Genomic DNA, 144,179 nt, shown 5'->3' with positions numbered 1-144,179 from the left:
TCCAAGTGAACCTTGACTTGTCATCAACTATAGTGAGAAAATATTTATAACCTTCTATAGTAGTTATATGAAAGGGACCCCAAATGTCCATGTGAACTAAGTCGAATATGTCTTTGGAAAAATGATTATTAGAAATAAATGGCAATCGTTTTTGCTTTGCTAAATGGAAAATGTGACAATGTAAAGAGGAATTAGGATGTAAAATGTTATGTTCTTTATTGAAATAACTTGAAATACACATCGATGGATGTCCAAGGCGATTATGCCATTGGTTTACATTGTTTTTATTGAAAGAAAATGAAACAGTAGTAGCAGTAGTGGCAGTAGTGGCAGTAGTAGCAGTAGTAGCTGCTGTAGTAGGAATTTCTTGGTGAAGCAAGAACAATTTGCCATATTTTTCAGCTGTCCCAATCACCACATTCAAAGTAGGATCCTGAATAACACAACAATTTTGATGAAATAATACTGAGTTAAGAGTATTGAGCATGTAATCTGTTATAGAAAAAAGATTGAGCTGAAATTGTGGTACAAAAAGTACATTCTGCAGTTTTATTTTTGAGTTAATCTTGACAGTGCCAATGTTGTGGACAGGGAGAGATTGTCCATTTGGTAAAGACACAAATTTAGGGAATGGTATATTAGAAAATGATGAAAAACACCTGAAATTGCAACACATGTGGTGAGTGGCACCACTATCCACAATCCAAGAAGTTGAGTTTAATGTTGTACCTGCCAGATTTGATGCAGCAGGGGCTATAGCAGGTGGTTCTGCATTGGTTGTGTTGCTTAGTTGCTGGCTCAGCAGAGAAATTAATTGTTGGCATTGAGAGGATAGATCAATGTGACCCGAACTGCTATCAATGTCATTTTCTAGTTGTTGGCAGTTACAACATTGGCCTTGGCTTTGCCTTTTTCTTGCTTTCTTTTGTCCCCATAACCAGGAGGAAATCCATGGAGGAAATAGCACTTGTCAACAAGATGACCGAGTTTCCCACAATTTGAGCAAGAAGGTCTAGGTTTCTTGTTTCTTGGGGGATTGGTAGAGCTAGATGCAACAGCCAAGGTAAGAGAATCAGAATTTCCCAGTGATCTTTGACGTTCTTCTTGAACAATCATTGCAAACACTCGGGACAGATTTGGTATAGGTTCGTTAAGCAAGATTTGAGCACGAACTGAAGCATAGGATTCGTTTAAACCAGTCAAGAATTGAAGCACTTGATTTTGGTTGTAAGAATCCAAGAAAACTTTCATTGCACCACAAGTGCAAGTGGTTATGGGTTGAAATTCTTTCAACTCATCCCAAAGGGGTTTCAATTTCGTAAAATAAGTAGAAACAGAACAGTCACCCTACTGAAGCCGAGTGAGCTGTGTTTGTAATTAAAAAATTCGAGGGCCATTGCCTTCATTGAAACGCTCAACAAGATCACTCCACATTTCAGTAGCTAAATCAAAGTACATTATACTTTGTGCAATCTCAGGTGAAACAGAATTAATCAACCAAGACATTACCATATTATTGCACCTTAACCAAGAGTTTAGATTTGTGTTACCAGGTTCGGGACGAGGAAGAGATCCGTTGATGAACGCGATCTTGTTCTTGGCCGTCAATGCCATTGTGATACCTCGTTTCCATGGCTGGTAGTTGGTTCCGTTGAGGACTGTGGTCACAAGAACCAGACTTGGGTGGTCGGCGGTGTTGAGGAAGAACGGGCTGGAATGATCATCAACAACCGATCGTGATTGGAGAGTCTGAGTTAAGTTGCCTTCAGCAATGGTGGAATTGTCATGAAGACCTTGATCTGCATTCTGAGATTGAACTCGAACAGGAGGGTTTCGACGAGGAATTGCTGAGGAAGGGGGAGCAGGCATGGAGTCGGAATTGACTTTTGCTGTGTTGTTGTCGATCGTTGATGGTGCAGTACCATCTTGGGATCGAGTGGTTGGCCGAGCCATGGAAGCTGAGGGCCTGAGTTCTTCTGATACCATATGAGAAAAAGTAGAGAGAAAACAGAGGAAAATCAGAGCTTTTGGTATTAATATTAATTTTAAAAATATTAAATCATTAGATTTTGGTTCGATAGCGAATAATAAAAGAGAAATTTGAATTTCTATGCTTAATTTAGCTACTTAATTAAAGAAAATATAAAAAAAATACTTCTTTTTACACTATATCAAAAATATGTTTATATGAAAAAAATATTTAAGTCAAATTTAAGTTTTTTTTATCATTTTTTTGCCAATTTTTTTTTTTATTTTTTTTTCAGTTGATGAACCAATCTCAGTCCATATAATGTAAACATGAGAAAATTTTTCTAATTAAATAGAAAAATTAATCATAAAAACTCAAAATTTTCTAATATTACATTGAATGGTAGTACTCATTAAAAGTGCACCTATATATATAAAAGGAATAATTACATAAGGCACAATTTTTTGTAAAATATTTACATTTTTACGTTCAAAGAATATTTTTTTACATTTTTACGGTTTTCTAAAAAATAACACGAAAACAACATAATATCAACAAGAAAACAACATAAAAGTAACATGAAAATAACATCAAAATAACAACAAAAAATAACATACATATAACAAAAAATTAACAACAAATGAACCAAATTTCAACATAAAAAGACCGTATTTTATGTAAATAAAATAAAAAAAATCGTAAAAATATTTAAAATTCCGTAAAACCGTATTTTTGTTGTTTTTATGCATTTGTGAAATTAACCCTATATAAAAAATAATATTTTCTTTTTACCAGACTTGACTCTGATAAAATTTCAAACCACGCACATGACATGATGTGGTATGAAAAAATATATAATTGGCAATCGCACTGCCAAAACACATAATAATTTGGGTATGGTGTAAGCTGTTGATAAACACCCATAACAATCTTATATTTCCAAATTGTCTCTCTTCTCCATCCCACCAAAATTTAATATTTTTATATTCCCTAAAATCTACCAAAATTAAGCTCTCACACCATTATACATGCATCCAAACCATAAACAAGAAAGATTAAAAATGACCAATAAATCATCTAGGGAGGCTGAATCTTTACAAGATCAAACACTATTAAAGCATATTTACAAATGATTGTCATTTATGAATTATGATTCTTCCTTAACGAAGAAACTTTGAGGCAAGCTAAAATCTTCTTCGCGATTCAAGACTTCAATATCCTCATCATCTGGTTTCTGACATATATAATACCAAAAAAAGAAAGGGTCAGACAAACACACCTCTCATTAGTCATTGCTACCACAAAAGGAAAAAATTGAATTATTACAACTCCATTTTGATTCCATTATATTTTGGTTACAAACTAAATATGCTTAGGATAAAAGATAGACTAAAAAACTTGCAAATTGATATTTTGTTTACTTTATCGAAGTTGCTTTAACAGCACCCAAAATAAAAACCTTCTTATATTACTAGATGAGAGGTGAGCATATTGAATGGACAAACATATTATTCAATAATGAATTTAAGGATTTCAGTGTTGGCATTCACTAACACATCTTCTTTAAGAAACAAGTTGGAGATAAGGAAAATGAGTTATATATTTTCATACCAACACTTCCAAGTTATAGAAACGATCCAGCAACTGTAGAACCTCATCAGAAGAAAACTGTCTGTTAAAGCTATTACAAGAACACATCAAAAATAAGAAAAAAGAAAAGTAAAAGTTAGAGTTTAGGTTCTTATTGTACATAGGGTCAAAGTTATGGAACAGAAGCATGAAGCAGAATTAACCTTCTCCGCAGAAACTCCATTAAACCAAAAAGAACAAAGTGGCGGTGTATGCCTGTATAGATAGAGATAATTTGTTCAGTTACAGTAATATGTTTTAATAATAAAAGGACTTGACTATGCAATATATGACATGAACATAATTAAACTTAAACTAACCAATAGGTCAACTGCACTAACTAACAACTGTTCACTATATCACAATCATTTATCTTATTGAACCGCAAAACTATCACTATTCTTACTTAGAAATTAGATGTTTCCATAAGAATAAATAGGATTTTTGCCTCTTAAATCATGACATTTGTAGAGTTTTTCCCCCTAAACTTTTCTCAGTTGCAAAAATCTCCCGAACTATGCAGATTGTTGCAAATATTCCCCTCTAGTAACATTAATCTCATTTTTTATAACAATTTGCTTATTTAGCTATAAGTTACAGGTATAATTAGTACAAGGGCTTATTCAATATAACTTTAAGCTACCCAAAATCCAGTTTATTTACATTAAACATACAAATAGTAGCTCTAAAAATGCATATACATACTCTCATTATTTATCATTAGACCCTTAATTATATATTTACTTTTTGTCTAAACTCTTGAAATGGGCTAAATTAACATTATGTTAATATTATATTAACAAATTATTTAAATAAATCACCAGAATGCAACTACAAGTAGGACATTTGCAACAATTTTATACTTTGGGGAGAATTTTTGTAATAGAAAAAAATTCAGGGGCAAAACTCTACAAAATCATAGTTTGGGAGAATAAATCCTATTTATTCTTTTAATAAAAAGTTAGATACTGACCTAGTTGGGAAGTTTCTCTAATCTTATTTCTAACATAATCCTCCAAAATACCAAGTTGAGCTAAGCAGTTTAGGATACTAAATAGTCTAATTTACAATTTGGTAAAGCTGAAACCAGATACTGATTATAACTATATACCGAAACTCATCAACATATTAGCTCAATGCAGTTTTCCTATTAATAAATTAGTTAATCAAAGCCAAAGATCTCATTCCCCAGGTTCATGACTCTTGAAATTCTCCAAAAGATATACAAGGACTTTGTGAGCTTAGTGTTCAAGAATTTAATGCCATAATAAGCTCATTTAACCCACCGAATCATTTGTGTTTACTAAATTTCTGTCCCAAACCTCATCAATTTAATCCTAACCAAACTGCACCATGAATTTTATTTACATTATAACACCCGCATAACTAGTTTGGCCAAAGAACAATAAAAATTGAAGCAGCAATTTCGTAACAAAAATAAGAAGGGGCATGCCTTGCAGCTTAATAGGAGGATAAATTTCGAGAGCTTCTAACAGTCTAAGCTCCAATTCAACCTGCGATTGCTCCTAGAAGAAAACACATAATTAATAAGAAATATATGCATACATAAACATAAATATATATGATATGATGATCACGAGAGAGAGAGAAAGACCTTTGGGAGAGAAGAAGCAGAGGAAGGGGGAGCCTTGCAAGGAGAGTGTACGGACATTCCGTCTTGTTCCTCTTCCCTTGCTTTGCCACCACTCTCCATTTCTTTATTTCATAGATACATATATATTGTGTCTATATATATAAATATGAATTCCCCCGCTAAGAAAATCACGCTCTCTTCTTTCTGCTGCTGTCAAATATTAATTTCAGACAACTCTGCAGAAATTATAACGGAAATTATTACTTTTTTACTTTTTTTTTTCTTTTCTCTTTGATTTTTCTTTGCTAGGGTTTTGAGTATCTTTTTTTTTTTTCTCTCTCTTCATCAAATGGGCTGTCGAGTTTGCATTTGGGCTGGCCATTTTGTCTGAAGCCCATGAAGATTAGGCTAGTGAGAGTGAGGCCCAGTATCATAGGTCAGTCAGTAGTTGGGTTTCAGTTTCTACAACTTCAGGATGGTCTGAGTTCTTTCTTCCCTGCTTTTCTTCTTCTTCTTCTCTCTCAAGTCAGTCATTTTGGGGGCAGAGTGGCTAAGCTGGTAAAATCACTGTGCCCCTAGAAAATGCCGAGTCTCACCAAGCTCTTTTCCATGGAAGAAATCTCCCAGCATAACACCAAGGATGACTGCTGGGTCGTTATCGATGACAAGGTACCTACTATTTCATTCATGGCTTCTCAAACCAAGTGGGCTTTGTAATGGTGTTTTGTCTTTATAGTTATTATCATGAATGGGTATGTGGGTTTTATTTTTGTTTCTTTAGATCTATTTGCTTATTTGATGTTTAATGGTTATCTTTTAACATACGTATTTTTTTTTGATATTCACATTTTCTGACTAGATTTTTGGACTCTGAGTGAATACATAAAATAAAAAAAGAACTTGCAATTACTCTAGTTATAGGCAGTTTGATCTGGGTTTGGTGTTATTAGTTTTCACCCAGTAATGTTAGCTCAAATGATCACAGCGTGATACAATTACTCTAGTTATATACTTTCATATGGCAATTGTTTTAGTTTTTTTGGGTTATGCAGGGAAACTGTTTTATAAGAAATAGTTTTCGTTATGTTTTCTTGAGAATTTCAATTTGTTGCAAGCAAGTTTGACGCCATAATATGTGAACCAAAACTCAGTTATATTACTTGTTGGAATAGTTGATTTTTAATCAAGTTTAAGCTTAACTTTTTTTTATCAGTGTTTGTTATGTTTTCTTGAGAGTTTTAGTTTGTTGCAAGCAAGTTTAAGGCCATAATATGTGGAATGGTTGATTTTTAATCATGTTTAAGCTTTAACTTATAAAAATTACATTTAAATTAAGTAGACAAAAAAACATTTTTAATATGGTTCAACATTGCCATTGCAATGTCTACGGCCTTAATAATGTATTGTAAGTTTTTCCCTGAGCTTGAAATTAAGTCTAGTCCACCACCCCCAACTGTTTATAATGAACTTTCTGAAATCATTTAAAATGTCTTAGTTTTATGCCTTACTGTCTTTAACTTTAACAGATATGATCAAAGATATTTCTTGATCCAGTGTGTACTTTGGATTCCCCTCGTATGTTGGTGTTTCACCTACTAGTGGATTCTGAGATCCATTTTAACTTGCGAAGAACTTGAATTTCTTCAAACTTTGTTGGTTATTTTGTGAAGAACTTTAATTTCTTCAACCTTTGTTGGTTATTTCCAACTAAATGTTTTCAAAGAGTTAGTTCAAGAACTTTGTGAACGTACTGCAGTTGTAGCATGTCAGAAACAGAGGAATTTTTGTTAGAAAGTTCACTTGTATTCATGAAAACCCATGAAGCGATAACCATTACAATTTAAAGGGTTTAAGGAGAAATAACCATCAGATTCTTTTTATATGATCTTGTACCACAATAACAGATCTTTTAGCAATTTTTGAAATACAGATAGTAGTAAAAAAATCAAATTGTCTATACTCTAGTTTGAGGATATGAAGTCATGAATGGAAGAGTACTCTCACAGCCTGTCAAGGAAAACATATAAAGTCAATACAACCATACAGAAAATCAAACGACATTGCCTTAGTGCAGCCACTTTGAACTCTAAACGTCAATTTTGACATAATATCTCGGTCGGGCCTACGCTAACACATGTCAATAAACTTCAAAGTGATACACTATAATGGTCGTAGATCCTTAGAATGTGATGATATTGAATGGCATCTTAGCTCTCAAACATGGCTGGGATGAATAAAAAATACAGTTAATGTGACTTCGTATGTTGGCAGTAAGCTAGGTTGGAAACTTTGATATAATTAGTGGTTTGATATAAACTTTGATCTTTGATTTAAAGACTATTTTACTTTTCTGGGAAAGCCATCTTTTTGTTTTGGTTCCATGCTATTCCATTCTAATTGTTTTATTTTCCCCTTCCTATGACTACAATTAGGTGTATGATTTGTCATCTTATTTGGATGAACACCCTGGTGGAGATGACGTAGTTCTTGCTGCAACTGGTATATTTCTCATTACTTAAATGATTGTGCTAACATCTTTACTTTTGTATAGACGTGTTCATAATTTGTCAAACTATCAACAAAAACGTTATGAATACAAATCATTCGACTGAAAGATATTGGTTTCCACTGAAGGAAAGGATGCAACTGAAGATTTTGAAGATGCTGGGCACAGCAAAACTGCAAAGGAGCTCATGCAGAGCTTTTTCATTGGTGAGCTCGACACCTCTGATATCCCAGAACCTGATATTGTCTCCACGAAGCCAACAAGAAGAGATTATGCTCAGAAGCTCATAGACTTGGCAAAGCAATATTGGGTTGTCCCCACAGCGGTTGTTGGCCTCTCTGTAGTAGTAGGATTCTTATTCTTCCGCAAGAAATGATGCTATTGAAAAGTTTATTAGTTGAGCTGATTTTGTCACAATTTTGAATAAATTTTTACGGGGGTAGGAATTTTTACTAGCAATTGATTTAATATAATGATGAAAAATATTTTGCATATTTGAGGTTGTGCCCCTAAACCTGGGATTTGTTTTACCTTTTAAGTTAAATTCTGCTATTTTCGCTGTTTGTTGCTAATATTTTACAGTGATTAACACGACCAATATCTGACTAGATTATGTCCAACTCCATTACGTCTTTCGTGCCCAATAATTCTGTTCGGTACATAACTTGATGGAATTGAACTACGTGAAGAAGGGGAAGAAAAAAAACCTTGCATTTTTAACCAATGAACAAAAGTGTGCACTAATATATGTATGTATATATTATAAATGAATGTTACGAGCAAGTAGGTTGTTTTATTTTAAGTTATTGTTTTTTTATGTATATATATAATTTATATATATTTAAGTGGTATATTGTATGTAATTTGAAGGAATAATAATTAAACTAAAAATGTTAGCTAATATATTAGAAGCAATGATAGTATAGTATAAAATTGTATATAAAGTTACTATTAAAATATATTGTTATGTAATTGTAAATAAAGAACTGTGTAAAATAATATGATTGTAAGAATAATTGATCACATAAAGGCAAATGGTGAATAAGTTTGAATTGTTTAATAAGCAAATGATACATATATTGTTATTAATAATAGATTATACATTAATTTTAATATATACACACTGACATTGGTCTAACATTCATTATTAATGTAGTATTTGTAAAGAAAACACATAGCATAGTATTATGGCAAAGGGTGGAACAATTGTTTAGAAAAATTTATTGTTTAAGTCCTGATAATTCAAAAAATAATATATGTATTTTACAAAATTTAAAAGAAACAATGTATAAAAGAATTATTAAATAAAATACTTCATTGTTTGGTGAAATACATGCTGAAACACATTTTGCATATGAATAAGAGAAGAAAAGAATACATTTAGGATGATAAAGAATTGGTGTTACTCAAACGACAGTGAAACCGTTGTGTAGAGCATATATTGTTAAAGCCTACCTCTAGAAGTGACCTTCCCATACAGAGATCAGTTAAAGGTGTTTGCTCAACAGTCTTTAGGAAAATAGTGTTCCCACAAGCTAGAGCAGGTCCAACCGAACATGAGAAGAGTAAAGTTCCTCGGAATAATCTACCCTACTACACCAATTGGCTCGTGCAACATTTGAACATGATAATTTACATACAGTTGGTCCATAGATTTATTCTACCCAACCTAGAAAAAAATGCCAAGAAAAGCATAACCAGAAAATGGCAAGTTAGAGACCTTTATTATATACTGTTTAATACAGAGTACAAGCATAGTATAACAGAAATAACAACCAAGACACTACACTTAACTAACACCAACAAACTAAAGAAACAACTAACAGATTTATTGACTAACATCCTTCCTCAAACGAAATGGAGATTTAGCCATTTAAAGTTTGCCTTTTGAGTAATTAAATCTATCTATACTTAATGATTTAGTTAAGATGTTCGCAACTTGATCAAAGGAAGAAACATAGCAAATTGAGAGATGTCTCGCTATTCTTTGGTCTCATACGAAATGAAGATCTATTTCGATGTGTTTACATCTTGCATGAAACACTGGATTAGCTGCAAGTGCAGTAGCACTTTGATTATCAACCCACAGTGGTTGAGATAGAGGAACTTGAAGTTCAAATAAAAGAGATGTGATCCATTGAACTTCTACAGCAGCATTGGCAACAAGGGCCATGAACTCACTCTCAGTGCTTGATCTAACAACAACATGTTGCTTCTTTGCTGACCAAGACACTAAGTTATCTCCTACAAACATGAGGTAGCCACCTGTGGATCTTCTATCGTCGGTGCAATTGGCCCAGTCTGCATCAGTGTATCCTTAAAGATGTAGGGTGTCACTTGGTTTGAGCCACAAGCCTTTTGTGAGAGTGCCTAATTAGTTGTTAAAAATATACTTTTATTTATTTTAAATGATAAAATAAGTTGAGTTTTAATTTATATTTTCATAATATATTTTATAAATAAAAATATTTAGTTTTGATTCAATTTATGTTTTTCTTGTAGGAATTAAAGTGTATTTTGGTTGAAAGAAAGAGAAAGGAGCAAAGTTGAAAAGAAATGAAGAAAAAAATGGCATTTTTGTTGGAGTCCAAAGCAACCCAATCCAAAAAGGTCAAGCCTAGCCCATGAAGCCCATCATCAATTTTGTCTCTTCTAAAGCATGTGATGCAATGATGATAAGTCTAGGTCATCATCAACCCTATTTTCCTCTTCCACACTCAACCTTCATCCAAAGAGTAGAAGACAAATCACAATGATAACAAAATTAATATTAATTTTATTTTTGAGTTCAAATGTCAAATTTGATATTAATATTTATTTTATAATCTCAAACTTTCATTTATTTATTTTTGGTCCTTTAATGGCTCTATAAATAGGAGCTCATTTTAGTAGTGAAGGGTGTAATTTTTAGAGTAAAGAAACTATAGCAAAATTTCTCTCCACTTTTCTTCTCATCTTTTCTCTTTAGAAATTTTATGAGAATGATTAGCATAATGGTCTAATCTTCCTTGGAAGGTTAGGGAAGATTTCATATGCAAAGTGAGATTATTTTGTATTTTTGATTCACATGTAATATTTATTTAAGTAATTACAAGTTTTTATTCCACTTTTATTTTTATGTTATTCTTCCATCTATATTACTATATATACTATTATATACTAAATATATATAAACTTAGTCATGTTCTTTCTATATATTTTTATTTAGTGATTATCATAATGGTAGCATTGCTCATTTCTATCTCTTATATTCATTTTTATTTACTTTTTGTTAAAGGATATATAGGTTTAGTCATGCTCTCTCTATGTGTCTAAAAATTAATAGAAGTAATATTAATATTCATTTCCTTCACCATCACCACCATCTCCATCTCTATCTCTTTGTCATTATTTTTACTAAAAATATATAGGATTAGTCATGTTCTTTCTATGTGCTACTATTTAGTAAAAATAATATTGATGTTTAATCTTTTATTGCATTATTGCTTGATGTATAATGTCATTTTTAGGTTCTACATAAGATTAAATTATTTCTTTTATTTTCAAGAACTTGTATACTCAAAATATAATGAACTTTAATGTTATATTATTTGTGTCAACTTTGTGAATCAAAGGTACAAAATAACTAAACAAGCATATGGATGATTCTTGAAGCCTTTCTCTCTTTGACTATTGATTGCACGTACTTTTATTTGCTTTCTAATATTTATTACCAAAACAAAAATCTTCAAACTCTTTTGGTTACTTATTTGTTACTTTTTATTAACTTTTTGTGTTTATTTTTCTACTAACGTTTTTGTACATAATTACCTCCCTGTGGAATTACCGCCCGATCTATACTACAACTACCGCTAGTGGAAGTCACATTTGGGCGTTAAATAAATTTTGGTGCCGTTGCCGGGATGTAATTTTTGAAAGCTTAGTGAAATCTACAACCAAGAGGTTAGTAATTTTTTGTTATATTTTTTTGTGTGAATATTGTCTTATGTTGTGTAAATATTTGTAAAAAAAATTACCAAGAATTCAAAGTATGCTCTAAGGTTGCGGTTTTATCCGATCTTCCTTATCAGAAATGATTTCTTGAAAAAAAAAGTATACAAAAAATATATATAATAATTGACATCTTCTTGTATCTAGTTTCACAAGTATAATTTTTTTTTTTTTTTTTTTGAAAAAAAAAGTCTATTACCTTTAATTTTTTTTTTTACTTTAATTTTTATTTAGTGTGATTTTTTATATTATCTTTTAGTTATTATTTTTTTTCATTACAGTTTTATTGGTCTTTTTCTTAGTACTCTTAGAATTTAAGTCCTCTAAAATTATAAAATACAAAAAAAAAAAAAAATTAAGTTCTAAAAATTCTTTCATAAAATACTTAGTATTTGGTACAACGGTGTAATATTGTATATGACACAAACCAACATTGTTCTGTCTAGAAAGATTGGTTCTTAAATAAGGTTCGTGTAAGTGTACCCTCCACCTTACCTAGGAACCTCGGTTTTGTCTAGGCAAGGTTGGGACGAAGCGGTACCTTGACAACCTTTTCAATTGGCCTGGAAACATTTTTGTGTTAATCATTGCAATATTGCCTTTTGTGCTATTTACTATAACAAAAACAATCTTGTTTTATCAAAAATAAGCAACTCATTTTTGCTTAGAAAGGTCTTTGGTCGGAAAAGTTAATGAACCCTTCACACTTACTTGGAAATCCCGGGGAGTTCTAGTAAGTTGTGAAGGACCATTCTAAAAACCTCCAAAGTAACCTGGGAACAAGTTGAACAAAAAAATAAAAAAAAAATATTTTTTTTTAAAAAAAAGCAAACAGGAGTGGATGAGTAACTCTTCTTCTGACAAAACCATTTCTAGTGAAACTTCATCCAATCCATCCACTACTCCTTCTCCCATTCACACGATAATCGATAATTCTTTCGCAATGAATAATAATAATGAAATACAACAGAGAACACTTAATGGTTACCTCCACCCCACCCAAACTTTCATACCACCATGTTTTATATTTCTACCTAAATGCCAAGTCTCGGTGTCATACCCGGCATTATTCAGCTTTTGTCAACTTTTCATGGAATGGAGAATGAAAATCCATATGTGCATATTAGGGAATTTGAGGAAGTTGTTTACACTTTCTATGATCGAGCAACCATCAATGATGCTGCGCGCTTAAAGATTTTCCCCTTCTCCTTGAAGGATAAAGCTAAAAGTTGGTTGTATTCTTTGAGATCTAGGTCTATTGGAACATGGGATGAAATGACCAAAATATTTTTTTATTAAATATTTCCCTGTTCATAAGACCAATAGTTTGAAAAGACAAATCTCAACATTTTCCCAAAAAGACAATGAAACGTTCTATAAAGTTTGGGAGAGATTTAAAGATCTCTTAAGTTAGTGTCCACACCACGGGTATGAGAGTTGGCGCATCGTCAGCTACTTCTATGAAGGCCTCAAAAGTCGTGAGTGCCAGTTCGTAGAAATGATGTGCAACGGTGAGTTTCTTCAAAAGGAACCCGAAGAAGCTCTTGACTTTTTCATTGAGCTTGCTGAAAAATCTCACACATGGACTGGTCCAAGTGCTGTTGAAAGCACCAACAGAAATAGATCAGTTGGGATTTACCAACTTCGGGAAGAGGACAACTTAAAGGCCCAAGTCGAAGCTTTAAAAAATCCAATTGAAAATCTTACGACTAAAGATGGCCAAAAAGGGCGCATGGTTGCCCAAGCACAAACAAGACCACTCGAACCTTGTTTCGTTTATGGAGAAAATGAGCATTTGGCTAAAGATAGCTTAGTTTACAAAGAAATAAGGGGGGTTCATGAGGAGCAATGCAATGCCTTAGGGTAATATAACAAGCCATTCTCCCATACGTATAACCCCGGTTGGAGAAACCACCCAAATTTTAGTTGGAGAGATAACTCCAACCAAGCTCAGACATCTGGAGGACAATGGAGAAATGAGAATCAAGCTCAACCACCACAGGCATATCCTACGCCTCAATACAATGCTCAACAACAAGGCAACTCCCTTGAAAGCACAATTCATGCATTCATTGAGGAACAAGCTAAAATCAATCGCCAACTAAAGGAAGATGTCCAAGAAATAAAAAGCCAATTTTCAAAATTGACTGCATCCTTGGCTATTTCTGAGAAAGGCAGACTTCCTTCCCAGCCTCAATTTAATGCACAAGGGAAAGACATGGCTAAAACCTCCACCTCTAATGATCCCATTATTAAGGGGGTTAACGCCATCACAATAAGAAGTAGTAAATCTTACGAAGATCCATCTATAAAAACCACTACTTCAAATCTAAAAGTTGTCTAACAGGGAACCGCTCAATGCTCAAGCCAAAGTATCGTTTCCCCAGGCTCTTAGACCTGTTGGGAAAATTCCTGAAAAATTGAGCTGAACTCCTTGAGCACTTGACACAAGTGAAGATTAATCATCCTTTGCTCCACTTCGTAAAACAAGTTCCAACTTATGCCAAAATCATTAAGGACTTGTGCACTGCTAAGAGAAAGCACCATGTCAAGGAGACTGCTTTCCTGACTGAACAAGTGAGTGTGGTGATCGAACAAAAGACACTGCCAAAATAAAAAGATCCTGGTTGTCCCACCATTTCATGCCAAATTGGGACTCATGAAGTCAGCCAAGCTTTGCTTAACGTTGGCGCGAGTGCGAATCTCATGCCTTACTCTGTGTATCCGCAACTTGGTCTTGGAGAAATGAAGTCAACATCTATTGCGCTACAGCTTGCTGACCGCTCCATCAAAAAGCCTCGGGGTATTGTTGAGGATGTTCTTGTTCAAATTAAGAAATTCTATTACCCCGTGGACTTTCTTGTTCTTGATACCCAATCTGTGGTAAACATGGGATAAAAAATTCCTATCATCCTTGGAAGACCATTCCTTGCCAATGCAAATGCTTTGATCAATTATCAGAATGGTCTAATAAAAATATCATTTAGAAATATGACACTTGAGGTCAACATCTCCACATTGGGAAACAACTCCAAGAGGATGATGAATGTCATCAAACATTCATGATTGACAATCTTGTTTTGGAGGAGATTCAATTGCAAAGAAGTTTTTTTAATCTTGATGAACTCTTCTCTCACTTTGAAAATAAAAATCCATGTTTTGTTGAGTTCGCTCTAGCTATTTTTGATCACTTGGACACATAAATAAGAGGGAAGAAATTTTGGAAATCCCACTTTGAAGCGCTACCTCGTGAGAGGGAAACACTAAAATATTCTGTTGAAGAAACTCCTAATGTTCAATTGAACCAACTTTCGGAGGGTTTGAAACACATTTTTCTAGGAAATGGCAAAACCTTTCCAGTTATCATCTCGTCCAACCTTCAACCTTCTCAAGAATTGTAGTTACTCGAGTTACTGCAAAAATAAAAACTTGAAATAGGTTGGACGCTTGCCATTAAAAACATCATATAAAAACCAGCATTGCCAAAAAATGACCGAATGTCTTTGACAGTCTTAGGGGTAGGAAGTTTAGAGATGAGGTCAATTTTAGATTGATCAACCTAAATTCCTCTTTCAGAAACAATGTGGCCTAAGACAATGCCGGAGGATACCATGAAATGGCACTTTTCCCAATTAAGCACAAGATCTTTCTCGATGCATCATTTTAAAACGGCTTCAAGATGGAGAAGGCATGCGTCAAAAGATTTTCTAAAAACAGTTATGTCATCCATGAAAACTTCCATGGTTTGTTCAATCATGTCACTAAAAATGCTCATCATGCATCTTTGGAAAGTGGCTGGTGCATTACACATTCTAAATTGCATATGCCGGAAAGCATATGTGCCAAAAGGACAAGTGAAAGTAGTCTTTTCTTGGTCCTCTAATGCCATCTCAATTTGATAGTAACTTGAATAACCATCAAAAAAGCAATAGAATGGATGACCAGTGATGTGCTCAAGAATTTGATCAATGAATGGGAGCAGAAAATGATCTTTACGGGAGGCGGCATTCAATTTTTGATAATCAATGCACATGCGCCAACCCGTCACAGTTCTTGTGGGAACAAGGGCCCTTTTTTTAATTTTGGACAATGGTAACACCCGATTTCTTTGGCACTACTTGAACTAGTTTGACCTATTTACTGTCGGCCCCTGGATAAATGATAGCCGCATCAAGAAGTTTTAGTACTTCATTTTTCACCACTTCTTTCATCGATGGGTTCAGTCTTCTTTAAGGGTCTCTTCGTGGGATAGCCTCATCTTCCAGATTAATTTGATGGGTGCAAACTCGAGGGCTAATTCCTTTGATATCGATAAGCCTCCAACCTATTGTAAGTTTGTATTTTCGCAGTAACTCGAGTAACTACAATTCTTGAGAAGGTTGAAGGTTGAACGAGATGATAACTGGAAAGGTTTCGTCATCTCCCAGAAAAACATGTTTCAAACCCTCTAGAAGTTGGTTTAATTGAACATTAGGAGTTTCTTCAGCAGAAGATTTTAGCGTTTCCCTCTCACGAGGTAGCGCTTCAAAGTGGGGTTTCCAAAATTTCTTCCCTCTATTTTGTGTGTCTAAGTGATCAAAAATAGCTAGAGCAGCTTAACAAAACTAGGATTTCATTTTCAAAGTGAGAGAGGAGTTCATCAAGATTATCATAACTTCTTTGCAATTGAATTTCCTCCGAAACAAGATTGTCAATCATGAATGTTTGATGACATTCATCATCCTCTTGGAGTTGCTTCCCAATGTGGAAGATGTTGACCTCAAGTGTCATATTTCCAAATAATAATTTCATTAGAGCATTCCGACAATTGATCAAAGTATTTGCAGTGGCAAGGAATGGTCTTCCAAGGATGATAGGAATTTTTGATTCCATGTTTACCACAGATTGGGTATCAAGAATAAGAAAGTCCACAGGGTAATAGAATTTCTCAATTTGAACAAGAACATCCTCAACAATACCCTGAGGCTTTTTGATGGAGTGGTCAGCAAGCTATAGCACAACAGATGTTGGCTTCATTTCTCCAAGACCAAGTTGCGAATACACAGAGTAAGACATGAGATTCACACTCGCGCCAAGGTTAAGCAAAGCTTGGCTGACTTCATGAGTCCCACTTTGGCATGAAATGGTGGGACAACCAGGATCTTTGTATTTTGGCGGTGTCTTTTGTTCGATTACCGCACTGACTTGTTCAGTCAACAAAGCAGTCTTCTTGACATGATGCTTTCTCTTACCAGTGCACAAGGCCTTGATGATTTTGGCATAAGCTCAAACTTGTTTTATGACGTGGAGCAAAGGAAGATTAATCTTCACTTGTGTCTAGTGCTCAAGGAGTTCAGCTCGATTTTTAAGAATTTTCCCAACAAGTCTAAGAGCCTGGGGAAACGGTATTTTGGCTTGAGCATTGAGTGGTGCACTGTCAGGAACAACTTTTAGATTTGAAGTAGTGGTTTTGATAGATGGATCTTCCAAAGATTTACCACTTCTTGTTGTGATGGCGTTAACCCCCTTAACAATGGGATCATTAGAGTTGGAGGTTTCAGCCATTTGTTGCCCTTGTGCATTAAATTGAGGCTGGGAAGGAAGTCTACTTTTCTCGAAAATAGCCAAGGATGCGGTCAATTTTGAAAATTGGCTTTTTATTTCTTGGACATCTTCCCTTAATTGGCGATTGATTTTTGCTTGTTCCTCAATGAATGCATGAATGGTGCTTTCAAGGGAGTTCCCTTTTGTTGAGAATTGTATTTAGGCGTAGGATATGCCTGTGGAGGTTGAGCTTGATTCTCATTTCTCCATTGTCCTCCAGATGTCTGAGCTTGGTTGGAGTTATCTCTCCAACTGAAATTTGGGTCGTTTCTCCAACCGGGGTTATACATATGGGAGAATGGCTTGTTATATTGCCCTAAGGCATTGCGTTGCTCCTCATGAACCCCCCTCATTTCTTTGTAAACTAAGAAATCTTTAGCCAAATGCGCATTTTCTTCACAAATGAAACAAGGTTCGAGTGGTCTTGTTTGTGCTTGGGCAACCATGCGCCCTTTTTGGCCATCTTTATTCGTAAGGTTTTCAATTGGCTTTTTTAAAGCTTCGACATGGGCCTTTAAGTTGTCCTCTTCCCAAAGTTGGTAAATCCCAGTTGGTCGATTTCTGTTGGTGCTTTCAGCAGCACTTGGACCAGTCCATGTGTGAAATTTTTCAGCAAGCTCAATGAGAAACTCAAGAGCTTTTTCAGGTTCCTTTTGAAGGAACTCACCATTGCACATCATTTCTACGAACTGGCGCTCACGACTTGTGAGGCCTTCATTGAAGTAGCTGACAATGCGCCAACTCTCGTACCCGTGGTGTGGACACTAACTTAAGAGATCTTTAAATCTCTCCCAAATTTGATAGAACGTTTCATTGTCTTTTTGGGAAAATATTGAGATTTGTCTTTTCAAACTGTTGGTCTTATGGACAGGGAAATATTTAATAAAAAATATTTTGGTCATTTCATCCCATGTTCCAATAGACCTATATCTCAAAGAATACAACTAACCTTTAGCTTCATCATTGAAGGAGAAGGGGAAAAACTTTAAGCGTCCAGCATCATTGATGGTTGCTTGATCACAAAAAGTGTCAACAACTTCCTCAAATTCCCTAATATGCACATATGGATTTTCATTCTCCATTCTATGAAAAGTTGGCAAAAGCTGGATAATGCCAGGTTTGACATCGAGACTTGGCATATTAGGTGGAAATATAAAGCATGATGGTATGAAAGTTTGGGTGGGGTGGAGGTAATCATTAAGTGTTCTCTGCTGTATTTCATTATTATTATTCATTGCGTAAGGATTACCGATTATCGTGTGAACAAGAGAAGGAGTAGTGGATGGATTGGATGAAGTTTCACTAGAAATGGTTTCATCAGAAGAAGAGTTACTCATCCACTCTTCTTTGCTTTTTTTTTTTATTATTTTTTTTTCAACTTGTGCCCAGGTTACTTTGGAGGTTTTTAGAATGGTCATTCACAACTTACTAGAACTCCCCGGGGTTGCCAGGTAAGTGTGAAGGTTTCACTAACCTTTTCGACCAAAGACCTTTCTAAGCAAAAATGAGTTGCTTATTTTTGATAGAACAAGGTTGTTTTTGTTATAGTAAATAGCACAAAAATGCAATATTGCAATGATTAACACAAAATATTCCCAGGCCAATTGGAAAGGTTGCCAAGGTACCGTTTCGTCCCAACCTTGCCTATACAGAACCGAGATTCCCAGGTAAGGTAGAGGGTACACTAACACAAACCTTATTTAAAAACTATTTTTTCTAGATAGAACAATATTGGTTTGTGTCATATACAATATTACACCGCTGTACCAAATACTAAGCGTTTTATGAAAGAATTTTTAGAACTTACTTTTTTTTTTTTTTGTATTTTATGATTTTTTTTAGAGGACTTAAATTCTAAGAGTACTAACAAAAAGACAAATAAAACTCTAATGAAAAAAAAATAATAACTAAAAGATAATGTAAACAATCACACTAAATAAAAATTAAAGTAAGAAAAATTAAAGGGAATAGACTTTTTTTTTTTTCAAAAAAAAAAATATATACTTTTGAAACTAAATACAAGAAGATGTCAATTATTATATATTTTTTGTATATTTTTTTTTTCAAGAAATCATTTCTGATAAGGAAGATCGGATAAAATCGCAACCTTAGAGCATACTTTGAATTCTTGCTAATTTTTTTACAAATATTTACACAACATAAGACAACATTCACAACAAATAAAACATTTAACAAAAAAATTACTAATCTCTAGATCGTAGATTTCACTAAGCTTTCAAAAATTACCTCCCCGGTAATGGCGCCAAAATTTTTTTAACGCCTAAATGTGACTTCCACTAGCGATGGTTGTAGTATAGATCGGGCGGCCGATTCCTCAGGGAGGTGATTATGGACAAAAGCGTTAGTAGAAAAATAAACACAAAAGGTTAATAAAAAGTAAAAAAATAAGTAACCAAAAGAGTTTGAGGATTTTTGTTTTGGTAATAAATATTAAAAGAAAGCGAATAAAAGTGTAATCAATAGTCAAAGAGAGAAAGACTTCAAGAATCATCCATATGTTTGTTTAGCTATTTTGTACCTTTGATTCACAAAGTTGACACAAATAATATAACATTAACGTTCATTATATTTTGAGTATACAAGTTCTTGAAAATAAAAGAAATAATTTAATCTTATGTAGAACCTAAAAATAACATTATACATTAAGCAATAATGCAATAAAAGATTAAATATAAAACTAAACATCAATATTATTTTTACCAAATAGTAACATATAGAAAGAGCATGACTAATCCTATATATTTTTAGTAAAAATAATGACAAAGAGATAGAGATGGAGATGGTGGTGATATTGAAGGAAATGAACATTAATATTACTTTTATTAATTTTTAGACTCATAGAGAGAACATAACTAAACCTATATATCATTTAACAAAAAGTAAATAAAAATGAACATAAAAGATAACAATGAGCAATACTACCATTACTATAATTACTAAATAAAAATATATAGAAAGAGCATGACTAAGTCCATAAATATTTAGTATATAATAGTATATATATAGATGGAAGAAGAACATAAAAATAAAAGTAGAATAAAACTTGCATCACTCAAATAAATATTACATGTGAAGCAAAGATACAAAATAACCTCACTTTGCATATGGAATCATCTCTAGCCTTCCAAGGAAGATTAGACCATTATGCTAATCATTCTCATAAAATTTCTAAAGAGAAAAGATGAGAAGAAAAGTGGAGAGAAATTTTGTTATAGTTTATTTACTACTAAAATGAGAAAGTTTAGGATTATAAAATAAATATTAATATTAAATTTGACATTAGAAATCAAAAATAAAATTAATATTATTTTTGTTATCATTGTTTTTTTGTCTTCTACTCTTTGGATGAAGGTTGAGTGTGGAAGAGGGAAATAGGGCTGATGATGACCTAGACTTATCATCATTGCATCACATGCTTTGGAAGAGATAAAATTGATGATGGGCTTCATGGGCTAGTATTGACCTTTTTAGATTGGGTTGCTTTGGACATTAATTTTTAGTATTGATCTTGAAGGAAATGAACATTAATATTACTTTTATAAACTTTTAGACACATAGAGAGAGCATAACTAAACCTATATATCATTTAATAAAAAGTAAATAAAAATGAACATAAAAGATAGCAATGAGCAATACTACCATTACTATAATTGCTAAATAAAAATATATAGAAAGAGCATGACTATGTCTATAAATATTTAGTATATAATAGTATATATTTATAGATGGAAGAAGAACATAAAAATAAAAATAGAATAAAAACTTGCATATCACTCAAATAAATATTACATGTGAATCAAAGATACAAAATAACCTCACTTTGCATGTGGAATCATCCCTAGCCTTCCAAGGAAGATTAGGCCATTATACTAATCATTCTCATAAATTTTCTAAAGAGAAAAGATGAGAAGAAAAGTGGAGAGAAATTTCGCTATAGTTTATTTACTCTAAAAATTACACCCTTCACTAGTAAAATGAGCTTCTATTTATAGACCTATAAAAGGACAAAAAATAAATAAATGAAAGTTTAGGATTATAAAATAACTATTAATATTAAATTTGACATTTGAAATCAAAAATAAAATTAATATTATTTTTGTTATCATTGTCTTTTTTGTCTTCTACTCTTTGGATGAAGGTTGAGTGTGGAAGAGGGAAATAGGGTTGATGATGACCTAGACTTATCATCATTGCATCACATGCTTTGGAAGAGATAAAATTGATGATGGGCTTCATGGTCTAGTATTGACCTTTTTGGGTTGGGTTGCTTTGGACATTAATTTTTAGTATTTACCTTGAAGGAAATGAACATTAATATTACTTATATTAATTTTAGATACATAGAGAGAGCATAAATAAACCTATATATCATTTAACAAAAAGTAAATAAAAATAGCAATGAGCAATACTACCATTACTATAATTACTAAATAAAAGTATATAGAAAGAGTATGACTAAGTCTTTAAATATTTAATATGTAATAGTATATATATAGATGGAAGAAGAACATAAAAATAAAAGTAGAATAAAAACTTGCATCATTCAAATAAATTACATGTGAATCAAAAATACAAAATAACCTTGGATATGGAATCATCCCTAGCCTTCCAAGGAAAATTAGGCCATTATGCTAATCATTCTCATAAAATTTCTAAAGAAAAAAGATGAGAAGAAAAGTGGAGAGAAATTTTGCTATAGTTTCTTTACTGTAAAAATTACACCATTCATTACTAAAATGAGCTCCTATTTATAGAGCCATTAAAGGACCAAAAATAAATAAATGAAAGTTTGAGATTATAAAATAAATATTAATATTGAATTTGACATTTGAAATCAAAAATAAAATTAATATTAATTTTTGTTTTCATTGTGATTTGTTTTCTACTCTTTGGATGAAGGTTGAGTGTGGAAGAGGAAAATAGGGTTGATGATGACTTAGACTTACTCTCATTGCATCACATGCTTTAGAAGAGATAAAATTGATGAGGGGCTTCATGGGCTAATATTGACCTTTTTGGGTTCGGTTGCTTTGGACTTCAACAAAAAATGCTAATTTTTTTCTTCATTTCTTTTCAACTTTGCTCATAATTCCTAAAAAAAAAAACCATAAATTGTATCAAAATAAAATATTTTTATTTATAAAATATATGGATATATATTTGTGACAATAATACTCAAATTTTTTTATTTGCGGTAATAATACATTTTGTTTTGAAAATGGAGCAATAATAGTACTTGCTGTTAATGACTAAACGGAGGCTTCTACTCAGATGGGCACGTCACTTAATATTGCCACATAATAATAGGCCATGTCATTTTTTTAATATAATTTTCATTTGATTAATATAAACTAAAAATAAATAATTAAAAAATGACTAATAATATAATAATTTACTAACATTATGCTGTTTGTACTATAACTCAGCAATTTTCTAATTGAGCATATATGCCCCAAAATAAAAACAAAATAAAACAAAAAGCATTGTCAGAGTATCATCTAGATAACTTGTGAGCTACTGCCTTCTTCTCTTGCAGCTTGCCTAATTACAGGTGTGGAATTTGCTTAAGATTGTTTAGCTTTTTGCTTTCTCAACCGCTCCTTCCTCTTGAAGTTTCATGAGTTGGATTGGCAGTTGGTGGACGACCTCTCGTCTTAACACGACGAGGCTGCATTTACACAATTGATCATTAACCAATTCTACTCAAGTGTTTGTTGTATTATTAAAATAAAATATGACATACCTCATTTACGGTGGAGTTTGTGCAAGTAAGTCGAATATGGCCAGATTGCTTACTGAAGGATTATAGAAATCAGTTAGTTTAGAAAACAGTACTGAGAATTGGAAATGCTTGATCAATTCATTATGATCAAGGCTCTGCTATTTATATTAGATGAGTTTGTTACAGTCTTGAATTACATCGAAGCAAGGAAAGAAAAGCTAAAGAAAAGGGTCTAACAACCTTATATACAACCGACTATATAGGAACAGAATTAACTAACTCTGTAACTAACTAAACCTAACTTAACGGACAACTATATCAGCTATTATCCCCCCTCAAACGAAAGGGAGTGGTGACTACATTGAGTTTGGTTTTGAGATAGTGAAAACGATCGGTTGTGAGAGCCTTGGTGAGGAGGTCTGCTACTTGATTAACGGAGGGAACATATCGAACATGAAGCTTGTTGGCGAGAATGAGATCACGGACAAAGTGCATATCAATTTCGATATGTTTGCTGCGTGCGTGGAAAACAGGATTGGCGGCGAGGGCCGCAGCACTTTGGTTGTCAACCCAAAGGATTGGTGGTTCGTGCAGCTTGAGCTGAAGCTCGGACAAAAGAGAAACAAGCCATTTTATTTCAGATGTTGCATTAGCTAAGGCGCGGAACTCACTTTCCGTGCTTGATCGAGCAACCACAGCCTGTTTTTTGGCGGACCAGGAGATCAAATTGCCTCCTAAGAATATGGTGTAGCCTCCAGTGGAGCGACGATCATCGGGGCAGCTGGCCCAATCAGCATCCGAGTAGCCATACAATGTAAGAAAGGGTGTTGGTTTGATGAGAAGACCCTCTGTGAGTGTGCCTTTTAAGTATCGTAGCAGTCGTTTAGTGGCTTCCCAGTGAGTTGTTGTTAGGGCATGAAGGAACTGACTTAACTTATTGATGATATACGCAACATCGGGCCTGGTCAGAGTGAGATATTGTAATGCACCAATGGTGCTTCGGTAGAGATGAATGTCTCGGAAAGGATCTCCAACAGTGAGAGATAGCTTGTGAGCAGAACTAGTTGGATTGGCACACGGTTTGATACCATCAAGATGAAGTTTAACTAATAGATCAGTGATATACTTTGATTGAGAGAGGTACATGCCAACTGAATTGCGTACAATTTCAACACCCAAGAAATAATGTAAAGAGCCAAGGTTTTTGAGAGAAAAATGAGTGCTTAGATCTCGGATGAGTTGATGTTTGAGTTCAGTATTTGGTGATGTAATTAGCAGATCATCAACATAGACCAAAAGCAAGACAAGTGTGGAACCCGAACCATAGATAAAGAGAGAGTTGTCTGACTTTGATTGAGTGAATCCCCATTGTTGTAAGGTCATTTTGAGTTTGTCATTCCAAGCACGAGGGGCCTGCTTGAGGCCATAGAGAGCCTTGTTTAATTTGCACACATGATTGGGATAAGAAGCATCAACAAAACCAGCTGGTTGTTGCATGTAGACAAGTTCATTTAATGTGCCATGAAGGAATGCATTGCTTACATCTAGTTGAGTGACATCCCATCCTTTGGACACAACTATGGTGAGGACTGTCCGAACTGTTGCAGGCTTTACCACAGGGCTGAAAGTGTCTTCGAAATCTATGTCATGAGTTTGGAGAAAATCCTTTGCAACTAACCGAGATTTGTATCTGTTCACAGTACCATCTGCATTTAGTTTTATCCTATGCACCCATTTATTAGTAAGAACTTGCATATTTGGTGTATAAGGGACAAGGGTCCATGTATTTTGTCGTTTGAGAGCAACATATTCATCATTCATTGATGCATTCCATCGAGGGTTAGCAAGAGCTTCTTTTAATGTTCTCGGTTCATATGGAAGCAAGCTAGAGGGAAGTTGATGTTTTGTGGCCATGTATGATTTCGGTTTGAAGATGCCCCTTTGAGATCGAGTAGTCATGGCATGAGTGCGAACAGGAGGTGGAGTTTCTGAAGTAGCAGCAGTGATGGGGTCTGTATTATGTTGTGAACTGCTGGGAGTTGCAGATGCAACTGCAGAGGAAGAAGCAGAACTTGTAGTGTGTTGTTGATGGTCGATTGATGCTCTTTGATCAGGGGGAAGTGGAGAGATGGATGGGTCATTATTTTCTGGATGAGCAGATGGCATGACAGTGGTGAACTTGTGACTGGGCAGTTGAGATGAAAGGGCAGGAGATGCAGGATCTGGTGTTGTGGTTGTTGCTGTTGGATTGGTAGGGAACAAAAATTGTTGTTCATTGAATGTGACATCCCTGGCAATATACCTTCTGCTTGTAGAGCTTTCACAAATGAAACCTTTGTGATTTGGTGAATATCCCAGAAATCTGCAGGCTTCAGATCGAAAACTTAGTTTGTGGGAGTTGTATGGTCTGAGGTGGGGATAACAGATGCATCCAAAGGTCTTGAGAGACTGATACTCGGGTGGTTTTTGGAATAAACATTGATAGGGGCTTTCATTTCCAAGAACTCTTGTGGGCATTCAGTTGATAGTATACACTCCACATTAAAATGCATGCCACCAGTATGACATATCAAGATTAGCTTGAGCTAGGAGTGTAAGACCAATTTCTGTAATGTGTCGATGTTTTCTTTTTGCACGACCATTTTGCTCATGTGAATGTGGACATGGATGCTGAAAATGAATACCCTGTTCCTGCAAAAATTTAGCAAACACTCTATACTCTCCTCCCCAGTCAGATTGAACAGATTTAATAGATAAGGAAAATTGGTTTTCAACTAGTTTTTTGAATTGGGTAAACACATCATAAGCCTGAGATCTAAGTGTAAGAGGGAATATCCATGTGAACCTGCTAAAATCATCTATAAAATGAATGTAGTACTTAAAACCATCTAATGATGGAGTGTGAGAGGGCCCCCACACATCAGTATGAATTAGTTCTAATGGTTTAGTGGCTCTAGTATATGACAGAGGGAAAGGTTGTTTGTGGCTTTTGCCCTTTTGACATGCATCACAAAATTGTAGATCTTTCAAGGAGGTAGGGATAGATAGGCTAGATAAAATTTGTTTTAATGTGTTTGGTGCAGGGTGGCCTAATTTTCTATGCCATAGATTAACATCACAACCAGCAGTAGTTAACAATGCTTGAGATTCAAATTCAAAAGAAATGGAATCTTTATTGATGATTTGATTGTTACAATTTGTTGGTGAGCTAATGCTCATAGTATTGATTATACAATCAGATTTACAATCATTATTAATACTGCTAGAAGGAGCTTCCACTGACAGATTTGCTTTTGAAATGGTGGCTAATTGGCATTGAATGGCAGCTTGTGAAAATTTTGAGCTGTTTTCCTCAAGAACGTACAGGCCGCTCTTAAGTTTCCCTCAAACCAGTACCTTCCCCGTGTACTTGTCCTTCACAAAACAACAATTTTTGTGAAACTCAAGAAATACATTGTTATCATGGGTGAGTTTAGAGACACTAACCAAGTTTTTGGTAATAGCAGGGACATTTAAAATAGATTTTAATTTTAGAGATGGAGAGGAGTTAGAGTGAATGCATTTTTTTGCCAATATGAGATATATAAAGTTGCTTACCATCTCCAACTGCTAATGTCTCAGATCCTTGATAAGGTGTAGCACTGTCTAGATATTCCATGCCAAGAGAAACATGGTTTGTGGCCCCAGTATCCACATACCATCTTATATCATCACCAAATTCTGGAACAGATGCAGTTGAGTAGGCTTGAGGGTCATTAACTTCAGGTGATTCTTGTTCTGCAATGTAGGCTTTTGGAGAGTGAAAGTTGTTCTTTGGTGTAACAAAATGTTTGTCAAACCTATAGTGACAGATCAATGCAGTATGTCCAATCTTCAAACAAACTTGACAAATCGGTCTTGAGTTGGAGTTTGGATATCTGGGAGGAAAATTCGTTGAGTTTCTTGCTGTTTCATTCGAATTCAGTCGCCCTTGCTGATACGAAGTTCTGAAATTATTATTCCTGTTGTTGTTGTACCCGGTTCTTGAATTGCCAACAACAAGATTAGCAGCCATTTTATTGTTGATATCAGAAACGGAGTGGTGCCTTTCGAGTCGACATTCATGGGCCATTAACAGGGCTTGGATTTCTTCAAGACTCTTGGATTCATTGCTGGAAGTGATTTTAGAGACCACTGAATCATAGGTCCAAGATCATTGAGTAATTGCAATTCAATGTCTTGATCATTAACAACACATCCAGCAATGGCAAGATTATCACAAATAGACTTTATTTTATCAACATAGTCAGATATTGACATGTTACCTTTCTGAATATTTGTTAATTGTCCCTTTTATTGCAGTAGCCTGGCCTTTGATTGGCCTGAAAATTTTTGTTCAAGAGATCTCCAAACATCAAAGGAGGTGGAGTAGGTGGCAACAGATCCAAGAATGCCTTCACTCATTGATGATCTTAGCCATGACAACAAGAGTTGGTCACGTCTCTTCCATTGATCGAAGGCCGGATTTGCTTATCCAGTAACCAGAGTAGTTGGTGGGCGAACATTGCTGAACAAAATCTCATCAAGATCATGTCCTGTAACCGTTGGTACGACTTGCGATTTCCAAGCTAAGTAATTCGTTCGATCGAGTTTAATGGTGAGTGATGATGTGAGAGAATTTGAGAATGGATTCCATGAAGAATTTGTTGCCGGTGTAGCAGAGCTTGCCGGAGTATAGTTGTTGTTTCCAAACATGGCAGAACCATGACCTTGAGAATCATCGGATGAAGCTATTTCCATGGACGTGAGTCAATGTGCTCTGATACCATGAAGGATTATAGAAATCAGTTAGTTTAGAAAACAGTACTAAGAATTGGAAATGCTTGATCAATTCATTATGATTAAGGCTCTGCTATTTATATTAGATGAGTTTGTTACAATTTTGAATTACAACAAAGCAAAGAAAGAAAAGCTAAAGAAAAGGTCTAACAACCTTATATACAACTGACTATATAGGAACAGAATTAACTAACTTTGTAACTAACTAAACCTAACTTAACGGACAACTATATCAGCTAATAATTACAATTTGAGCAACTCTTTATCTGTTTAAATCTTCTAACTTTTGTTGCACTTGCATCCTTCTCTCTCCTTCTATGTTTTTTTGGTCTACCAGGTAAATTAGTTGGAGTTGGTGAATAAATTGGATTCTTACCTTTTTCTGGCCACAAATCAAGGCTTGGCATAGGATATATAATTCCTTCATATGCTGTCAAAAATGCATCTTTTTTGTAATAATCATGGACAAAGTCCATAACTTCTAAACCCCTCACCAGTATATATATATAATACAACGCATGACCATATGAGATTCCAGGAAGTTGGTATCTCCTACAATTGCATATTTTTTTTTCTAAGTCAACAACATATGTTTAAAGGTTTAAAAAGTGCACCTCAAAAAGCATATACCCAACTCTAGTTGTGAAACAGTTTTTTACAACCTCTGTAGTTTTGTCAATGATCTTCAATATTCTTGTTTCAACTGGGCGAGCCTATTTTTCTGTACTCTCTCGCTTCTTATTTTTAAGAGAGAGTACAAATTAGAATTTAGCTAAAATAAAAGGGAATTTTTTGGTACTATTTCTTTAATATTTATTAATTTATTCTAAATAATTATTTTATTTTTAACATTTAATAGAGATAATAAAAAATATTTTTATTTTATTTTTAAAATTAATATATAAGATTCTTTAACTTTAGACAATATAATTCAATTGAAGAGAATGTAAATACATATAACCCTACACAAACAATAAGAGTATTTGAGTATAGTTATACTTTTTGTGCAACATACAATGTTTTAGACAAACCTACATGAAGTGATAATAAACACAATCATTAAACGCTACCACTACTAAAATAAATGATCAGTCAGGTTGGTGCAACTGAAATATTTAATAGAAGAATAACTATCACCTTTAATCAATTTGTTAGTCAACTAAAATATTTAATAGAAGAATAAATATCACATTTAATCAACTTTGTCAGATAATTATTATAGTTGAAAAAAAATGGAGATGCAGGGGATCGAACCCTGTACCTCTCGCATGCAAAGCGAGCGCTCTACCATTTGAGCTACATCCCCAATTGAAATCTATCGTCCAATTGTAATATTATATAAAAACGAAAACTGGAGAAATGTCATATAGAAATTACAATAAGTTATTAAACATATTTTTTTTGTAAAAAATTCTTCTGACAAATAATTTTAGAAAATAGTTATTTGATTTGTATTAAAATTTCACCATTAAAAAAATATAGCCTCTAATCTAATGGAGGCTTAAGTAAGAAAAAGAAAAAGAGGAGGGAGGGGATCGAATGAATCCAATTCCCATTTCCCACCCCACGACCACACAAATTTCGCACTTCCATCTTTCAAAAGTACCATTGCCTTGCTTTTCTCTCGCTCTCTAAATCAACGGTTGAGATCAGATCTGTTCGTTTTGATCCCCGAAACTTGCTCGAGGTTTAACACGCCTTTCCTCCTCCTTCCCTATTATATAAACCTTTTCGTCCCCATTTTCTTCGCAGAAATTGATTAAAAACTAAATAATTTCTAGTTTCTTTAATTCATATTAAAAAGATATTAAGAATTTAGACAGAACACTCAAAATTCAAAAAAAAAAAAAAAAAAAAAAAACAGAAAAAAAAAAAAAGTTACATATATACATAAGCAAGAAAGGAGAGGAACCCTAAAACTCTGTAAGTTTTGACCAAGTTTGTGGCTTTTTTGAAAAGAAAAGAGAGAAATAAAATCCCTGAAACCAAAAACAATGTCGTCGGCCGAGAAGGAGAGAGAAACTCAGGTGTACTTGGCCAAGCTCGCCGAGCAGGCCGAGCGTTACGAAGGTATCTCGCTTTGCATTCTTGTCCCTTATTTTCTCTTAAAATTTGCACCTAGTGTAGTGTGTTGGGATCTTGTGTTTGTGAAAATGTGAAATTTGGGTGTATGTATTTTGACTCGTCTGGGCTGTATTGCTTTGGATCGATCTCTCGTCCTAGATATGTTGATGCTTGGATCATCTGTATTGCGATTCATCTAATGGAATATGATCTTAATTTCTTCTTATTTATTTATTTTTTTTTGGAGATTTGGGTCATTAGGAAATTCACGGATTATGTAATTTTGTTTGTGTAATATAAATGAACAATAGATTTGGAAAAATGCTCTTTTTTTAGAGAGGTGGATCAAGTGGCTTGCTTTCTACTTTCTAGTTGGTGCTTTGATTGGCAGCATGTTATTATGTTTTTGCATTGGGATAATAATCCAGGTTTATTGCAGTAGCAAATATTTGGGTAATGCAATTTGAGCAAACTTATTATTTTTTTATTACCTTGTGTTTAACTAGTATGCAGCATTTATCTTCTGATGAAGTTATGTGATTCATATTTTTAATCTGGAGAAGAGCAATGTTATATGTTTTCACAATCCATTAATATTATAAAGTGGGCATCTTTTAAAATTAGTAGTTTTGAAATGGTGTCTCAGAAATGGTTGAGTGTATGAAGAAACTTGCAAAACTTGATGTTGAATTGACTGTGGAGGAGAGGAACCTTCTCTCTGTGGGATACAAAAATGTCATAGGCGCTAGACGGGCGTCTTGGCGCATTATGTCTTCAATTGAACAAAAGGAAGAATCGAAGGGGAATGAGAACAATGTCAAACTGATTAAGGAATACCGCCAGAAGGTAGAGGATGAGCTTTCTAAGATTTGCAGTGACATTCTGACTATCATAGATGAGCATCTGATCCCCTCTTCTGCCTCTGGAGAAGCCACTGTTTTCTACTACAAGATGTGAGTCATGTTGCCTTGAAACTGCATTCCTTTTTTTTTTAAAAAAAATTACCTTTCCTAGAGATTATTCTCCATCTATTATACTTTTTTTGGTATGTATTTAGTATTCCAAAATATATGTTACTGTGGAATAGTTGTCTGTATATGAGTTACCTTTTTCCTTTTAATTGGTGTCCATGTGATGGGTGAAATTTTCTTTTTGTTCCTTCTGATTAATAATTAATATCCTCTAGAGATTTGGATAAAAACACATGTACTTAGATCTGACGTGACAACTTAGCTCTCTTTTTTTCTTTTTTAGTGGTTATAATAAACTATTATGTTTTTTGGTTTGCCCAATTCAGGAAAGGTGACTATTATCGTTATCTTGCTGAGTTCAAGACTGACCAGGACCGGAAAGAGGCAGCTGAGCAATCATTGAAGGGATACGAGGCATGTTTTAACAGCCCTTCTAAGATTTAGAGAATTTTTTAATTTAATGGCAAATGAGCTTATTCGTTGTTTTGATTCTTCAATCTCTAACAGTCCTTTTCTTGTCATAACATAATTTTGTTAGGCTGCATCAAACACTGCAAATACAGATCTCCCATCAACCCACCCTATCCGTCTTGGTCTGGCTCTCAATTTCTCTGTTTTCTACTATGAGATTATGAATTCACCCGAGAGGTATAGCTTAATCCTATTCTTATCTTCTCAAGTCTTGTTAGACCAATTTCATGCTAGTACTTGTAGATCTGATGTTGATTCTTAAACTTCCAGGGCCTGCCATTTGGCTAAACAAGCATTTGATGAGGCAATTGCAGAGTTGGATACTTTGAGTGAAGAGTCATACAAAGACAGCACTCTCATCATGCAGTTGTTGAGAGACAACCTTACTCTTTGGACTTCTGATTTACCTGAAGATGGAGGTATAGTGTATTTTAGAAGTTAGAACAGAATTTTGATTGCAAAGCTTTTGTTTAAATATACACTCATGCAGGTGAAGAGAACTTCAAAGGTGAAGAATCCAAACCCGCTGATCCCGAGGTAAGTTCTGGCTTCTTTATTTTAAAAGTTAAAATCTTTTTGGGTTATTTGACTAGTTCATTTATACCTATCAACACTTAAAAATCTATGTACTTTTGTAGCATTGATGGGATTCCTGAAACAACCCTGCACATGGCGAGTGGAAATAAATCTACTCTGCAAGATGTGACCTTTTTTTGGGTTTTCTTGTTCGGATCAAAGAGAGTGGAGGGAAGAACCGAGAACGTAGATATTAATATTTTGTTAAAACTGTCTCTTTAGGGGCTCAACCAAAGCCAGAGTACAAGAGATATATCATATGTGCATTTCTTTTTTACTATTTCTTATTTATCAGTTTTCTTTTGTATTTGATCTTTTGCTTGGTGTTCTTTTTACATGTTTTCGTCTTAAGCTGTGGATACTTTTAAATCTTTTATATTACTATGTCGGCTCTTATCACCATCACTTGTTGGTGTTGCAATAATTATAGCTAAGTAACCATAATTATTCGCTTATATGGTTTATTTTGGAAAAGACCGATTACCATTCTCAAGTATCAATAGTCTATTTTATTTTTATTTGATAATCAAAATTGAAATTTTAAAAAATTAAAATAACAAATTGCAAAATAAATAAAAACAACAAATCAAGCAATGAACTCAATCTTAAATTACATATACAAATTTGATACTTTTGTTTAACATCAAAATCTTATTTTTCAGTTCATATTGCACAGTAAGAAATAGAAAAAGAAAAGTATAAATTCATAATAAAATTTAAGATTCAGTCAAAAACTCTAAATAAAATATTGTTTATAATCAAAAAAATCCATAAACATGAAATTAACATAAAGTAAAAGTAGAAAGAGAAAGAAAAGAATTTAAATGATAGATCAAATTTTCATCCAAAGCAGTTTAAAGTTTAAATTAGGGCTGAACATCAGGCGGGTTTACCGGGTTTTGAGTTCGCAGATTTCGGGTTCAAAGAAATGAAACAGAACCTGGACCCAAATATGGCATGGGTTGGCGGGTTTTGGTTGGCGGGGTTGACTGGTTTAGCGAGTTGACCCAGTCAACTCGATCAACTCTTTAAAAAACATTAATTTTTCATTCAAAACTAATAAAAATAACAATAAATTAAAATAAAATTTATATATTATTAAAAAATTATTATATTTTTTTTAATATAAATTATTTTATATAATATATATAAATTTTTAATAAAAAATTATGCATAAAAATAAATTTAATTTATATTATTTAACAGAAAATAATTTTATAAAAAAAAAAAATAATAAGCTGAGAGAGATAGATTATCGTGGTGCCATGGTGGTGTGTGGTGGGGCTGTGGGCGACGACGGACTGACGGAGTGGTGCGACGACGTGGGCTGTGGGCGACTCGAGCGGACAGAGTCGTGGAGGAGGAGGAGCTACCGATCCTGGAGTAAGGACGAGGAGGAGCCGAGGTCGTCGTCGATCCCATCCCTGGGTCGTCGTCCGCCGTGGCGTGGGTGAGGTCTGTTGCTAGACGCTGGTGGCTGGTGTGGTGGGTTGGGTATGGGGTGGGAGGCTCGTTCGTGTTCGTGAGGTCTGGTGTGGACTAGAGGCTGCTGAAATGAGTTTTTAGGGGCTAATGAAATGTAAATGATTTAGGGTTTTTTATTTTTTTAATTAATAATTTAATATATATATATATATAAACTGTAATAAAAAATAAAAATATATAATATATTTATGTACCGGGTTGGCGGGCGGGTTCTCGGGTTCAACCCGAAACCCGATACCCTTAAAATCTCAACCCGCGAACCCGCCCGAAGGGTACCGGCTTGAACTCGACCCGCCCAAAACTTTTTTTTTAAAAAAAAATTTACGGGTTCACTGGTTCGGCTTCGGGCGGGTTGCTCGGGTTCGGGTCGAACCCGCTCAAAATGTTCAGTCCTAGCGTAAATAGCTTTCATTAAAGATTTTTTCTGATATGATTTTCTAAAATAGTTGTGTGGCTGGACTAAACACTTTTTTTTGCTGGAGAAAAACTCAATTAAAACAACAAAACCAGAACACAAACCAGTTCAATTGGTCACAAGAGGGACAAACTCCTCTATTGCAATAAAACCAGAAAAAAAAATGTCTAAACACCCACTTTGAGAGCTTATGTGCAACCTAATTTCGGGAACGAGGCAGCCAAACTACCTCCACTTCAGGGAGTTCATCCAACAGCTCCAACATGCTCCAAAACACACCCGTCAGCCGCCAATCTGGGGCCCTACCCGCCTGCAAACCTTGCACCAGCAGCTGGCAATCCGAGACAATCACCACCTGCCTCCAGCTCCGGGTTTGGCACCACCTAATCGCATGAAACAAGGCCCAAGATTCAGCTTCCAGCGGTTGATTTGCATCAAAGTTCACAGCCATCGCCTCCAAAACGCTACCCTCCGATTCAAACACTATAATCCCAGCAGTGGCACGCAAATCTTTGAAGGTTGCATCCACAAATAAAACCAGTTTGCCAAAGTAAATCTCCCTATGAACATGCTGCAACACAACCGAATTAGCCTGAGTATCCCAAGCAGTCAAGAGACAAGAGGCGGCCTTCTGAACTCTTGCCAAAACACCCCTTCAAGACGGGTTGACGTGATCATGAAAAGCTCGATTCCGAGCTGTCCACAGTTCATCAATCAAACAGATATCGAATATGTTAAACTCCCCTATATCTCCTGCATCAGCACCACTCAAAAAATTAGGAGTTAAAAGCCACTCAACCATCGTTCTCGGGGAGTCAAAATGGAGGTTCTCGCTTCTAATGGACCAGCGGCTAGCAAACCACACCGCCTTAGCTAGTGGACATCTCCAAAATAGATATTGAGCTGAATCATCCGCTTCACCACAGATAACGCAACTAATATTATTGCCAAAGATCCTCCGGAGGCGACAACCAAAAGGGAGGATAATCTTTGCAGAGTTTCCAGAGGAACAATTTTAGTCTCTCTATGATCTTGAGCTTCCAAATTCGAGTCCAGAACAAGTCCAGCTCACCCAGCGACACTTAATAATGGACTTATAAGCAACGCTCGGAGAGAACAAACCATTAGTTGCGTCTTTCTACACCAACAAACACTTGTGATATCTTTGTACTGTTTTAACATCAATACATCTTGAATCTACTCAAACCTAAAAATACATCAAAACAAACATAAATTTGTATAAAATAGACCTAGATAAACTAAAACTTAACTTAAATTAACGCCTTAGAGTGAGTCTAAAATTCACTTAGGGTGCGTTTGGAAAGCCACGATGTAATTGAATTTGTGTGTAATTGGAGGTAATTACACAATTTGACATGTTTGTCTAACCATGTAATTACACTATAACAGTGTAATTGGAAGTAATTGAGAGGTTCCAATTACACTCTCCAATTCTCATGGCCCCCCATGAGAATTGAATGTAATTACACTGTGTAATTACTAAAAACTTTCCATATTAAACATTAATTATTAAAAAATATTATTTTCTTATGTAATTACTAACTATTTTGCCAAATAAGATATTAGGAATTCATATGTAATTACCACCTCATATCCAAACACACCTTGCATTTTAAAATATAATGTAATTACTAAACTGTGTAATTACTACCCTAGTAATTACACAGTTACTTCCAAACACACTCTTATCAGATCAAAAATGTAACTCTATCATAATAAATTAGATTTTACATGACAATATTCACACACTATTTGGTGGGGGTGTAATTCATCTCATATGTAATAGATTTCCACGGGATTACATATCTTTGTGATATTAATGGTGTGTTAGCTTATTATGGTATTAAGAAATGAGAATGGGTAATGAGAACCATTATTCTTTTCTTGTTTACTTGCATGATTTTATTTAGCAAAAGAAATGAAATATGTGGATATGTCAGTGTTCAAAATTTTTGTGACGTAATTATTACAGTTGCCAAAATCAATGTTAACCCACCAAATGTATTCCAACACGCCCAATTAGGCATTTGTAGTTTTTATTTATAAATTAGTTGGTGAGAATTTTAGAAGGATGGGTTCAATAATATTTTTTGATATTATTTTTGACATTATTGTTTTTAAGATAAAATGCTATTATATTAAAAGGTGAAGATTATAATACAATAGGAGAAGAGATTTCCTCTAACCAAGTACAATCAGTGTCCATCGTGAGAGCGTGCTTAGCTAACAAATGGGTAGTATTATTAGACATAAGAGACCTAAACTCTAAGGAAATTGGACAATAAAAGAGAAATATCCACTAACAGACAATGAAAATAAATAACAATAACTTGATTAGACTGTAATCCTTTCACCACCATAAGAGAATCTGTCTCAATATAGTGAATAGGTAACTAAAAATCTTTAAGCCATTGCAGGCTATACATCAAAGCCATTGCTTCCATGACCTCTGAACAAAAAGAACCAAGAAAAGGCTTCGCCATAGCAGCAATGATCTCACCACTACAGTTTCGTAATACTGCACCAGAGCCAGAGGTGTGTGTCATTGAGTTAACGGTAGCATCAATATTGAGTTTCAGCCTACCCGATGGTGGATTCATCCAATGAGGAGTTGATGTAGTCGCTCTTTGTTAGGTCCTTTTTTGACAATTTAGTTGTCAAAATATTTTTTAATTAATGTGTATTTTATTTTTATTACATTGACTTTATGCATTTTATTGCTCTTTTCTATCTTAGGAAAGAATCATTTTTCAGCTGGACTTTTCTTTGTTTGGAAACTTCTTGTAAGAGAAGAAATTCTCTTATGGAAAGTTGTCAAATTTTGGAAAACTTGACTTTTTCTTTTTCTAATTGATGATTTCGATTTTGCCTTTATTAGAACAAATCAAATTATCTTTATTTGGCAAATTTGAAGTCCAAATTCGTGATCTTGGTTCAATTTGAAAAGTTTCCTTTTTGGTCCTGATCTGCTACTGCGAAACCCGATTCTGATGCTACAAATCAGGGAATTTTTTTAAGAAAGTTTTGTACAGCTGGGAAATCATTTTTGTGGTTGTCTCTAGGGTTTCTATGTTCTATAAATAGGATCCAGAGAGCAGCCAAACGATTTTATCTCTTCTAGTCTCATATTTTCATATCTTTCTTTGTGAGAAGAGTGTTTCATTTGTAAAAACTTAGAGTGTTCAACTAGGTTTTGATTTCTTATTATGATCTCATACTATTCTTAGAATAGGTTGAAGAGAAGCTTTGAACAAGCGTGGGTCTTCGAGAGAAGACTTTTCCAAGTCTCATTTTGGGAGGAAGTGAGCATATATCTTTGGGAGAAGATTTGCTTAAGCCTTACTTCGGGAGGAAGTAAGCACACATCAATAGCTGAAGGGAGTTCATTACTTGGTGTGTTTCAGAGATCAGATTAGCAAGGTGGATTACAAAGGGTTGCGGCAAATCACTAGAGGGAGTCTAAATTTGTTTAAGTCAATTGCTTTTGTAATCTTTAATACTTTACTAATTGATTTTATTCTCTGGGCGTGGCCCCGTGGACTAGTAGTGTTTGAAAGAACACTGATACCACGTACAAATCTCTTGTGTCAAGTGATTTAATTTTCTGCAACTATTTTTATATTCTGTCTGTCCTATTTTGTCTCTGGAAAATTAGTTTCTGCAGTATCAGAATTACTTTAGGCTGCTGCAGACGTATACAATTTTAAATACAGTATATTTCTGTAATAATTATTGGCATTTGTAAAAACTCGGTTTTTCACTCTTGATGAGGAAGAAGCAGTAGGACATTCTTTTTTAGATGAAAGTCTTGCAGCGTGGAAATCATATAAGTAGGAGATAGCAAAAAAAAAAAAAAGCAACACATCAAAAGGTTTTGGCATAGATCCATGTCTTTCTTTATTACGTTCAGTCCAAATTCTCTAAAGAATACATGCGAATTGTTCAAGTTGGAGAGAAGTCCATTCCTCAAACACCTAAAAAAAGTCTTGAGACTCATTTGTTTGTATAAGATATCATCAAGAGAGAAGGTAGATGCTTCCTGGACTCGTTTGGGTTGTCTATAGTAAAACAAGGCGTGTACAGTGATCTCCCTTTCACAAATGCATAGTGTACACAGAGCAAAGTCACTAAGGTGCCTGGTATGAAGGATGTCAGTTACTGGTAGATAGTCGTGGATAGCTCGCCAAAAAAAAAATGCAAACCTTTGAAGGAATAGAAAGGCCCCAGAACTTTTTCCACCACCGTGTAGTAGACAACGTACTCGAAGGCTGCTGCTCTTCAAGTATAAAAGCCAAATTATAGCCTGATTTGACTGAGTAATTGTTAGTAGATTCATGATGTCAAATAAGTTGATCTTGTTGTTGAAAGATGGTTAATGGAATACTTTGAATTTTCTCCATGTCGGAATCCAAAAGTAGAGTTCTTAGAAGAGGGAGATCCCATTTCCGTTTATCATTAATTAATTTAGAAACTTTCATATCAAAATCTGTATTTCTAAGTACAAGCAGTTGTAGATAAGTAATACTAGGTAATCACGAGTCTGAAGCACAACAAAGAGAATCACCATTGCCAACCTTCCAACGCAAACCGTTTGATATTAGTTCTTTACCCCAAACAATATCTCTCTAAGTTAAAGATGGATATCAACCAAGATCAACTTCTAGAAAGGAGTTATGTTTGAAGTATCTCTATTCAAGAATCTGACTGAGAAGAGAGGAAGGATTGGAGAAGATATGCCATGCTTGCTTAGCAAGCATTTCCTGGTTAAAATGGACAAAACTTTTAAAATCCATGCCTCCTTCCACCTTTGATTGACAAAGTGCTTTCTAAGTTGTCCAATTTATTCTAGAACCTTTTGAGTTAGAGCCCCACCAGGACATGTTCATCATCTTTTTAATTTGATTTATAAGAGACTTTGATAGGCAAAAGTAACTCATAGCATAAGTGAGAATCGATTGGGCAACCGCTTTGAGTAGGACTTCCTTTTCCCCTATTGAAAACATTTGTTTCTTCCAAGAGGACATAAAATTCAATAATTTATCTTTGATTTTCACAAATAAGACCTTTTTGTCTCTCCCAAAGTAAGAAGACAGTCCTAAATATCTCTTGTGACAAGGTTGAATCGGTATTTGCAAGAGTTGCTATAGATTAGCTTGAGTTGAGGGCAAGGTGTTCAGAGAAAAGGAGCGAACTGACTTCTCGGCATTCACTTTTTGGCCACATGCCCGACAGTAAATGTCAATCGAACGCTTGATAGCAGTTGTTGAATGCTTATTTGCACGACAAAGAACTAGGCTACCATCAACAAAAAATAGATGAGAAACTGAAGGAGCACCTCGAGAAACATATAAACCATGTAGATTTCTACTGCGTTCTTCAAATTGAAAGAGTTTTGAAAGATCTTCAGCACAAATTATGAATAGATAAGCAAACCATTTATCTTATTCCTCTAGTAGGCGTGACATGGCCTTGAATTGTACCATTGACTGAAGGAGAATGACACACTAGTTAAGCATCTCATAATAAGTCCCATAATAACATGATCGAAGACCATATCACTCATCATGCTTTGAATAAAATGTCATTCTACTCTGTCAAAAGCTTTACTCATATCAAGCTTGATTGTTGCATACCCCTCTTTACCTCTTTTAAAATGTTTAAGGGAATGTAATAACTCGAAAGCTACCAGCACATTATCCGTTATGAGTCTAGACTGAAGAAAAGTACTTTGGGACTCTGATATAACTTGTGAGAGATATCATTTTAAATGAAGCACAATAGTTTTAGACACCAGTTTATACAATACATTGCAAAGGCTAATAGGGTGCAGTTGTGACATTGAAGTGGGCTTCTTGACTTCAAGGATTAAAGTAATCAATGTTTTGTTGAAGATTGAAAGATCACCACCATCATTAAGAATTTTAGAGACAACACTTGTAACTAATTTACCCACAATGTGCCAGTAATTTGTATAAACTATTATTGATATACTATCTAAGCGAGGGCTGCCATCAACACTCATGGAAGAAATAGCATTAAAAACTTCATCAGCAGCGTATGGACGTGTAAGGACTTTGTTCATTTCATCAGTGATCGTACAAGGGACCTCTGAAGTTACATACTATATATTATGGGTGTTCAAAAATTTTACAAACCGCCCAAACCAAACTGAATAATTTGACAAAAATACAACCCGAAATAATATAATGATAATCTAAACCACCCAATGAATATATTGGGTGGTTTACAAATTATTCTAGACCGCCCAATTAACCCGAATAAACTGAATTGAACCGATTTATATATTTTTAATAAAGGTGTATATAATATATTACATAAATTACATTCATTAGTTAAACTATTTTGTATTTAAAGTTTGAACTTTATAGTGTTTAACTTGAAATTTAAACTTTATACTCAATACTTTTTATTGTATTTGGATATTAAAATTGAAATTTAAAATTTACACTATATTATTACTTTTATTTTTATTTTTATGAATATTTGTTTAATTATTTTATGTTCATTCAATTATATTTATTTTATGTTAAAGTTTTTAAAATTAATTTAGACTATAGTATTTTTTAACTTGAAATATAAATAATATATTTTTATTTTTTATATCCAATTATTTGAATACTAAAAACTAACAATAACAATTATAAAAAAAATAAAGATTAGTTTGGACGGGTTAACCCAACCAAACCGACAAAATTATTGGAAGAGTTAAACCTTTTCTAATTTTTAATTGGATGGGTTACAATTAAATATTTACAACCCACTATTTATGTTGGGTTGGTAAAAATATATTATAACCCGACCAAACTGATTGACGTACACCCTTACTAGAGAGCATCATCATCTAATCCATCTGCAACATAAATATTAGCAAAGTTATTATATTGCCAATGCCATTATGAGAAGAGTGTTCAATTCCATTATCATCTACCAGTTTGTTAATGATATTATAATTACGCCTGCTATTAGCTTTCTAATGGGAAAAACGAGTATTAGAGTCACTAGATTCCAACCATTTAAAGCGAGAGTGTTGTTGCTAGTAATCCTCTTCCTGTGCCAAAAGATCATCCAATATAGCTTCATTGGACCAAAGTTCCTTGAAATGGGTAGCACTAGTGTCAAGAGAGTTTTGCAAAACAACCACCTTATCATGAGACATCTTGATTTTCCTAAGAAGCTCACCAAATTTAGATATGTGTCATGAATGGAGATGAGATAACAAATGGAAAGATTAGTCATTACTTGGGCAATAAGGTCAACCGCACTAGATTTCCAAGTATTGAAAATAATATCAAGACAACCATCTTCCTTAAGCCATAACTTCTCAAAATGAATTCTTGATTTATATTTGGCTAATTAGTTATTTTTCTCCCCGAACTTTGACATGTACCAAATCATGCTCCCAGAACTTTTTGGCCGTTAAAAATTTCCTCTGAACTATTGAGATTGTTAGATTTAAAGACTTTTGTCTAATTTTAGTAAAAAAATTTCTAACATGGATGAAAATTCAAGGGGCATGATTTAGTACATATCAAAGTTTGAGGGACATGATTTGGTAGATATCAAAGTATGGGGAGTATGGTTTAGCACATAAACAATAACTAAAACAGTAAAATTGAATGAAATTACACAAAAATCCTTAAATCTAACAATCTCAATAGTTCGAAGGGAATTTTTAGCGGCCAAAAAAGTTCAGGGGGCTTGATTTGGTACATATCAAAGTTCGGGGAAAAAAAATTCGAATTAGCCTTTATATTTTGGAGGAGGAGCTTTCAGCAAAGAAATAATGGAAACTTTTAAGGCCATGTGATCTAAATGGAAAAAATCCAAGTGTGATAAAATGGGCATCGAGAAACTCTCAAGCCAAGCATTATTAAGAAAGCGGCAGTCTGATCTTTCTTTAACATTAACCATATCGGAGAGGTTAAGTTCCAACAAACCACAATAGTTAACAATGTCATGAAATCCATCAATTTGTACTTCAGAAGACAAAGGACCTCCAAGTTTATCAGAGTGAGAAATGATTTCATTGAAATCACCCATAACAAGCCAATGCGACCAAGGAAAAGTGTCTCTAAGTTTATGTAAAAGCTCCTAAGTGAGATGCCTATTAAAAACAGAAGGAGCACCATAGAAACCCAAGAAATGGCATGAAGGACCATCAACAAAAGCCATAGAGCAATCAATAAAGTTTATTCCCTAGTTAACAATACTTATATTTACATGAGACTTCCAAAGAAAAAGCAAACCACCACTAAGACTGACTCTAGGGACCTCAATCCCATTAGGAAAATTAATAGTATTGCAAAATTTCGTAATAGAACCAACGCTAAGTCTAGACTCCATAATAAATAAAACATCAAGATGGTTTTCTGAAATGAGCAAATAAAATTGTCGAAATGCTCTCAGATTACTCAAGCCCCGAGCATTCCAGGATAAGATATTCATGGTGATTGGCAAGGCTAAGTAGCAGCCTACGCCAAAGAAGCATCAATATTGTCTGCCACTAGAGAAATATTAGACATTTCAGCGATGGTTTCTGGTTGTTGATGTTGGAATGTATTCGTAGAGTAAATGAGTGGAGTGTTTCTAGTGAGACAACAATTCAGAACTTGTCTTACATTACCACCTGAGGAAATCAATTTCCTTTTTGAAACAAGGATGGCAATCGATTCTCAACAGCAGTCACCAAATTTGGGCTGAAAGTTGATGTAGTAGGATCAATCCCAGCTTCAGCCTAGGATAAAGAACTGTTGAAGAAGAGATGATGGAATCAAAGGGTGTGGTTGTAGCCTTTGGAGAGACACTAATTGGAGAAGGCAAAACATGAGCATATGCTGGGGGGTTACCACGAAAATAGCCACTGAAGAAGTTGAATTAATCACAACTCTACTCAACGCTCAAAACTTAGGCAAGAGATTACAAAACTCCATAAAAGTTTTAAATTCAAGCAAGAGATATAACTCTACTCTGAATTAAAAAACTTAAGCAAAAAGTTTTAAACCTAGAAAAAGTCCCAAAATTGAGCAAGAGAAATAACTTTACTCGAATACCACATGAGATATGAGATATAACTCAACTCACATTCTAAGGAGAAGGAACGTGTTTTAAAACTCCACACATACAAGTCCAAGAACATTTGTCGTGCCCATGCACACCTCTTCACAACAATTACGGGCATTGGTCGTGCCCATGCACACCTCTTCACAGCAATTAAGGACATTGGTCGTGCCCATTTACACATCTTCAGAAGAGAAGTTACATTCATGCACTTTACAAAGAAGTATTTTTTTGCGGAAGACTTGGGAAAAGTGCAAAAGCATTACTTGAAGGCTTGCAAGCAAATACAATTTTTCGTAAAAAAATAAAATAGCTACTCTTGCACAAGTGCCCACATGCCAAGAGTACCTTGAAGACACTAAAGTCAACCTGACGACTTTGACCAAGACTTATAAAAATGTCAAATAAGGCAAGACATCCTTCATGAGGGCCCTATGACAGTTCTAGAGGACTCAAAAATGCCAACCAACCATGTGGCGTCAGGACTCACACACCTAAGTGTACCCAAATTAGGGTTCATGGGCCCACGTGAGCATTTTCACCCTAGAAACCTCAATCTGCCAAGGAAACCAACAAGGACTTGACTTGTTTGGGCATGAAAATGACTTGGGTTTATACATAAAGTCAAAAGGGCCCTAAAACCATAAGAAAAGAGGGATAAATGACCACTGTCACAAGGAAATGGCAGTGCTCTCTAGTTTGGGTGACCACTGCCTCAAGGAGATGGCAGTGGTCTCTCCTCGCAAACCATGGAAGAAAAAATATTCAAACGAGTTCCCTTGACATCAAGGAGTAAAAAACAAGTGAGAAAAATTATTTCCTACCTAGGAATCGCCCTAAGTGACCATTGCCATAAGGAGATGGCAGTGCTCCCCAGTATTGGAGACCACTGCCATTGTGGAGTGGCAGAGGTCGACCAAGAAGAAGGGAAGTGAGATTCTTTGCCAACAATGCATTTTCATCAATAATATGTCAAAAGCATTAGTCTTATATTCATAAATCTCGATTAAAATTTCACCTAGAAATCATTTCCTGTATTTTATCTGCACACTCTTGAGAACATAACTCTGGTGTGTCGGATCTAATCAATAAAACTACAAGTAGACGTAGTCCCATTACCATCGCGACATGGGGAGTGAACTACTATAAATCCCTAGTGTCCATTGAATTTATTATTGTTTTATTAGTCAGATTAATTCATTATAGTCCTTTTCTATTTTACGATCTTCTTAGATCAGTTCACGAAAAACCGCGTCAACACATAGCTAATACATGTAGGAGAGGGGCCATGGTCCTAAATTTTCAAAAACAATGTTTTTTGGTTTTTGTTTTATCTTTTAAACTATACTTACAAAAAATGAATTGTCAAAAAAAACATTTTTTAATATTTTATTTATAATTTTATGACTTAAATTTTTTATTCACAAAAATACTCTTTTAAATTTTTAAAATTATGAAAATATACTTTTCTCAGCAAATAGTAAAAAAAAACAACAAGAAATCAATCTCATAATAATTATAAATAAATTATAAAACAACAAAAAAAAAATTAGGAAACAATCTTATTACAACTATAAATAAACTATATTGTTTTACTAATGAGAATTTTTGTAAATAAAAAAATTTAAAACATAAAAATAAGTTTTTTTTCGTATTGACGTATTTTTGTAATTTTTTTTCTTCAAAATTTTGGTCTATTTTGTAAAGTTTCTAAAAAAAAATGTTTTACAATATAAAAAAGGATAATTAGCGACAAACTATTTGAATTTTAAAGTTTAGTAAACCTCTAAATTTTGGTTCTATTTTGTTTTTCACTATTCCATTCACTTTAATGTGTGTGACAAGTTTTTATTTATCCACATAACAAATAAATAAATCCTATAGTGTGTATAGTTGTGTATATATTTTATTTATTAATGAAATACGTTTTTAATTAGTTAGTTTTATATTTTATTAAATAATTAATATAAATTATAATTATAAGTGATTTTATTAATAAGTTAAATTTTAACAAATTAATAATATTTTTTTTTTGAAACTCTTAGAATATTTTAACGTTTAAAAAAAATTAAAATAAAATAAATCCAAAATATTATCGTAAAAGTCTCATATTTAATAAATAAAATATTATATGTTTTAATTATGAGTTTGAGTCTCTGTGTTTTGGAACGTGAGAGCTTCGTGCAGCCAATATAAACTACTTGGCTGTCAAACCACCTTAATATAATTGAGAAATGTTAAAAGGCATTAGTGGTGCTTAGCACCTTCTTATGTATCAATATTGTTATTGGTGTAATTAAGTATCGGGTCCCATATAATTTAATATAATAGCTTTTAAAGAGTATCGCTAGCAATCGCATCGCGATATGTCGAGAAAGTACTAAGCACCATTAGTACCTAATAGCAATGCTCAATATAATTTTGAAGAGAAGATTCCCTCCATAATTATTATTCTTTGACATATATCAACTTTCTATTATAATATATGTTTGTATAAGCCTTATTGAAAAAAGAAAGAAAAACAATTATTGATGCATGCATGTGCCAAGATAATAATAAGAAAATCATGTGCTTATCATCACTTTCTAATCTCTCAATGGAAAGAACTATTTATTATATTATTCATTCTCTTCATTCTCTTGACAGAATAGAAGAAACCCATAATTTGTTTTTACTATATATTATTAGATGATATATATGTTTAATGATAAGATGTTGTTTTATGTCCCTTCATATTCTATGTCTGCTGCTGTGTTTTTATTTATTTATTTTTAAGTTATATAAAATTAAGTAATTAAAATTACATTACTAGGAATATAAGCTGAAACATCTCTTGATTGGGTCTCAACTATTGGTAAAGCAGTCATACTTCCTTCACCTAAACTAGAACTTGATTTAACAGCTCTTTCCAAAAGGCGTGAATGCAAATAAAAAACATCTCTGGGCACTTTACCCCTTTTTGATTTTCATGGTAGAGTGGCTAAAGGTGAAACATAATCAACTTGAATTCGGCACAGCTATTCGAAATCTTAGTGAAGAAGATAACAAATCTGCTTGTTTGGCAAAAAAGATTAAAAGGGAAGGGATAGTTGTATGGAGTGCAAATCCTTCAAAATTTCTAAATTTAAAATCCTTCCGTTAATGGAAGGATTTATCCGCCATCTTCAATTGTTAGAGATTTTAACTATGCCCTTTTAATATATTATTAAAAATTACTTACAAGAAAATATAATAATTTTGTAAATAAATATTTTGATCTATGCATTCACCACTCCATTCATTTCACCAAACAAAAAATGCTACTCTATTTTGCCTTCTTTCTATTCTATATCATTCGTCAACTCTCCTTGCTCTTTATTCAGCTCTATCCCTTCCTACCCAACATAGTAAAATAGGATGCAAAAATATTTTTCTTTTGAATGAATCAGAGAAGTTGTATTGCTTTTTACAAGCTAATTGCACCCGTCAAGGGCCAAAAATAAACTATACAATTATCACATGTTATTTATTTACAATCTTTACGAACTTTGGAACCACTCTTTGTCTCTTTCTTTCACTCGCTTTGGCCAGCAAATTGAAATACGCTGCTTAACAGTAAGCTTAACTTGTTGTGTTAGCCGCTCTGTATCCATCTGATCATCTTCCCAAACTTTAGCATTTTGGGCACTCCCAGACTGTACACCAAATAAGCAATGGAGGCAGCAAGGACTTGCTTCCTAAATTTGCTCATTTTAGCTCTTTCTATCCACCTTATTAACCTGGGCAAAGTGGTAGCAGTAGCATGCCATTGCAACCAATCTTTTACTGCCTTTAAACAACCCGCAACAACTAAGCAATCAAAGAATAGATGGGAACATGTTTCAGAATAGATGGGAACATGTTTCTTTGACTTGACAGCAAAATACACACTGATCATCTCCTGAGATTACCATCCGAAGTAACTCGTCTTTTGTTTTTAGCCTTTCTTGGATTGCAATCCATGTTATAAAACTGTGTCTGGGGGTGTTCAACCTCCCCCAAACTTATTGACTCCAGCTAACTTTTTCTTGATTCGGCCACAACAAACGATAACCCTTAACAATATGATAAGGTTGGAGAGAGGACACCTGACCTGCAATGAGCTCTTAAAACTGATCTTTCAGCATTACAAGCCTCCTCCAATACCAACTTCCTTGGTTAGGAGACTTGTAGTGCCACCAATTTTTATCTCGAATATACACACAATGGATCCATTTCATCCAAAGACTATCTTCCTTATTTGAAATGGTCCAAATGTATTTTCCCATAGTCGCCTTGTTTCATTCATGCACCTTTCTGAAACTAAGTCCTCCAGTGGCTTTAGGATAACATAACTTATCCCAAACAATCATGCTAGGACCAGCTGCTATAGCCTGCCCTTTTCACAGGAAGTTTCTACAAATAATTTCAATATCAGTCACAATTTTTTAGGTAATATCATTACCTGTGACGAGTAGGCATGGATTGTCAATAGCACTGAATGCAAAAATATTATGCTATGAAAACTGTTTTTTGCACTCTCTATAGTTTAATGATAAGTGTGATCTTAAGTGAGATTATTTAATTTGTACTTAATAATTTGATATAATCTTATTATCTCATCACAATAATATTGTAATATCATTCTAATAAAATTAGACCACTAATTTTTCACTTACAAATTGTATTATATATAATATTTATTTAATTATTTATATAATTAATTAAAACTCTAGGAAAGTGAGAGAAATAAAGAGGGTTCATGTATTAAAAAAAATTTATTGGTATATTTGATAAAATAGATAAAATAATATATTTGATATTTTCAAAATTACTTGTTTATTTGCATTTAATATTTTTCAAGTTTCTATTTTCTTAGTGTGAAATTTTGTTCAGACCAAATTATGGTTTAATTGGTGAATAAATATGTGATTTCTTTATTTAGATTATTTGGTATTTACTTTTATATTTTTAAAGAAAGTCTTAATATTTATTTATTCATTGTTATTTGATTTCTTAGTCAACAAACCTTGTACAAGTTGTAGTGATAATGTTTATCATGTTTTCTTATTTATATAAGGTAAGTGATTGAAAATTTGTCTAGGCTCAATGTATTTATTTGAATGGACTGACTGTCTATTGAATAGACTCTGACTTTCTTTTTTGCGAAGATTTTCTATTTGTTGGCTGATGGTTTCTTGTTTCTTTTTCCATGACCTAGAGAGTTTCTAAAGTGTATAAAAACATCCTTAGGTCGTTGGCTTTCAACATCTCTCTTGGTGCATCATTTTCTAAACCACTTTTCAAATTTAGAGAGAGTTTTTTTATTGTGTAAAGAACTTGAGTCCAACAAGCTCTTAGTATTTTGTTATTGTGTTATTCTACATTGTTTCTTGTTGAAATTGTGCAGGTTGGACAATTTGGATATCGTTTATCAAGCTTCAGGAGATGACTTTCTCATGAGTCACTTTTCGAGAGGAAAAGTGCAAGTGAGTCACTCTTCGAGAGGAAATGTGCAAGTGCTACAATTTTAAGGGAGTTCAAGGTGTCAGCACTTCAAAAATTTGATTCGAATGATAGATTACAACAGTTGCAGAATATTTAAAAGTGTAGTCTTTATTTGTATAAGTAAATTTGGTTTTGTAATCACTTGAGATTCTTCTAATAAATTTCATTTTCTGGGTGTAATCCCGTGGACTAATAGCAATTCAAAAGAATTTTCGATACCACGTACAATCTTGTGTGCTCTTTATTTCATGTTCATTTTAAGTTTCTATTAACTTTTATTTAAACCTATAAATGTTTTGTTCAAATAATTCCTATGGTTATTTAAACATCACGATAATAGTATAGTATTTAATTAATTAATTTGATAATCATAAAAATAAAATTTCAATTGGTATCAAAGCGATTCACTAAACTCTTAGTGAGATCTTGTAGTTATTATCTGTTTAGTCATGTTTAGGTGGAATATCTATCTTTGCAGAAGGTAGTTCAGTATCTCGTCCTCCACCTCTTAATGACTCAAACTTTCCTTACTGGAAAGTGAGTATGAGCGCCTTTATTAAAGCACAGGATGAAAAGGCATGAAATGTAATTTTTTCTAGATGGTCTCCTTCTTTATAGGAAAATGAGGATGGTAGCACAAAGGTAAAATCTAAACTTTTGTAGAATATAGAAGAAGAAAAATTATCTAGTTATAACAATAAAGCTCTTCATGCTATTTTCAATGGTGTTGGAGAAAATTTTATTAAACTAGTTTCTACTTACATTTAAGCGAAAGATGCTTGGACTATTCTTCAAACTCGGTTCAAAGGAGATGTCAAAAGATCTAAATTTATTATGTTACAACCTACATTTGATGACCAAAGAATGTCTGATTCTAAAATACTATCTGAGTTTTATGAGAGATTATCTAACATTTCTAATGAGTATTTTTCTCTTGGTGAAAAACCTGATGATTCAGTTCTTGCTAGAAAAATTATTTGAGTTCTTTCTGACAGGTTAAATGTTAAGTTGAGTGCTATGGAAGAGGCAAAGGATTTCAGCTCCATGAAAGGAGAAGAATTGATGGGATCTCTCCATACTTTTGAATTGAATCAAAAATTCTTCCTAAGTTACTTAGGCTTTTTCCAACCAAGTTTGACTTTTCTTGAGTTGTAGGTAACTTGAATTGTTGAACATAAGATGGCTAGGATAAAGAGAAAGAGAAGGTTACCTGATGAATATGATCCCCATGTTGCTCAGTTTATTAGAGCTAAGCTGATAGTGCCTAAGTCTAAGAACTTGGACAAGGCGCATGGAGGAATAGTGATAACAGCTAAGCTTCTCAAAGTTACCATTGAGAGTGATGATTCGAGAGATCAAGCCTTTAAGCTTAGGCCTTTCGTGTTTAGTACCATTATCGAGCTTCAAGCTCAAACCATTTGAGATTACTACTATCTCCCAGAAACTATCGTTTGGAAGCCTCGACATGGTGCTCCCAAAGGTTCCCAGAATACTTGCTGTAGTGCTTGGTTAAGATTCTATATGAATGCGGGTGCTTACTTGCCCTTGCATTCATGGTTTATATCCATAGCTGACTTTTTCGGTGTCTTCCCTTACCAAATAAATCCCAATGGCTATAGGATTCTACCCACCTTCTTCATATTTTACTGCCTTAGGAACTAGCCTATCCCAACTCCTCGTGAGATAAACTTTCTCTACAACTTGAAAAGGAGTCCAACTTGTAGAGATCAAGGCTTCTACCACTTCCATCAGTTCAGTCCATTCATAGAACACATAACGAAGAGTAAATATGGTCTTTACTACTAGGAGTATTTCTATACTCTTGTTCTTCTGTTGAGACACATTACTTTCCAAAAAGTTGTCCTTTTCAAAAGACTTGCTTCTCTTATTGATATGAAGAGGAGAGTTAATGCCATATTGCTTGATATTGATTTGTATGAGAGAGATTGTTGAACCCTCTTTAATACTGAAAATCTTTGGAAGGTTAGGTTGATTGTGTCATGCTAGAGAGTGAATTCTAATTTAGCCTTCTCTGATGAATCTTGGACCATACCACTTGAGCAAAGAGATGAAGATGCTCAGAGTGCTACTGTTATTCTGTCTCAAACTATGACGAAAAAAGTGTCTTCTGTTTGAAATGATACAAAATATTTAGGGAGAATATCTATGTTCTTAGGCTAGGATGGCAGAGAAGTTACCTTTGCTAGGACTGATCTAGAGAAGGATAGGGAATCAGCAAGTTGCTGACACTCCATGTTGTGTTCTTAACTTGTTCACTTGTTTCTTTTTGTTGTACTAACCTCTGGTCTTTACTCTCTGCAGATAATATGAGGTTCTTTGTTGCCATAGCATCTTATTTGAACGTGAAGAGAAAGATTTGGACGTCGAAAAAAGCAAAGCCTCCGGTAAGGGAAGTGGTTCAAGGCATCCCTTTTGCCTCTGCTGCTTTGAAGAAGAAGGTCAAGAAGAGAAGTAGAACTATTGATGTTTCTCCTCCTGCCCATGACTATGGTAGGGAGAAGTCAAACATTGTTGGTGTAGATGAGAAGACTTCGATTGACCTCTCTCTGGATAATTCAGAACATGCTGCTCCAAACTCGAGCTCAGACTTAGTGGAGCAATTGCGTGAGCAAGGCTCTTGGCTTCTTGGGAACAGTGAAACCCTAATTGGTGCTAGGGCTGAGAACATTTCGTTGCAGTGGTTGGTTAGCACCAAGCCTCCTCATATTATTTCTCAAAGATGCTTCACCGACATCTTTGGAGTAAGTACTTTGTCTTGTTTCTTCTGACATAACTTTCTTTTTATCATATTATCACCTGACATTATTTCTTTTGTGTTTAGGCTTGTGTTGGTTATGCTTACACCATGGATAATGAACACAAGAAGGTGGTGGAGCTTATTGAGAAGCTTGGAGTTTCTAAGGACCAGGTTGTTGCTGATGAAGGCCAAGTGACTACCTTGAAGGAAAACGCTGCTTCTCTTGAGAGTGAGATGAGCAAGCTTTAAGAAGTGGTTAATAAGGCCAAAACTCGAGAAAGTACTTTGAAGAAAAGCTTGGCGATTTCTTGAAAGAAAGCTTTTGATCTTAAGGAGTCTTCTCGTGATGCTTTGAAGAAGTAGGTTGTTGTGGCTGAGGGACTAGGTCAAGGTCTTGGAGAAGAAAGTGACTACTCTCGAAGATCAGGCTTTGCTTGATGTCACCTACTATAATGGCTTATGCTTTAATGTCATTGACACAACATGGGTTGACAACATGCGTTAGACTTCATCGAGCGGTGTGAGAAGCATTTTGATGCAGAACCCTTTGAAGAAATTGACTTCACTATAATAGTGGTGAACCGGCTGCCATAGAAACTTTAAGAGTTGATGGATACAACCTTGAGTGTCCTCACATCCCTCCTTCTGTTGGTGAGGTGCCTTATGGGGAGAATGAAGGTAGGGAGGAAACTCTTGTTGATGTAGCAGGCCTCCAGGACCGTCTTTGAGTCCATTCTTTTTTTTAGCATTTAGCTTTAGTGTGCTAGTTGGTCATTCTCGGGCGGCCTTTCGATGTGGATAAGCCGTAGTAAAATGTGATTAGAATTTTATTTTAATTAAATTAGAAATTATTTCCAACTTAATAAAACTTCAATTCCAATACTTATTTTTTTTTTTATTTTACTTTATCTATTACCGACTGTTTAACACTTGCACAGTACACCATGTCTTAAGAAACTCGATTAATGGGAGTAATGTCACTATTTTCTTAAAGTTATTATTACCATGAGAGTACTTACATAGATGTGCAAAAAAATTTTGAATGCTCGTGTAACATATGGCTCTCGTATACCATAATATAACCTATGTGCCCCCCAAGTGATCAAAGAAGTGCCTTCATTGGTCACTTGCCATACTAAACCCCCTAGGCCTTCTTGATCATGACTCTTAACTGGTGTTACACGTGAGAACTCTCCACTTATCTGAGGATTCATGGGTGGTAGTATTTAACTCATTTAAGAAACAACCGAAGTTATCTCAAGACCAACTCACAAGCTTTACTCAGCGCTTAGAGAACGTCGTCAAGTTTGTGAGCTGTAATTGATTAATTTAAATGAAGTACCAAAAAAAAATTTACTTATGCTTTTTCTAATTAAATTAAGTACAATTACATTACTGTGAGCTAAATTGAAAGAAAAAAGAATACACTTTGATGTAGTAGTTGCAGAATTTCTTCTTCATTCAAGCTTAGCTAAAGTGATCCTCACTGTGCTTATGCGATGTTCAACTTTTAGCATATGAGTCATACCTTAGCGATGGACCTCTTTGTTGGAGATATTTTACCAGGATCTAGATTTACTACCATGTATGTTTCATTAACATCCTAATATGAATTCTAAAACAATGAAATAAACACATATAAAGTTTAGGAAACCTTACATTGGGTGCAGCGGAATATAATGACTCCTTCCGTTCAGATCTCTAGCCCTTGATTCCTTTCTGTAGCAGAACATAATCAAGATCTGAACCTGGATCTCTTTCTCTCCTTCCTTTGATGCTGATTCTCTTTCTTGTTGTTTGGAATCTCCTACAGTCTTACACACTATGATTACCACTTGATGTGTGTGGGCACTACTCTATCACTCAAGGATTTCGAAATTGAAGAGAAGAAAAGAGAAGGGAAGTGGTTTTGGCTATAGAGAAAAGAATAGGAGGCTCAACTTTTCATCTGACAAAGTTAAGTGTGAATGAGAGCCATCACTATCTATTTATAGGTAACCACCTAGGTTTAAGTTAGAATTATTTGGCATTAAAATAATGAAAAAATAAATGATAAAATCCATTAAGTGTGGCCGGCCATGGGCTTTGGATAATGGGCCTCACTTATGCAATTTTGCTGTTTTATCATTTCTGCATCTCATTTTCTCAAAAACGCCAATTTTCAAATTCAACCATTTAAATGCCAATTCTAATTATTTAATAACTAAAAATTAATTATTAAATAATATTTTCATTTAATATATTTATCAATTAGACATATAAAGTCTCTTAATTAACAAATAAACCTAGAATCTCTTTTCTTTACAATTTCGCCCTTGCTTAGTGAAAATTCATAAACTAGACATAGTCTAACTTTAGAATTATAATTGATTAATCAAAATCAATTAACTGAGTCTTACAAGCAGTATGGTCTCAACTAGTATGGGGACCATGGGCCTATATAAACCGAGCTTCCAATAAGTCGAACCGAATTTACCAAGTAAATTCCCTAACTTATTAATTCCTTATTGAATCCACACTTAGAACTTGGAATTGCACTCTCAGTCATATAGAATGCTCTATATGTTCCACGATATAGATACGCTATTAGTTATCCATTGTTATAATCCTAATTTGATCAATGACCCTCTAATAGATGATCTACATTGAATAGGCACTAAAATTACCGTTACACGTTCAATGTATTTTATCCTTAAAACATTTAGCTCCGTATAAATGATATTTCAGCGAAGTGAAATGAGATCTCCACCATTTATCTCTGTTTAGCCAAGCTCGAAGGATATCATTGTTTCACTTCTAAATTCCTATAGAAGTTATAGACTCCATATTTATGTTAGCGCTCCCACTCAATTATACTATCATGTTCCCAAAATGTACGTATCACTCTGACCCAAAAGTAGGCTTAACTAACAAATCAAAGAACATGTATAATACTCTTTAGATCGAACCTAACCATATCAGGATTAAGATCATTTGATCTAGGATCAACGGGTGATATTGAATTGAATAGATATTACAATAAATTTTAATATATCTAATCAAAGTTCAATATCGGTCCCTTCCGATGTATACTCTATACATCCGATACTGGTAAACTTTGTCAATGCCCTGGAAAGGACATAACACTTATCCAAGGTGTAAGAATACATATCGCTGATTATACCATGCCAGTCTAAATCCAGTGTTCTGACAAATCAGGGAATAAACTTTCAAACATATAATTAAGATTATATTCCACTGTGTTGACAACACTATAATCATTAACAAATTTATATGTTCTAGACTTAAATAGAATTCATACATTATATATATAATCATGAAATAAATCATGTGAACCATGCAACATAAAATATTATTTCTGATCTTTATTAGTAAGTAAATCTGATTATATGAAAATGAGTTTTATTTAGGGCATAAAACCCAACACTCTTATCCTAAGGACGAATTTGCCGCATCTCGTCAGTTAAGTGGCGATCGACTCATTTACACGAGGTAAGGTGAATCCCACAGTGAAGCGAGCTATTTTGGAGACAGCTACTTTTGTTGGTAGTGCCATCGTAGATGCACCTCATTCCAATACCTTGGTACCAGTACTGGATTCAAGTTGTAGTCATAACGTGCCAACTTGTAAGTTCTGGGTTCTAGCACTTCAGCCAAGATATATGGTCCTTCCCAATTAGGCTTGAGTACTCCTGCTGCTGCGTCTTTTGTATTTAGGAATACCCATTATAATACCATGTCTCCAGGCTTAAATTTCCTATCTTTAACCTTGAAGTTGTAGTATTTTGTGATCCTTTGCTGATACGCTGCCTTTCTAAGCTCAGACCTTTCTCTGATCTCTTCAATTCCATCAAGAGATTTAGCCAGCAACTGGTGATTGGTTTGCTGGTCGTATGTATGTCTTCTATGGGATAGAGATGTGAGCTCTACGAGTATCATGGCTTCATACCTGTAGGTCAGAGCAAAGGGAGTGTGACATGTTGCTATTTTTTCTGTAGTGCAATAGGCCCATAGTACTTCTGGCAGTTGTTCAGACCAATTCCCTTTTGCTTGCTCTAGGCATTTCCTTAGCGTATCCTTAAGATTTTGGTTGACTGATTCCACTTGTTTGTTGGCTTGTGGATAGGCGATGGCTAAAGAACTCTTAATGATTTCATGTCTGATGTAGAAATCAGTAAAGAGGTTACTGTCAAATTGTGTTTTATTGTCCGACACTATCTTCTATGGGAGTTCAAATCGGCAAATGATGTTCTTGACCACAAAATCAAGAACCTTCTTTGATGTGATGGTGACTAAGGGCTCTACTTTGGCCAACTTTGTGAAGTAGTCGATCGCAACCACAGAATATTGAACTCCGCATTTCCCCTTAGGCAATGAGTCTATGAGGTCGATTCCCCCAAACAACAAATGAATAGGGTGTTTACATAGCCTGGGTATTTTGGAAAATCTCTAACATTTGTCACACTTTATACGTAGTCCATTGAGTCTTCTGTCAATATCGGCCAAAAGTACCATTGTCTCAAGATCCTTTTTTAGAGGCTTTGCCCCTAGCATGGTTTCTAGAAAAGCCCTCATGTACCTTGACCATGAAGAGTTTGGCTTCTTCCTTTGTGACACACCTCAGATGTTGCATTGAGAAGCTTCTTCCTTCGGTTCCACACTGTAGTTAAACACTATCACAAGGCCTACCTAGTTTATCAATTACTCTAACCGCCATATTCAAGTGTGTAGCTCCAAAGTTACAATACAAAAAAAAAAAGGAGTTATTAATGAGAAAAGTTGACCTCTCACCACCGACGGACAAGCTGCAACGTCAGGCTGAGTAATGGAAAACACCAAGCAAGAGCAGATTTTGCCTCTTCCCTAGATTCTTCTTGTTTCAATTGGGGACAATTCCTCTTAAAATACCCCATAAGTCCACACTGAAAGCATACCTTACAATTACACTCTCTTGGATGATGTTTGTTACAACGAATGCACTCAGAAGAAGTATAACGACCTCCAAGGCCACCCTGCTGACCACCCTAACCTAAGTTCTCTCAGAACCTCTTGTTATGACTCGAGCCCACCGATGTCGATTGAGCTTTCCTCTTCTAATCAACCAATGAATCACTGCACCCCTACCAAAACTAGAAGTAGGAGTAGTAGTGACCCCACTAACAACTAGAGTCCTTCAAGCCTCCTAAATAAACTCTACAACGCTCTTAGTCCGTAGAGCTTGCATCACATCTAGGTCTCCTAGAAAAATTAGAGGTCCTTGCATCCAAAAATTTTCATACTTTGATTCCATTCGGTTACCAGCAATACATTTATTATCCCAATTTCCATACAGGGTGACGTGGCAATTACATGAATGACACAAGGAGAACATGTTATGATCTTGACAGGCGATACACTTCATGATGTGTCGTCCAAGGTGATTTATCATTCATTAACAATTTTTTTGAAAAATAAGCCAGAATATCCGAACAGGGTATATATCACCGTTCAAAAAGCATCAACTTTACAGCCAGCTCGCATACATAAGCCATAGTAAATGTGGCTGGAATATCTTCAAAGACACATTCCATAAATGTTCAAGCATCTGAATCTTGATCACATCCCTAATTTTGTGGGATAGGTTCACATCAATAAGGAATAAGAGGAAACCTTTCTAGTTTCCCCCCCCCCCCCTTTTTTTTTTTTTTTGACTTGTTTCAAAAAAGTAAACAAGCTTCCCATTTTATTTCCTATTTTTTGGGGAAACATAATTGATGTAATTATTCCCTATAAATAGTGCCGCCATTTCACTATTCTGATATCGAAATTCAATTCTTCAAGAAAGAAATACTCAGAAACATTTGTAAGCATTTAAGAGAGATCAAGAACTTCTTGCTTCTCTTCTCACAAGTAATATAAGTAAAAGAGGAGTAGGCTATTACCACCATCACGGGGCCAAACCTCTATAACAAATTTGTGTTCTTATTTTGCTTAATCATTATTGAAATTCTATTATTTCTAATTGCTTTAAAGACTCAGTATCTTTGGCTAAAAGTGAGGTCAACATTGTGGTTCTTTCGTTGAGAGCAAAAGAGCACAATCTTTTAATTCTATTCAAAATACACGAAGATGGTTGTGACCACAGGGGGAGGTAATCCCACTTAAACAACTAATTCAATGGTTACAGATCCTAATGTTTAAACTTCAGCGAATCAGAGAGATCCAATGAGGACGGATCTCGATCCAACCATTCCTCAACCTCCAAGAAGTCCCCAATCAGCAGGATAAGGAGTGACAACCCCTCTGAATGGGTTCACATCGGGCATACAAGAAACTGGAACTACTAGTACTTATACTAGTCAGACTGGCCTGGGTATTGGAAATCAACTTGTTGGAGAACCTTGAGTGATAATTGGTGATGATACTTAGTTGCAAACTTGCGAGCTACTTTAGGGTGGATGCAAGAACATACTAACACTCTTCACCATGATTAGGAGGATACCCAAGAAGTTGTGAATATGGAATTAAAACAACAAAAATGTCTATTGCAGAATTGAATGAATCAACAGATGGAAATCATGAGAGCCCAAAAAGCAGCGATTGATAATTACTCTAGGCAAGCAAGTGTGCTGATTCAACGAGCTTATCAAATTACTGGAGAGTAACCGGTGGAAGATACTCCACTCATACGAGATCCGTATAGAAGGACAAACATCTATATCTCTAACAGACCACAATATGGCCCAGAATAACATCTAACCAGCAACACTCAGTAGACCCAAGTTACAGGACGGTCTAATTCGAGGCCACATAATCAAACTGTGGGCCACGCAATAGAGAAGCAAGCTTTTCCAGCCCATTATCTAAGGGGAATGGTCAGTATAACATCCATCCTTAGACGGATATACCAAATCAATAAATTGCTGATAACAGCTGAACAAGGAGGCCTCCAAGTGAATCAGTCTTCAACATATTGGGACTCATACACGATTTAAGAGATTATCTAAATTGTATAAGGCGATAGGATGGACAGTCCATCCCTCTTAATACTCAACCAATTAATGTGGACAACTATGTGCCTAGTGAAATTTTAGGGAGTCCACAGGTAACACAGGTCAGTCAATAGACAGGCCAAGTTGATCCAGTGGTGCAAGCCCAAATAGATCAACTCAAGAGCCTTGTACAAAGCATGGCTGGCCCAAAAATCACCGACCTAGAGCTTGAACTGACATGAGGTTCACCATCTTAACCAGAAATCAATGCCCTTGACCTACTGCCCAAGTTCAAAATTCCTACATGAAAAATATATTTGGCTACCTCACATCAAGTACTTTGAAATGTAAATGGACTTTTAGGCAGTGAAGGGTGACGTACGGTACAAAATCTTTCCAGCTACCTTGGTAGAGGCCGCCTAGCAGTGGTACTTCAAGTTAGCACCAGGAAAATTCAGTTCATGGAACTCTTTTATGCTAGAGTTTCACGCACAGTTCTCCTCTTCAAGGTAACTTCCAACTCATTTAGAAGACCTGGTCCAAGTAAAACAAATAACAAAGGAGCCTTTAAGAAATTAAGAGATTAGATCGATAGATTTATGATAGAAACCACAAAAGTGAAAGGGTTAATTGGAGAGAGAAAATTGGTCGCTATCCTAGGAGGAATTGAACCCTTAGGATAATTATGGAAAGACATCAAAAGACTTACTGTAGGATCAATGCGAGAGTTTTTAGACCAAGCAAAAAAAAATTATAAAGCTTGAAGAAGCAGTTCACCAAGTAGACATAGTTGGTCAGAAAAAGACCAACCAAAGTCACACCACTGTTGCCAATACATCCTTGCAGAGTCAAAACTATCATCACAATAATAGCAGTCCAGGTCAAGGTGGTAAAAGGTCAAATAATAGCAACCAACAAGGAAATGGAAAGAAAGGTAAGCTTAGTAATGACTCTGAACAATAGCACCCTCGAGAGAAATCCCTAAAGTTCATAGCCTTTACTATGCTTACTGAAAAGATTAAAACTATTTTCACGACAACCCAGTCCATGGTGCCATAAAAAAGACCTCCTCCGATGAAGAAAGATATGAGCAAGAGGGATACTACCAAATAATGTCGCTTTCATGCTCACTACGATCATGATACCAATGAGTTTAATAATCTAAAATAAGAAATCGAATTCCTCATTAGGAAAAATAACCTGCACTTATGAAAGTACATTAAAACTGACCAGGTCGCCCTGCCAAATAATAATCGTGACTAGTTAATGCCTAGCCAAATAATAATCAGGATAATAATAAGGACCAATAACTACTGGATCTTTGCTATGGGAAGATCTCCAAAGCAAAAAACCAGAGACTTTGACTGATTTTTTGACAAGAGCCCAATGATTCATCAACTTAGAAGATGCTTACGCCTAAGCTTATAGAGTACTTCCAGCACCTTCCACCAACATAATAACTATCCAAACTTCACAGATGACTGCTCCATCAATTTTCCCTCTAAAAACTGCCTTTACGACTCCTATAGTTTATGGACCAAGTGCTTCTGCGCAACCAACTGCACAGGCTAGTTTTTCCAGGTTCAAAGCAATACAAACCGAATACAGTGCCGCTTTCAAACAAACAAACCAAAAAGCAAAAGCTCTAGAGTCTAATGTAAGCAAATCACAGAGCAAAACAAGTTCCAAAGGTCCAAGTCGAAATGATTCTAGGAAGAAAGGGAAGGCTCAAGAGTTAAGATACTCCAAGTACACAAGCCTTGTCGATACTTGAGAGAATGTCTATAAAGCAACTTGTAACATGGTCCATTACAAGAAGCCTCCACCAATGTACAAAGGTAGAAGACAAAAAAGAGATCCAAACAAGAGGTCTGAATATCACAGTGATATAGGGCACACGTGTGACTATCTAAGGGATGAAATTGAAGGATAGGTCCGGAATGGTCATCTATTCAATTGGGTAAGAATACCAATTATTTATCCTAGACAGGGGATTGCACATGGTCAGCTTTTCATTCCTGGACAACATGGAGCCATTAATCCTCCTCAGGGAGTAGGCCACCCACAAGGTCTTGGAATTCAAGCTCCCAATGCACAAGCCCTTGAGCGGGTGCAAAATGCTCCAGCAACAAGACCTATTGTGGCTCCCTGTCCAAGAAATACATATCCTCCTAGAGCAGCCCAGCTAGCACTAGATGGTTAAGTAGCAACCATTTCTCGAGGACCACACATTTTTCGGAAGCACCTAAAATGCACAAAAAAAGTACTTGAATGAATTAGATCAAGATGAAACTTGTAACTTGGTACAATCACTTGCTCAAAGTCCTCAGGTGATGAATTTGCCAATGACTTTCCCAGAAGATGATGCCAAGCATGTACATTTTTCTCACAACAATCCTTTGGTGATAGAAGCTCAGATTGTGAATAAAAGAGTTTCTAGAATTCTCATAAATAATGAAAGTTCTGTTAACATCATTTTCAAAGATGCCTTCAAAGCCATTGATCTTGTGGAAGAAAATTTATTACCTTGTCTAATTCAACTACAAGTCTTTAATAGACACACGCTAATTCCAATGGGAAAAATACAACTTCCAATGATGATAAATGGAGAAGTCTCTAGAAGCAATGCAATATCCTCTTTCAAGTACAGCACCTTTGTAGTAGTTAATTGCCCAACAACTTACAACATCATTCTAGGACGACCATTTCCAGTTGATTTTAGAGCAGTAACATTCATCCATCATCTATGCATAAAATTCCCAAGTGATACTGGAATTATTGGAATGATTAGAGGCAACCAGAAGAGTGCAAGAAGCTACTACAATGTTTCAACCGAGACTGTTCTCATGGTCCGAGAAGGAAACATAACAGAAGCTGGAACATCTTCTGATCCACAAAGAGGATGAACTAGATCAATGGGTAGGCGTGGAAAGAATAATGGAAGATGTAGAAGAAGTAGGCATTGATGATGAAGATCCCACTAGAGTCGTCAAAGTGGGAAAGAATTTACCTCTAGTTGTTAAAGAAAAGATCGTCTCCACAGTCAAAGCAAATAGTGATGTATTGGCCTGGAGTCATTCTGACATGACTGGAATTAGTTCCCTAGTGATTTTTCATGCACTGAACATAGATCTAAAGGCAGATCTAGTTCAATAAAAGCAAAGACCCCTAGATCCAGTAAGAGCGAAAGCCGTGAAAAAATGGAAGTAGGTAAGTTGACCAACATCGATTTTCTCAGGGAAGCTCTATATATATGTCTAGACAATCCAGTTTTGGTCCTAATGCCTAAACGGACATGGAGGTGTATAGATTTCACAAATCTAAACAAAGCTTGTCCAAAAGATTGTTTTCCACTTCCGCAAATTGATCAGATGGCTGAGGCAACCTCCGGGTACAAACTCTTAAGCTTCATGGATGCATACTCCGGTTACAATCAAATCAAAATGCATGTGACTGAACAAGAGCATACAAGTTTTCAAACTGACAAAGGCATCTATAACTACAAGGTCATGCCCTTTGGATTGAAGAACGCCGAAGCTACCTACCAGCGAATGGCTAATAAAATGTTCAAAAATGTACTAGGAAAGAACATGGAAGTATATGTCGATGACATGTTGGTGAAGTCAAAAACTTCCATGAGCCATAATGAAGATTTAGAAGAAGCTTTCTCCATTATTAAAGAGTATGGAATGAAACTAAACCTAAAGAAATGCACTTTCAGAGTTTTCTCAGGGAAATTCTTGGGTTTCGTAGTTAGTTCTTGCGGTATTGAGGTGAACCCGAAGAAGATCAAAGGTATTCAAGATATGCATTCACCTAGAAAACATAAAGATGTTTAGAAGCTAACTAAAATGACTGTAACACTTAGCAGGTTCGTTTCCAAATGAACAAATAAGTGCATACCTTTTTTCAATGTACTTCAAGGAAATAGCAAGCTTGAATGGACAACTGAGTGTGAAGAGGCCTTCCAGAAACTCAAAGAACATCTAACAAAGGCTCCAATATTGTGCAAATTAATTGAGGGAGAGTTGTTGTTCCTGTACCTGGAAGTGTCAGATCATGCTATAAGTGCTGCTTTCGTGCGAGAAGAAGGAAATGTACAACTTCATGTATATTACGTGAGCAAAAGATTGTTGGTTACGGAGTCCAGATATCCTATGATTGAAAATCTTTCTGTTTGCATGCTAATTGCTTCACGGGAGTTAAGACCATACTTTCAAGCTCATGCCATCAGGATACTAACCAACCACCCTCTTTGTCAAGTATTGCAAAAGCCGAAATCTTTAGAAAGACTCCTAAAGTGGGCAATGGAGCAAAGCCAATTTGATATTCAATATCAACCAAGAATCTCAATTAAAGGTCAAGCGTTAGTAGATTTTATTGTGGAATGTACGGGGATAAAAGACGATCTTGAAATGCCCATCCTAGAACTAAAAGTCTAGAAGATATATGTAGACTAAGCATCAAATAAGAAAGGTTTTGGAGCTGGAATCATTTTAATTTCTCTTCAATAAATTCAACTTTAAAGTGCACTTCGATTTGAATTCGAAGCTTCCAACAACGAAGTTGAGCATGAGACAATGATTGCTGGCTTGCAATTGGCTAAAGAGGTTGGTACCAAGAACATCGAGATGTGCAGTGATTCACGTTTGGTAGTCAACCAAGTGTTTGGAGAGTACCAGACGAAAGGAGAAAATATGGCTAGTTACGTAGTAAAGTCTAAGGTGTTATTGAAACATTTTAAGCACTATTCTTTGAAGCAAATCCCAAGGGATAAAAATTCTTTTGCATATATGTTGGCTAAATTAGCAATAGATCTAGAAGTAGAGAAATATGAACTAGTCCCCATCGCCCATTTACTCACTCCAAGCACAAAGACACTGGGGTATCATTTATTAATCATTCAACCTCCTGGATGGTCCCAATACTGAAGTATCTGGAATTTGGCGCTCTTCCAGAAGACAAAGCCGCTTCGTGAAAGATCCAATATCAAGCCCCCATATATGTGATCATGAGTGGAAAGTTATACATAAGAGGATTAGTGATGCCGCATTCAAGATGCATAGCTGGAACTGAGATAAGCTCTGTCATGCATGAGATACATGAAGGATTTTGCGAAGATCATACATCCGGACCCAATCTTTCTAAGAAAATCATTCGTCAAAGTTATTTTTGGCCAACCATGAAAAAGGATTGCACAGAGTACGAGAATCTTGTGGAATCTCTTAAGAACTATTCTCTTTCTCCCCAACTGTTTTTTTGTCCCACACTAACATGCTAAAGAATACAACAGCACACAACCTAGCGCAAATATTTATTGGGTTAGATAATACTTAGTTTTAGAACAAAAGTAACCCTTTCTCATGCTCGCTATAAATTTAGCGAGTCACTCTTTCCTACAAAAATTAAGTATATAATGAAGGAAATTACCTATACATTAAATACTACAGAAATATTCTAAACCCACCACTAAGCAAAGGAAAAAAAATACTGAAAACAAATCAAGGAAAAAAATAATAAAATAAAACAAGAGAGAGAGAAGTATAAGAGTTCTCACACTGAAAAATCCTATATAATAATATATTTATACAATAGATTTAATTACATTAAATGGTTGTTTCATTGATAGAATTTATCTTTGTTAGGGTTTGATGATATTCAATTTTAATTAACTTCTGTCAATTAAGTCGGGTTATACTTATTAAAAAATATATTTTTATAAAAGAAATTGCTTTCAAAATTGTTTAATTTTGTAATAGGAAATTTTATTTATACCTTAAAAAATTTATAAAGACACTTCATTTCAATAATTTTTATTTTATATAATATTTAAATATTTAATTGTATTAATTTTTTTAAAAACTTTTTTCTTCTACTCTTAAAAAATATACTTATCAAATAAAAATAAATTATATTTTAAATATTATAATAAAAAAATAAAATAAAAAATTATATGAAATTTTGAAAAAAAGAAATAAAAAAATACATGACTTAAAAAAAATGAAAATATAATAAAAATAATTATTAAAATTAACATCTGAGAAAAAAAAATTAAAAATATTAAAAGTAATTTTTAAAATTATTTTAAATTTATTTTTTTTAATAATAATAAGATGCAGAGGTGAAAAAAAAAAATAACTCTCCATTTATAATTTTACTAGAGAATAAAAATGTATTTAAAATTTGGGGGTGTACTCATGTAAATTATTATAAAAAAAAGACAAATTCCAACTTTCAATTACAAATTTCAGTCATTCACTTTCTCTCTTTCACTATTGTCTCTGTATCTCTTTTCTCTGCCTTCAGCAATGGCGGCAGTTTCTTCGGCCAAGCCTACTCCGATCTTGAAAGATGAGTTGGACATCGTCATCCCCACGATCCGGAACCTCGATTTCTTGGAGATGTGGCGACCATTTTTCCAGCCCTACCACTTGATCATCGTCCAAGACGGTGATCCATCGAAGATCATTAATGTCCCCGAGGGTTTCGACTACGAGCTCTACAACCGAAACGATATTAACAGGATTCTTGGTCCCAAAGCCTCTTGCATTTCTTTCAAGGATTCTGCTTGTCGCTGTTTTGGTTATATGGTTTCCAAGAAGAAGTACATCTTCACAATCGACGACGACTGCTTCGTAAGCTCTCTCTTTTGCTAAATCTTTTCTTTGGGTTCTTCTTTTCAGAACTGAGTTTTAATGGCTTTATAATTTAGGAATCTTTTATGTCATTGACATAAGTTTAGAACCTCTGTTTTTCAAGGAAGGAAATAGAGCGCTTTAGTTTCTGTTGTTTCTTTTATTCCCTCTATATGAGAGCCTGGCGCTTCTTTGGGTAGAAAAAAGTTGATTTTTTGTTCTTTGTTTTTGCCGCCATTCATGGTTTTAACTCTTGCTGCTTTGGATTTCTGGCGAGTTTCCAAATATGTTCTGTTTCAGTTTTTGATTTCAGTCTTAAAAGATGAATTTATATATGTATACTTTATATATATATATATATATATGCATATTGATTTATTTGAAGTTCGAAAGTGGTGTATAATCTGTTGAAAGTGAAGTAGCAGTTTGTTTTCTTCGTGTAATTCCCAATCTTATTGTTACTACTGCGAATAAGACTAGATCTACAGAGCTCTTCCCAATCTTATTGTGAAAATATATTTTTTGTTTGGTTATTTGTTTTGTTACTGACCTAGTTTTTCTTTCTCCTATAATTTATTTGTGTAGGTTGCCAAAGACCCATCTGGTAAAGAGATCAATGCACTTGAACAGCATATAAAGAATCTGCTGAGCCCATCAACTCCGACATTTTTCAATACCCTTTATGATCCATACAGAGAGGGTGCAGATTTCGTCCGTGGATATCCTTTCAGCCTACGGGAGGGTGTTATAACTGCAGTGTCTCACGGTCTCTGGCTTAACATTCCTGACTATGATGCTCCTACTCAACTGGTCAAGCCTAGGGAGAGAAACACTAGGTACGCATGAGTATAGACTTGTTATTCTTGCTTCAAACTGATTATAAGTTTCGCCAAATTGGTTGATCCGTTTAAGTTTTTCCCTTTTTCAGGTATGTAGATGCAGTTCTCACAATACCAAAATCAACCCTTTTCCCCATGTGCGGCATGAACCTGGCATTCGACAGGGAGCTCATTGGACCAGCTATGTACTTTGGACTCATGGGTGATGGTCAGCCAATCGGACGATACGATGACATGTGGGCTGGCTGGTGCATGAAGGTAACTTTTTATTATGAGCTGTTAAGATAAAACCATTTTGAACTCCTACCATTAAGAATTTTGTGCCGTTAAAATCTCGGATACAGTTATGGTAATTTTCTTAGCTGCTCAGCCTAGTTTAGTGGTTCTTTACCAGTCTTTATCTAGAATTCTTCGTGGTAATGTAGCCGCCGTGTCCCATCTTACAGAATATTTCTGTAGCTTTGTTTGTTAGCCTCAGGAATATGCTTGCTTGCCCTCATATTTGACCCCATTTTTTGCTTTAAGGAGGCTGCTGAGTTGTCAAATCTTTTGTGACATAATCTCTACTCCCGTGACTATGCATGAGAAAGAAAGACATTACTATCATTTCGATTTATTCCCAAGAGTCTTACACAAATCAAATTGGTGAATTTTGTAGGTCATTTGTGACCATTTAGGATATGGAGTCAAGACTGGTCTACCCTACATATGGCACAGCAAAGCCAGCAATCCTTTTGTTAACCTTAAGAAGGAGTACCTTGGTATCTTCTGGCAAGAAGAAACAATCCCATTTTTCCAAAACGTTGCACTTCCAAAGGACTGTACCACTGTACAGAAGTGCTACATTGAACTCTCCAAGCAAGTCAAGGAAAAGCTTGCCAAGGTTGATCCTTACTTCGACAAGCTTGCAGATGCTATGGTGACTTGGATTGAAGCTTGGGATGAGCTTAACCCTCCTCAGGCTGAGGGAAGCTCTGCCAAGGTCACCAAGTAAACTCTATGCTTATTCTTGAAGAAACTCTATTGAAGATGATGATAATTATTCTTTCTTAGCTTGCTATATTGTTATTTGTTGTTTTTTTAAAACGCTATCGGTTTTGTCATTATTTAATATATTTATAAAATTTTATTTGAGAAGCTTCACATTTCAGAGCCTTGTTATAACGGTTTTCACTCTTCAGTTTTACAGTACGAGTTAAAATGGCATTTAGGAAAAACCTGTTCTTCGACAAAGAAAAGAATTGTTTTTTTGATAAATCAAAGAAAAGAATTGTTGGTTTTGAGATTTAGAGACATTTTCATTTGTTGGGCCGAGTCGAAACTGAACCGTACTATTTGGGAAACTTACAAAAATACTGGAATTTGGGTTAACTTTTACAAAAATACTGTCACACGGAAATCTTTTCAAAAATACTGTGTTTTTATAAAACACCAAGAAACACAAAAAGTAACAACTCAAAACAATGATAACACTAAGAAAACACTAGAATAACGCCAAGAAAACTTAACACAAAGATACCTAGCATTTAAACTTATAAAAAAACACAGTAAAAAAATAAAAAATTCCGCCTGATTTCCCTACTATTTTTCTGGTTCGTTTTCAGAGTTTTGAATTTTAAACCCAAGCGTATACGTTACCTTCTATTTTTTTTTTTCCTTGTGTTGTTGTCACATTCCTTGTCTCGTTGTCACAAACAAATAATAATAACAATAATAAAAGACATTCTGATTTTTAAAAAAAGTATGGGAAATTAAAGAATGATTTGAAAATAACATTTTAAAATTTGTATGTAAAAAGTTATTTTTAAAAATATGATTGGTTACAGTTGATTTAATAATTTTGAATTTTTTACAATATTTGGAAATTTTTTTGGATTGAATGATTTAAAAACATAAAAAATATTTAGAAAAAAAAAACAAATTGATTTTAGCCTAAAAACTCAAATTTATTTTCTTAATTTAATTTTTAAGAACTCTAACCCAATTAAGAAGTTTCACGTCGGACTTTCACTTTTTAAATTTTCAGAAACATATTCAAGTTCTAAACAAAAAAAAAAACAGTAATTGAAAATTTTTTGTGCACCCCTCGACTCAAAAATGGTGCATCAATATCTTAATTTTTTTTTTAAAAGTAATTTGCGATTAAACTATCTAATTTTTTGTATTTCGTACGATGAATTCTTGAATTGAAATTTTAGGAATAAAACCCTCAAATTTCAATTCTATTTTGGTCTCTATTTTTTTAATTCACTTTGGTTTGTTAAGTGCTAATGTGAACTGGTAATATGTACGTAAGTATATACGTAGCAAATTTTATTAGTACACCTAATATTAATTATTTAAATATTACAAAAAATGAAAAGTTTTTTTCCTCTCTCTCTTCCATTGTTCGTCGGTGTTAATGGAGGATCGACCCCGATCTCACTGTTGATGCTCCATTCATTCTTGGTCTCTTCGTTGTTGATGCTCCATTCATTCCCAATCTCTGTCACTGGTGGTGGTGGTCGGTTGCTACTCATGTAGAAGAAGAAAAAGGAAGAGGGGGGAGATGATAGAATGTGAAAGAAAGAAAGAAAAAGGAAAACAAAAATTATTATTTTCTAAAATATATATTACTAAAAATTATTAATTATTTTTGTTTTTTCAAGAATAAAAAATTATTTTTTGTAATAGTTAAATAATTAATATTATGTTGAACAATGAAAATTTAATACATGTATATTTATGTGCACACTAACAGTTTACCTTAACACTTAACATACTAAAATGGATGAAAAAATGAAGACTAAAATTTAATTGAAGTTTGGAAGGTTTTATTTCCAAAATTTGAGTACAAAGGGTTGATCATACCAAACCCGAAAGCTAACTTAGCCATAAATTACCTTTTTTATAGGGTGTCTACACATTTGGTACTATGTATTTAACTTAGCCATAAATTACATTTTTATCAGGTGTCTACACATTTAGTACTATGTGTTTTATCTAAATACAAGTTGGGTATCCTAAATTTTTAATAATACTTATTTGGTACCATGTATTTTAAAATCATACATATTTGGTACCCTTAATTCAAAATGTTTTTTAATAAAATTTTATCAATACAATCAAATTGTGTAAAATTTTATGAATTTTGAATTCAAATTTAATTATTTGATTACATAAAACTGAGAACTATTTGATTAAATTGATAAAATTGTATTGATTAAATTTTATTTTAAGGTACAAAATATATACACTTTAAAAATATAAAATATTAATTAAATATTATTAAAAATATAAGGTACTAAATATATTTTTCATGAAAACACAAGATACTAAATAAGTAAGTTTAGGAAGTTTAAGTTTGCTTGGGTTCAAATAAGGTTCAATATATGTGGGTGAAATATATAAATATATATATATATAAATATATATATATATATATAAATTTGAAAGAAAGTATGTTATTAACTCAAATCAAATCAGCTGTTACAGGAGCACTAATAAATCTAGGACAAGCATCAGTCCACAAATGAACCCCTCTAGAACTAGTAACAGACTTAGCTAGTGCGTGGGCCACACCATTTGCATCACGCGAAATGGCACAACAAGAACCACCAACAGCAGCTAAAAGAGAAATAATCTCCTCAACAATTGGTTTAAACATAATAATATTATCCGGACAATTAATCCAAGAACTCACAACAGAAGAGTCCGTCTCCACACGCACCAAAGAAAACCCCAATCTTGTAGCCCACAGAAGACCCGCACGGAGAGCCATGACCTCCGCCACCGCCACTTGAAAATCCTCAATAGCACCCACAGCCCAGGCCGCCCACACCACCCCCTCACTGCCTCGGACAACCCCCCCCCCCCCCCAAACCCCGCAAATCCCCTCCCCGGGGTGATTGCCGCATCCACGGACATCACAAACTCGCCCACCACGGGTGGGCACTGAAAAACCATATTTTTACAAATGTCAACTATATATACGAAAATATAAAACTGTATGCGTCTGCAGAAGCAGAAAGTAATTCTGTTACTGCAGAAACCAGTTTTGCAGTGACAAAACAGAACAGGCAGAATATAAAAATATTTGCAGAAAATTAAATAACTTGACACCAGAGATTTATACGTGGTATCAGTGTTCTCCCAAACACTCCTAGTCCACGGGGCCACGCCCAGAGAATGAAATCAATTAATAAAGTATCAAAATTACAAAGACAATTGACTTAAACAAGTTTAGACTCCCTCTAAAGTATTGTCGCAATCCTTTGTAATCCACTTTATGAATCTGACTTCTTGAAACACCTTCAAGCCCGAACTCCCTTCGTCTTTGAAGTGTGAGTGCTTACTTCCTCCTGAAGTAAGGCTTCAACAAATCTTCTCCCGAAGACCAAAGTGCTTACTTCCTCTAGAAGTAAGGCTTTATCAAGTCTTCTCCCGAAGACCAATCTCTTGTTCAATCAAGTCGTTCTTCACAAACTCTAGGACAGAGTAAGAACAGAAATAAACTACTAGAACCTAGATGAACAACTAGGCTCTCACAAAACAAAGAAAACTTTCTTCTCTCAAATAAGATAAGTGCAAAAAATGAATAATGGAAGAGCTAATTCGAATGGCTCCTCTCTAGGCTCTATTTATAGAAAATAGAAACCTTATAGACAGTCACAAGATCGAATCTACAGCTGTACAAAAATTTTCCTAAGAAAACACGATCTGCAGCATCAGATTCGGATGCTGACGCATAAGATCAGACCAGAAACGGAAAACTTGCTATAATCGGGTCCGACCCTCTATCAATACTTGATTCCTGTCAAAAACAGATTAGATATTCTAATTGTATCAAGATACAATCGAATTCAATAAGGAAAAGGCAATAATCAAAGTTTCCTTAAAAAAGACAACTTTCCATAAGAGAATTGCTTCTCTTACAAGAAGTTTCCAAACAAAGGAAAGTCCAGCCGAAAGGTGCATCTTTCCTAACATAGAAAAGAGCAACTACAAACTGAATATACAAGGTAAGAAATCGGGTATGTATGCAAAAGAATCTTACCATAAAAGAAAAATATTTTGTCAACTAATTTGCCAAAAAAGGACTTTACAACGGCCCCTCCACGCCTCACCACAACCCCTCCTCGGCCGCCCCTGCCCAACCCCACCAAACCTGACACCCAACCTAGGCTCACTAGCCTCAGAAGCCCCCAAAACTCGACACCCAGAACTCACACCCACACCATGAAACTCCTCCAAAGCTTCCTTAGCTAACACATCAATCACTTCCAATCTAGATTGCTTTTTCCCAAACAAAACAGAATTCCTATCATACCACAACCACCACCATAACATAGATAACAAAGAAAAATTATTCTGGTCAAGCACCTCAAAGAGATAAACAAGCAATTCTGCCAAAGACCCAGACCTACCACGATTTAGCACATTCCAAATCCGAAGCTTAAACCACAAAGGACGCAATGAAGAGCAAAAAATTAACGCATGCTCCGGAGTCTCCGTATCCTCACCACATCTGTGACATATCGGTTGAATAGGAGGCTTACGCTTGATAAGCTGGGAATTAGTTGGGAGAGCCCGGTGATACATTCTCCAAAGAAAAAATTTGACTTTTTGTGGCACCCTCAAATTTTGAAATATATTGTTGGAATACTTTTTTCTACATTGTGAATGGTCTATTGGTGCACTTTTTGGTCCCAGGTAAAAATAGTTGTAATATATAAACGCTTAAATAAAAAAAAATAATAAAAAAAAGACTATCTGGAATGTTTTCGTTGACCGTTATCCTAGTCCAACTAATTTTGTTAATGTTAATGTTTTCTGGATTTCTAAAGCTAGGAATAGGGTGGCTCACGATGTGGTTGCCTGGGCTGCGCTACTAAAAATGTTTCTGGTTTCATTCCTCTTGGGAGATGGATACTAGCATCTCCATATACAAACATGTAATTCAAAGCTAAAATATACCTCACTTAGAAAAAAAATACTCTAATAGTATACTAATTAGTAATTCAATCATAAATGCATTATTTTTTATTTACTTTTCTATCATTTTTATTATTTTATTAGTATATTTAATTATAATATTAAAACAATTTATATTATCTCTTTTTTATTTATTAATTTACATAATAAAATAAAGGGTAAATGGCGGCAAAACTCCCAAAATTTTCATTTTAGTTTCACTTAACCCCCAAAATTCAAATTTGGGCGGTAAAACCCTCAATACTCCTATTCTATTAGCAATTTAACACTTCCGTCCAAATTTAGCTGTTAATTGCTAAGTTAAATTGTCCACGTGGACACAATATACACGTAAATAATTATATTAAAAAAATTAAAAAAAAAATTCTTTAAAATCATTAAAAAAAGTATTTTTTTTTTCTTTTTCTCTTTTTCTTTTTCTTTTCTTTTTTCTTTTCCTTTGTTTTCTTTTTCATTTTTGCAAAACCCTCTTCTCTTTCTCTCTCTCGCAGGTAGCAGCCCAAGACCACCATCCATCTCTCTTGATCCCCCTCTCTCTCTCTCAACCATGGTGGTGCAACAGACAAAGATGGGGTTGGGGTTTTCGGTGGCCAGAGTATGGCTAGAGAGGCAGTTCGATAGAGAAAGACGGGAAGAGAGTGAGACAGCCACGAACCCACAAACCCAAAACTTAGATCTACGCCCCTCTCGCGTCTCTTTTGTTTTCCCTCTCTCTCTTTCTCTCTCTGTTTCTCGCTCTCTCTCTCTCTCTCTGTATTTTTTTGTGCAGGTTGAACGAGGACGACGATGGGGTGGTTGGGGAATCGGGCTGGGCGAAGGAATCGCACCTCCTTCTCTCCTTCTCGCCGTGGACATTTCTGGTTTGGGGATAGTGGCGATGGTGATGGCTGGGAAGGAAGGAAGGAAGATGGTGGCGATGGCGATGGCTGGAAGGAAGGAAGATGGTGGCGATGGCTGGGAAGTAGGGGAATGGTGGTGGGTGGTGGCTAGGAAGGATATAGGTTTAGGGTTTTCATGGTGGGTGGTGGCTGGGAACCTTCATCGTGACAAAGAAAAAGAAAAAGAAAGAAAGGAAAAAGAAAAAGAAAAAGAAAAAGAAAGAAAGGAAAAAAAGAAAAAAAAAATATATTTTTTTAGTTTTATTTTTAAAATAATTAATTTTTTATTTTTTTTAAATAATTTTTTACGTGGACCAATAAAATTATGTCACGTGTACACTGTGTCCAGTCCAACATGGCACTTAACACCTAAAATGGACGGAAGTGTTAAATTGTTAACAGAACACGAGTATTGGGAGTTTTACTTCCCAAATTTAAGTTTTAGGGGTTAAGTGAAACCAAAATGAAAATTTTAGGGGTTTTGCCGCCATTTACCCTAAAATAAATGATGAAGTTATTGTTATTTTTTATATATTTTTAATAAAAATATTAAAATTTCCATCAAATCTTATAATTATATATTGGAGTACAATTTTATATTTTTCATTGAAGATGATCTTACCACCCATCATTTTGCTTCTCAATTTAAGGTTGTTTCTTAGAAAAATAAATAAATATATTTACAGCCGAAAAATATGGGTCGGATTTTCGGGTTTTCGGGCCATCGGATTCGGGTTTTCGGGTATCGGGTATTGTAAATCTACAACCGAACCCGGTGTTCGGGTTTACGGGTGTATCGGGTTCGGGTCGGTTATGTTCGGGTTGGGTGTACTCGGGTTCGGGTCCTACTGGGCTGAGCCCGAATTTTTAGTTTATGGGCCGAAATACAATTTAATTTTTAAGAATACCATTTTTTTTTAACATTGGTTGGACCTTTTTTTAATAATTAATATTTTTTGGAAGCCGTGCATGCATGATGCATATTAACATTTCTCCATGAAAATACATAAAGAAAAATGTTATATATATAACTATAAGAGCCTCTTAATTCCAATATACATAAAAGTGTAATAACACTAACACACACACAGTTTAGCATAACAGTGTAATAACACTAACACACACACATACAATTTACAGTACACACACGACACAGCCATGAGCCATTTACCTGGTAATGGTATGGACGGAGATGCGACTAAGCCGACTGCCGAGGCAATGCAACCTCTGGGATGGGACTCCGCCGGCGAAGAGAACCAGTCGCCGACTGGTGTGGGTGGTGAGTCGGACGAGACGATTCGAGTGGGACGGTGGGTGTGTGGCCGGCCGTGGGTGGGTGGGAGTGGGACTGTGGGAGTGGCGAGTGGGTGCTAAGTGACTGTGTGTGTGTCGTGTGGTGACTGTGTGTGATATTACAAATACACTGTGTAATTTACACATTTATTTTACAGTAATGAAGATTGAAGAAAAAAAGGATAAATAATAGTAATAGATTAAAATTTAGAATATGAATAGCCTAGTATTCATTGATTGGTGGATTGATACATTTATTAATGTATTGAAAGTTGAACATATTTAAAAATTTAAATGTACATTCCTATGTGGAAATGATAATGAATAGTTGATTGAATAATTCTGGTGGTGGAATACGAAAGGAGTCATTTAGAATATGAATAGCAAGAGTCAGATATTAATGTATTAATTTTTTAATAAAAAAAACCCACAGTTTTTAATTTTTATCATTTTCGGGTTGCGGGTTCTAACCCGACCACCGAAATAATGTAATACGTGACCCGAACCCGAAACCCGTAACAGTCATTTTTGGGTACAACCCGACCCGACTATACGGGTTTTCCGAGGGTCAGTTTTTTTGGCATCGGGTCGGGGCGGGTATTCGGGTTTTTCGGGTGTGCGGGTCCAACTGTGCAGCCCTAGAGATGGGTACCACTATTGTTCAACAATAATTATAATAAGATGGGCACCATTAAAATTTCATATTACTTATTTAATAAATGTTTGATATACTTGGGGTATGTTTGGAAAATTATTTTATAACTGAAATTAATTTATATACAATAATCATATAACTAGAAATAATTGAGAGATAATTGTATTAATAAATACGACAATAATTAGAAAATCTAATAGTTACATTATGACTTCAAAAAACACTTAATAAATAAAAAGAGTAATTCTGAAATTGAAAAAGAAAACTTAAACTTTTTATATTATGGTAAAAAATAGTAAGAAAATTATATGGTGTATTCTTATAATTGTTCAGTTTTCAATAAATAGTTGTAGTTCTATTTTATTTTATGTAGTTATAGGTAGTTATTTAGAATATATATTTCAAAAAACTAAATATAATATCGTATTGAAAAAAATATTTTTATAAATAGTATAAGATGTGTCCATGTTAATAACTACATTAATAATAACATTATTGATTCCATAAATTAGTATAATTTATATAATCTTCTATGTGTGTCAATTATTATATAAGAACCAAATTGTACAAGATTTTTGTGTTATATGATCTATACAACTGTAGAAATTTTTATTTTATATAAAATAAAAGTATCTAGGTTTTTTTCTTTTAAGAAAATGGTGGAAATATAAAAAAAAAAAAAAAAAAAAATTATATTTTCCTTAAAGTATCATGTGAGTAGTGGGTAGAATATAGATGAGTATAAAAAAATTATTCTATGTGTGATACCTCATGATAACTAAAGATACAATAAAAAATTACTACCATTAGATTAAAAATGAAAGGTTATAAAAATACTCTCATTTGTAAGAGCAAAAGTAGTGCTCTCACTTAAGTTCTTTAAAATTATATATGTTATAATTATTTAAGACTACTTATAAATTTATAAAAAATTTAAATAGTTTACAGTGTCTAAAATATTCAAATATTTTGTGATTCATGTGATCTCAATATAATAAACTATTTTAATTTTTTTAAAAATTTACAAATAGTCTAAAATAACCACAGCATATTTAATTATGAAAGAAAAAAAATAAACTAAAAAATTCTAGAGCTCATAAAACTCAGAATTGTTTTACAAATGTACATTAATCTTAAATAACTACGACATATATAGTTATAAAAAAAAAATTAGACCAAAAAGTTCTCTACTCATAAAACACGAGAATTATTTTTTTTTTTGGGATGTACAATAAATTGTATTTTTTCAAAATATTATCTTGTTAATATGTTACCCTCAAAACACATTTTCTTAAGCATGATGGGTCTGTTTCCCTACATCCCCTAATTAATTATAAACATATCTCTCAATTCTTCCATTTAAAATTCATTTTAATTCAAATAAAAACCTTTGATAAAGTCGCAGACAAACAGAGTTATCATTTGTCATCAGTTATTGAACGCGTTTCTTGGCAACTTGATTTTTTGTATGGAAAACGTCCTTTGGCTAATTAACAAACCAGATGCGATTTCGTGACATTCATATCAATAATTGGATGATTACATTACAGTGACAGTTTGAGAATGGTCTTGAATAACTATAAATTTAAAAGATTCACGCGGAGGATGCTGGTGTTGTTGACGACATGTCCTTGCACATTACTTACATTTATTTAACTCTTTATACAACTTTTCATTTTACATGGAAATTTATACGTGTAAACATCAAATTGGACCATGATTTCTTCCTTTCTCAATTATTGAATTGAATGAATGGACACCAAAAAACTTGGTCCATCTGTTTCTGACTTCATTTTTCATGGTATGAGCTGTTTTCTTGACAGATATTTTACCAACTCTTTACTTGTTTTATTTTATTATTATGCGATCCCAGTTGCACCAAATCCATGTTTAAATATTGTGTATGGCATTACAGATTTTAATATTGTGTAGTATGGCACTGTAGAAGCTTCACTGTAGCAAAATTAGAAAAATGGTAAAAACCAAAAAAAAAAAACAAAAAAAAAAAAGGCAAGAGGAAGAAGAGAGAAAGATTGACAGAAAAGCTTGCCTCTCATTAATGAGAGGTCCTTTATTGATAAGCACAAAGTTATACAAATGGACAAAGTAAAGAGCTAAAACAGAGCTCTACTAAAACAGAAAAAACAGTTAACTAACTTCTAATTAATTAACTAACTAAACTAACTAAAGGTTATGTTAGCTAACATCCCCTCAAATGAAAAGGAATGGAAGCCACTTGAAGTTTTCCCTTAAAATAGAGAAAACTATCTGTTGCAAGAGGTTTAGTTAGAACATCGGCCACTTAATCAATTGAAGGGACAAATTTGACCGAGAGTGTTTTGTCCAAAATCTAATCTCTCACAAAGTGAAGATCAATTTCAATGTGCTTAGATCTAGCATGAAATACAAAGTTTGCAGCAAGTGCAACTACACTTTGATTGTCTACCCAAATAATTGGTGCTTAGAAAGAGAAACATGAAGCTCATGCCACAAGTTGATAAGCCATTTAAGTTCTGCAGCTGTATTTGCAAGGGATCTGAATTCACTTTCAGTACTAGACCGTACAACAAACTTGTTGCTTTTTGGCAGACCATGAGATGAGATTCTCACCAAGATCTCCTGTCATCTACACAGCTAGCCCAATCAACATCAGAATAAGCATATAGTTGAAGATTGGCAACAAGTTTGAGTAGAAGACCATCTAAGATTGCACCCTTTAGACCTCAACAGCCTCTTGCAAACTTTCGAATGTACCTCTGTTGGAGCATGAATAAACTGACTCAGTTTGTTAATGATGAAAGCAACATCTAGTCTTGTAAGAGTCAAATATTGAAGAGTTCCCAAAGTGCTTCTATATAGAGTAGGATCTAAAAAAGGGACCCCTTCTGTTAAAGATAATTTATGAGCATAACTTGTAGGATTTGGACAGCTTTTAGCACCTTCAAGATGTAACTTGACAAGCAGATTAGTGACGTACTTGCTTCGGGAAAGATACATCCCACTGGAATCTTTATATATTTCAACACCAAGGAGAATGAATGATTCAAATCCTCAACAAGTTTGGAAATAAGCTATGAATTGGAACTAATTATAAGTATATCATCAACATACACTAATAAAATGATCTGCATTGTACTTGAACCAAAGTGAAACAAAGAGGAATCTGACCTAGATGCAAAGAAGTAAAGTCTGCTTAAGCTTGTCATTCCAAGCTCAAAGAGCTTGCTTCAATCCATATAGGGCCTTATGCAAATGACAGACATGTGTAGGTTTCTCTAGATAAACAAAACCTTGAGGCTACATAAGAAAGCATTACAGCAAGAGAGAGAACAGTTCAAACTGTTGTTGGTTTTACTACAAGACTAAAAGTTTCTACAAAATCAATTCCAAGTGTTTACAAGTAACCCTTTGCAACTAACCTGGACTAAAAGTGTCTACATAATCAATTCCATGTGTTTATAAGTAACCCTTTGCAACTAATCTGGATTTGTATCTGTCCAAGGGTCAATTTGCTTTTAACTTGATTCTATGCACCCATTTGTTGTCAATAACAGTCATTCATGGTTGGTAAGGCACCAAGGCCAATGTATTGTTTTTGATGAGTGCATTGTTCTCATGCTACATTGAAGCATACAATTTTGGATTAAGAAGAGTAGCTTTTACAAATCTAGGTTCTATTGGCAATAATGATTCTGGAAGAGGATGCTTTGTTGCCAAGTAGCTCATGGGTTTGGAGATGCCACTTTGAACCTGGTTCTCATTGGATGAGTTTTAGGAGCTGTAGGGACAACTTTGTTGGTTTCTAGATCATCTATACTAGTTTCAGCTAACACATTGGGTGCAAGGTTTTGTGCATTATCTAGGACAATTGATGATGTAGTAGGTAAGTACTGGGTGCTTGATGTGGGAATAGAGACAAGTTGGACATGTCAAGTAAAGGCTGGTTGCAGTGTATAGGATTTGATACTGGAGACATGTTCTGTGGTGGAATGAGACACTGTATTTAGGATAAGTGGTGGAATTATAGAAGTATGGTGCAAGGTGTGGGTTTCTGGAAAAGTTTGTGTAATAGGAGATGTGTTTGGGACAAAGGGCTGCAATGTAGATTGAGATCCTGGTTGAGAAGGAGATGTCTCAGGTAAAATATCAGATGACAACAAGAAACCAAAAACTTGATTAGTGTAATGATGATTAGGTATAGTTGAAAAAATAGTAGCAAGAAAACATGGTTGAGAAGTGTTGTTTACCTAAGAGGGAGGAGGAGCAGTGGTAGCAGAAAAATGATGTTTATTAAAAATCATATTCCTAGTATTGTAGATCTTGCCTTCAGAGTTCTCATAGATGTACCTTTTGTGATGAGGAGAATAACCAAGGAACAAAAACTGCTCATATCAAATCAAGTTTGTGAGACTTGTATGGTCTTAAGTGTGAAAAACAGGCACATCCAAAGAGTTTTAGAAATTTATAATTAGGTTTGGTACCAAATAGAGTTTCATAAGGGCACAAGTAATCAAATACAGTTGTGGGAAGCTTATTTATGGTAAACACTACACTTAGAAAAGCCAGCCACCAATATGACAAATCCAAACTTGATTGAGCCAAAAGAGTAAGTCTAGTTTCTGCTATATGCCTATGCTTCCGTTCTGCTCTTCCATTTTGTTCATGATCATGCGGGCATAGATCCATAAACATGATCCCTTGATCCTTTAAGAACCTTGCAAAAGGTCTATATTCACCTCTAGTCAGCTTGAACACCTTTAATGGGGAGGTTGAACTGCTTTTCAACTATACTCTTGAACTTAAGAAACACATCAAAAGCTTGAGTTTTAAGGGTAAGAGAGAATATCCATATGTATTTACTATAGTCATTTATAAAGTTAACATAGTATTTGAAACCTTCTTTGGAGATCTCATGAGAAGGCCCCAAAGATTTGTGTGAATTAATTCAAGGGGCTAAGTGGCACGGTTTGTGGATGAAGCGTATGGTTGTTTGTGGCTTTTTCCTAATTGACAAGCTACACAAAATTGAAGATCTTTAAGGGAACTAGTGTGAGGAACAAGTTTTATTGAATTTGCTGTAATATGTAATACAAGAAGTTTTTTTGGTTTTGATTAAAATGATTAAAATAGAATAATGAATAACATAAGAGACAAGAGTAGGTCTACAAATATCTTTATTTTCATTAGATCTGTTCATTTTTATTATGTGCATAATTGATTATAAAATTTTCTATTTTTGTTAGGATTCCGATTGTATCTATACATTCGAATTATTTTAGTTCGGGTTGCTAACTCAATGGTAGAGTACTCGGCTTTTAAGTGCGGCTAGCATTTTTTACACATTTGTATGAAGCAACGGATTCATCTATACTATCAATAGAGTTTGTAAGACCCCGACTGATCCTGAAAGGAATGAATGGAAAAAGCAGCATGTCGTATCAATAGAGAATTCTGAGAATTAAGGGGGGTAATAAAGGTATCAAGTATTTCAGTGCAGTTCTTAACAAGGTCCCTCGGGACTCATACCCATGAGTCCCTCGGTCTGCTATACACTGGGTCATTCAGTCACTCCCTCTCTGGGTCTCTCCCTCCGCTTTTGAGGAGCTATGGGAGAGCCCCTGGAGTACGTTCCTTCATTCCCAGCTTGGCGGGGGGAACATCCCCCCGATCCCCCCTAGCACACGTTTCAATACCCCTTAACAAACCCCAGGGGAGGTGAATCAGAGGAGAGAGGAAGCCCTCGTAGTCGGAGTGTTCCCTAGATTTGTCAGTGGTAGCTATATGTTACCCTTCAGAAAGGGTAACTTATTACCTTACTGTTGTTTAAAAGCGTAGCTTTAAACGATTGAAGTTTGAAAGGCTCTTCGAGTCTTTCCTCATGAAGTCTGTCAAACTCAAGATTTTGTTCCTAAATACTTGCCTTAGCATGAATCTTAGTAATAAAATCTGAACTGCTTTTAAAGAGAAAGAAGACTGTAGAGAAGGAAAGACTATAGATAGGTCTCCCCTTACTCTATTTCCTGCCGGAAATAGCGGGGGCCACAAGGTACTTATTAGATCTAATAAGTACATTAGATCTAATAGAATTATTTTGCTGTATCCAGACTAATACCAATCCAACCCATTTCATGAATAAAATGTGACCAATTAACCAACCAACAAAACTACTTGTTACAAATAACATCTTGTTGTTGCATCGAAACATATAAATGTTGACTAATCTGACTAACATTGAACTTGGTAAAATGAAATGGTTGAGAGAATTGAGAAATTTTATGGCTCGAATCTTTAGTATTCTCTTATTTATTACCTGTATCTACTATTTAGGCAGAATACCGTCACCCATTGTTACTAAGAAACTGAAAGCAACCTTAGAAACGGAAGAAACAGATGTAGAAATAGAAACAACTTCAGAAACGAAGGGGACTAAACAGGAACAAGGGGGATCCACCGAAGAAGATCCTTCTCCTTCCCTTTTTTCGGAAGAAAAGGAGGATCCGGACAAAATCGATGAAACGGAAGAGATACGAGTGAATGGAAAGGAAAAAACAAAAGATGATACTTGGGTATCACGAACAAAAACAAGTGCGGATATAGTTGAATGGTAAAATTTCTCTTTGCCAAGGAGAAGACGCGGGTTCGATTCCCGCTATCCGCCCTGGATAATGGGGTTAATGTATTTAATTTAATAGGATAAAGGATTAAATATAGTTGATTAGGATAGTATATTGGTTCTTTCCTCCCACCCAAAAGGGAAAACATTAATTAATTAATTAACAGAATCAAACTCCATTTTTTTGTCAAAAAAAACCTTTCTTTATAGATTGAACTCACACAGGGAGCATTCTTACCCAACGGCGTTACAGGACGTCGACATTGGCCAATGAGGAGATTAGGCGGCGAAAGAGCTGCTCGAAAAGGGTCATGGTTGGCCCAGTACCATAACATTCTTTTAGTTTGAAAGCTGTATGTAATTAATTCCATTTATAGAATTATGAATAATCATTGTAGCAGGGGAATGGTGTCCCAATTTATTATGCCATGTGTTAATGTCATTTTGTAATTGAGAAATGAAAACTTGGGAGCAAGATTCTAGAAAATATTCAAAAGAAGAATCTTTACTCATAATAATCGAGTTACAAGATTTCATTTTATTACAGCAAAAACAAAAAGACAAACTAGTAATTGTTGTAAGATGACACTTAAAAGCAAAAGCAGCTTTGCTTGAACCATCATCTGGAAGCATGCACAGACCATCCTTGAGCCTTCCTTTAAGAACTTTCCATGTGTCCTTATCCTTGACAAAACAACAATTCTTATGAAACTCAAGAAAAACATCATTGTCATTAGTGAGCTTAGACACACTTATAATATTCTTTTTCATCTCAAGAACTTGAAGAACGGAATTTAATTGCAATAAATTGTTAGAGGAAGATGGTAATCTTGCAGAACCAATGTGAGCAATGAGCAAACCCTTACCATTTCGCACTATTATAGTTTCTGTTCTAGAGTAGGCAATTGTAGAATCCAAGTTGTCATGTCCATTAGAGATGTGGTTTATGGCTCTTGTAAACCAAGCAGAATCATTGCCAAAATCAAGAATAGAGATAGAGGCATATACCTAAGGATCATAGTCACAATCGATTTCAGTCAAGTAGGCTGTTGGGGATGCTCCATTAGGCTTCGGAGTAACTTAGTTCTTGTCAAAACGATAGTGACATACAGGAGTTGTGCAACCAAATCGAAGACAAACTTGACAAATGAGTCTTGAATTCGCCATTGGATAGCCACGAGAAGTACCATGGCCAGTTGGTCTTGTGCTATCTTGGGAATTTCCTCGAGCAGAAATGGGTCTATAGTTTCCATTTCTTGAAGAACCAAAGGCAAGGTTGGTTTGCATCTTGACAGTGAGATCTGTCATAGCATTATGATGCTCAAGACGACTTTCATGAGACATGAGTAAGGCTTGAACCTCTTCAATGGATCAAGAATCACTTTGAGATGTTATACCAAACACAACAGAGTCAAATTCAAGGCCTAGACCATTGAGAAGTTGAAGAACAATGTCTTGACTTGTCAAAGAAGAGCCAGCACTTGCAAAAGAATCATCTAAAGATTGAACCATATCAACATAGTTAGAGATTGATAAGTTTCCCTTATGTACATGAGAGAATTGGCCTTTAAGTTCAAGCAATCAAGCTCAAGATTGACGGTTAAACTTCTACTCTAGGGCTCTCCAAACAGCAAAAGAGGTGGAGTGATTTGCAACTGAGGCCAAGATCCCTTCAGACATAGATGACCGAAGCCAAGAAAATAACAATTGATCTCATTTCTTCCATTCTACGAGTTGATTTCACCATTAACAAGATTTTGAACAGGAGGCACACCACTAAATAAGATCTCATCCAACTCGTGACCAATAACAGTTGACACAACCTGAGACTTCCACACAAGATAGTTAACATGATCTAATTTGATGGTGAGAGAAGAGGAGAAAGAGCTAGAGAATGGATTCCATATGGGTGGGGATAAAGCAGGCAAAGAAGCAATGGCACGACCAGTTTGATTAGTAGGATTGAAAGAAGTGGAGGTATGAATCAAGGACTCCATTGGAGGCAAGTGATACCATGTAGAAGTTTGACTGTAGCAAGATTAGGAAGATGGTAAAAACAAGAGAAAGCAAGATGGAAAGAACCAGAGAAAGCAAGAGGAAGAAGAGAGAAAGATTGACAGAAAAGCTTGTCTCTCATTAATGAGAGATCCTTTATTTATAAGCACAAAATTAATACAAGTGGACACAATAAAGAGCTAAAACAGAGCTCTACCAAAGCAGAAAAAACAAAATTGTAAAGTAAACAGTTAACTAATTTCTAACAAATTAACTAACTAAACTAACTGAAAGTTATGTTAGCTAACAGGCACCAAATCCATGTGAGGTCACAATTGAAATTGTTGAATTGAAATATAATAATAAGTCGACGCACTTCTCTACGATAATAATATTCACAATTGATTAAAAACTTTGAAGTGTGAAGATTATAAGCGTTAATGATTTCGTTTTCTCCATTAAAAAAATGGAGAGATTTTCTACTTTTAACTCACGAAGCAAAAGGCAACAATTTTTATATATTACCCAGCTTAATGGCGACTTTAGCCGAAGACTAGAGTTTAGAGCATAGAATGAAGAAAAAAAAACAATTTGTTTTGTTCTTAACTAACTAATTAAGAATATTTTTCTGTGAAGGCAGATATACAAGCAACTGACCTTCCCCACCAGCAACAGCTAATGCACCTTTCATTGAATCATCAGTGGCAATACATGAAACATTGCTACCTGATACCATTTCAAATGAATATAAATAAATGTCTAAATGAGAAAACATAAAATATTAACATCAAGCAAAATATTTAAATACTGGAAATTAGGGGTGTTCATAAAATAGTCAATTCAATCAAATCCGTACGATCCAATCCAATCTATAAAGTGCAACTATCCACACTTGTGCGGATTGGATTGGATTGAAAAATTCAAAATCCGCACTTGTGCGGATTGGATGTTGATTGACATGTAAAAGTAATCGATTCAATCCATACATATTTATATAAAACTTTAAAAACTTATATATACAATTAACATTTTAATATAAAAAAAATAGTAACTTAAAAACTCAATAAATATAATACAAATATATTTCAAAACTTAATAGATCAAAAATATAATCTATTCTTACATATATTTTTTCTTCTACGTACATTTCAAAATAAAGTTAAATATTTCTTTTTATATACAATTTTTTTTCTTCTTTTTCAATTTGTTATTTTATTTATTTTAATTTATTATTAGAGACATAAAACAAAAACAATTTATTTTATTTTGTTGTTAGTTATGTGAAAAAAAATATATGTTTTAATAAATATTAAATAATAACCGATCTAATTCGCAGCACTTTCGAGGATTAGATTGGATTGGATCCATAATATGAAATTTGTACTTAGTGGGGATCAGATACATTATGAACAAAATAGTGCAGATTAGATTATATAGGATGAACACCCTTACTGAAAATAATGGCAGAACCATGTCAAAAAGGAAAAATGTTGACATAAGCTGGTTAGAACTTGGGAACATTTCACACTAATATATAGTCTAGTACAATAATTGATGATTTACCTTTAAAATGATGCAAAGTTCCAAGCTTAGTTCCAGTAGACATTTCCCACATGTACACAAGCCCATCATGTGTGCCAATGATCCCGTGGCCGGCAGAGGCTCCGATGGCAGCAGCACTGCATGAAGATTGAAGAAAAATTCAAGAAACATTTTAAAGGTTATCCAAAAAAAGACATAATATTCAATTGTTGGGTTGGAGAATGAATGAGTATTGTTTTAGTACCTTGGGTCCAATATACTCCCTATGATTACTGTATTTTTCACCAGTAGAGCAAGCCTCCACCATCCTACTGATTTTGTTTGATAATCACTTGATTTATAGTCATGTTCAACATCAGAATCAGGCATAACAGAGACAAGAAGCCATACAGCGACATCTTCCCCATCTAATGGCAAAAGGGAATCGTCATTGGTCTGTACCGAAAAACACATATTTGTTGCAGTTATCATTCTATGGACACTTTCTTCTACTGTTGTGTCTCTGAAACTTTGACCTTTCTTTTTCCAATTGAACAAACCGACTGGAATGAACTTGCAAAAGGAAGTGCTTGGTGAAGTGAACTTTGAAACGATGATGCGTTTTGAAATGTCCCTGAAGAGAAAACAATAATAAAAAATGCTGTCAAGCATTACACAAGTCAAAATTCAAAGACAGAAATATCTCCTCTTTTCTTCCTTCTTACCTGGAGATTAAAATGTAACACAGGCAATAGAGAAAACACTCTTTAAGAAAATCAATATTGTAAGGTTTAGTTATATGAGTGCAAATATACATGAGTTGTATCATGTATAAGTTTCTGCAGTCCTAAACTGTAGCAAAAGAAAATATGTATTACCAGCTGTTCATCCTAGTCAAGGAATCAGAGGAATCATACAGTTCAAGCAATCTCAGAGTGGAAAAAGACTTACCATAAACTAAATTCTCCAAAACCATTATGGCCGAGAACAAGACTAGTGCACTTGGGAATTTTCTTTATCTCCACTATACCAGGGGATACAAAAGCATTAGCAGGCAAGATGAACTTCTCAACCTGTGCACTGAAAGCATGGATTTAAAATAAAATAAATTAAAACCACGAAATAAATGTGAAAACAAGGGTACAATCCAAATCTTGTCACTACCAGAAATGATTGACAAAGTGACAGAATATCCAGATCAGATGCTAACAAAGTTTGCGATCATACAAACAGGCACAAATACACCAGCCCAAACAAGTCAATGAAATTGGTAAGATTAATAAGGTTCTTCCAATTGAAGAATGGTTGTCCAGCAGTCAGTACTCTATATCGTCAAACCATTCTTTCATTTAAAAAAGATTAAAGAATGTGTGAGAATTTAACAAGTTAAGATAAAGGGATAAGAGATGCCTAGATGGATAGATAAATGGAACAGGTATAATGTCAAAACAAAAGCATGTACAAGCCATCAAACATCTGATAATAGGTTCACTCCATAATAAGAACCTAAATGTAACATTGTCAGAAAGACCTACACAATTTCCTTGAGTAGAAAGTAAAACTTGATAACAGGGTACAATAAAACTCACCACCATGTTGGATTCATAACCCACAGATGTAATCTCCCACTCTCTCCAACAGCAACAAGACGGTTGGGTTCACAAACCAAAAGATGTTGTAAGCTCTCAGCTGTAGTCAGTTTTCCCACTACTGAGACATATCCAAGGTTTACTTCAACAATCTTCACTGCATTCCCCTCAAAGCTGCTTGATGCACATACTGAGCACGTACAAGGAATTCTCCCTTGCCTGAAAGAACATAGAGGAAGATGTTTACCTAAAACTTCATTCTTCTTTCAATTTACTTATATTATATAATCAGAATAAAGATTCAACCTGCAATAAGGAGTTCTAATGCTGTCAAGTAGAAGAAGATATAGCCCTCCTGGAGTGAACTGCACACCAGATCTTTCAAGATCAATCTGACAAAGGATACACAAACCTCAGTAGACATTTGATACAGCGAACAAGCTTAGTCTGTATACAAATAACAACTTACTTCTCTACCAAAATAGTCTTTTTGAACCGGAAATAATACTGATGTGTGACCCACAAAAGAGGGATATCCAGCTGTTGGTTCATGAGTTGCTACCTTGTAGATAAATAGGGTCCTGTACTTATCAAGCAAGTCACACAAAACACAAATGTGGATCTCGTTGTCCCCAGTGCTCACCGTTAAAGACAACACAGGGAGTGGGTGGACATAGCATCCAACAAGGTCAAAATTACCTAGTAAATCTTTTTCCATGGGCATGCCTTTAGGCTTGAAATCTGAACTGTATTGGCATTCTTCAGCAATATATGAAGAGCTGTGGGAGTTACTTGCTGCCTGTTTCTTACATGATTCAGAACTCTTTCGCACTAAGGGGTTTTCATGCCTTATCTCCTTGTCGACATGAAGGCTTGACAAACACATAATTGACTGATCATGTGATACAGCAGAAACTGTATTGTTTAGTAGACTTTTACAATCAGTTGTAGGTCTATATACAGGAATACTCTTGGATGGCCCTGAAATCATGGATTCAGAACCAAAAACATCTTTACATGATCTGTCATAAGACCAGCCCATTTCTGATGCTTCCAGAGTATTACAATTTCCCATGGTGGTAGATGTTTCAGGAACACAGCTATCCGCAAAAGTTCGGCATATAATACTTTCTGAGAGAGGAGCCCTGTACTTACTTTTATGCTTTATACTTTCGACTTTTTTTCGTCTGGAATATACTAAACTTGGTGTTTGAGTGAGTGACATATTGCAGGTTTCTTCAAGCACTGTTTTAACACCAGATTCTTCTAGTAGCAGACTCTGTGAACTAAGAATACCTTGAGATTTGGAATTATCATCTGTACCAACAGCTGCATAAAATCCAATATATGTAAGATAAAATCTCAAGAGAGCAATTATGTGGTACATCTTGAGAAATGTAAGTTAGACAGATTCAATATGCTTAAAACTATTCTAAGCAGGAAACAAAAAAAATATTTATGGCTACCAAAATCTACATCTGCAGACAACTTGAAATTTTCTAGCAAAATTATATTGTAAGGACCAAGAAGTGACTTTAAATAGTATAAGTTGCCTACTTCAGACACAAAATAATTAGCTATTAAGCGTAAATCCTTTTTTGTCAGTTAAATAGATTAACGTTTTCAAAACATTTGAGAATTACTGAAAGAAATTTGTTGGACTGACATTAATGTCAATCCTATCAGGTGCAGTTTTGAGATCATTATCGTGGGAACAAGTTACAATACCTACTAAGTTTTCATCTATGCTCGCACAAGCATCCCTTATTTCTTCAGCAAATTCATTTTTCTTGGAGATATTGCAACTTGGCAGAGACTCAGATATATCATGGTCAGCCTGACAAATTGCTCCATCTGACTCCACATTTACTTCATTACAACATAATTTATCTTTTCTTTCAGTGGTCTCAAGACAGCAGTCTAATGGCTTGTTATGCTCCTGAACACCAATAGGAGGTCCAAGAGTGTCCCGGGGGCATGCTTCCTCGTGAAAACAAACTTGATCAGCTTTGGAATCACCAAAGGGCATTATCTCATGGTAAGATACTTGGTGAACACTCAGATGATCTGCTACGCATTTCCTTGCATCTGAATAACCAAGACTTGTGCACTGGATATTCATCAGTTCCTCCATATCCACCATTTTGTTTTCAGCATTCATTACCGCTGCAGTTGTGAAGGTATAAAATTTCAATAAAATTATACAAAAGTATATTAAAATGCTTAAAAGAGGATGGCAATTAGAAAAGATAAAGTAAATTAATTTGAAACCATGAATACCATTATTCTGGTTTTCAGAAGGCACCACGCGAGACCGAATTTCCAAAGAGCTAACGACAGCTTTTTTCTTCCTTGATGACTTCTTGAGCAAGGGAATTGCTTGGGGAAGCAGAAATGTCATCATGGACTTGGCAGTTTCTTGACCAACTGAATCAATTTCACTCTTTCCGGAATTGGATGTCCCTATTTCTTCTTCTGGATTGGATTCACTTGCCAAACCTTCAGAAATGACCATCTCTGCTGCAATAATTTCTTCTTTTAACAATTTAGAGCTTTTATCATGGATACTTAGACTATAATCACAAATATTATTTGCATTTAACAACTAGCAGTTACAAAAAGAGTGATTGGGATAACAAAATACTACTTGGGAAATCACATTAAAGATGAATAATTCAAGAAATACCTTGCACAACATCCAAGGTATCAGGAGCATAAAGCTCAATAACATTCTTGTCGTCGCAACCTCCTGGTCCTGTAGAAATATCTTGCACAAGATCGAAGGAATCAGGGGCATAAAGATCAACAACATTCTCATCAGGGTAATCTCCTGGATCTGGTAACCTGTCAAGCTGTGAGAATATAAGAATGTTTCCTGTGTTAAAGCATTTACCTGAGTACTATGATCCCAACTAATTTTCCACATAGAAAAGCCCTAACTTTTTGCAACATTGTGATAAGGAAAAAAAAAATGAAGTGTGCTCACGGTATTTTCCTTGTTGGCCACTGTTACAGTAAGACCAGTGGATGTACAATTTCCTGAAGTAATGGGCACCATTGTTTCTTCAGCAGGGACAACGCCTCTAAGATGATTAGAGATGCCAAATGAATTTGATTGCAAGTCCTTTTCTGAAACGTGACTCTTTTCTTCTTGAAAAGGTAGTAAATATATGGAAGGTGACAAGACTGGTGGAGGTTTACAATTAGCACTCTCTTTGTTCTCTTCTACTGGGTCTATAGCCTCAGCATTGTTTTTCAGATCTTGAGGCCTGGATCTTTTGCGGTTAACCTTGCTGGATGACTTTGTATTGGTGATTTCACGTCTCCTACTTTTTCCCGTGATACGAGAACTTGCCAAATGTGGCAGATTACATGAATCTGAACCATGACTAGTAGGATCTTCTTTACCAGTCTCTTTGCAGGAGGTGGAGGATAAAAAAATTTGTTCTGCCGCTCCACTAACATTTGCCACCATTTCTCGAAGTAATCTCTGAATAAATGGATTTTTAAATCCAAAAAACTGCATAAATATTGCAAAAGGAAAAAATGTTGATTGAGCACATCCTGTCCATGACATAGCAACTAAGCGGGGTAGGGGTAGGGGTAGGGGTGACAAAAAGGTATGGAAAGGAAATTAGCATAATGGTTAAACCATGCTGTATAAAGCAAATGATAATAAACACTGCATTTGATGAATTATCAGATTTTAAAGAGGAATAGCAAAGGGATTTTTTTAATTCTTTTTTTTAAATGCTCCAACATAAGTTCCACACAGTGTAGTTCCCGATTAACTACAACATAACTCCTTCATCGAAACAACTTTAGTTTATCTCAAATAAAAAAAACTAAACAACTTCAGTCAATGCATGTAATTTTGAGTAGACATTCGTGCAATCAGTATCATGTGTCACAATGTGCATGGATTGTTGCACTGTCATACCTCCACACCATCTATGTTGCACGAAAATCTCTTCCCATGCAAAATTTTTGGACGAGAAGAACAGTTCTTCTGGAATTTCTCCCACGCAATATCTGGAGTTTGCCCAGAAGACGAATGTCCATCAGCAGAGGTAATCTGTCAGAGTTCATTTCCAATGTGTTTATCTCAAGTCTCTACAACCTCATAAATCATTATGTCGAAAGCAAGAGGAGGTGACTAATTACCATGAATACAGGTCCTTTAGGACCCTCATTAATTTCCATCCTGTATACACTACCGTTATGTGCTCGAACAGCTTGATACCCAACCGGATATGGATACCGATCTTTTCCCTGTTAAATATCATCATTTATTTACTTGCCATTAAAATTTAAAGTAGAAATTAACAGGAGCAAAGTGTCACATAACAGAGAAACATAAATTTATGCGCGACACATATTCTTGACAAGTAATAAATCAACAAATAAGCACTTCGAAGACCAGAACGTCCTCAAGTTCTCATAAAAAAAACATATGAAATTATAAAATTACATAAAGACCGACCATAAAGAATTCTAAACCCATTAAAAAATTCCTAAACGTATTCATCTCTATCATTCAAAAAATGCCCCCAGCTCCTGAACTAATTCAATGATTAAGCATTTTTTTAAGACCTTATTGACAATGGGTAACTTCAACGTCGTCTAATGGCACCAGAAGTAAAAACTCTCAGTAACTAACATTAAGCACTAGATCAGGTTACACTAGTAACTTTCAGTAACAGCAGTCTCTGAAAGCAGTTCATGTGAATAACGCGCTTCGTAATCCATACTATAAATCACCGCCAAAACTGGTCATAAATAAGTTCATAACATGTCTATAAAAATCAGATTATCACACACAATTCCTAAACGACAATCTGATTCTGAAGCATCTAATCGAAGATCAAAGCGAGTAACCACATGACATTTTCAAGCAACATTGAAGAAGAAATGGAACAAATCTAACCCTAGAGGAGCTCCAGTACTTCTTGTCCAAAGGACCACCATAGAGAGAGCCAATGGACGTGATTTCTAGACCGTCTGGTTTATCGTCCTTGCCTTTGAGCTTCTTCATATTGAGGACGCAGAGTATCTGAGCTCGCCAAATCAAAGCATCTCATTTCCCATTCCCAGAAGAGATTGAGAAGATTTCAATGGCGGGAATGAAAAATCAGACTTAATTTCGCGGTCTTTATACGCTTTTCCTCCACACCCAATGAAGTTTTAAAACCCAAAACGGTGCCGTTTCCATGCAATAGTCAATAGAATACTAAAAAATTTCGCCGTTGCCGGGGATCGAACCCGGGTCACCCGCGTGACAGGCGGGAATACTTACCACTATACTACAACGACTTGATGATCTAGATTTATGTTATAATTAAAATATACACATAATGATATTTGATGTATATATGTGGCTTTTTTTTAAAGAATAATTAACATTTTTCTCCCCTAAACTTTGGGCATACCTGATTTTGCCCTCTCAAATATACGACTTGTTAAGAAGTCTCCATAAAATATAACAGTTACATAATTATGTCCCTTCTATTAGATTCCGTTTCTTTTACCGTTAAACATTAGTATTTTTACCCCCTAAACCTTGATTAATACAAAATTTTACCCCCTTTTATTAAAAAAATTAAAATATTCTATTTTTTTAACAATTATAATATTCTATTAATTTAGAAAAATAATAAAAATTAGAAAAAATATTAAATTAATTAGAAAATATTAATTTTGCTTAAAAAAATATTTTCAAACTTTATTTTATTTATGTATCTTAATAAAAAATCAAACCAAAATTATTGAGAATCTAATAAACAATTTAAATAAATTAAGATTTTTTGAAGAAAAAAAATTAAACTTATTTATATTTATAAACTCATAACTTATCAAATAAAGAAAAATAATTAAAAATTCAATAAAAAATATAAAATTATTTTGAAAAAAAGTATAAATTAAACTAAAAAAAATATTATGTTTACTTAAACAAATTTATATTTTTTTATAAAAATAAAATATACTCAAGTTTGCTCCCGTAAAATTTCATTTTTACAAATTGAATTTTTAATAACTAAATGATTCTAATAAATAATAAATAATTTTTTTATATTGCTTAATTAGTTTTAAAATTTTAATTTATTTTTTTAATTTTCTTAATCATTCAACATAATTTTTCTTAAGATCTAAATTAATTTTTTAAGATTTATTAAAAAAAAATGTTGAATCCTTTTTATTTTTATTTTGAGGGGGTACAATTTGATAGTTGTCAAAATTTAGGGAGAAAAATTACTAATTGATAAAGACACGTCTTCATTTAAACGGAACAATAGGACAGAACCTAACAGAAGAACTAAATTTCTGTAAATGTAAAAGTTCAGAGGGGATTCTTAACAAGTCGTATATTTTAGGGGCTAAAATCAATATTGTCGAAAGTTCATGGGAAAAATTTACTAATTATTCTTTTTTTAATTAACGAACATATTTTGATATTTGAAAAGCCCTTTCACCATATTATTTCGGGCTTATTTGGCATGGTTTTGAAAGAAATTTTGAAGTCTCGAAGCTACTTTTAGATCTGTTTGGGTAAAATAAGAGAAGAGTTTTTTATTTAAAAGAGCTTTCTAGAGCTATGTACATAAAAAATAATGTGATTAAGATAAAAAATTTATATACATATTATTCAATTGTCATATATTCTTTCTTTTACAATGATAATTAAAATCTCTTTATTACTGAGGTGTTTTATATTTATATATTTTTCTTTTTAAATTAATCACTATGTTTGTTTAATTTTTTACATTCTTATTTTGTAGTTTTTTTTTCTTTAAATGGTTGATCATTAATAATTATTATTGTTATTACTGTGATTTTGAATAGAATAATAAATAGTATTATTTTGTGTGTTTATTTATACTTCTCATATTATTTTAAATAGAATGAAAACTGAGGTAACACAAGAAAAATCAAAAAGAGTTCGGGATTCAACAACACGTGAGAAATTGATTGATTTAGTTATAGAACAAGTGAGAGTTGGTAATAGAAATGGATCATATTTAAGAAAATTAAGTTGGAAAAATTTTATTGAATAATTTAACTTAAAGATGGGTAGAAATTATGATAGAAAACAAATAAAAATTATTGGGATAATGTTAAAAAGGAATGGCAGATGTGGGATTCATTACTTATAGGAGAGACTCGACTTGGTTGGGACGCACAAAGGCAAAGAGATGATACTCCTAATGAATGGTGGGAGGAAAAGTTATAAGTAGATTTTTGTACATACTACGTATAATTATGATTTTTATATACATAACAATCATATTATTTTATTTTCTAATTGATGAATCAATCGATAGTATTATCTTGACGCTGCTAAATTTTGAGGGAGAGGTTTAGAATATTCTTTCAAGTTGGATGAGTTGTTTAGAGAAAGATTTTAGGATTTATTTGTTAATTAAGAGACTTTGTATGGTTTAATTAATAATAATATAAATGCCAGTTTTATTTAATAATTAATTATAATTATTAAGTAAATAGTTTTGATATTTATAAGATTAAAATTGAAAAATATGGTATTATTGAAAAAAGAATAAGTGATTGAAATAAAGTGACAAAATTGTAACTAGTGAGGCCCATGTATGATCGGCCACTAGTGATGGATTTTTTCCCATTATTTTATTCTTTTTAATCCATATAATTAAAACCTAAACCCTAGTTGAAATACTATAAAAGGAATATGATGCGTTCATCTCATCCAACAACCTACTTCAACCAACCTAAACCTAGTTTTCATTCTTAGATAGCTAGTAGATGAGAGACACCTTCTATAGTGATTTCGGCGCCTCCTTCATCGTTCTTCATCAATTCGCCCATAGTGATAGAGTCTCATGCCCACACATAGCAAGTCAAGTACTCAATTATAGTGTGGAAGACGGTGGTAACCAACCCAAATGAGAAAAAGAGATCCAGACTCAGATCTTGTTATTATTCTGTGACAGAAAGAACAAGTATTAGAGATCTGAGCAGAAGGAGTCATATTATTCTGCTGCCATCAATGTAAGGTTTTCTAAACTCTTATGTGTTTAATTTCATCGTATTAGAAAATGCATATTTAGGGTGTTAATGAAACATACATGTTAGTAAATCTAGATCCTTGTAAAAATAAATTCCAACAGCACCCTGAGGCACTTGGTGTGCAACCTTCACCCTAGCAGGCACTTGGTGTGCAGTAGGGTTGTACATAAATTTTTGTAAACAGTCCAAACCGAATTACCTGCCTAAACCAAACCGAGATAACCCGACGAAAAATACAAACCGAAAAACCCGACAAAAATATAACCCGCCCAATCTTTATATTGAGGGGTTAAAAATAATACCAACCCGCCCAATCAACCCGAACTAACCCGACCAACCCGATTAAGAGAGTTTTTTTTTATATAAATTTATAAATTTTTTATTATATATATTTATATATCATATAATTTATATGATTATTTTAAAAAAATATAAAGTAGAAACTAATATATTTTTTTATTGTGGTTGATTTGAATTTTAAATTCAATCTATATATTTGTCTCATTATTACAATTAACTAAAATATAACAATTGAATGTAAAAATAGAAAAATAAAAATAAAAAAAATTAGTGGTTGGTTTGGACGGGTTAACTCGACCAAACTGACCAATTTCATTGGGCAGGTTACAATTTTTTTTCTTAATTTGGCAGGTTGCATTTAGATTTTTATAACTCGATCTTTACATTGGGTTCAATAAAATGTACCATAAACCGATTAAATCGATCGACGTAAACCCCTAGTGTGCAGCCTTGACCATGGCAGACACTTGTTACGTAGCTTGCATCCTAAACAACACTACAAGTTACGAATGGGGCTTTAACCACCCAGTAAAATATTTCAGAACGAAATAAAAAATATTTTTACAACATATATTGCGATTTCCAAACAAACATCAAATAAACACATAAACCATCATGAAACCATCCAAATCAACACAAACATCGTTTTAATTCATATTTCATGATAGTAAATCATGACCATGGCTCTGATACCAGTTGTTGGAATATATTTTACCAAGATCTAGATTTACTACCATGTATGTTATTTAACATCCTAAATATGAATTTCTAAAGCAATGTAATTTAAACACATATAAAGTTTGAGAAACCTTACAATAGGTGAAGCGGAATAATAATGGCTCCTTTAACTCAGACCTCTAACCCTTATATCCTGTCTGTAACAGAGTATCACCAAGATCTGAGTTCGAATCTCCTTCTCTTGAAACTGGATTTTTCACAGTCTTACATACTATGATTAAGTACCACTTGATGTGTGTGGGCACTTACTCTATCACTAAAGGGTATGAAAATATGAAAAGAGAAAGAGAGAGGAGTGGGTCGAAAATAGCAAGAGAGATGGCTCAGGAAATTTTGACTAAAGGCTTGAATTTCATCATCTTTTAGTGTGAGCCATCACTATCTATTTATAGACAACCACCTAGGTTTAGGTTAGAATTATTAGGCATTAAAATATTGAAAAAATTAAATGAAAAATCCCTCATAAGTGGTCGGCCATAGGATGTGGGCCCCACTTTAGAATTTTACCATTTTACAACAATTTTTCTTTATTTTCTCAAAAATGCCATTTTTTTAATTTAACCACTTAAATGCCAAAATTATTTATTTAATAATTAAAATTAATTATCAAATAAATTGCCACTTAATAGATTTATTAATTAGACTTAATAAAGTCTCTTAATTAATAAATAAGCCCTATAATCTCTTTTCTTCACAACTAAGCCCTTGCTTAGTGAAAATTCATAAACTATAAACATAATCTAATTTTAGAATTATAATTGATTAATTAAAATCAATTATCTTAGTCTTACAAGCAGTATGGTCTCAACTAGTATGGGGACCATGGGCCTATACAACCGAGCTTCCAATAAGCAGAACTAGAATTTACCAAGTAAATTCTCTTACTTATTAATTTCTTATTGCATACACCATAGAACTTGGAATTGCACTCTCAGTCATATAGAACGCTCTATATGTTCCACGATATAGATACGCTATAAACATTTAACCATCGTTCTAATCTCAATAATCAAAGATCCTCTACAGATGATTTACACCGAGTAGGGATAAATTTACTGTTTCACCCCTCAATGTATTTTATCTTTAAAACACTTAGCTTCCTATAAATGATATTTCAGTGAGCTAATATAATCACTGAAATAAGAGCTCTTCCATTTATCTCTATTAAGCCAAGCTCGAAGGAAATCATTGTTTCACTTCTATGTCCAGATAGAAGATATAGATTCCATATCTATGGTTAGCGCTGCTAGGTTTTATGCCCTAAATAAAACTCATTTCAATATAATCAGATTTACTTATTAATATAGATCAGAAATAATATTTAATGTTGCATGGTTCACATGATTTATTTCATGATTATATGTACATAATATATGAATTCATCTGAAACCCTTTTCACATACTTGATCATGTTTATTGTGCTGTCAACACATTGGAAAGTAAACATGACTATGTGAATAAAGTTTCCTAGATTTATCAGACATAGGGTTTTACTGATATGATAATCTACAACAGAGTTTACTTGCATTTGGAGAAGTGCTATGTTCTTTCCAGAGCATTGGTTAAAGTAAAGCTCAGGTTGGATGCATGGAGTATGCATCGGAAGGGACCGATATTGAACTTTGACTTAGATTTATTAAACTTACCGTAATATCTATTCAAGTCAATATCGCCTAGTTGATCCTAGATCAAATGATCTTAATCCTGATATGATTAGGCTCAATCTCGAGAGGCTATTCGTGTTCTTTGATTTATTAGTTAAGCCTACTTTTAGGTCAGGGTGATACGTACATTTTGGGAACACGGTAGTGCAATTGAGTGGGAGCGCTATCATAAACATGGAATCTATAGCTTCTATCTGGCGAATAGTAAGCAAAGGATGATCTCCTTCGAGCTTAACCAAACGAACATAAATGGTGGAGTACTCATTTCACATAAGCTGAAATATCATTTATACGGGGTCAAGTGTTTTAAGGAATAAATACATTGTAGGGTGTAACGGTAATTTAATCCCTTTACAGTGTAGATCATTCATATAGAGGATCAGTGATCACATTAGGATTATAACAATCGATAACTAATGATGTGTCTATATGGTGGAACATATAGAGCATTCTATATAATTGAGAGTGCAATTCTAAGTTCTATGCGTGGATTCAACGAAGAATTAATAAGTTAGTGAATTTTAGTGCTAAATTCTTGATCTACTTATTGGAAGCTCGGTTATATAGACCCATGGTCCCCGCACTAGTTGAGATAATATTGCTTGTAAGACTCATATAATTGGTTTTGATTAATCAATTATAATTCTCAAATTAGACTATGTCTATTTGTGAAATTTTCACTAAGTAGGGGTGAAATTGTAAAGAAAGAGTTTTAGGGGCATATTTGTTAATTATGATACTTTGTATGGTTCAATTAATAAATATGATAAATGACAATATTTAATAATTATTTATAGTTATTAAATAGTTAGAATTGGCATTTAAATGGTTGAATTAGAAAACTGGCGTTTTTGAGAAAATCAGATGCAGAAAAGGTAAAACTCCGAAATTGCAAAAAGTGAGGCCCAAATCCACTAAGCATGGCCGACCACTTTTGTAGACAATTTAAACTGATATTTTCATTATTTTAATGCCAAATAATTCAAACCTAACCCTAGTGGAATGCTATAAATAGATAGTGAAGGCTTCAGGAAAATAACACTTCTGAATCAGAAAAACCTGAGCCTTCTCTCTCTTCCTTGGCCGCCACCCTCTCTCTCTCTCTTCTTCCTTCATATTTCGAACTTACCCTAGTGATTAGAGTAGTGCCCACACATAGCAAGCAATACCTCAATCATAGTGAGGAAGATTGTGAAGAAAGATCATCAGCAAAGGAGGTTTCAGCATCAAAGATTCAGGGAAAGAGATCCAGGTTCAGATATTGATAATGCTCTGCTACAGAAAGGAATCAAGGGCTAGATATCTGAACGGAAGGAGTCATTATATTCCGCTGCACCCAATGTAAGGTTTCCTAAACTTTATATGTCACTACTACAAAAACACCCTTTAGAGGCGGTTTTTAAGCCCTTTAGGCGTCGGTTTTCGCGAAATTCGCTACCGACGCCTATCAGGGCGACGCTAAAGGGTTTATTTGAACCGACGCCATATATACCCCTATGGCGTCGGTTATTAGCTAATAACCGACGCCATAGGGGTATATATGGCGTCGGTTCCTAGCCAATAACCGACGCCATATGTGGCGTAGGAACCGACGCCAAAACTCCTCAGATTTCAGTTTTTTTCATTTTTTTTAATTTAATTATATTATTTTAATTTTATATTTATTAATTTATATATTATTTTATTTAATTTAAATTACATATTTATTTAAATTTTGAATTACATATTTATTTAATTTAATTATATATTAATTACATTTTAAATTAAATAGTAATTAAATTTGGGTAAAAACATAATTTGATTTCATAAAAATAATTAAATATTACACAAACATGTAAAATTAGTTAAAAATATTAATAAGTTAATAAATCTAATTACAAGTTAATCTATAAAAATTACATAATGAAGAAAAATTCTTCGACCTTTGAACCTCAATCGTCACCGTGAATCACCGCCATCAATTGTTCGATCCACTTTCGCTGTAGTGGTAAAATTTATGTTTTTGGATCGTATTGCTTCTTACCCCCAAACTGTTAAAAAAATTAAAAATTTATATTAGTTTATGTATATGTATATTATATATTTGTTATTATAAAATTTATATACTATGATCAATAATTAAAACTTACAGCTTTTTGATCTTCTATGTAACGGTTGGGGTTGGCACGTGCGACGATGTCAGTCATATATTTCAAAACATAAAAACCGCATTCTTGGCTTTTAGGTTGTCTTGGACAGTTTGCTTGTGCAATTCCTTGCCACGGGCCAAGATACTGATGTGCGTCCCCTATATACATGAATGCCCTGTTTGGAAAAATTATATTAGCATTTCAATTCGTTAGTTAATTTAAATTCGTTACATAAGAAGTCATTAAATAATTACCTTCCGATCATTTGTTCTATTTCTTCGGGAATTGGGCGGCCTTTTAGAGGGTTTAAATGGATAATTTTCTTTGGCGCAACCACCACTAGCGTCCAATGCATCCTAGAAAATTATATTGGAATATAAGTAAGATAGTATAAAAATAATTTGAAGACATAATATAGAAATGAACAATTAGTACTAAAGAATTTAATAAAGTTTACCCGATGTTCCAAGGAATAAAGAACATTTGGTGGTTGCTGTTCATTAATGATAACCAATTAGCCAATCGTCTTGCCGCATCGTCAAAAGATCGACTACGTTCTTCATCGGCGATCCCATGCACCGTGAGAAGCTGCGGGTCGTAAAACTTGAAAATTTTTCTCGTACCGTTGATGCTCTCCCATATGTGCCTGCCAAAAAAAAGTGTTAGTGCCTTATAATAATTTAACTATAATTTGATATAAGGTTAATTAGATTAAAGAAGAGTATACATCATTCCAAACAACATTCCCTGGTTGCCGATGTAGTTACACGTAGCAACCTGCTGCAAATCCTCTCCAGATAAAATGATCTGGGTACGCGGTGCAATGAATCCTCGGGGGACAGAAATTGTGATTATATCATGTTTATCTTTGAGCCTTAGGAATTCATGAATCATCCATTTCAGCGAATTAGGGATCAACGCCATCTTCTCTTCCGTGAACAACTCATCTTCCCGTGCACCACGGCTTTGTGGAGAAAGCATCGGAGCTTTCCCCTTTGACGCATCACGTCTTGAGGGCGGTTGAGCGAGTGGACCCTAAACAAAACAGAACATAATATATATATCAAATTTTATCTAAATTCTACCGAAATTTCGGCAGCATAACGGTTGTAATTGAATGATCCCAAAAATTTTGAACATGGCTGTATAACGACAAATAACACATATATAACAGTAGTTTGTTCATCCATCCCACCGCAGCACATATATTCGCAGAACCTACTTCACTACGGATGAATATTGAAGATATTCAAACTCCACTAATCATTAATAATTAATTTCAGTTGAGAAGTTACCTCGGTTGTTAAAATTAAGTGTTTAGGCCAAGGAAGGAACATCTGGTACACGTCCCTAACATATCTGAACTCTTCAAGTGGGACTGGGATTTCAGCGTCCTCTTGCAGGATTTCCGAAACCATGATCCGAGCATGTGAATCATCGTAATCCTGGCAGTGAACTTTGATCTCACCCACATGCTCGTACAAATACCCTCGGGCCACAATATTATCGATGTTGTCAGAGCAGAGATGTACTTGCTGAGTAAGGGCCGCATGGTCATCAAAATTGTATAGGATACCTTGGTCGTTGAGGGAAATGAACTCCTCAGCCGAACAGTTGAGATGCCCTGGTCAGGAACCTACAAATCATAAAATGCAAATTAGCAACGATTTCATTTGTGTAACTAAATAAATAACATTTGAAGTAATAGCATACCCAGCAGCCCTGACACGTCCAGGATGCTCTGGTGTCCCGAGCGCCTGCGTGAGGATATCGTTTTGGCCCTGGACCTGAATTTGTCCCTGACTAAGCTTCTCCTCTAATTGAGCCTAATGCACGCATATATTCAAGCAATTAGTATATGAATTATATACACTAACTCTAATTGAATTATATATTCAAGCAATTAGTATATGAATTAATATATACTTACTATCTTCTCGGCAATTTCCTTGTCGTAATCAGTGACAAGTTTTCTACTCTTGGTGCGAGATTTAATCCAAACACGGTGGCGGGGAGGATCTGCAACTTCGAGGTCCTTTTTCTACATAACGTTATAACAATGAAATGAGTACCAATTAAATTGTATAGCACATTATAGCACATTAAATTTTTAGTATTACTTACCACAGCTTCCCGTACGTTCACCATTCCACTCCGACCACTTCGATGTCTGGATTGAATTTTTGAGGAACGTTCACGTTGCACCTTACTCAATTCCTACAATGCCAAAAAAATACATTAGATACATGTACTTGTATTTAAGAGTTTATCTTAGTGTTAATATAATTAGCGTACCAGAAATTCAGGAGTTAGTCTACTTTCAACAAATTTGCACCAATCAGCAGCGTCGATCTCCGGGTGCTTTTCAGGGACTTGTGCCAGTCGTCCCAGATCATTCTCTTTCAACGCGGGCATTATGATGTCTTTTGTCATCCTATTCTTGAAGTCTTTCATTAACTTCCCAGCTAGGATGAGACAATCATGTTTGAAGGTGTCCGGCACAATGAACCCCGTCTATTTTGAAGGAAAACAAACACGGTTAGAGTCAACATTTGGAGTAATAGAAAAACAAATCAAAATTCTAACAAATAATAGCTTACCTGAATGTCTTTCCAAACTTTATTTTTCAGAGTCTGGTTGACTTCTTTCCAATTTTTATAAGCCAACCCTATTGTCTGCCGACATCTGACTCCCAGAGTGGATACGAGCTTCGCGTAGCTTTTTCCACAGTATTGACCTTTATCATTAACTTCGAGGGCCACTCTTTTGCCCTGATCCATTAGTTTTGATATTTCATTCATTTGCGTCGGCCCTCGTGTAGGTATTGTGGTTGGACACTCATTTTCTGCTCCCGAATCAGATCCTGATTCTGAGTTCGCCATGTCTACACCATTAACAAACAAACTTCAAAGTTAGCTACATATATAACAAGTAGTGTATATGAAATATTAAAAGCATAAACAAATTGTTAAGTATATTTAGACAACAGTCCTTAACTATTTATAAGAAAAGTATATACAGATAATTGCTCATACTTCTCACTCAGCTGCATTTGGTTAGTCGGAAGGAATCAAAACACAATAATAAGACTAAAAATAAGAATAGAATAAAATAAAATTTAAAATACTAGAAATAAAAATAAAAAAAATTTAGCGGTATCTTTTTTTTATTTCAAAAATAATCATTCTATTAGAATGATATTCTAATATTTTACAATATTACTAAACAAGAAAAAAAAATTAAAAATCAAATCTTTTTCATTCAATTATATTTCATTACCGGAACTTAAATATTCATAAAAGATATGATATAATAATTTGCACAGCTCGAAATCCGGAAAAAGGGCAAGTAATGGAACTTTTTAATAGAAAAACAGTGATACAAGTTCTAACATAATGGTTACATCCCTCTAATATATCTTTCTAATTTGCTGCCAATGCAGAATTTCCTCTCCTTCAACAGAATTACATTGGAAAGATTCTTCACTTCGTAGTCATGTATGCATGAGCATAAGTACATACTTACAAAAATTTGTAAAATACATTTTTGAGTATCACAAAGCACGTAACTTAATTATCTATATTTCTAGTCACAAACATTTTTGAGTATGTTCCAACAGTACATACTTACAAAAATTTGTAAAATACATTTAAAAAAAAATCAACTCTACTCAACTGAACATAAAGGATCGAAACCTTAAAACACTCTATGTAATGTAAATTAGCATAAGTATATTCTCGAAGTATTCGAAATCAATGAAGGATCAACATTACAATTTTATCACCTACCACATTCTTTTTTTATTTTAATTTATTTTTTCTAGATAAAATGACTTTCATTAACAACAATATATGTATATAAAGATAAGAAACAAAGTGTCCGAAATATCATAGAAATTGCACAAAGCGCATAGAAGTATAGCACAATTGTCAATACCAATAAGATAACATGCAATGTAACTAGATTATAAATTTCTAATGTAACTAACTAAGTCTCTCACACAATTTATTCATATTAATCTAAAAATTACTCAAATTTTCGTTTTACATTAGTTCATGTTATTAGGTTGTTTAGTTGATTATAATGTTGGTAAAATTAAAAAGTTTTCATAAATGTGAATATTATTATTTTTTATGTGACCTAACTTCTTATTACTATGTTATAATTAACTATATTATGAATGGTTTTAGTAAGATTTATCCTAATTCTACCGAAATTTCGGCAGCATAACTACTTTGTAATTGGACGTTCCCAAAAATTTTACAAGTGCCTAAAATAACAAACAAAACAGATAAACAATACAAAATTAATCCACCCATCCGACCGCAGTACATGTATTCGCAGAACCTACTTCACTACGGATGAATATTTAAGATATTCAAACTCAACTAACATGCATTGATAATTAATTATATATTAAGAAAAAGTTAGTAAAAGTATATACCTATAATTGCAAGCCCAAATACGCTACACACAAAATTATGCCGAACCCCTATAATATAAAGAAATACAACGAAATTACAAAATTAATTATTTCATAACTTATAACTAGTTATAAAAAATTGTAACAAATTACTTAGTTACTAAATTATACATACATATATATAATCAATTATATCTCACACTATTATCTCAAAAAAATAAAATTATATCACACACTAATTCCATTTTAAAATTTTTATTTCTAAACTAATGAAATCCCTCCAATGTCATTTTATTCACAATAAATATATATTGCAAAAAATATATAAAATACAATTATAAAATTTATTTTCATAAAAAATATACACACACTATATACACACACACAATATATACACACATTATATACAAATATTCAATAAAATATACAAATACATATATATACTAGGTATAAATTATTACCTAATAACCGCAATCCGACGACCACCGTAAAAAATCCCGACACTATACACATAAAACACAATAATATTACTAATAAAATAAAAAAACTCAAATAATAATTTACAAAAACAAAAAATAAAACAATATACATAATACAATAAGAATAGAAGCAATATTTATACCTTAAACGAGGTTGAGATTGAACAATTTCTCAACAAAAATGGGTGGCCGGATTTCACACCCAAAATTTACTATTTGGGTTCGGATGAAGCTTTTAGAGGCTAAAAAATCAGAACTTTTTAGGTGTAGGTTATTAAGTATCGAAAATGGAGGATTTTAAAAAAAAAATGGGCTGAAATGGTTGAGAAATGAGGGAGATAGGGTGGGGAGAAGGTGGTGGAGGCGAGGGTTTTGGCTGAGAAATAGGGTCTCTGGTTTTTCTGGGTTGATGAGTGAAGTGGGGAGGAAGAAGGAAGGTCGAGCAAAGGGATATACCCTGATCGACCCTATGGCGTCGGTTCCTTCATAGGAACCGACGGCATAGGGTACACGTGTCAGGTTTTCGTGTACCACATGCGTCGGTTCCTATGAAGGAACCGACGGCATAGGGTATTTCAGAAAAAAAAAAAAAAATTAATTTCCAACCGCCTCTAAATGGTATAATGCAATTTTATACCTACGGTTTTTATCAAAAAACCGCCTCTAAATGTCAATTTCGAACATACCGGGTATTTTTACACCCTTTAGCTTCCCTTTTTATAAATGGGGTTGAAAAAACTGCCTCTAAAGGCTAACATTGTAGTAGTGTGTGTTTATTTCATCGTTTTAGAAAGTTCATATTTAGGGTGTTAATCAACATACTTGTGACTACATCTAAGATCATGGTAAAATAATTTCCAACAACTGGTATCAGAGCCATGGTAATTGATTTACTTGCAAGAAATTTGGACTTTAAAACGATTGTTTGTTGTTTTTGGATGGTATCATGTTGTATTGAGTGTTATTTGATGATTGATTGGTGTTTGTGAATTTTTGTTAAAAATAATTGAATATCTGTTTCTGGAATTATTTTTACTGGATAGTATGGAAAAAATTAAGCAAGTTACTTTTTTATAGAACTCAATTTCGATTTAATTTGAATTAGTTATGATTTTTTGAAGATTCGAAAAAATCGGAGTTGTGCTGAAATTCTCATGCGCGCGCGGAAATCATGCTGATTTCCCAAACCGCAGAGAAACCTCGCCCATGCTCCTCACCTGCGCGCGCGGACGGGTATGCACAGCATCCCGTCCGTACAGCTCGCAATTTTTTCGTTTTTCTTCGTTTTTTCATGCTTTTTCATGGAATTAACTTCTGATTTTTTGTGTAGTTCTGTATTTATACTATTACTATTCCTAATTCAATTCTAATTATCATTATGAATTAATTTAATATTTTTTAAATTTAATTCAAGATATTAGTGTAATTTGAATTTGAAAATAGTTAATATCTATCTTATTTGCTTAATAATCTATCTTATTTTTAAATTTGATTATATCTTGTCTTATTTTTAAATTTAAGGTCAGATTTTAAATATTTTAAATTATTTTTTTTTTAAATAATTTGACCTTATTTAAATTTAAAATAAGATAACTATAATCATGTAATTTTAAAAAGATGTAAGACATTTTGCTAACTTTTAAATTTTGTTATTTTATTTATTTAAATTACATTTAAAATCTGAAAAAGATATTCATTTATCTTTTTTAATTTTTTATTCAATTTTTATTTATAAAATAACATTTAAATTTTAAAAGTAGTTAGCAAATTTTGAAATGATATTTAGGTTGGTTGAAACCTAATTTTTCAAAATTGTATGTTTAATTTTAAATTTAATTTTTTTTTAAATTTCGAATTTTTCAAATTTTTTTAAAATTTTTGAAAAATTTATTTATTTTTAATTAATTATTTTCGAAATTAATTATTTAATTTAAAATTAAATAAATCCTACATCCAACTATCCAGCTAACCTTGTTGCAGGAGTATGTGTTTTAGCTTATGTGTAAGTTTTCAAAACCTATTATTGCTTGATTGCAAATAGTCATGGTTAACTCGTTGAGAGATCCAATGATCTGATTTTAACTCATGGCTCCCTTGGTCAAGTTAATAATTTGTAACAGGTATATTTACAATCTTCTTTCATCTGTGTATGACCTAGCAACATGATAGGACCCATCCAAAGTGTGCTTGTGTGAGCCTATGTGAATAAAGTTTCCTAGATTTATCAGACATAGGGTTTTACTGATATGATAATCTACAACAGAGTTTACTTGCATTTGGAGAAGTGCTATGTTCTTTCCAGAGCATTGGTTAAAGTAAAGCTCAGGTTGGATGCATGGAGTATGCATCGGAAGGGACCGATATTGAACTTTGACTTAGATTTATTAAACTTACCGTAATATCTATTCAAGTCAATATCGCCTAGTTGATCCTAGATCAAATGATCTTAATCCTGATATGATTAGGCTCAATCTCGAGAGGCTATTCGTGTTCTTTGATTTGTTAGTTAAGCTTACTTTTAGGTCAGGGTGATACGTACATTTTGGGAACACGGTAGTGCAATTGAGTGGGAGCGCTATCATAAACATGGAATCTATAGCTTCTATCTGGCGAATAGTAAGCAAAGGATGATCTCCTTCGAGCTTGACCAAACGAACATAAATGGTGGAGTACTCATTTCACATAAGCTGAAATATCATTTATACGGGGTCAAGTGTTTTAAGGAATAAATACATTGTAGGGTGTAACGGTAATTTAATCCCTTTACAGTGTAGATCATTCATATAGAGGATCAGTGATCACATTAGGATTATAACAATCGATAACTAATGATGTGTCTATATGGTGGAACATATAGAGCATTCTATATAATTGAGAGTGCAATTCTAAGTTCTATGCGTGGATTCAACGAAGAATTAATAAGTTAGTGAATTTTAGTGCTAAATTCTTGATCTACTTATTGGAAGCTCGGTTATATAGACCCATGGTCCCCGCACTAGTTGAGATAATATTGCTTGTAAGACTCATATAATTGGTTTTGATTAATCAATTATAATTCTCAAATTAGACTATGTCTATTTGTGAAATTTTCACTAAGTAGGGGTGAAATTGTAAAGAAAGAGTTTTAGGGGCATATTTGTTAATTATGATACTTTGTATGGTTCAATTAATAAATATGATAAATGACAATATTTAATAATTATTTATAGTTATTAAATAGTTAGAATTGGCATTTAAATGGTTGAATTAGAAAACTGGCGTTTTTGAGAAAATCAGATGCAGAAAAGGTAAAACTCTGAAATTGCAAAAAGTGAGGCCCAAATCCACTAAGCATGGCCGACCACTTTTGTAGACAATTTAAACTGATATTTTCATTATTTTAATGCCAAATAATTCAAACCTAACCCTAGTGGAATGCTATAAATAGATAGTGAAGGCTTCAGGAAAATAACACTTCTGAATCAGAAAAACCTGAGCCTTCTCTCTCTTCCTTGGCCGTCACCCTCTCTCTCTCTCTTCTTCCTTCATATTTCGAACTTACCCTAGTGATTAGAGTAGTGCCCACACATAGCAAGCAATACCTCAATCATAGTGAGGAAGATTGTGAAGAAAGATCATCAGCAAAGGAGGTTTCAGCATCAAAGATTCAGGGAAAGAGATCCAGGTTCAGATATTGATAATGCTCTGCTACAGAAAGGAATCAAGGGCTAGATATCTGAACGGAAGGAGTCATTATATTCCGCTGCACCCAATGTAAGGTTTCCTAAACTTTATATGTGTTTATTTCATCGTTTTAGAAAGTTCATATTTAGGGTGTTAATCAACATACTTGTGACTACATCTAAGATCATGGTAAAATAATTTCCAACAACTGGTATCAGAGCCATGGTAATTGATTTACTTGCAAGAAATTTGGACTTTAAAACGATTGTTTGTTGTTTTTGGATGGTATCATGTTGTATTGAGTGTTATTTGATGATTGATTGGTGTTTGTGAATTTTTGTTAAAAATAATTGAATATCTGTTTCTGGAATTATTTTTATTGGATAGTATGGAAAAAATTAAGCAAGTTACTTTTTTATAGAACTCAATTTCGATTTAATTTGAATTAGTTATGATTTTTTGAAGATTCGAAAAAATCGGAGTTGTGCTGAAATTCTCATGTGTGCGCGGAAATCATGCTGATTTCCCAAACCGCCGAGAAACCTCGCCCATGCTCCTCACCTGCGCGCGCGGACGGGTATGCACAGCATCCCGTCCGTACAGCTCGCAATTTTTTCGTTTTTCTTCGTTTTTTCATGCTTTTTCATGGAATTAACTTCTGATTTTTTGTGTAGTTCTGTATTTATACTATTACTATTCCTAATTCAATTCTAATTATCATTATGAATTAATCTAATATTTTTTAAATTTAATTCAAGATATTAGTGTAATTTGAATTTGAAAATAGTTAATATCTATCTTATTTGCTTAATAATCTATCTTATTTTTAAATTTGATTATATCGTGTCTTATTTTTAAATTTAAGGTCAGATTTTAAATATTTTAAATTATTTTTTTTTAAAATAATTTGACCTTATTTAAATTTAAAATAAGATAACTATAATCATGTAATTTTAAAAAGATGTAAGATATTTTGCTAACTTTTAAATTTTGTTATTTTATTTATTTAAATTACATTTAAAATCTGAAAAAGATATTCATTTATCTTTTTTAATTTTTTATTCAATTTTTATTTATAAAATAACATTTAAATTTTAAAAGTAGTTAGCAAATTTTGAAATGATATTTAGGTTGGTTGAAACCTAATTTTTCAAAATTGTATGTTTAATTTTAAATTTAATTTTTTTTTAAATTTCGAATTTTTCAAATTTTTTTAAAATTTTCGAAAAATTTATTTATTTTTAATTAATTATTTTCGAAATTAATTATTTAATTTAAAATTAAATAAATCCTACATCCAACTATCCAGCTAACCTTGTTGCAGGAGTATGTGTTTTAGCTTATGTGTAAGTTTTCAAAACCTATTATTGCTTGATTGCAAATAGTCATGGTTAACTTGTTGAGAGATCCAATGATCTGATTTTAACTCATGGCTCCCTTGGTCAAGTTAATAATTTGTAACAGGTATATTTACAATCTTCTTTTATTTGTGTATGACCTAGCAACATGATAGGACCCATCCAAAGTGTGCTTGTGTGAGCCTATGTGTTTAATTTCATTATAGATGCATATAGGTTGTTGTTGCTAAATAAAATGTCATAGTTTTTGATAGATTTTATTTAGGCCCATTTAGTTTCGGGCTTATTTAATTAATAACAGTTGTTCATTTTAAGGTTAAATTCCTCTCTTTTGGGCCTTGTGTGAGAGTTGGGAGCCATAGTAGTGGGTACGACATACTGAACCCAGCACCCTCTCACATGAACCACCCCAATTGTGAAGGCCCATTTGCCTGATTTGAATAACTGTACTAGGTTAATTAAACTAGTTTAACCTAATAAAATTAATTAGCAACATAATTAATTTCATTTATTTTGAAATTAATTTAAGAAAATTATAGTTTAAAGAATTTTTTATTCTAAGCTAAACTATATGTATTTTCTTGTATTTAATAAAATATAGAATTGTAACCATCTAGATTCTTTCTGAAGCTTAATTTAAATTTTTCATTAAATATTCCTATTTAAGTTGATATTTAGTTATCTACAACTAACCAACTTAAATCTGAATATCTTTTGGATTTAAAATTTCAAAATTAAGTTGAGGAATTTTAGGCATTGGTTATTAAGATTCTTTAGATATTTTTTAAGTTAATATCTTTTCGAATATTAACTTAAAATGAAATATTTTAGAGATTTTTTTTAAGTTAATATCTTTTCGAATATTAACTTAAAATGAAATATTTTTAAATTAAGTGGTTACAACTTAATTTTTGATATTTAATTAAATTTAAATTTGAAAATATTTAAGTTCTAGATTTTTTCTAATACAACTTAAATTAGATATTTTTTCAAATTTTGTGGAAAAGATACTTAGTCAAATAAGATATTTTCTAGATAGTTATTTCTAGACTACTTATTATTTCTAATATTAAATAGGAAAATATTATACATTGTCAAATTAATTATTTGAATAATTAATTTTGGTACAATTTATTTTAAGTATATTTTTTCCTAGTATTAAACTAGAGATTAATAATTAAGTATTCTCTACACTTAATTATTTATTTCTTGAATTTAATACATTTAATTAATTTGAAAATTAAATATCTAAGTTGATTTTCATCATGATACTTAAATATTTCTTTTTCATGACACTTAATTAAATAGAAAATTATTTTTAGTTGAAATTTATTTTTTCAACTAAATTTAAATAATTTTCAAAATATATTTTTTCTTTATTTTATTAATCAAATTTCGAAATTGCATTTCTGAAATGCTAGAATTTCGAATTTTATTTGAAAAATAGATTAAAGTTGTAAATTATTTATTTTAATTTTGGACCAACTTAAATCAATGATTTTTTCATTTAATGATTAATTAAAATAAATGAAGTAAAATATATTTTTCTTTATTTTATTAATCAATTTTCGAAATTGCATTTCATAATGCAAGATGATTTTGAATTTATCTTGAAAAATAGATTAAGTTGTAAATTAATTATTTATTTTAATTAATTCTTGGATCAACTTAAATCAATGATTTTTTTCATTTATTGATTAATTTAAAATAAATTGAATTAAAGTATATTATTAGAAATTGAATTAATTAGTCAAAGGAAAATCTAGATAGATGATATTTTTGCTTGAAGTATTTTTCTAGTGTATTTAATTAAATAGAAAATTAATATCTAAGTTGATTTTCATCATCATACTTAAATATTTGAAATTTTCTTATATATTTAATTAAATAGGAAAATTATATTTTTTGTTGTAAATTAATTTTATTAATTAATTTTGGGCCAACATTAAATTAGAATAATTTTTCCAGGATTAATTTTTTATTTTAACATGCATTTTCGAAAATTGTGTCCTTGAATACTTTAATTTTTCGAAATGCAATATATATTTATAGAAATTAAATTTGAGTTGTAAATTAATTTAAATTAATTTTGTAACAACTTAAATTGAATACTTTTCTAAATATTTATTGGAAATTATTACTAAGATGGAAATAATTCATGTTATTTTCATATCCATCTAAGTAAAATTTATAAATATTAAATTAAAATTTATATTTAGAATTTTTCATTCTAAATTGGAAATTTAATTAATAAATATATATATTTAAAATAAATAGATTAAATAAAGAGAATCAAAGAAAATACAACTCTCTTTAAATAATGAGATTTATTATTAAGATATTCGATCTCCTCCATTGTGGGTTTTACACCGTGTTTGTTTTAGTGAGTAATCCTCCCTAATGGAGGAACGTTCATTAGCAATTTCGTACCGTTTAATCTCGAATGATAAGTAGTTTGTAAGTGTGTTGTATGGTATGGATCACCCTAATGGTGGCGACCATACTTGACTTGCAAATTATGAAACAATGGTGGAAGCTCATAAGATAGAATTGCCTTGACTCTCGCCTAAACGGGACAACGCTGAATTCCAATCTTGATCGAATGAAAGGTTGCTAGAATGTTTAACATTTTAGATGAGCTGACAACTCTATTCAATGGATGGTAGCTTTGACTCTCGCCTAAACGGGACACTGATATCAGTTTGTTGAAAACCTTGGAAATTATTTAGGATTGTAAGTTTTAGTATTTTCATTTGTCATTCCTACTTGCTATATGTTTAATAATTTCTGAATTGTGTATGAATTTATATTGAACCATGTTATTTTTTGTTATTAAGTTGTAGTTTAATTTCGAATCTTCATTGTTGGTCTAACTTGGCTTGTTTATCTAATGAGATAAATTCCTAGTGGATTTTCACCATTAGACATACATAATAGTGTTAGATCTCGAAAGATAAATATTGTATATGCGACATCTAGCTGTTCATCAATTGATGACACCTTAGACTAGTATTTTTACGATATGAAACAAGAAGATTGTATAAATAAGATTACTTTGACATTCTCTAATCGAAGCATCGTTGGATTCTTATTTATAAACGAAATTATCCTAATTCCTCTTAGCTTATTCATTTCGAATTAGTTCAGAATATATCATTGGATGAATGGTCTATAAATCATTTCATGTCACTCTATATTTTCTCTTAAGAAATTAAATGACGCATATGATTATAATCCCGAAATTCTATTCCCAATTGATATAAATCCTCAATCTTAGAAATCTCCTACTTGTATGGGCAAATCTAACTTAGAGTTAAATTAGTAGTGGTGGTCCAAGATAGAATTACTCATTATATTTGGTATAAATTTAAGTCTTTGACTTTAATTTTAGATTCCAAATAGAAATTTTCTTATATTTCTAATTCCAGAATACAATACAGTTACACTTTCTCAAGTGTTTAATATCCATCTTCTATTAATGGATTAAAACTGTATGGAATATAAGTTAGGTATTCTGTGACCAGGATCCACTTGCAGTATTCTAAGAACTCTTTAATGTAACTAAACCTATGTCATCAAAAGACACTACCACATTTTTTTTTCTCTATGGCATTTGTATCGTGTTCATAGTGGATTTGATAAGATCAATCTCTGCAAAGAGTTAATATGCCTATATCCACTGAAAGTAGTTCATCTCATTCGCAGATGGATGTACATTCAGGGGTGGATATGAGTTTTTCGTTGTATTCTTAAAACGATAACTCTAGATTATACCTTTTATTTAGCAAGAAATTTGAAATGTTTAAATATTTCATTAATTTCTAGCAATGGCTAAAACCATTAAGGTAAGTGGTTAAAGATCTTGCGAACTGATAGGGGTGGAGAAATAGTTAGTAGATATGCAGTTCAAAGATCATTAATTTGATTTTTGAATTATATCCAAACTTACCTCCCCAGAAATTTCGAGTTGCATGTTGATGATTAGTTACTAGTCGTTGCCTAATTCCTTCTATGGTAATACAATTTCAGAATGATGTAATGGTTGTATACTTAATGTAAATCATTACTAGATTCATGGATGACCTAATCAAAATCTTAAGAAAAGCTAGAACTGTTAACCATGGTTTGTTAGCTATTCTAAGTGATTAGGGGTGGACCATCCCATTGTCAATAGATAAGAAAGTGTTTGTTCAAACAAATACTACTTTTCTAAGATAATGACTAAGTCTCAAAACAAGTAGCAAATAAAGGAGATATTTTTCTTGATTCCAAAAGTGTTCTATCATCTTATATGACATATGATGATCCCACTACCTCTGTTGTCTTGTCACAACCGAAGAGATCAATACCATTTAATTTTCTTCGACATAATTCACGGTACCTTGTCGTAGTGGGAGAGTTTCTAGGAACTCGCCTTCTTATGACTTGGAAGACACTAGTGATTAAAATCCATTGTGAGTTTAAACAAGTAATGGATTGTCAAGATAAGAAACTAAGAAGAAAGCCAAAAGAACTATGGTTTAATCCATTCACATGGAATAACCTTAAGTTTTCTATTACAAGGACATAAAAGGAAATTTTCGTTTATAAGTCCATTCAATGGACTTAACAAAACTTCTTGTTCCTAGTATTATAGGTTTGAGTTTATCTAAACCTGTAGCTTGTGGTATACCTGGTAATTACTTACTCTAATGCAAGCAACTTACTTTAGTAAGATGCTAAAGCATTTTCTTTCTAATGGCAATCTATAGAAGCTTCACAACTTCTTAGGTATAGATTTTATTTATCTAAGGAAAAGTCTTAACTATTCCAGAAAAGATAAAGCCATGAAAGAATTTCTTATATCAACAGTGAGAGGTCTTAGATATGCTTTTGTATGCCTTAGACCAGACACCAGCTGTTGAGTGGGAGTAATGAGTAGGTATCAGATTAATCCAGGAGAAGAACATTGGAAGAAAATCAAGTAAATCCTAAGATTAAGAAGAGGAACTATATGTTAGTCTATAAGGGTGTGTTTAAAACTCTTAGACTACACAATATCAGATTTCGAAATTTGCCTTTGTGCTAGTAAATCTTTCTGATAAGATGGTGATTACTCTGGGGGTGGAATAGTGATTTTGGAGAAGTGTAAAAACCTATCTGAAGTCTCTAGCTCTACCAGATAGGGACTGAATGTTAAAGTTGCAGGAAAGGTACTTATTCAGTCTAAGGAAAGTTCTATACATTTTTGGCACCATTCCAAATTGCCTAAACTACTAGTGTTATTTCCTGATTAACCAAAAGTAGTTGCCAAAGATATAGAATCCAGAATCCCAAGAGAGTAGACATATAGAGAGGAATTTCACATTATCAATGATTTTGTGATTAAAGGAAGAGTAATGGTGGAGAAAAGGTTGTGTTTAATTCAACCTTTCAGATCCTATTACGAGGAGTTTACTACTACTACACTTGATTTGTATATCAAGGTGTTGAGATTATTTGAAACGCACTTTTTTGTTTTATATTAGTGCAAGTGGGAGTTTGTTGGGTTTTATGCCCTAAATAAAACTCATTTCAATATAATCAGATTTACTTATTAATATAGAACAGAAATAACATTTAATGTTGCATGGTTCACATGATTTATTTTATGATTATATGTACATAATGTATGAATTCATCTGAAACCCTTTTCACATACTTGATCCTGTTTATTGTGCTGTCAACACATTGGAAAGTAAACATAACTATGTGAATAAAGTTTCCTAGATTTATCAGACATAGGGTTTTACTGATATGATAATCTACAACAGAGTTTACTTGCATTTGGAGAAGTGCTATGTTCTTTCCAGAGCATTGGTTAAAGTAAAGCTCAGGTTGGATGCATGGAGTATGCATCGGAAGGGACCGATATTGAACTTTGACTTAGATTTATTAAACTTACCGTAATATCTATTCAAGTCAATATCGCCTAGTTGATCCTAGATCAAATGATCTTAATCCTGATATGATTAGGCTCAATCTCGAGAGGCTATTCGTGTTCTTTGATTTGTTAGTTAAGCCAACTTTTAGGTCAGGGTGATACGTACATTTTGGGAGCACAGTAGTGCAATTGAGTGTGAGCGCTATCATAAACATGGAATCTATAGCTTCTATCTGGCGAATAGTAAGCAAAGGATGATCTCCTTCGAGCTTGACCAAACGAACATAAATGGTGGAGTACTCATTTCACATAAGCTGAAATATCATTTATACGGGGTCAAGTATTTTAAGGAATAAATACATTGTAGGGTGTAACGGTAATTTAATCCCTTTACAGTGTAGATCATTCATATAGAGGATCAGTGATCACATTAGGATTATAACAATGGATAACTAATGATGTGTCTATATGGTGGAACATATAGAGCATTCTATATAACTGAGAGTGCAATTCTAAGTTCTATGCGTGGATTCAATGAAGAATTAATAAGTTAGTGAATTTTAGTGCTAAATTCTTGATCTACTTATTAGAAGCTCGGTTATATAGACCCATGGTCCCCGCACTAGTTGAGATAATATTGCTTGTAAGACTCATATAATTGGTTTTGATTAATCAATTATAATTCTCAAATTAGACTATGTTTATTTGTGAAATTTTCACTAAGTAAGGGTGAAATTGTAAAGAAAGAGTTTTAGGGGCATATTTGTTAATTATGATACTTTGTATGGTTCAATTAATAAATATGATAAATGACAATATTATTTAATAATTATTTATAGTTATTAAATAGTTAGAATTGGCATTTAAATGGTTGAATTAGAAAATTGGCGTTTTTGAGAAAATCAGATGCAGAAAAGGTAAAACTGCAAAATTGCAAAAAGTGAGGCCCAAATCCACTAAGCATGGCCGGCCACTTTTGTAGGCAATTTAAACTGATATTTTCATTATTTTAATGCCAAATAATTCAAACCTAACCCTAGTGGAATGCTATAAATAGATAGTGAAGGCTTCAGGAAAATAACACTTCTGAATCAGAAAAACCTGAGCCTTCTCTCTCTTCCTTGGCCGCCACCCTCTCTCTCTCTTCTTCCTTCATATTTCGAACTTACCCTAGTGATTAGAGTAGTGTCCACACACAGCAAGTAATACCTCAATCATAGTGAGGAAGATTGTGAAGAAAGATCATCAGCAAATGAGGTTTCAACATCAAAGATTCAGAGAAAGAGATCCAGGTTCAGATATTGATAATGCTCTGCTACAGAAAGGAATCAAGGGCTAGATATCTGAACGGAAGGAGTCATTATATTCTTCTGCACCCAATGTAAGATTTCCTAAACTTTATATGTGTTTATTTCATCATTTTAGAAAGCTCATATTTAGGGTGTTAATCAACATACTTGTGAGTAGATCTAAGATCTTGGTAAAATAATTTCCAACAAGCGCTCCCATTCAATTGTACTAACATGTTTCCAAAATGTACGTATCACCCTGACCAAAAAGTAGGCTTAACTAACAAATCAAACAACATGAATAACACTCGTGAGATTGAACCTAAGCATGTCAGGATTAAGATCTTTTGATCTAAGATCAACCAGTGATATTGACTTAGAAAGATACAACGGTAAGATTATAATATCTTTGCCAAGATCAATATCGGTCCCAGTCCAATGTATACTCCATACATCCGATACTGGTAAACTTTGTCAATGCCCTAGAAAGGACATAACATTTATCCAAGGTGTAAGTATACCTATCGCTGATTATCATGCCAGTCTAAATCCAATGAACTGACAAATCAGGGAATTAAACTTTTTGAACATATATAATCATGATTATATTCCATTGTGCTGACAACACTATAATCATGAACAAATACTTATGTTCTAGACTTAATAGAATCTATACATTAAATATAATCATGAAATAAATCATGTGTACCATGCAACATAAAATACGATTTTTGATCTTTATTAATTAGTAAATCTGATTATATTGAAATGAGTTTTATTTAGGGCACAAAACCCAACATAAATACCCTAAAATAAAATTTATATTTTGGCTCTAAAACATATACCATATATAGAACTTATCACAAGCTTTGAAACGATATATAGAACATCTTAAACGGACACCCGAGTGACAAGTTATGGCCAAAATATAATTTTCGATCGTGCTGACAAATACCAAAAATGACAAACCATTTGGTAAAACGATTAACCTTTTCCTCGTGTTTCCTGGAATATAATGGTTAACCGTTTATCCCAAACGGTGGACCATTTTGTTGCAGGAAATATGAACCCTAATTTTATTCCTCTCGACACTCCACCGAAACTTATCAAAATCATTCTAAACTTCACAAGACACATATATATATTATCCATACAATATAGTTTCAACATAGCAGAAATAAAAAATGAGTACTTAAACAAAAAGCACCATAAAAGCTCGAGGTTTGAGTTTTAAAAGCTCAAACTCAGTTTCTACTTCAAATTACCTCAAATCCAGCAAGTATGCACTAAAATCAGTCTCGTAGCAGCCCAGAAACAAAGCCACGAGATCATAGATTCCACAAACGTTCTAAAACACTAAGTCAACATATAAAATTTAAATTTTCAATTTAAAAAGAGAACCAATTCTTACCTCAAGTTCTTCATCTTTAATGATTCACTACCTAGCTGCTAACAGGGCTAGAAACACTAGGTTTGGCTAAGAAATTCAAAGAAAATTGGTGATGGTAATGGGAGGTTTTGTCGCATGAAGAGCAAGGGAGAGGGTTTCGTTTCTTTTTTTTTTTGTTTTTTTTTTCAAACCTTTAATATATATAAGATTGATTAATAATAATATTAAAATTTTATTAATAAAAGTTTTTTTGACATTTTTTAGCCACTAAAAAATTTCTAAACCTTAGGATATTTAGTCAACCCCGAGTATCCTAAAATACGTTGGCAATTCTATAATCAACTAATCTCAGTAATCCTAACAATATTACTAACTAAAGTTGTTGTGATATTTTTGATCTCTGATCGGGTCTCGAGGGTCGCGCGAACCTAAAAATATTTTTATTTCACAAATAGCTTACAATATATTCACATATTCCAAATAAATTTCCATAATTAATAAATTATGCTTATTTATCCACTTATGGTAAAATTTATAATTTATACTAAATTAGGCTAGCAGGATCATAATCCTACTCCTTACTACCTAATTAACCCATAATATATAATAAACCCTAATTATTCATAATTAGGTTTTTGGGATGTTACAACTATCCTCTCCTTATAGAAATTTTGTCTTCTAAATTTACCTGAACTATTTGGGTTACTGCTCCCGTATTTACGACTCCAACTCTTAAGTTACTTCTTCTATTTTGCCATTTTTCTACAACACTTTAACTAGTGGAATTGCCTTATTCCAAAGTACTTTCTCGTTCCAGTTCAAAATCTGGACGGGCTATTCCCCATATAATAAATCAAAATCATCATTGCGTAGAATATGGGTCAGATTTGATGCATACTTTCTCATCATGGAGATATGAAACACATTATACACTCCAGACAACACAGAAGTTAAAGCTAGCCTACTTACTTTAGTATCAAAACCTTCTTTCAGGTTACCCATCCTTCAAGAATACACATTGTACTATTTTTCCTTTAATCTCCATGGTTCTCAATAACCTTCTTTAACTTTTAATATCATAGACAAAGATATCAACTTTGGGATTTCACAAGATTTAACTATTCCTTCGTATGAACTCCATATCTTCATTTACTGTATAAATTGTTTGCATTGATAGAAAGCATATTAACTTGGCATGTCCAATTACTACTACTCGGTCAAAATCATAAGATCCCACAGTACATAATCCATAATTAAGTCTTTCTATCTTCTTATGGGATCTCTTAAGCTGATGTAATTTTACTAGTTGCTGATGTACTGATTTACTTATTAACAAGTTGAATGTTCGCTTCTGATAGATATCCAATTATAGCATTCCTTACTTCCCTCCACAAATATACACTCATCTCAATGCCTTGTAAATCTCTACTTATTAACACATTCCTTCCTCTTGATAATTTCTGGAACGACTGCTGATCCTGCATTCTAATACTAATCTTTCAAGCGTACTTTGTCCTCACTCGTACACTTTCCAATATGACTTCCCAAAATATTTCTCATCTTGAGATTACTCCAAGTTAAGTATGTTTAACTCTAAGGTAAGTTATGGTGGGTTATCGAAAAGTAGATGTGTTCTTGTCATTCCTAATTGTATTTCCTACTTTCATCCCTTCATTAGTTATATCTAATTTCCATCATTCCTTTTTTTCACCTCTTACAATTCCTTATCTGTATTATTTACTTAAACTTGAGGAGTCCCTATCTTGACATCAATTCGAACCTTGTTCATTTTAACTAATTTCAAACTGTATCGATTTTTCTTGAATTGACACAACTTTTAAATATTTTAATCATTTTTTACACATAATAACTGCTATAAAGTTAACTGATTCAATGCATATGATAAAAGCAATACTACTCGTACCGAGTACCCATAGCTAAACTGGGAGTATTCATTTCCTGATTCCTCAACTAACAATAATTAATCAAAGATCATACCTTGATCCTGAGATCCCATTCTTTCTTTAGTAAGGATCTTAATAATCTTCCCAAACATATCCAGAAATATACACACCTTAAGTACATTCTCAATTTTACTGACAATTCTTTGGTATGAATTGTTGGAAATATCTTACCAGGATCTAGATATACTACCATGTATGTTTCATTAACATCTTAATATGAATTCTAAAACAATGAAATAAACACATATAAAGTTTAGGAAACCTTACATTGGGTGCAGCGGAATATAATGACTCCTTCCGTTCAGATCTCTAGCCCTTGATTCCTTTCTGTAGCAGAGCATCACCAAGATCTGAACCTGGATCTATTTCTCTCCTTCCTTGATGCTGATTCTCCTTCTTGTTGATTGGATTCTTCACAATCTTCCACACTATGATTGAGATACCACTTGATGTGTGTGGGCACTCACTCATTCACTCAAGGTTTGAAATTATTGAAGAAGAAAAGAGAGGTATTGGTTTTGGCTATAGAGAAAAGAATAGGAGGCTCAACTTTCTGAAGACAAGGAATTTCATTTGACAGAGTTAAGTGTGAATGTGAGCCACCACTATCTATTTATAGGTAACCACCTAGGTTTAGGTTAGAATTATTTGGCATTAAAATAATAGAAAAATAAATAGTAAAATTCTACAAGTGTGGCCGGCCATAGGATAGTGGATTGGGCCCACTTTGCAATTTTACCATTTTGTCATTTTTCCATCCCATTTTCTCAAAAACGCCAATTTTCCAATTTAACCACTTAAATGCCAATTCCAACTATTTAATAACTAAAAATTAATTATTAAATAATATTGCCATTTAATATATTTATTAATTAGACATATAAAGTCTCTTAATTAATAAATAAAACCTAATATCTCTTTTCTTCACAATTTTGCCCTTGCTTAGTGAAAAATTCATAAACTAGACATAGTCTAATTTTAGAATTATAATTGATTAATTAAAATCAATTAACTGAGTCTTACAAGCAGTATGGTCTCAACTAGTATGGGGACCATGGGCTTATATAACTAAGCTTCCAATAAGCCGAACTGAATTTACCAAGTAAATTCCATAACTTATTAATTCCTTATTAAATCCACTCTTAGAACTTGCAATTGCACTCTCAATTATATAGAACGCTCTATATGTTCCACGATATAAATACGCTATTAATTATCCAGTGTTATAATCCTAATTTGATCAATGATCCTCTAATAGATGATCTACATAATATAGGGATTAAATTACCGTTACACCCTTCAATGTATTTTATCCTTAAAACACTTAGCTCCGTATAAATGATATTTCAGCAAAGTGAAATGAGTACTCAACCATTTATCTCTGTAGCCAAGCTCGAAGGAGATCATCGTTTCACTTCTAAATACCTATAGAAGTTATAGATTCCATATCTATGTTAACGCTCCCACTCAATTATACTATCATGTTCCCAAAATGTACGTATCACCCTGACCGAAAAGTAGGCTTAACTAACGAATCAAAGAACATGTATAATACTCTTGAGATTGAACCTAACCATATCAGGATTAAGATAATTTGATCTAGGATCAACTAGGTGATATTGAATTGAATAGATATTATGGTAAATTTTAACATATCTAATCAAAGTTCAATATCGGTCCCTTCCAATGTATACTCCATACATCCGATACTCGTAAACTTTGCCAATGCCCTGGAAAGGACATAACACTTATCCAAGGTGTAAGCATACCTATCGCTGATTACCATGCCAGTCTAAATCCAGTGAACTGACAAATCAGAGAATTAAACTTTCGAACATATTATCAAGATTATATTTCACTGTGCTGACGACACTATAATCATTGAAAAATCCATATGTTCTGGACTTAATAGAATTTATACATTATATATAATCATGAAATAAATCATGTGAACCATGCAACATAAAATATTATTTCTGATATTTATTAGTAAATGTGATTATATTGAAATGGGTTTTATTTAGGGCACAAAACCCAACAAACTCCCACTTGCACTAATATAAAATAAAAAGTGCATTTCAAATAATCTCAAAACCTTGATATTCAAATCAAGTGTAGTAGTAGTATACTCCTCGTAATAGGATATGACAGGTTGAATTAAACACAACCTTTCCTCCACCATTACATTTCCTTAATCACAAAATCTTTGATATTGTGAAATTCCTCTCTATATGTCTACTCTCTTGGGATACTGGATTCTATACTTTTGGAAACTACCTTTTGTGTTAGTCAGGAAGTAACACTAGTTGTTAATAAATGTTGGAACAGTGCCAAAAATGTATAGAACTTTCCTTAGACTGAATAAGTACTTTTCCTGCAACTTTAGCATTCAGTCTCTCTCTGGTAGACTTAGAGACTTCAGTTTGGTTTTTACACTTCTCCAAAATCACTACTCCACCCCCAGAGTAATCACCATCTCATCAGCAGACCCCTTCTAGAACTAAGGCAAGCCTAGAAATCTGATTTGGTGTAGTCTAAGAGTATTAAATAGACCATTATCGACTAACATATAGTTCATATTCTTAATCTTAAGATTTACTTGATTGTCTTCCAATGTTCCTTTCCTGGATTAATCTGATACCTACTCATTACTCCCACTCAACAGCAGGTGTCTGGTCTAAGGCATACTAAAGCATGTCTGAGACCTCTCACTGTTGATTTAAGGAATGGCTTTATCTTTTCTGGAATAGTTGAGACTTTTCCTTAGATAAAAACAATCTATGTCTAGAAGTTGAGAAGCTTCTATAGATTGCCATTAGAAAAGAAAATGTTTCAGCATCTTACTAAAGTAAGTTGCTTGCATTAGAGTAAGTAATTACTGTTGGAATTAATTTTACCAGGATCTCAGATCTACTCACAAGTATTTTGATTTAATAACCTAAATATGAACTTCTAAAACGATAAACAAAACACATAAAAGTTAAGAATAACTTACAGTGATGGCAGCGGAATTAAGTGTCTCCTTCCACTCAGATCTCTAACCCTTGATTCCTGTCTGTAGCAGAGTATAATCAAGATCTGAGTCCGAATGTCCTTCAGGGTGATGTGATCCTTCACAGTCTTCCAAACTATGATTGAGGTACTGAGTGATGTGTGTGGGCACTTCTCTCTCACAAAGGATCTCGAATTTTTCTCTCTTTTTCTCTCTTGATTTCGAGTGATACAAAGGCATTCAAATACATATCAAGAATAGAGAGAGGAGGCGGCTATATATAGGAAAGGGAAGATCTCACTTTCCAAATAAGTAGTTTCCTCTTTTACTGTGTAATTGATTAACTGCCTTATTTAGTGTGATCCACCACTTTCCTATTATTGCTAGGCTTTGATTAGCAATTACATGGCAATTAAAATTGAAAATAATAATTGGGAAACATGCAAAGAGGTGGCTGGCCATGATGTGTTATGGGCCTCACTTGGATTTTGCAGTTTTCTCAATTTTATTTCTATTTCTCCAAAAATGCCATTTTTCCAATTCTAACCATTTAAATGCCAAAACTAATTATTTAATAACTAAAATAGATTATTAAATAATATTGTCATTTAAAATAATTATTAATTAGACATGCAAAGTCTCTCAATTAATAATTAAACCTAGAAACCCTTTTATTTACAATTTCATCCTTAAACTGTGAGAATTCACAAATTAGACACAGTCTAACTTTTAGAATTATAATTGATTAATCATGAATCAATTATAGAATCTTACAAACAGTATAGTCTCAACTAGAATGGGGACCATGGATCTATATTGCCGAGCTTCCAATAAGTTGAACCGATTTACCAAGTAAATCCCTAACTTATTAATTCCTTGTTGAATCCACTCTTAGAACTTGGAATTGCACTCTCAGACTTATATAGAGCATATTATATGTTTCACGATATCCATATGCTATCTCATTTAATCATTGTTATAATCTTAATGTGATTAAAAGATCCTCTATATAGATGATTTACATCGAGATGGGACAAATTTACCGTTTACACCTCTCAATGTATTTTGCCCCTTAAAACACTTAGTTACCTGTAAATGATGTTTTAGTGATCTAATATATAGTCACTGAAACAAGAGCTCATCCATTTACTTCTATTTAACTAAGCTCGAAGGGAATCATCACTTGACTTCTATACACCAGTAGAAGCTATAGATTCCATATTTATGTTCAGCACTCCCACTCAGTTATGCTATCATGTTCCCAAAATATACGTATCACCCTGACCCAAAAGTAGGCTTAATTAATAAATCAAAGAACATGAATAGCACTCCTGAGATTGAGCCTGAGCATATCAGGATTTAGATTCTTTTAATCTAAGATCAACTTCTGATATTGACTTGGAAAGATACAACGGTAAGTTTATAATATCTTATCTAAGTTCAATATCGGTCCAATCCAATGTATACTCCGTACATTCGAAACTAGTATACTTTACCAATGTTCTGGAAAGAACATAACACTTACTCCAAGTGTAAGTATACTTTATCGCTGATTATCACATCAGTGTAAATCCAAAACACTGATGATCAGGGACTAAGTCTTTTGAATCATATAATCACAATCACATTCCACTGTATTGACAATACTGTAATTGTGAATGAATATATGTTCTGGATTTAACTAATTTTGTGTATATATTAAATATATATATTAAACCATAAACATGTAACATACATGTAAACATAAATCACTTCAAAATTCTATATTGATAACTAATCAGATTGTAATGGGTTTTATTTAGGGCACAAAACCCAACAAACTCCCACTTGCACTAACATAAAACAAGTTGTGCATTACAATCAATCTTTCGTCTCGATCCTCTGATCAAGTGTAGTATGTTTGAATCCATCCATATTTCTAGAACCAGGTTCATAAAACTTATGAGACATCCTTAACTATATGCTTTACTCATCAAGGGATACTGAAATCCTTACTGCCCATTAAGTACATCTGAATAAACAGAAGACATATCTCTCAAATTTAAAAATTTGGAATTGAGATAATGGAGTGTAGAATATTCTTCAGTAAAATAACTTTCTGGTAATTTTGAATTTACAAAGTTATATCTTTTCTGATGGAGCTTGAATTATTATAGACTGGTTTTTACACTCTTCTACAATAATTCCTCCACCCCCAGAGTAACCACAATCTCAAATTCTTAATGAGTTGGTGTGGATATTAGGATCACTAATGCATAGTTTCTTAATATCTAACATATAGGTCACTTTCATAAATCTTTCTTGATTGTCCCCTAATGTTCACCATTTGATTACATCTCAGATGACTCCCACTCAATAGTAGATGTCTGGTTAAATAATGCTTTTAACCTCTTATTATTGTTTTGAGGGATATCTCGTTGTGACTTATTATCTTAGTCTGAAACTGTAAGTTTCTCTAAAACTAGGTCAACAACATAGCAGTCTAGTATTTGAAGTGTAAAATACTTGCTAGAGATTAAGCAATCAAATCAAGATACCATAAAATGTTATGAGGATTAGAAATCTTGACTCAAGTCATTCGAATAGACTATGCAAGAATTCTTCTATCTTATTCTCATAATTCTGATAAGTCACCACCATTAGGGTGATCCATACTAAAATAAAACGCTTACAAATAGTACTTATCTTTCGAGATTCTACGGCGCTAACTTGCTAATGAACGTTCCTCCATTAGGGAGGATTACTCATTAAAACAATAGCTATGTAAAACTAACAATGGAGATCAAATATCCTAATAATAATAAAGCTCATTATTTAAAGTGTATTTTCTTCTAATATTTATTTTAATCAATTTATTTTAAATATATATTTATTTAATTAAAATTTTTAATTTAGAATGAAAAATTCTAAATATAAATTTTAATTTAATATTTATAAAATTATACTTAGATGGATATGAAAATAAAATGAATTATTTCCATCTTAGTAATAATTTTTCAATAAGTATTAAGAAAATTATTTAATTTAAGTTGTTTCAAAATTAATTTAAATTAATTTACAACTCAAATTTAATTTTCTATAAATATATATTGCATTTCGAAAAATTAAAGTATTTAAGAATACAATTTAAAAAAAAAAAGCTTTAAAATAAATTAAACATTACTAGAAAAATACTTCAAGCAAAAAAAAAAAAAAAATTCTATAGATTTTCCTTGACTAATTAATTCAATTTCTATTTATAATATATTTTAGTTCATTAATCAATAAATGAAAAAATTATAGATTTAAGTTGGTTCAAAAATTAATTAAAATAATTAATTTACAACTTTAATCTATTTTTCAAGAAAAATTCAAAAATATCTTGCATAATTAGATGCAATTTCGAAAATTAATTAATAAAAATAAAAAATATATTTTGAAAATTATTCAAATTTAAACTGTTATGAAATTTTAAAGAAAATTTCTAACTTAAAATAATTCTCTATTTTAATTAAATAACATGAAAATAATAATATTTAAGTATCAATATGAAAATCAACTTAGATATTTAAATTTTTAATTTAATTAAATGTATTAAATTCAAGAAATAAATAATTAAGTATAGAGGAGACTTAATTATTAGTTCTAGTTTAATACTAGGAAAATATACTTAACTTAGATTGTACCAAAATTAATTATTAAACAATTAATTTTACAATCTAAAATATTTTTCTAATTTAATATTAGAAAAAGTAACTAGTTCTAGAAATAACTATCTAGAATATATTTCAATTTAACTAAGTGTTTTTCTAAAATTTAAAAAAATATCTAATTTAAGTTGTTATAGAAAGAATCTAAAATATCCAACTTAAATATTTTTCAAATAAAATTTAATTAAATATCAAAAATTAAGTTGTAACCACCTAATTTGAAAAATATTCCATTTTAAGTTGATGTATATTTTAAAAAAATATCAACTTAAAAAAATATCTTAAGAATCTTCAATAACCAATTCTTAGAATTCCTCAACTTAATTTTGAAATTCAAAAGATATTCAAATTTAAGTTGATAAGTAAAAATTAGTTAGAAATAACTAATTTGCAACTTAAATAGGAATATTTAATGAAATAATTAAAATAAGCTTGAGAAAGAATCTAGTAAGTTATAATTCTATATTTAATTAAATACAAGAAAAATACAGATAGTTTATCTATAAATAATTTCATTAAACTAAGAGTGTTTTTCTTAAAATTAACTTTAAAATATTAAAATGAAATTTTTTTTCATATATTTTAAAAGTTAATTATGTTGCTAATCAATTTTATTAGGCTAAACTAATTTAATTAACCTAGTACAGTTATTCAAATCAGGCAAATGGGCCTTCATAGTTGGGGTTATTCATGTGAGGGAGAGCTGGGTTCAGTATGTCGTACCCACTACTATTGGCCCCCAACTCTCACACAAGGCCCAAAAGAGAGGAATTTAACCTTAAAATGAAAAACTGTTATTAATTAAATAGGCACAAAAACTAAATGGGCCTAAATAAAATCTATCATGGTGTGACATTTTATTTAGCAACAACCTATATGCATCTAAACATAAAGTAAACATATAGGCTCACACAGGCACACAGATTTAAATGGATCCTATCATGTTATTAGGTCATACACAGATGAAAGAAGAATGTAAAATTTACCTGTTACAAATTATTTACTTGACCTATTGACAATTGAATCATGGGTTAAAATCATATCATTGGATCTGTTAACAAGTTAACCATGACAATTTAGATCAAGCAATAATAGGTTTTATAAAACTTACACACAATCTAAAACACATACTCCTGCAACAAGTTGAATTGGATAGTTGGATGTATGATTTATTTAATTTTAAATTAATTAATTTATTAAATAAAATTTTGAAAAATAAATAAAAAAAATATATTTTCGGTTTTTAAAATAAATTTAAATAAATAAAAAAAATTTAAAATTACACCTACAATTTTGAAAAATTAGGTTTCAACTAACCTAAATATCATTTCAAAAAAAAAAAGCTAACCATCTTTTAAATTTCATGTTATTTTATAAATTAAATATTCAATAAAATAAAATGATAATTAAATATCCTTTTCTGATTATATAATTTAATTTAAATAAAAATAACAAGATTTAAAAATTAGCAAAATATCATATTTCTATTCAAAATATCATGATTATAGTAATCTTATTTTAAATTTAAATAAGGTCAAATAATTTAAAAATAGAATAATTTAAAAAATATTAATATCTGACCTTAAATTTAAAAATAAGATAAAATAATCAAATTTAAAAATAAGATAAAAAAAAAAATAAGCAAAAAAAGATAGATTTTTACTTATTTTCAAGTTCAAATTACACTAATATCTTAAATTAATTTTTTTAAAAAATAATTTATTTCTGATAATTAGATTTGAAATATGAAAAGTAAAAATCAAAATACAAAACTACACAAAAAATCGGAAGTTAATTCCATGAAACAGCATGAAAAATCGAAGAAAATCGAAAAAATTGTGAGCTGTACGGATGGTATGCAGTTGCATACCCATCCGCGCGCGTCACCAGGTGAGCAGCCGAGAAATCTCGGCGCCAGGAGGTCCCTACATGATTTCTGCGCGCGTAGGAGAGGGATTTAGACATCCCTGGGCGTGTTCCTCGGACAGCACCTTGTTCGAACATGCGCCTGACCGAGGGAATGGGTCATCCGCGCGCGTGGGTGGAGGTGATCACCCTATCTTTTTTCAAAACTTCAAAAAATCATAACTAATTCAAATAAAATCGAAATTAAGTTCTGCAAAAAAAGTAAATTGCTTAATTTTTTCCAAACTATCCAATAAAAATAATTCCAGAAACGAAAATTCAATTATTTTTCATAAATTTTACAAGCATCTATCAATCATCATATAACACACAGATCAACATGAAACCATCCAAATTAACACATATCATCGTTTTAATTCATATTTCATGAAAGTAAATCATTACCCCGACTCTGAGGCCAGATGTTGAAAATATTTTACCAGAATCTAGATTTACTACCATGTATGTTTCATTAACATCCTAATATGAATTCTAAAACAATGAAATAAACACATATAAAGTTTAGGAAACCTTACATTGGGTGCAGCGGAATATAATGACTCCTTCCGTTCAGATCTCTAGCCCTTGATTCCTTTCTGTAGCAGAGCATCACCAAGATCTGAACCTGGATCTCTTTCTCTCCTTCCTTGATGCTGATTCTCCTTCTTGTTGATTGGATTCTTCACAATCTTCCACACTATGATTGAGATACCACTTGATGTGTGTGGGCACTCACTCATTCACTCAAGGTTCGAAATTATTGAAGAAGAAAAGAGAGGTATTGGTTTTGGCTATAGAGAAAAGAGTAGGAGGCTCAACTTTCTGAAGACAAGAAATTTCATTTGACAGAGTTAAGTGTGAATGTGAGCCACCACTATCTATTTATAGGTAACCACCTAGGTTTAGGTTAGAATTATTTGGCATTAAAATAATAGAAAAATAGATAGTAAAATTCTACAAGTGTGGCCGGCCATAGGATAGTGGATTGGGCCCACTTTGCAATTTTGCCATTTTGTCATTTTTCCATCCCATTTTCTCAAAAACGCCAATTTTTTCAATTTAACCACTTAAATGCCAATTCCAATTATTTAATAACAAAAAATTAATTATTAAATAATATTGTCATTTAATATATTTATTAATTAGACATATAAAGTCTCTTAATTAATAAATAAAACCTAGTATCTCTTTTCTTCACAATTTTGCCCTTGCTTAGTGAAAAATTCATAAACTAGACATAGTCTAATTTCAGAATTATAATTGATTAATTAAAATCAATTAACTGAGTCTTACAAGAAGTATGGTCTCAACTAGTATGGGGACCATGGACCTATATAACCGAGCTTCCAATAAGCCGAACCGAGTTTACCAAGTAAATTCCCTAACTTATTAATTCCTTATTGAATCCATTCTTAGAACTTGGAATTGCACTCTCAATTATATAGAACGCTCTATATGTTCCACGATATAGATACGCTATTAATTGTCCATTGTTATAATCCTAATTTGATCAATGATCCTCTAATAGATGATCTACATAATATAGGGATTAAATTACCGTTACACCCTTCAATGTATTTTATCCTTAAAACACTTAGCTCCGTATAAATGATATTTCAGCGAAGTGAAATGAGTACTCAACCATTTATCTCTGTTTAGCCAAGCTCTAAGGAGATCATCGTTTCACTTCTAAATACCTATAGAAGTTATAAATTCCATATCTATGTTAGCGCTCCCACTCAATTATACTATCATGTTCCCAAAATGTACTTATCACCCTGACTGAAAAGTAGGATTAACTAACAAATCAAAGAACATGTATAATACTCTTGAGATCGAACCTAACCATATCAGGATTAAGATCATTTGATCTAGGATCAACTAGGTGATATTGAATTGAATATATATTACTATAAATTTTAACATATCTAATCAAAGTTCAATATCGGTCCCTTCCAATGTATACTCCATACATCCAATACTGGTAAACTTTGTCAATGCCCTGGAAAGGACATAACACTTATCCAAGGTGTAAGCATACCTATCGCTGATTACCATGCCAGTCTAAATCTAGTGAACTGACAAATCAGGGAATTAAACTTTCGAACATATTATCAAGATTATATTCCACTGTGTTGACGACACTATAATCATTAACAAATACATATGTTCTGGACTTAATAGAATTTATACATTATATATAATCATGAAATAAATCATGTGAACCATGCAACATAAAATGTTATTTCTGATCTTTATTAATAAATCTGATTATATTGAAATGGGTTTTATTTAGGGCACAAAACCCAACATGAATTATCATACTAACTTATGGTGAGTCCCCCGTTGACAAATACTTATTTATCGAAATCTAGGACTCTTGTATTCTTTTACCATCATTATCACTAGAGTTTCACCTTTCCAGTTTATACCTTACCATCACTATTTTGCAATCAATAATACTTTTATACTTAACCATCTACTATCAAACTCATATTATATTCACTTATACAAGTTATTGGTTATTAAAACAATCAACTCCATTATCTAATAAGATAACCAATGTTCACTTATCACTTGATAAAATGACCAATTACCCTTTTGTTGCCTAATAAGAATATCATGTTAATTTCACAATAGTTTCATAGAGTAATAACTCTATCACTCTCAATGTTACTTAATTAAGTAACCCAACATTTCTGGTCGTCCGAAAAGCAACCCATATATATACATTTTATTCTCTACATTCACTAGAAAAATTTACCTCACGTGAAGGAGATAATCAATTCTTTTACAGATAACAACGTACCTCATTCTCTTAACAATATAACATATGGTCTAATATCCTACCATGAAATAAATTTAAACTCAACCTTCCTTTCTAGGAAAGTATCTTCCATGTTCAAATCTCTTGGTAAGCTTATCAGTCTTATTTTTGTTCCAACGAAAACTTCAATACTCTAATACTTCTAACTGAGACCCACATCTAGAAGGTCATCTAAATTTCTCCTTTCAATAATCGGGGTTATAACCCCTACATCACTAAATACAGAGTAGAAACCTCCAAAAATCTCTCCAAGTGTTATTATTAATAACTAGTACTCTGTCAATCTCATTAATATACATCTCAATCACTTGAGTATATTTCCTTTATTCACAAGTTATGTGCTCTTCTATTTTCCAGATAAGCCTTACCTTTCCCATAATTTCTATGGATACTCCATATACAAGATTCTCCATCCATTTGAAATTTAAAAGTATTCTCCACATCAACATACCATTACTAACAATTTAGATAGTCTTATTTATCTTAGCAATATCAGTGCTCTTGCCATTACCTCCTTATAAATTATTAAGTGAGTTATTCTATAATTAGCATGGGTTCAATTTATGTTCATCAGAATCTATCCTATGCTATCTGAACATCTCTTTTGTAACACAAAATAACGCAACTCACTTATTCACAATCTGCAATTCACCTCAAATCCCAAATGGATACAATCATACTTATCTGTTGTTCCACCTCTAGGGTTTTAAACCACCTTCAGGGTAAGAAGATTCTATTTTCTAAACCACTTAAACAACTGTTCTTAACAATTTCTCATATTTCACGACCCACATAACATATCAAATACTCATCTTACTTTCCAACAAGTTTACTGCTTAATTAATATTTTAAGCTGTTTGTTTCATTAATTAGTTTACTGCATAACAACACACATCACTTCATGATCATGGTAGCGATAAATTACTATCTCTCCTATCATTCCTAAACAGTCAAAGTTTTCATCGGATCACACATATTTCCTCATGGGACTTGTACTCAATACTTTACTAATCATTGCTTCACACTGCTCATATTGCTTGAACAACATTAATACTAATAAATATTCCTCTATGTATCAATCAATCATATAGCTCTACTGGGCTATCTCTATTAATATCTACTCATAACATACTACAATCAACTTAACTCAGGCTTATTCTATATACATACTGGTAACGACATCAGATAACAATCAATCATATAACAAATAAATAATACTTACTACCAATGAGTCGAGCAAAGCCACGAGATCATAGATCCTCTAACCGTTCTAAAACACAAAGTCAATATACAAAACTTAACTTTTCAATTTGAAAAGAGAACCGATTCTTACCTCAAGTTCTTCCTCTTCAATGATTCACTACCTAGCTGCTAATAAGGTTAGAAACACTAGGTTCAGCTAAGAAATTCAAAGAAAATTAGTGATGGTGATGATAGGTTTCATCGCACAAAGAGCATGGAGAGGGTATCTTTTTTTTTTTTTTAAAAAAAAAACCTTTAACATATGATATAAAATTAAATAATAATAATAACAATACATATAATAATAATAAAGATAATGATAATAATAATAATATTACAATTTTATTAATAAAAGTTATTTTGACATTTCTTAGCCACTAAGAAATTTCTAACCTTAGGGTATTTAGTCAGCCCCGAGTACTCTAAAATACTCCGGTAATTCTATAAACAACTTATCTCAATAATCCCAACAATATCACTAACTAAAATTGTTGTGACATTGTTGGCCTTCGATCGATTCTCTAGGGTCTTTGGACCTGAAATTTTTTTTATTTCACAAATAACTTACATTATATCTATATATTCCCAATAAGTCTCCATAATTAATAAATTATGTTTAATTATCTACTTATAGCAAAATTTATAATTTATGTTAAATTAGGCTAGCAAGATCATAATCATACTCATTACTACCTAATTAACTCATAATATATAATAAACCCTAATTATTCATAATTAGGTTGTTGGGATATTACACCGAACCTCTACAAAAATAATGTGTCACTTTACTTTCTTGTTCTTATTGTGTACACGTGGTGATATCATACGACTTCGTTGTCGGTTGGCCAAATTTGAGATCAATATATAGGGACAAAATACCATCTTACATTTCAATGTATTTTATCCTTAAACACTTAGCTACTTGTAAATGATACTTTAGAAAACTAATGTAATTACCAAAATGAGCGATCTATCATTATTTCGTTTAGCCAAGCTCAAAAGAAACTATTGTTTCACTTCATAGAAGTTATAGATTCCATATCTATAATTAACGCTCCCACTCAGTTGCACTACCGAATTCTCAAGATGTAAGTATGGGCTAGTCCTACTAGTAAGCTGGTAACGAACAAGTCAAAGAACCCGTATAATACAATTAAGCTAAAACTTAACCATCTCAAGATTGAGATCAACTGATCTAAGAGCAACTAAGTGATATCGCCTTAAAAATTAAAGATATAATGGTAACTTTATGATATCTTTTTCACTATCAATATCGGTCGAGTTTGATGTATAGCTGATACATCCGATACAAGTTTACTTTGCTAATGCCTTAGAAAGGACATTCTAGTTATACAAGTGTAAGTAAACAATATCACTAATTATCACGTAAGTATAAATATACTGCACTGTTAAATCGTGAAACTAAATAGTTTGAAACAAATATTCATGTTTATTTTCTACTGTGTTGACAACATTATAATCGTGAATAACAACATGTTCAAAATTTAACAAAATTTATATATTAAACAATATATAATTATGAAAGGAATCATGTAAACCACGTAATATAAAATGATTTCTAATTTTTTATTAATTAGGAAATAAATTTATATTGAAATATATTTAATTTAAAGCTACAAATACTCAAAATACCGGAGAAAGGTTTACATTGCCATTGTAAATACTTGTTTGTATTTAAAAAAAGCCTTATGGAATATTTAAAAGGTTTATACAATTCATTTAATTATAAATAGAATTAAAGTAGAGATTTGTTTGAGATTTTTCCATTTTAAGAATGAGAAAAGAAGTAAAGTAGACCAAGAATAGCTTGCTAATAAGCTTGTTTAGTGATGTAATTGTTGTTTGTAGTGTTTGAATATTTGTGCAATAAATTTCTTACTTATTTATATATAAAAAAATTATTTAGGGCATAAAATTTTAACACACTTAAGTTAAGAGTGAGTGTATGTTTATATTCTTCTCTTTAATGGGTATTACTCATGTATGAGTATTTTATTCTTGACCATTGGATCAAATATCTAATTGTTGATATTTATAATCATTAATTAAATATTAAAAAATTAATATTTCCTATTTTGTTATTCTCTATATTCCTAAAATAGATAAAACTATTAATAGAAATAAAAAATTTATAAATGAAATTGTTATTTAAAAAATAAAACACACTAAAAAAAATTAGAAATTTTTACATCAAAAATATAAAATGATAATTTTATTTCCTAAATACCACTACACGGTAAACTAAACATTTATATCCTTCATCTTTATTTTATTACTATTTTACCACATGCACACTCTTCCCATGCATCAAACATCAATCAATCAACCATCCATCATTTTCCTTTCTTTTTTCCTTCTATTTTCCATTTCTTTTCAGTTTTTTTTTTTTAAAAAATTTAGTAACCTCCATTACACTCTTCCCATGCATCAAACATGTGTGTGATCACTATCAATCAATCAACCATCTATCATTTCCCTTTCTTTTTTTCTTTTTTTTTCCTTTTATTTTCCATTTATTTTCAGTTTTTTTTTTTAAAAAATTTAATAACCTCCATTGCTGAACATCTCCTCTCCACGATCCTCTACCATTTTCCCTCCTCTTTGTGTTCTTCAATTTTTCTTTAAATCCCAGTAACTGAATCCCATAATCGTTTTCCCTCTTTTTATTTCTTTCTCAATCCGTATATATATGGCTATTACCTGTTCTTCATCATCTCAATCCGTATATATATGGCTCAAGATGTTGCTGAAAAAAAAACGATAATATTGGTGGTGGTCTTCGAACTGAGCTTTGTTTACTGTTTCTTTTTAGTTTTCTCCTTTTTCTAGATTTTGTTGTATTTTGCATTTTTCTCAGTTTTGTGTATTTCGTTTGTGCTATTCTAGTTTTCCCCCATTTTTGAAATTTTTTCATATTCAACTTTTGTGGGTTTTGTGTTTATTTTTTTTTCTCATTTTGTAATAGTTTTTTCTTAGTTTTTTAATAGTGTAAACACCTTCTGTATGTATTTTTTTTAATATGTTTTTAATCTAGTTGTTTCCTGTCCATTTTTATATCATCAATGGGTAACAATGAGATTTATCATGGATGTTGATGTACTCAAAGAGTTCTTCCTGTATTTTAGTTTGTATACAGTTGTTTTGTAGTTTTATTATAGTTTTGCTACTTGCATATGTTATTTCATTATGAAACTAATATGCAACTATTTGCTCAAAAAACTTACTATGTATAACTACTATTTCTTATAGTCTCCGTTAAATTAAATTCCTGCATAATATATAAACTATCATAAAACGTTAATGCAACTATAAGGCAACCAAAACAAAAAAATAAACAGACTTATATGTAACTGGTTGTACCTTAATTCGATTTTATTCTTCTTATTGTGTTTTTAAAAAAATATATTTATATTGGAAACCAGTAATCAATCAAAATGCAACCGTATATAACGTAGATGTATTATTCATGAGGTTTTTTTTAAAAATTTTCACATCATATATTGTTTTGGATTTGGTGGGAGCTCCAGATCTGTTTGTTACAGATTTACGTTTCGTGCATATAGATTTTGATATTAAGGGGAGTTATTTTGATCGAATAAAACAGAAAACAAATGTGTAATTTCAGTTTCTTCACAGTTTTTCTAATTTTTTTTCGTCATTTTCTGTTTAGATCATTGCAGGTCTTATTTTCCAGTTGATTTAGCCAGAATTAATAGTTGTATTTTCCTCGTTTTGGTTTTTGCGGTTTTGAAACGATCGAGGTATTTTCATCTTCATGGTTCGCTCTGTACAGCTGAAGGCTTAGTGCATGTGGTATTTTTGTAAATATTTGTATGTGGACTGTATAAATGTTTAATGGGCCGGCCCAAAGTATTTTTGTAATTTTTTTTCTTTTTTGTATTTTTCTGTTTTTTTCCCAAAAAATTAACAAACTATTTTTTTTTTAATAAAAATCATTTTAAAGATTAAAAAGAAAAAAGTGTATATTTATCTTTTTTATAAAATTTATTCATACTAGAATTCTAAATTGCATTACTGAAAATAAAAAAAATAATAATTTTAAGCTTTAAACTGTAATACACATAAAATGTATAAGATTTTTTTTAAAACCTAAAATCTTTAATTTTATAATAATTAACAATTATTTATATGTTTTTATTTTTTTTTTTAAAATACTTGAGCTTACCAAATCTATAAGAACAAAACCAATGAAGAAAATTTTAACAAAAAAAAATGAAGGAAGAAAAAAGTGTCATAAACATTATTGAATAATGGCAATTGCCAACACAAGAAGTTCAGCACAAAAAATTATATTTGACCCCTAGACAAGATTATCATCTTCCAATCCTAAAAATATAAATAATGAACAACACCTCATTAGTTATTCTAGGAGAATGATTCATGGTAATATCAAAAAAATCATTGGATGGTAATAATATTTTTCTAACAATGATAGTCTAAGTAAGAACTAAGAAGTATTGTAGCGTTTTATTTTTAAGAATATGAATAATATTAAGACAATTGGATTCCACAATCAAGCTCCTATTCTTCTAATAAAAAAAAACACATTAATATACATGTAAATGATTTTTAGTTTTACAATAATAAATTATTAATAAACTCATAATTTCATAAAATAATAAAGTAGTAATTTTAATTAATTTTTAAAAATAATTTATAATTTTTTTTTTCAAATTATTAGTTGTAATTATTATTTCCAATTTTATAAGAAATAAATATAATTTTTTTTTAAAAAAATAATTTTTAGAAACTTGCCATAAAAAGGTTATTAGATTATTACCTTATTAATTTTTTTTTAGTTCGCATCAATAGGTATTACCCATTAAGAAGTGTTCCATATATTTTATTTATCTTCCTCAATTACTATTTTTATATATAATATATATGTGTTATAATATTTATTTAATCAATCTTTTATTTTTGTTTTATATTTTACAATAAAAGTATAATACATCATAATTTTTTTCCATTATAATAAAATATATTTTGTCGTCTTTAGTAATGAGATGAAATCAATGATTTATGAAATTAAATCTCTAAAGTCTTCACATCAATCGTACGTATTAACTAATAATACCGATCAAGTGATCAATCTTGACAATGTAGTGGAAGTTGATGAGAATAACTTACATAGAAATAAAATGTAGCTAATTCATCAGATTAAGAGTACTGATTTGCAACATTCACTTTAAATAATATTCATGTGTGTGCAGCAGTTGTTTAAGTTTCCAATATGTGTTTTGGTACTTTTCATTCCAATAAGTTTCCATTCATGAATGAATGGAATGAAAGGAATGAGCTGAAAATCGAAAGAGAAAGTTAAGTTAGAATGAGAGAAGTGATAGCTAGCAAGGGTTGTTTTTGTTTCTCATTTAGTTACTATCTATATATGTATAAATAGAGAAATATATAAAAAGTAATTAAGAGGAAAAGAAAAAGGATGGGGTGTTAGGAAAGAAGAGTTACACGAGGAGAGAAAGGGTGAGGATTCCGAGTGAGTGAAAGGATGATTACCATGTTTGGCAAAGGGGGAAAGAGGGAAGGAATCGTCCCATCCATACACATGCACTAACAAACAACTCTCCCTCTACCTATATATATAATTACTTTGTTGTTGGAAGTGACTTTTGAATTTTTCATTACACTTATTAGCTCATGTCTCTTTCCTTATTTCCCTCTTTGGCATTGCACCCACAAAAGAAGGAAATGGACGGCACTTCCTCTTTTATTCACTGTCTTTTCACTACTTTTTATATCTAATTCATTCAACCCCAATAAATAAATAATTTTTTTTTTATTTTTCTAAAAAAAAATAATTATCCTACAATAAAAACCCGAACCGCTTATGGTAATGGTACAATGTGAAAAACAAAATCTAAGTTATATAACTACATAAGCAGATAACTTCCTCTCGTGTGTTCATTAAATTAATTAGATATACTCATACACTAATCTCCACTCCATGACTTAATTTTTAGCTAATTCATAACTAGCTGTAAATTAATTAATTACTTGATTTACGTACCCTGTCCAACATTTTCAATCCAATAATGTGTATGTGTACTATATATACATTGTCTTAAGTAAAAAAAGTGTACTAAAAGACACTGCACGTATTAAAACACACTCATAAATTATTAACCCTGGCCCTTTTGACTGAAATAAAGAGAGATCTAAGTTCTAGTTGCACATGTAATGTGTGTGAGAGTTGAATTATTAAGAAGTATATATATAATATCATATTGTATAGATACAAATTATAATTGATGTACCGGCACGATCAAGTATAAGCTAGCTTTTGTTAATTCATCATAAATTAAACCCATTAATTAAGAAAACACTAAATATTTTCTGATCTGAATTTTATACAATTGTAATAGACAAGGGTATATTAGCTAGAGTGTTTACATATACATAATATAGTCTCTAAAATATCTATACAACTTCTGTGAAGGAAACAGAGAGTTCAAAACATATGTTTTCTATATATACTTGAATTCTATCACTACTAACAATTTACACAAATATATATTACAAATCATACATATGAATTATATGTCTTTCTCTAGATGATCTATGTCTCTCTTTTATACTTAGTATGGCATAATAAGGTTACTATTATTTTTAAAATTTGCTTTTGTAGCAGGGCTATGTAACAATCACATATTCCCACGCAATTAGCAAGAAAATGGTTTGTTTTTATATAAATATAGTCGCAGGAATAGCTAATAAAGCTGTTTACTTATAACTGTGGGGTCTGCAAAAACGCAGCTATATAGTAGTGCAGGGACAATGACCAGTATAGTAAGCCCTATATTTTTCTTTTTGACTCCATTCTTATATATATCTCAATTAATATGTATATATATATATATTAATTTAACTCATATTCGATCAGCCTCAGCCTCGTCCACTCTTATCATCACATGAAACCCTAATTAATTAATTAAAAAGCAGCTTCTCTGATCGATCTCTATGATCACCTTGGATTGCTACCATTATTTATTTGGGCAAACTCAGTAGCACCTTTCTCACTCTCACCATCTCATCAATATTCCTTCATAATATACTTTGAATAGTCTCATTTGTTTTGTGATCATCATGATGAACCAGGCGCACGAGGAGAAAGTGAACAACATGGAGTTCACTCCACCGTCCGATCATCTCTGCTACGTCCGATGCAACTTCTGTACCACCGTTCTTGCGGTAAACATATATAATCAATCCTACAACACAGATCAATTATGTATATATATATATCAATTATTGTTATATATTAAGTATATATATCTAATTAGCGCCTTTGGACCTCAATGCATGTATATATCGTAGTATAGTAATTGATATAAATCAAGATATATCAGTTAAACATTAAGGTATTGGTAAATATTGCAATTATTATTGGTGAGGAATATTACAAGTTACTTAGATTGTCAGAGAAATATCCCAACTTGTTTTTGTTTATTTATTATTGTTAATTGTTAGTTAGTGAATTAATAAGGATAAGCCAAAAAAAGAACTCATGTGATTTTTGTGTGTGGATAATCTCCAAAACGTGTGTATGTTTTGTTTTTTCTTATTTTAGTTGTAGTGATAAGAGAGAGATAGAGAAGGGTTTTATTAGATATGATTTTGGTACATGATGAGTTTATTTTATAAATTTATATTAACACAGTAACATATTATTTTATTCTATGGGGTGTACATGCTAGGTTGCTCTTCCATACAAGCGTTTCCTGGACACAGTGACAGTGAAATGTGGTCACTGCAGTAACCTTTCCTTTCTTAGCACCAGACCAACTCCACTCCAACCTCATCAATTTCTCGATCAATATCCCTTGATGACTCATCTTCCGGTTATTACTATTCTTAAGCTTCTACTTCTTCATCACCATTACACACACATTTATACTGATCTATATATATATATATAGAATGTATATCATTGTTTGTATACATCCACTTATTTTGTTAGATATATATAAATAAAATAAAAATTAAAGGAGTGAAATGCATGATATGAAGGGGTTTTGCAATAATGATCATTTGAGGAAGGGTTCATCATCAGGATCCAGCCCATCCAGTACCACGTCTGGCGATCCAATGTCCTCAACAGGAGCTCCCTTTGTTGTTAAACGTAAGGCTACTAATATGGTTACTATATATATATATGTGTAAATTTATATTTGGTACTTTGACAAATTATAAATTAAATATAAATATACATTATAATAATTGTTTTGCAGCTCCTGAGAAGAAGCACAGGCTACCTTCAGCTTACAATAGATTCATGAAGTAAGGAGATATTGAGAGAGACATTTTATTAAACTTATAAAACAATTAGTAACGTTAATGAATTGATTATATATGAACTTGTACTTAAGTTATAGTGTATATACATATTGTTATTATACCTGATATATTATATATATATGTCCCCCAGAGAGGAGATTCAACGCATCAAATCGGCCAATCCTGAGATTCCACATAGGGAAGCTTTCAGCGCTGCAGCCAAGAATGTAAGTTAATTGGACGTTCTATCAAATTTAAATATTGATGATATATCACAGATTCTTAAAAAGTATGTTTTTCCATGCAAATATACTGGTTCTACATGTATAATCTATTAATTAATAATTTTTAGTTTTTATATCACAATTAAGATATATACACTACACTGATCATCATAAAAATATCATGAGCACTCTCGTACTTTCAAATAATATAATATTATATATATAATATAATAAGTCTGGCTACTAACATCATATTTTAATCTAAAGTGGGCTAGGTACATTCCTCATCCGCCTGCTGGATCAGTTTCGGGAAGCAACAAAAGGGTATAATTTTTTTTTCTTTTTTTTTTTGATTAATTTGATTTTAATATAAATATTAATGATCTTTTCAATTGGCTCAGATTTTGCAGCAATGAGAAGTTGTCTTAAATCTCATCATTGCATGGAGATTCAAATAAATGGGACCATATATATATGTAATATATGTGGAGATCGAGCACTTTCAGCCCACAAGTTAACTAGCTAGGTTCATGAAGAGAGCACTGCATTTGATGTGTTTCTCAAATGTATGTTTTGGACTTTGGTTTTATGTTTTATTAATTTTCCTACTGAACTTAATCTTAGAGGTACTTTTATTGAAACTATTAATTAGCTTATTATTAATTCCCACTACTCTATTAATTAATTAAATAATATGGATGTGAAGTCTTGCTCTTTGCTCTTGTAAGTATCTCCATATATAGCTAGCTTCTTATGTTCATAATTATCAAAATCATACTCTCAAAATAGAATTGGATTAGTTTGTTTGATTATTAACTAAAAAAAATTCAAATAAATTAATTTCCTCATGAATTTAGGTTGAGAGTAAACACATATATTTTTTTTAATCAAGAAAGGAATTCATTAATAAAACAAACAAATTTAGCACTGGAGCCTCACATTTTAAATTTAGGTAAAAATGATTTGATAAAACTCAGCTCAATTTGTTATGAGTTAGAGTGCTTTCATTAAATACGCAATGCACATTACAAAAGGGGTGAGCCAAACGACTCTATCAGTTAGACACAATTGTCAAAGAAATATTTTAACAACTTGATATTCTAATGATTACACAATCACAGATTATAACAGAATTGGACATGTCAACAATCCGTGCCAATAATTTAAGAGGTGCTAGAGTAGTGTGCAAGGAAGGAACACAAGAATTGGGGACTGATTTGCTATTCCTTAACATCTCCCTTCAAATGAAAGGGTGAGATTCTCACACCAAGTATGTCAATGAGGAAAGTAAAAACAATAGTATTTGTATCTATGGCTATAATTTCGGTTACACCAATCCATATAAATTGTTAATATGTCACTTAAAAATCGAAGCAAATAGCTCTTTTCGTAGTAGTGTTGGCAGAATCACTCCTTGTAATGATGATATCATCTACAAAGATTAGCACAAGTTGAATACATTTTTCTTATTTGTAAAAGAATAATGAAGTGTTAGATTTAGATTTTCTAAAATTCCATTTCAACAAGGTATCTTTTAATTTATCAAACCATGTTCTAGGTGTTTGTTTCAAGCCATAGAATGATTTGTTCAGTTTGTAAACATAATCTTCTTTGCCTTTTTTCTCATAGCCTTGAGGTTGTACCATAAACACATTCTCTTCCAGAACTCCATTCAGAAAGGCATTATTAATTTCCAATTGCATTATGTCACAGTCTCTTGATATAGCAAAAGTGAGCACAATTCTCACAGTTGCAGCCTTTATTACTGGACTAAAAGTCTCACCATATTCAGTACCTAGTATTTAATGGAATCCTTTGGCCATAAGTCTGGATTTGTACCTTTGAAAGGTTACATCAGCATTCATCTTTACTCTAAAAACTCACTTAGGTTCATGTGACTTGAATAAGGAACCAACATCCATGTCTTGTTTCTTGTTAAAGCAACAACTTCATAATCCATAGCATTTGATCAGCCTGGATGTTGCAGGGCTGCTTCCACACTATAAGGTTTAGTATCATCAAGAGAAGTTGTCACATGGCTCAATAAATCCAAGGTTTAAATATGTAAGCCTTATCTCTAGTCACCATGGTGTTAGAGATATTATTACAATGGAAGATAAATCAAGGTATTACAACTCTATTGCAATATAATACAAGGACCAACAAAGAGATTAAATAAATATTACAGCAACATAATATACAATATATATACACTATATATATTATATATAAGAAATGTAGAAGAAGATAAGAACACATGTAATATAATATATATATATATAAGAGAATAATATATATGTATACACTCACTCACAACCTTGAGTGTAGATTAGTGGGGATCACCATGACTTGAACAAGGTATTACACCTTTGGCCAAAAGCTTATTTTTCCCCTATCTCTAAGCACTAAGGGAACTCTCTAGGAAATAGCTTTGGGAATTATCAAGCCTTTTAGGGTTTTCTAGCAAAGTGCTTTCTTGATAGAAAACTTCTCTTCTTACCCTCAAATGAGCACCATAGACCTCCTTTATATAGTGTTTAGGATATCACCATTTGAAATTCAAAATTCATAAGTCATAACCTCCATGAATGTTATGGACTCAATAAAGATATGTAACTCATGCACACCATAACTCCTATAGAGTTAAGAATTTCAAATTAAGATGTGTAACATCTTTTTGCACTCTTAATTTTGGTGATAATGGTGGAGGTTACTCATAGTAACAAGTAACTCCCCAAATATTACAAAAAGATGACAACTAATATACATTGTCATATGTTACATTTTATTAGTTTATTACATATATTTAATCTATATATTAAATTATTATAAATAATATAACACATGGGATGGGTGACTAGAGCAGGTGGATAAGCAGGCTATTGAACATCAGTAGTTGAGGATTGAGAGAATAGAGATGGTTGGTTCAGGAGCTTGAACATGAAACTGATCAAGGTTTATATCAGAACCATGATGATCATACTAGACAAAATCATAGTATATTTCCCATGCAATACCTAAAGAAAAACTGGAGGCAAGTGAGCCAGGGTCCTGTGAAGATGACAAAGGAGTTGTTGGATGTACTTCATGAAGTGCTTGAGTGTCAATATTAGCTGTAGAAGAGTAAGATTCATGATCTGAAATAGAAGTCCGTAGGAGTGACCAGAAGTAACTATGAATCACAATAAGTTAAGGAGCTTCAAAATTATTAAAAAAAACATTAGTACAAAACTGGGCATTCCTGTCACTCCTCAACATATTTTTTTGGAAACTATTGCTAATAAAATTAAATGAGTATTTTAAACTGTCAGGAAAAATTAGGTATTCCCGACAGCTTAGAACACTCACGAGGCTATCCGCGGCAATTTTTAAGAGTTTAATGCAATTTTTTAAATGAAGAATACCTGACGATTTTAAACCGTCGGGTGTTCCCCAACTATTATAAAGCTATAATTTTGATCTAGCAACTTCATTTTCTCTTGCCATGAAAGA

General features: G+C 32.8%; 9 protein-coding genes and 4 non-coding genes across 26 annotated transcripts; 5 read left to right on the top strand and 8 right to left on the bottom strand.

Moving 5' to 3' along the window:
- Window positions 1–3,024: 3,024 nt before the first annotated feature.
- On the bottom strand, window positions 3,025–5,506 carry LOC115700599 (uncharacterized). Of its 4 annotated transcripts, none has more exons than XM_030628200.2 (5): window positions 5,214–5,506; window positions 5,052–5,112; window positions 3,763–3,814; window positions 3,581–3,650; window positions 3,025–3,203 (listed from the first exon to the last, which is right to left on the bottom strand). In XM_030628200.2, exons 1-5 carry the CDS (start codon window positions 5,310–5,312, stop codon window positions 3,117–3,119), a joined length of 369 nt encoding a protein of 122 aa, XP_030484060.1. In that variant the 5' UTR covers window positions 5,313–5,506; the 3' UTR covers window positions 3,025–3,116. The 4 variants fall into 4 exon arrangements, with proteins under 4 accessions (XP_030484060.1, XP_060958705.1, XP_030484057.1 ...); XM_061102722.1 differs by having other exon boundaries at window positions 3,763–3,806; window positions 5,044–5,124; window positions 5,214–5,481; XM_030628197.2 differs by having other exon boundaries at window positions 5,052–5,124; window positions 5,214–5,481.
- A 120-nt stretch (window positions 5,507–5,626) lies between these two features.
- Window positions 5,627–8,250, top strand: LOC115700598 (cytochrome b5). Its single transcript, XM_030628196.2, has 3 exons — window positions 5,627–5,861; window positions 7,625–7,691; window positions 7,827–8,250. The coding sequence occupies exons 1-3, from the start codon at window positions 5,775–5,777 to the stop codon at window positions 8,072–8,074; spliced, it is 402 nt and encodes a 133-aa protein (XP_030484056.2). The 5' UTR covers window positions 5,627–5,774; the 3' UTR covers window positions 8,075–8,250.
- A 4,761-nt stretch (window positions 8,251–13,011) lies between these two features.
- Window positions 13,012–13,119, bottom strand: LOC115701649 (small nucleolar RNA R71). The gene has a single exon (XR_004008640.1). It is a non-coding gene; the product is annotated as a small nucleolar RNA R71 (small nucleolar RNA).
- A 15,946-nt stretch (window positions 13,120–29,065) lies between these two features.
- Window positions 29,066–29,138, bottom strand: TRNAA-UGC (transfer RNA alanine (anticodon UGC)). Its single transcript has one exon. It is a non-coding gene; the product is annotated as a tRNA-Ala (tRNA).
- A 163-nt stretch (window positions 29,139–29,301) lies between these two features.
- Window positions 29,302–32,319, top strand: LOC115699377 (14-3-3-like protein GF14 iota). Of its 2 annotated transcripts, XM_030626749.2 has the most exons (7): window positions 29,302–29,902; window positions 30,543–30,849; window positions 31,194–31,281; window positions 31,406–31,515; window positions 31,609–31,757; window positions 31,829–31,875; window positions 31,977–32,319. In XM_030626749.2, exons 1-7 carry the CDS (start codon window positions 29,827–29,829, stop codon window positions 31,980–31,982), a joined length of 783 nt encoding a protein of 260 aa, XP_030482609.1. In that variant the 5' UTR covers window positions 29,302–29,826; the 3' UTR covers window positions 31,983–32,319. The 2 variants fall into 2 exon arrangements, with proteins under 2 accessions (XP_030482609.1, XP_060958703.1); XM_061102720.1 differs by having other exon boundaries at window positions 29,342–29,902; window positions 31,829–32,319.
- A 32,011-nt stretch (window positions 32,320–64,330) lies between these two features.
- LOC115700474 (probable UDP-arabinopyranose mutase 2) lies at window positions 64,331–66,764 on the top strand. The gene is made up of 4 exons (XM_030628015.2): window positions 64,331–64,782; window positions 65,368–65,618; window positions 65,711–65,879; window positions 66,280–66,764. Exons 1-4 carry the CDS (start codon window positions 64,456–64,458, stop codon window positions 66,613–66,615), a joined length of 1,083 nt encoding a protein of 360 aa, XP_030483875.1. The 5' UTR covers window positions 64,331–64,455; the 3' UTR covers window positions 66,616–66,764.
- Window positions 66,765–75,907: 9,143 nt separating this feature from the next.
- LOC115700532 (uncharacterized) lies at window positions 75,908–91,430 on the bottom strand. Of its 10 annotated transcripts, none has more exons than XM_030628083.2 (15): window positions 91,066–91,426; window positions 90,303–90,410; window positions 90,079–90,213; window positions 89,125–89,658; window positions 88,825–88,990; window positions 88,419–88,673; window positions 87,867–88,304; window positions 86,608–87,467; window positions 86,445–86,530; window positions 86,139–86,357; window positions 85,501–85,629; window positions 84,815–85,183; window positions 84,592–84,707; window positions 83,686–83,754; window positions 75,908–76,373 (listed from the first exon to the last, which is right to left on the bottom strand). In XM_030628083.2, the coding sequence occupies exons 1-15, from the start codon at window positions 91,171–91,173 to the stop codon at window positions 76,339–76,341; spliced, it is 3,627 nt and encodes a 1,208-aa protein (XP_030483943.2). In that variant the 5' UTR covers window positions 91,174–91,426; the 3' UTR covers window positions 75,908–76,338. The 10 variants fall into 10 exon arrangements, 9 of the variants coding, with proteins under 9 accessions (XP_030483943.2, XP_060958695.1, XP_060958696.1 ...); XM_061102712.1 differs by lacking the exon at window positions 75,908–76,373 and adding an exon at window positions 76,454–77,176 and having other exon boundaries at window positions 91,066–91,427; XM_061102713.1 differs by lacking the exon at window positions 75,908–76,373 and adding an exon at window positions 76,454–77,176 and having other exon boundaries at window positions 88,419–88,670; window positions 91,066–91,427.
- On the top strand, window positions 81,008–81,078 carry TRNAG-GCC (transfer RNA glycine (anticodon GCC)). The gene has a single exon. It is a non-coding gene; the product is annotated as a tRNA-Gly (tRNA).
- On the bottom strand, window positions 91,380–91,451 carry TRNAD-GUC (transfer RNA aspartic acid (anticodon GUC)). The gene has a single exon. It is a non-coding gene; the product is annotated as a tRNA-Asp (tRNA).
- Window positions 91,452–98,664: 7,213 nt separating this feature from the next.
- On the bottom strand, window positions 98,665–99,455 carry LOC133030061 (uncharacterized). Its single transcript, XM_061102277.1, has 3 exons — window positions 99,261–99,455; window positions 99,007–99,181; window positions 98,665–98,907 (listed from the first exon to the last, which is right to left on the bottom strand). Exons 1-3 carry the CDS (start codon window positions 99,359–99,361, stop codon window positions 98,872–98,874), a joined length of 312 nt encoding a protein of 103 aa, XP_060958260.1. The 5' UTR covers window positions 99,362–99,455; the 3' UTR covers window positions 98,665–98,871.
- A 185-nt stretch (window positions 99,456–99,640) lies between these two features.
- On the bottom strand, window positions 99,641–100,610 carry LOC133030227 (uncharacterized). Its single transcript, XM_061102711.1, has 2 exons — window positions 100,302–100,610; window positions 99,641–100,041 (listed from the first exon to the last, which is right to left on the bottom strand). Exons 1-2 carry the CDS (start codon window positions 100,422–100,424, stop codon window positions 99,718–99,720), a joined length of 447 nt encoding a protein of 148 aa, XP_060958694.1. The 5' UTR covers window positions 100,425–100,610; the 3' UTR covers window positions 99,641–99,717.
- Window positions 100,611–100,619: 9 nt separating this feature from the next.
- Window positions 100,620–103,082, bottom strand: LOC133030226 (uncharacterized). Its single transcript, XM_061102710.1, has 5 exons — window positions 101,607–103,082; window positions 101,302–101,520; window positions 101,131–101,223; window positions 100,937–101,047; window positions 100,620–100,832 (listed from the first exon to the last, which is right to left on the bottom strand). Exons 1-5 carry the CDS (start codon window positions 101,886–101,888, stop codon window positions 100,650–100,652), a joined length of 888 nt encoding a protein of 295 aa, XP_060958693.1. The 5' UTR covers window positions 101,889–103,082; the 3' UTR covers window positions 100,620–100,649.
- Window positions 103,083–138,688: 35,606 nt separating this feature from the next.
- Window positions 138,689–141,389, top strand: LOC115699020 (protein CRABS CLAW). The gene is made up of 8 exons (XM_030626229.2): window positions 138,689–138,975; window positions 139,285–139,377; window positions 139,884–140,027; window positions 140,197–140,308; window positions 140,418–140,466; window positions 140,615–140,690; window positions 140,955–141,011; window positions 141,089–141,389. The coding sequence occupies exons 1-8, from the start codon at window positions 138,964–138,966 to the stop codon at window positions 141,101–141,103; spliced, it is 558 nt and encodes a 185-aa protein (XP_030482089.1). The 5' UTR covers window positions 138,689–138,963; the 3' UTR covers window positions 141,104–141,389.
- The last annotated feature ends 2,790 nt before the right edge of the window (window positions 141,390–144,179 follow it).

This window comes from Cannabis sativa, chromosome 8 (genome assembly GCF_029168945.1).
Source record: "Cannabis sativa cultivar Pink pepper isolate KNU-18-1 chromosome 8, ASM2916894v1, whole genome shotgun sequence".
Taxonomy (NCBI): Eukaryota; Viridiplantae; Streptophyta; class Magnoliopsida; order Rosales; family Cannabaceae; genus Cannabis; species Cannabis sativa.
Note: the sequence above shows the minus strand (reverse complement) of the source record. Positions and strands in the feature narration are given on the sequence as shown.

What these genes read in the sequence shown, in the direction of transcription:
- LOC115699020 (XM_030626229.2), top strand. An exon ending in AGCTCCCTTTGTTGTTAAAC is followed by an intron (nt 140,309 to 140,417) that starts GTAAGGCTACTA and finishes ATTGTTTTGCAG; the next exon opens with CTCCTGAGAAGAAGCACAGG. An exon ending in TCAGCGCTGCAGCCAAGAAT is followed by an intron (nt 140,691 to 140,954) that starts GTAAGTTAATTG and finishes TTTAATCTAAAG; the next exon opens with TGGGCTAGGTACATTCCTCA.
- LOC115700532 (XM_061102712.1), bottom strand. Translation starts at nt 91,173, where the DNA reads ATGAAGAAGCTCAAAGGCAAGGACGATAAACCAGACGGTCTAGAAATC. An exon ending in TACCTTGGATGTTGTGCAAG is followed by an intron (nt 88,674 to 88,824) that starts GTATTTCTTGAA and finishes AATTGTTAAAAG; the next exon opens with AAGAAATTATTGCAGCAGAG. An exon ending in CATAGATGAAAACTTAGTAG is followed by an intron (nt 87,468 to 87,866) that starts GTATTGTAACTT and finishes GATTTTATGCAG; the next exon opens with CTGTTGGTACAGATGATAAT.
- LOC133030226 (XM_061102710.1), bottom strand. Translation starts at nt 101,888, where the DNA reads ATGGCGAACTCAGAATCAGGATCTGATTCGGGAGCAGAAAATGAGTGT. An exon ending in TGAACGTACGGGAAGCTGTG is followed by an intron (nt 101,048 to 101,130) that starts GTAAGTAATACT and finishes AACGTTATGTAG; the next exon opens with AAAAAGGACCTCGAAGTTGC. An exon ending in AGGAAATTGCCGAGAAGATA is followed by an intron (nt 100,833 to 100,936) that starts GTAAGTATATAT and finishes TGCGTGCATTAG; the next exon opens with GCTCAATTAGAGGAGAAGCT.
- LOC133030061 (XM_061102277.1), bottom strand. Translation starts at nt 99,361, where the DNA reads ATGCATTGGACGCTAGTGGTGGTTGCGCCAAAGAAAATTATCCATTTA. An exon ending in ATAGAACAAATGATCGGAAG is followed by an intron (nt 99,182 to 99,260) that starts GTAATTATTTAA and finishes TTTTCCAAACAG; the next exon opens with GGCATTCATGTATATAGGGG. An exon ending in ACATAGAAGATCAAAAAGCT is followed by an intron (nt 98,908 to 99,006) that starts GTAAGTTTTAAT and finishes TTTTTTTAACAG; the next exon opens with TTTGGGGGTAAGAAGCAATA.
- LOC133030227 (XM_061102711.1), bottom strand. Translation starts at nt 100,424, where the DNA reads ATGGTTTCGGAAATCCTGCAAGAGGACGCTGAAATCCCAGTCCCACTT. An exon ending in ACTTAATTTTAACAACCGAG is followed by an intron (nt 100,042 to 100,301) that starts GTAACTTCTCAA and finishes TGTTTTGTTTAG; the next exon opens with GGTCCACTCGCTCAACCGCC.
- LOC115700599 (XM_061102722.1), bottom strand. Translation starts at nt 5,312, where the DNA reads ATGGAGAGTGGTGGCAAAGCAAGGGAAGAGGAACAAGACGGAATGTCC. An exon ending in ATGGAGTTTCTGCGGAGAAG is followed by an intron (nt 3,651 to 3,762) that starts GTTAATTCTGCT and finishes TTCTTGTAATAG; the next exon opens with CTTTAACAGACAGTTTTCTT. An exon ending in TCTATAACTTGGAAGTGTTG is followed by an intron (nt 3,204 to 3,580) that starts GTATGAAAATAT and finishes TATATATGTCAG; the next exon opens with AAACCAGATGATGAGGATAT.
- LOC115700474 (XM_030628015.2), top strand. Translation starts at nt 64,456, where the DNA reads ATGGCGGCAGTTTCTTCGGCCAAGCCTACTCCGATCTTGAAAGATGAG. An exon ending in CAATCGACGACGACTGCTTC is followed by an intron (nt 64,783 to 65,367) that starts GTAAGCTCTCTC and finishes TTATTTGTGTAG; the next exon opens with GTTGCCAAAGACCCATCTGG. An exon ending in GGGCTGGCTGGTGCATGAAG is followed by an intron (nt 65,880 to 66,279) that starts GTAACTTTTTAT and finishes TGAATTTTGTAG; the next exon opens with GTCATTTGTGACCATTTAGG.
- LOC115699377 (XM_061102720.1), top strand. Translation starts at nt 29,827, where the DNA reads ATGTCGTCGGCCGAGAAGGAGAGAGAAACTCAGGTGTACTTGGCCAAG. An exon ending in AATCATTGAAGGGATACGAG is followed by an intron (nt 31,282 to 31,405) that starts GCATGTTTTAAC and finishes TAATTTTGTTAG; the next exon opens with GCTGCATCAAACACTGCAAA. An exon ending in TGATTTACCTGAAGATGGAG is followed by an intron (nt 31,758 to 31,828) that starts GTATAGTGTATT and finishes ACACTCATGCAG; the next exon opens with GTGAAGAGAACTTCAAAGGT.
- LOC115700598 (XM_030628196.2), top strand. Translation starts at nt 5,775, where the DNA reads ATGCCGAGTCTCACCAAGCTCTTTTCCATGGAAGAAATCTCCCAGCAT. An exon ending in GGGTCGTTATCGATGACAAG is followed by an intron (nt 5,862 to 7,624) that starts GTACCTACTATT and finishes GACTACAATTAG; the next exon opens with GTGTATGATTTGTCATCTTA. An exon ending in CGTAGTTCTTGCTGCAACTG is followed by an intron (nt 7,692 to 7,826) that starts GTATATTTCTCA and finishes TTTCCACTGAAG; the next exon opens with GAAAGGATGCAACTGAAGAT.